Below are 108,558 nucleotides of genomic sequence, written 5' to 3' on the forward strand. Positions count from 1 at the left end.
AAGAAAATATTCTAGGCACCATGATGCTGTGTTGTCATTGTTCTTGATACTGCTGGGGGTTGAACTGAGCTGCCTGCCCAGCTTATGTTTAGTCAAGGAGAAAGATACACAAATAATTTCAGAGAGTGACCAAAACAGGGAGAAACCAAGGAAGAGCAGGAGGAAGTAAATTCTGGAGAGACAGATTCTGAGGACTAGGGGGAAGGTAGGAATAAAGATGTGATTCATCTCTTTTGGAGGAAGATATAGCTTTGCCCAGGCAGGGGACAGTTTGGGAACAGCAGAGCTCAGCATTTATACAGCTGCTCTTGCCCATAAATGGAGGCACAGACATTAAATGTTAGTTCTAGATGTGAGCTTTGGTTTTAAATAGCTGAGGTGGGACAAAGATCCTCCTCCTGCCCCTCCTCTTCCTGCTCCTCCTCCTCCTCTTCCTCCTCCTCCTCCTCCTCCTCCTTCTTCTTTTGTGATGGTCCTGGGGCTTGAACTCAGAGCCTAGGCACTGTGCCTAAGTTTTTTTGTTCAAGGTTAGCACTCTACCATTTGAGCCACATCTCTGCTTTTGGCTTTTTGATGGTTAATTAATCATAAAAGTTTCACCAACTTTCTTTTCTGGGCTGGCTTTGAACTGTGATCCTCAGATCTCAGCTTCCTCAGTAGCTAGGATTACAGGTATGAGCCACCAGCACCCAACACAATGCTCTCTTTTTGAGTTGGGCACACTGGTGCCTCCTGCGTCAACACTCCCTCTTTCTGTTTGAGCACTCCTTTCCTCTTCCCACACTCTGAGTCTGCTGATCCTCAGACCTGCAGAGGCTCTCTGAAGTAATTCACCTTCATACTTTCAGGACCACCACACTTTCTTGTCCTTCGTAGTAGTAGGGATTGAACTCATGGGCTGCACTGTCCTGTAGCTTTTTTCATCAAGGTTGGCACTCTACCACTTGAACCATACCTCTGCTTCCAGAACACTAGGGCCTATTGGAGTTCCTGTCACACCTAGATCTTGAAGAACACACACCGTTAGTAGCTGAGGGTGGGCAGGATAAGCATATTTTTCATGTTTTAACTTGGTCTTGAGCAAACCCATGACTTTTCTGTCCTCAGTCTGGTTTTCTGTCCCACCCTCTTTTTCCTTCTAGAAGCAACATTCTCCTTCTGAAAATGGCTCCTTTCCCACTCCAACGTGTGGCTTGTTCTCCAGAGAGATGGGGCTCTAGGCTGGAGTTGGCTCATCTACACATGAGAACTTGACCCTGGGACAGGGAACGAGGTGAAGTTTTTCCTTGAAGGTTTAAGTTCATTATATAAAATGATGTTCCAGCCAGTCAGATGGGCCAACCGTTGCTAAGTCTTTCCTTTCCCCTGAGCCAATGTGAATTTTCCCCAGGCACCCTGCAGAGCTCAGATCTGAGTGCTCATCCATTTCTTCCTCCGTGAGGAGACAGCACTGGCTCTTAAGAGCCCAGACTATAGTAAGATCCTTGGCAAGACCCGAATGAAACAATGCCTTAGAGCATTGGTGGGTTGATGAACTTTCTGAAGCACGCTGCAGCGTGGACAAGACACTGGGTCGTTGTCTCGAATGCTAGAAATTATACTGAAGCTGTCATTGTGTTCCAGGACAGAGGTCTGAGACCCATCTGAGCATAGAAAAGAGAGTCAAAAGTCCTGTGTGTTCATTTGCAGTTCAGTTAGTTTTGGAAATAATAACACAAAGTGCAATTTCTGAACCCAAACTTCCTTTTCCATGAAGCATAGTTCATAAATTTAATATGTCACAATGGTGTATATTATGCATTTTTAGACCAGTCATTCATGTGGCCTTTTTTGAGGAGACAGAAATAGAGTTGAGACTCAGGGCCTCACACTGGCTATACAGGCGCTCGATCACTTGGGCCACACCCCCAACATTAGTTAGTTAGTTAGTTAGTCAGTCAGGAGCTGGAGCTCAGGGTCTGGGTGCTGTTTCTGAGCCCTTTTGCTCAAGACGAGCATGCTACCACTTTGGGCCACAGCTCCACTTCTATTTTTCTGGTAGTTTATTGGAGATAAGAGTCTCACAGACTTTCCTGCCAGGGCTGCCTCTGAACTGTGATCCTCAGATCTCAGCCTCCTGAGTAGTTAGGATTACAAGCATGAGCCACTGATGCCTAGCGACCCCTAACCTTTTCTGCTTTACTGACTCTTTCAGCTAGGGCTTGCATTTTCGCCTGGGTTGGCCTGGATCTTGATCCTCCAGTTTATGCTTCCCACATAGCTAGGAGGACAGGTGCTTACTACCAGGCCCAGCTATTGATTAAGATGAGATCTCACTAACATTTTATTGGGGGGGGGGAAGGTGGTCAGGATAGGCCTTGAACTATTATCCTCCAGTTCCCCACCTTACCAATAGCTGGGATTATAAGTGTGATCTACTGTGCTGAGCCATTCAGGTGGTTTTTCAAAGCTATCACCTTAACTACTTGGCCACAACTACTCGTGTGGGGTTTTTTTGTTTGTGTGTGTGTGCATGTGTGTGTGTGTGTGTGTGTGTGTTGCCAGTCCTGGAGCTTGAACTCAGGGCCTGGGCAATGTCACTGAGCTTCTTTTGCTCAAGGCTAGCACTCTACCACTTGAGCCACATCACCACTTCTGGCTTTTTCTATTTATCTGGAACTGAGGAATGGAACCCAGGGCTTCATGCAGGCTAGGCAGGCACTCTACCACTAAGCCACATCCCCAGCCCACATGTAGGTTTTTTTTTTGGGGGGCAGGGGGTCCGGTCGTGGGGCCTGAACTCTGGGCCTGGGCGCTGTCCCTCAGCTCTTCAGCTCAAGGCTAGCGCTCTACCACTTGAGCCACAGCGCCACTTCCGGCTTTCTTCTTATGTGGTACTAGGAAATCGAACCCAGGGCCTCATGCATGCAAGGCAAGCGCTCTACCACTGAGCCACCTTCCCAGCCTACCGCATGTAGTTTTTAACAAAAAGAAATACAGTGAAATTTTTTCCATCTTCCTGCCTTCCACCCTGAACATCTCATCTCTTAGGCAATATAATCAGTTAAGAAATAACCAGGGGCTGGGAAGGTGGCTCAATGGTAGAGGGCTTGCCTTGCATGCATGAGGCCCTGGGTTCGATTCCTCGGCACCACATAAGCAGCAAAAAGAAAAAAGCCAGAAGTGGCGCTGTGGCTCAAGTGGTAGAGTGCTAGCCTTGAGCTGAAGAGCTAAGGGACAGAGCCCAGGCCCAGAGTTCAGGCCCCATGACCGGGTCCAAAAAAAAAAGATCACAGTTTTAAGAAGGATTATGGACAGGCTCTGTCATTTCATTCAAGAATGGAGGACAGGGCTGAGTGCCAGTGGCTCACACTGTAATCCTACCTACTCAGGAGGATCACAGTTCCAAACCAGCCCTGAGCAGGAAAGTCTGTGAGGCTCTTATCTTCAATGCATCACCAAAAGCAAGCCAGAAGTGGAGCTGTGGATCAAGTGCTAGAGTGCTAGATTTGAGAAAAAAAAAAAAAAAAAAGCTCAGGGTTAGCACCTAGGCCCTGAGTTCAAGTCTCAGGATAGGCTTCCACTTTAATACCCAAGCAAACTTTGCACTTCTGCTTTCATTGTCATTGCTGCTAAATCTTTGGCCAAAACAAATTATATGGCCTAGTCTGTTCCGGAGGAGAACTAGACTTTCTGGAGTAATGGACGGTCACATTGTTAAAGGGGGTACCTATAGGTAAGTAGAGAATTCATGGATTTTTTTTTTGCAGTTTACCAGGGCATATGCTTATAAATATGAGTGTAGATGTGTGTGTGTGTGTGTGTGTGTGTGTGTGTGTGTGTGTGTGTGTGTGTGTGTGAGAGAGAGAGAGAGAGAGAGAGAGAGAGAGAGAGAGTGTAGGCCCATTTCTGTTTTTTTTACATAAATGGTATCATACTGTTCTATGGATTTTTTTTAGTTATTTAAAAACCTGTTTTACAAACTTTGGTATGGATAACAGCACTAATGTTTATATTTTCAATGTTAGAGACATTTGATAGCCAAACAATTTCACAAGAGATGTTTTATCTCATTATGTCTGGTGGAAGGGATAAAGTTGCAGAAGAAATCTATAGTTCGCAGGATGGAGTCTAAGAATAAGCCAAGGAAAGGATCCGATCAACTTTAGCTTTACTTGGAACTTCCGCCTAAACTGATTTATCAGCTAATCAAGAATGTTTGGACAGGTTTCTCAGGCTGCAAAGTTAGTTTCCTACAGAAGTAGCCACGTAATCAAGACATCTAAGGATCTGGATCTTTGTCTACATTTTCTAAGTGCTCATTCCCCTCTGGAAAGGAGGCTTGTCTCAGATGTCTTTTATCCAAGAGGAAGTTTGTATGGTCTGTCCTTGAGTCTCAGTGTTATCCTGTCAGTGAAGTCTTCCTATCTGGTATAGAAGGACATCCCAGGCTGCTTATCAGGGGCTCATGCCTGTATTCTGAGCTCCTCAAGAGGCTGAGATCTGAGGATCCTAGTTCAAAGTTAGCCCAAGCAGACAAATCCAAGAAACTAGCACAAAGTAACTAGCACAAAGCCAAAAGAGGAGGTGAAGCTCAAGTGGTAAAGCACCAGCCTGGTTTATAAAGGCTAAGCAATAGTTCAGGGCCTTGAGTTCAAGCCTCCTTACCAGTATAAATAAACAAAGAAATAAACAAATAAGTAGCTTCCTGTGTGCTTTCTCCTTAATTCTTCTCCATAGCATGATCACCACCCGATACCATGTGTACTGATTCATTTGTTTAATGGTGGTCCATCTGTGACCTCCAGGAAGTCAGGGGCACCACTTTGTCCATTCCTGAGTCCTCAGCATCCAGAACAACAGCTGGCACATAGAAGCCCTGTGGGCAGCGTTTCCCACATAAGGTTGGATGCCCCGGTAAGCTCATCTATCTGGTAGCAGGGAGTTTACTCTCCATTGGGTTTCCACAAGGAGAGATGTGCATGGGTAAAATACTTCATCCACTGCCTAGGTTTGGACACACATTAGACACCAGTTGCTTGCCAACCAGAGGTTGGCAGGCCATAGCCTGCATTATATGAGGACATAAATACTCATAAAAGCAAGTAGCAGCTCTCTCTGGAGACAGATGATCTCCAGTGTGGATTACAGCCTTCAAGTGAAAGGGGTTAATCTAACCTCTCTTGCAGAATAACCAACTGAACAAGTGATACTTGAAGTTAGAAGAAACAGAAAACAAAATCCATGAAACTGAGGGACCCAGGATGCACTAGCAGTCCACAAGGGATTTAACTGCCTTTAGTAGAAATATAAAGGAGATAGAAATATCTGGAAGGGTGAAAAGGAATGGTTGAAACCACAGCCAAGGATGCGCACTGAGCCGGTTGTTGATGGCACATGCTTGAGATGCCTCGCTATTGAAGAGGCTGAGATCCGAGGATCAAGAATCATGGTTCAACACAAGCCCAGCTGAATAAATCACTAAGACTCTTATCCCCAATTAATTAGCCCCAGCAGAGAAGCTGCAAGTAGAGCTGCAGCTCAAGTGGTAGAGCACTAGCCTTGAACGAAAAGAACAAAAAACAAACATAAGGGACAACACCTAGGCCCTGAGTTCAAGCCCCAGGACGAACACAAGGGAAAAAAAAAAAAAAGAATAAGTGCTAGAGGAACCAGTCCAGCTGTGGGCAGAAGCCATAGGGGAATACCAATGGACAGAGAGGGTCGATCAAGGCTGCGTTGGCTAGGGGGTGGGGGTCAGTGAAAGTCTCACCTCATACCCCATACTCCCCGCCCCCCCTCTGCCCTTGCCCATAGCCATTTACCCCAGCCAAAAGAACCAAGTGTATTCCTCTGCAAAGAACCCAATGAACTGCTCAGAGAGAGCTTTGGCAGTTAAAGCAAGTGTTCATGCCCAGAGGTACTTCTCTGTTCTGCCCGTGTTAGGCTTCCCAGACCCAGAAGCTGGCTCTTGCCCTATCCTGAAGCAACAGGCACAAGCTAGCCAGCCTCTGCGGGTGCCCAGCACCTTCACAGTTCATGGCCGAGGGTCTGCTCTGTTGTTTGTCCTCAGCCTGGATCCTTAAGCTGTCCTGGAATCCTGTAATGGTTTGCCCATGTACTCACAATGGAATCTGCTCCTCTGACTTGCCCTGAATAAAATCCGTGGAATCCGATCACATGACCGTATGTGAACCTCTCATTTTGAAACAAGCTTCTGCAGAATAATGTTGAGTCTTTCCGCCCCACCCCTACCCCCCCTGCAGCAGCAAGAAGGCTGGTGGTATGAACTGAGCCCCACTAGGTACTCTGGAGCCCCCAAGATGTAAGGTCTGAAGTTTCTGATTAACATGTTAGAAACCTTTAGAGGTTAGTTGTTAAGAAAACTTAACAGAAAAGTTCTCTGTCCTAGAGAACTAAATGCCTGGCCGGCTTAGCCAGGGCCACAGTAACTTGGCAGAGAGAAGGATCCCCAATATTCAGCCTGTGAGCTTGGGATCAAATTCATGGGACATAAAATTAAGAATGTTAAGCTCTGTGTGGAGTTCCAAAACATTCTGATCACTCCCAAAAGAAAGCCGCTACCTAATAAGCAGTCACTCCCTCTCCTCCCCCACCCCTGGGAGAAGGCCCGATTTTGCAGGTTTTCCAAGCACCAGCATTGGCTCTAAGAATGTCTTGTCTCAAGAGCTTTGAGGCATGAGTCAGACAGGGCAAGATCAGAAGCCAGCGTAAGCTGCTGGGCCAGTTGCCTCTAGTTGGAATATCTGGGATTCTTAGGAATCTTTCCTAAGAATTACAGCTCAGCTGGGTGATCTGTAATCCCTCCTATTGGGAGGTTAAGGCCGGAGGATCTGAGTTAGAGGCTGGGCACTGGTGCTCACGCCTGTAATCCTAGCTACTCAGGCAAGAAAGTCCATGAGACTCTTATCTCCAGTTAACCAGGAGAAAATTGGAAGTGGTGCTGTGGCTCCAGGGATAGAGTGCTCACATTTAGCTGACGAGCTGAGGGACAGCATCCAGGTCCAGAGTTCGAGCCCCATGACCCACAAAAAAACAAAAGAATTGAAGCTCATATTTGGTGTCTAATCTTAGGGCAGTCAAAGGGCAAGGGCAGGGCTGCATTCTCAGTCTCTGTCTTGTGATCTCCTTTCCCAGCCTCCCTTTCTCCTTCCTTCTGTCCTTCTTTTCCTTTCTTTCCTTTTCTTTTTCTTTTTTTCAAGGCGAAATCTCACTATAATGCATAAGCTGGTCTTGAAGTCATGATCCTCCTTTATCCACCTCCTGAGTGCTGGGATTCCTGGAATTCGCCACAATACCCAACCTCTCTAGAGTCTTCCAGAAGGCTCTAGAAAACTTAAACATGGTCCTTAAACCCCTCTTCAACCTGTAGCAGCAGGGAAGCCTTGGGGATGGATAGGCAAGCAAAGTTCAGGACATCAACCTCTACTTCCAATCCTTAACACCTTGCTTAGCTCACAAATGATCCAGAGTGAGCACAGGAAGGTCGTTACCAGCTCAGGCAGTTCTGGAGAGGTGTTTAGAAATGAGGGGTCATTCCATGGGCAGCACTGACCCCCAAACAGACTAGTGGAAAGAGCTTTTAGGGTTAATAAGCAACATTACCCCTTAAGAGCTCTGTTCATGGGGACACCGTCCCTTAGACTCTTTCACTGAGGTACCAAAGTGGCAGAGGATAGTGGGAAGAATGTAGGCACGGGCTGAGCTCATCCCGTGTCCTCTCTACCCTCAGAGACACTGGCCTCTGGGTCCAAGAGGATGGCTGCTTGCTGGCTGTCTACCACTGAAAAGGAAAATTAGTAAGGACCCCGGGACCCTGGACAGTACCTTAGCCTAGTAAGCTGAAACAAGATACGAGGGAGACATTGCTTCTTGCCCCTGACCCTCCCTAGCCTCTTCTAGTTTTGATAACCTTCTAGTGACCCTGGGAGAGGATCTAACTAGAAATTAATAATCAATCAGAACGTTGAGGGATCTGACCAATAATACACACCTTCTAAAACACCCCATCATAAATACAGGCAACATCAAAGCACTCCTAGACTCAGAATCACCAAGATAGGGCTTTCTGGAGAAGACAGAGGGCATTTGAAAATGGACAGAGGGAACACAGAATGGACAGACGGAGGGACTTCATTCATTGAGTTCCTGAGACAAGAACCTGAGGAGATTATAGCTGTAGAGGCCAGCCGTGGCATTACAACACTGGCAGGCATTGCCTGCTGCTGAGCTACAACACTAGGCAGGCTTGCCTGCTACAGGGCTGCAACCCTCAAGGTCTCGGCTGGCTGCTGAGATAGACAAGCTGTACGGGCTCTGCCCTCAATGAGCCACAGTAGAAGATTCTGTACCACCACCTCCCTGATGAGCGGGGACTTCCCTCTCATGTCAGTCACTCAGAGCTTTTTCCATAGTTGCCATAGTCCAGGAGGATTGTCTGGCATCTCTGCCACTCCCATGAACTTTTCTCTGTGGACCTGAGGATCTAAGACAATCTGATTCTGGGTTCTCTTGCTGGAATTATAAACTGCCCAGGGCTTTGGGGTCCCTGGCTGGTTACCAACTTCAGAGCAGGCCTTGCTACGAGGCCCCAGCACGTCTCTCAGGATGAATGTGGAACTGTCCGCTCTCTAAGGCCCTGCTAGGGCAGTTTGTGATGAGCCAAGGAAAACAAGGACTCAAACTCTTGAACTCCTGAGAGTGAAACACCTGGCACAAAGGTCAGTGAGACAGAACCTGCTCTGTCCTAACAAGTCCTAGTAAGGGCGGGGCTCCCAGAGCCAGAAGGAGCCCGCATGGCTGGCCAAGAACCAAGGATGTAGTTTCTGAGGCCCAGGAAGGCAGAGGGCCCCAGGGCATGGGCACTGTGTCTTCTTGGGATGATGGCCTAGGTTTCCTGGAGGTCAGGGAGGAGGTGTTGCAGATCTGGTTAGATCCAGGGTCAGAGCATTTCCAGTTTTGGAGTTTTGCTTCCACGAAGGGCCTCCTGGAATCTTGTCAAAAGTTGGTACTGACTGACCTCCCCAATGTGTTCTGGCAGGTAGATTACAGCCCATGGAGGGCGGGGGAGGCAGAGGACTCACGAAGGCTCTGTGGTCTCATTGGCTGTGTGTTCCAAAGGCAGTGTGACTTTTTACAGTCAAGAATGGAGGAAAGGGCTAGGTGCCAGTGGCTCACGCCTGTAATCCTCCCTACTCAGGAGTCTGAGATCTGAGGATCTTTGCCTGAGCAGCAAAGTCCATGAGACTCTTATCTCCAATAAACTACTAACAAACAAACAAAAAAGGTTGTAAGTAGTGCTGTGACTCAAGTGGTACAGCGCTAGCCTTGAACACAAAAGCTCAGGAACAGCACCCAGGCCCCAAGTTCAAGCCCCAAGGATGGCACAAAAAAAAATGGAGGATAGGTGTCATTTGCCACTCTGGAACCCCCTCGCAGGCCTTGGCCTGCTTTCTGGAGAGTTTCAGAAGGGAAAAGAGCCAGGGGCTTCCAAGAACCAGTTTGCCAACTTGTATGAAAAATGGCTTAGGCTTTCTACTAGAGAGATCTTTGCTCCTTTTACTACTCCTCCTCATCCCCTGTCCATTTCTCCATATCTCTCTGTCTCTCTGTCTCTGTCTCTGTCTCTGTCTGTCTGTCTCTCTTTCAGAACCAAACTACACAGAAAAACATCAGAGTGAGGTAGAACTCCTGGAACAACAACGGCAAGGTGCTGGGCAGTGGAAGGGAGTCTGCCAGAGGGGCAGCTGGGAAGGAAAGAGGGCCACTCAGAAGCCACAGGGTCTGGCAGCCAGGGTAAGAGCAGAAGGAGGGAGTGGGAAAGTACCAGAAGCTTCCATGAGACCTTGAATAGAGTCCACTGGATTTTGCAACAATAAGTAATTGCAATGATTTTTGGGGGGTGGGGGGGGGGGAGGGGAATGTGTGTGTGACTGGGGATGGAGCCCAAGGCCTGATGCATGGTAGATAAGCACTCTACCACTGAGCTAGAACCTCAGGCCTGCATTAGCCTGACCTGCATTAGCCGTGATTGTACGGAGCAGTGACCTGGTTGAGGAGGACTGAGATGTCAGGACATGGAGCAAAACACACAGGACTTTTTGGAAGTTTGATTGAATGAACTTGAGGGCCTGGAATCCAGCGTGGGTTGGCGACGTGATTACAGGAAGGACCAAATGGAGAGTTGGCGATTGGCCACTCCCATGGAAGAGGGTGTGTGGGTGTTTCCTTGTGACTGTGGGCCAATAAACAGAGCAGATTTATATAAACATCCTTAGGTACTTGTCAAATCGTTTCCTTTGAATGAGTTCCCAGAAGCGGAATTACTGGCTTTAGAGACCTTTCACCTATCCTATCAATCCATCTATCATGTATCTCTCTATTTATCTATCATCTATGTGTCTAGCTATCTTTTTTCTATTATCAGGATTTGAACTCTGGGCCTCACACCTACTCCAGTTGCTTTTACATGCTTGAACCACATCTCTAGCCCCCAATATACAATATATAATATAATATATGTTTTTAAATTCAGACATAATTATCAAGTTGCTTCCTCACACACTTTTGAAGTGGTTTAGATGTTTATGTATTGGCAATGATATCTTCATAAAACCTTGAATATTATCCACTTTAAGTTTGTTTTTTTGTTTGTTTGTTTGTTTTGTGCTGGTTGTGGGGCCTGAACTCTGGGCCTGGGCGCTGTCCCTCAGCTCTTCAGCTCAAGGCTAGCTCTCTACCACTTAAGCCTCAGCACCACTTCTGGCTTTTTCTGCTTATGTGGTGCTAAGGAATCAAATCCAGGCCCTTATGCATTCAAGGCAAGTACTGTACCAATGAGCCACCTTCCCAGCCCCCACTGTAAGATTTTTGTCAGTAGGAATGACCAAAAATACTTCTCATTGTTGTTTGATACAATTGTCTCTCCTGATCCCCAGAGAATACATTCCCCCAGTGGGCACCTGAGACCCTGGATTATACCCAGCCCTATATAACACCTTGGCAGAGTTTCGTTTATAAAGTAGACATGTCAAAATTAACAATAACTAATTATAAAGTAGAACAATGATCATAACATGTACTAATATTAATAGTAATAAAAGTTGTGTGAATATGGTCTTTCTCTCACAGAAAATATTTTTATTTTTTTTATTTTACTTTATTTTTGCCAGTCCTGGGGCTTGAAGTCAGAGCCTGGGTACTGTCCCTGAGCCTTTTTGTGCTCAAGGTTAGTGTTCTACCACTCAAGTCACAGCACTACTTCTGGCCTTTCCTGAGTAGTTTATTGGAAATAAGAGTCTCATGGAGAGTCTCCTATCTGGTAGTCATGAGCCACCAGCACCCAGATTAAATATATATATATATATATATATATATATATATATATAGTTTTTTTAATGGCACTGGAGGTTGAATTTAGAGCCTTGTGCTTTTAGTAGATACTCTACCACTTGAGCCACACCCCAGCCATTTTTTCCTTAAGCATTATTCAGATAGCTCTTACATTTATGCCTAGCCCAACCTGGATCATGATGCTTCTGTTTGTGCTTCCGACTTAACTAGGATAACAGGTATGTACCACCACACCTGGCTCTCATTGATTGAGATGAAGTTCTCACTAATTTGCCCTGGGCTGGCCTTTAGAAACATGGTCTTCATGACCTCTCCTGAGTAATTAACATTACAGGCATGTGCCACCATGCCTGACCATCTCAAAATATCTTTTCATGACGAGATGTAGGCATTGTGAAGTAGGATTAGGTACCAGATAAGACTTACTTGAATACAAAGGCTGTGATACCATCTTATAACCAGGATGGTTGCTAAGTGACTGACCAACAAGCAGTGGACACAGCATGGACCTGCTGGACCAAGAAGTGATTCACATCCAGGGTGGAACTGAGATTTCGTCATTTTACTTCGAAGGGAGTACAGTTCAGAGCTTACCAATTGTTTCTTTCTGGAATTTTCCATTTCTTTTCTTTTCTTTTTTTTTTTTTTGGAGTGCAGTTGTGTGCTGTGAATAAGTGAAGTTTCTGAAATCAAGGGCTACCACGTTTTCTGTGGTCATGTAAACGTTGAGCATCTCATTGTATTTCATTCCCTACTTTGATTTCTTATCTGCTCATAATCTTTTCTTTTTCTTTTTTTCTGTTGAGATGTTAGTCATTTTTTTTCTTCCAGCTATTTGTAAGCTGTCTCTACTCCGGACGCCACGTATGCTTGCTGTGGGCTGCCTTCCCGTCTCCTCCTGGTGCTTTTATCCATCAGCCCTAACCCTCAACAGCCTCAACTCATTTCTTCCTACTCCTCACAGATCCCCGTTTTTCTTCTTTTCTAAGCTGAGGTCCAGTTTTTGCAGCTGGAAAAAAAAAAGACTCAACCTGACTATTGTTTCCTTTTGTTCGAGGTAGCCTCTTGCTCTGTAACCCAGACTGGCTTCAAGCCTGCAATCCTCCCACCTCAGCCTTCTAAGCTGGGACTACAGGTGAGTACTACCATGCCCAGCCCAACATGGTTTTTGCCATGTTTCCTTTGGATCTTTTCTAGGGTGAGCAAGCAGGCTCTGAGTGTGCTTTTCCTGGACTAGTACTGGACAGTCTCTAGAAAACTCAGAATGTTCAGTCATTGCTGGGGAGAGGCCCCAGCCAAGGACAGTTTATTATCCCTGTAGGCAATTTCCCAGAAGTTCTTTCAGCCAGGCCTGGGGAAAGCCCAGCTGTCCCGGCCCCATCCTCCACCACCTCCCTGCTCTAACCTCAGCTCTTCACTGCTCTGGATCTCTCTGTCTGTTTCTGTAATGAAACACCGGAGGCAGATTAACTTTATTTTAAAAGAAGGTCAGAGATGCTGACCATCTAAACAGCACTTCACAGCCTCGGCTTCGCCTCCTTGTAGCCAGTGGCAATGGCAGGAACACATGACAAGGTGACAAGGGCAAGAAATCATGTCTCAACACAGGAAACCAGAGAACATCCAGGCAGCTCACTCCAGAGCTGCAACCAAATAGCTGAGTGCAGACCACCCACCGAGGCCCCGCCTCTTAAAGGGTCCACACCATCCCTCAACACCACTTGGTGGAGGTGGGGGGGTGGGCAGGAATCAAGCTTTTGAGGCCAAAACACATCTAAACCATAGAAATCTCCTCCAGGACCACATGCTATGAAAGGAAGAAAGAATTGGAATAATGAATAGTATTGAATGTCCCATTCAATCTAATAGTTCTCCACTGCTTTTTTTTCTGGCTCTTTCTCTCCGCCTCCCCCTCCCCCAGATGAGATTAGATGTGGTTAAAAAATGAGATGCCTTTGTTGGAAGGGAAAAGCCATGGGAGATTAGAATATTGGAGCCGAAGGACAGAATCATTTTGTCTTTCTTGGTGATGATGAGTACGTTCAGATGTAGACACAAGCAGCACAAACAGTCAGATGTTCATCCTGCCTCTCTGTTTTCCACCACAAGGCAAACTTCGTGTCACAAATTCCCCATCCAGGAGTCTGTGAGGTCTAAATGAGCAGCCAGACATCAGAGCATTTCAAGCATTTCATCCATAAATATTTCATCGTGTAGCTCACAAAGATAAGTTCTCTAAAAGAAAGAAAGAAAGAAAACAACCCCAAACAAAGATAAGTTCTCTAAAAGAAAGAAAGAAAGAAAACAACCCAAAACATTTTCTTTCTTTCTTTCTTTTTTTTTGTCGGTCATGGGACTTGAACTCTGGGCCTGGGTGCTGTCCCCTCAGCTCTTCAGCTCAAGGCTAACGCTCCACCACTTGAGCCACAGTATCACTTCTGTTTTTCTGAGTTGTTTATTGGAAATAAGAGTCTTGTGGACTTTCCTGCCTGGACTGGCTTTGAACTGCAATCCTCAGATCCCAACCTTCTGAGTAGCTAGGATTACAGGCCTGCACCCAGCCACTAAAAGCATTATTAAATCCTAAGAACACTAACAGGGAGAGAAATGCCTTTTTAAAATAATTTTGGGGGGCTAGACTAGGGTTTGAACTCAGTGCCTTGCACCCAGAGCTGCTGGGAGGAGGAGATGGGTCTGAATCTGATGTTTTGTGCAATCAAATTTTCTATATTCCAGATTTCATATCGCTTCTCAGACTTGAGATTTAGTTTGCTATAAGGAAATTGGGAGTGTTTGCCTCCAATTGCTGACATGGGCAATCTTTACAGAATATTTGTTTCCTAAAGCCTGATGGGAATCTGCTCTGTTCTCACACCTCCATAGTGTTCGCATGGCACAGGCCCACTGACCTCTCCTGGAAAGCCTCACACCTGCCTTATCTGAAAGGCACCATGGAAGAGCAGGACCCGAGACCCTCTACCATAAAACCCTCCAAACATGGCTGTTGACACTGTAAACCCCAAATAGGACAGTTCTGGCACTTAACTCCCAGCAGAACAGGTCGAAGAATTTCCCAAGAGGAGTCTCATCTTAGAATGTATAAAAACCTAAGCCCCCACCCCAACACTCCCTGCTCTTTGTCTCTCTGACCCCACTTGGTTCTTTTTTTTTTTTTTTTTAAGTCGTGGGGCTTGAACTCTGGGCCTGGGCACTGTCCCTCAGCTCTTCAGCTCAAGGCAAGCACTCTACCACTTGAACCACAGTGCCACTTCCGGTTGTCTGATGGTTTATTGAAGATGAGAGTCTCATGGACTTTTCTGCCTGGGCTGGCTTTGAACCACGATCCTCCTGTCTCAGCCTCCTGAGTAGCTAGGATTACAAGTGTGAGCCACCAGCACTGGGCTCTATTGGGTTTTTACATGGAGTCCTTCTGCAGTGCTAATTAAAGCCTGTTCTGGTCTGTGGAGGTCTGTCTTCTTTCTCTTCTTTCATCCCCTTGACTCAGTTTCCTAACAAAATTTAAAAGGAAAACATTTTTTACATCAAAAGCTCTTATAGCATATCTTTCTTTGTCTTAGGCCATTTTGGTGTCACTATAACTGAATGCCTGAGGCTGGATGATTTATGAAGTGCAAGGGTTTATTTCTTACAGTTCTGGCTAGGAGGTCCAAGTTCAAGGGACAGTAGCCAATGAAGGCCTTCTTGCAGCATCATAGCACAGATGACAGCACCTCTCATGGCAGGAAGGCCACCCGGAGAGAACTTTGGAAAGCAAAAACAACTGAACTTACTTGGTTTTTTGATTGTGAGGCTGAGCATTGTCCCTGAATTTCTCTGCTCAAGGAAAGTACTCTATCACTTTGAGCCACAACACCACTTCTAGTTTTCTGGTTGTTATTTGTTTTATTTATTTTTATTTTTTTCTTTTTGCTTATGTGGTGCTGGGGAATCAAACCCAAGGCCTCATGCATACAAGGTAAGCGCTCTACCACTGAGCCACCTTCCCAGCCCTCTGGTTGTTATTTGAAGATAAGAGTCTCACAGACTTTCTGCCTAGTCTGGCTTTGAACCATGATCCTCAGATCTCAGCTTCTGGAGTAGCTAGGATTATAGGCGTGAGCCACCAGTGCCCAGCCTGAATTTACTTTTATAACAAAGCTGCTCTATGTTAATCTGTTCATGAGAATATTTGCCTCAGACCTAATCACCTCTTAAAGACCCCACATGTCAAGGATGTGTCTGTGGGGGTTAAGATTCTAGCATGGGACCTCTAGGAGACCCATTCCAGCCGGAGCCCACTGGTTTATCTGTGTAGCTAAGGTAAAGTGAGGGCCATTTTTCAGATAGTGAAACGGAGACCTTTATGGTTGAGTCCCTTGTTCAAAGTTGGAGGAAGTCTTGGGGAAAGCTAGAGCAAAATGAGGGCTCACCTGTGGGGCAGAGGAGACAAAGGGGAGAGTCTGGGAAGAGAAGGGACCCCAACTTCAGCCCTCACAAACATACCCTTTCTGTTAGGGCTCACAGGGCACTGAGCTAGCCCAGCCCAGCAGACTTAAGGCAGGGGCCGGGAGGGCCACTGGCAGGAGGCTGGGTTGGCATACTCATTAACTTTCTCTTGCACCTGCAACACTGGTTGGACAGAATGTTTTCATTTGGTTGGTGGTTGGTTAGTGGGGGGGGGGGGGTGGAGGGGTCTTGGTGCCAGTCCTAGGATTTGAACTCAGAGCCTGGGCACTGCTCTGAGCTTCATCCACTCAAGTCTAGTGTTGTAACACTTGAGCCACAGCTCTACTTCCAGCTTTTGGGGTGGTTAAGTGGAGATAAAGAGTCTCACATTTGTACCTGGATCCTTAGGTCTCAGCCTTCTGATGCAGCTTGGATTATAGGCATGAGGCACCAGTGCCCAACTTGATAGAATGTTTTTTAAAGGCAAGGGAAAGAGCCAGATGAACCTTCCATACAGTTGTTGAGTGTAGCGGGAGATAGGAACAATTCTGACAATGGAGGAAATGAGATCTCTGCCCTCCTCCCCTTCTCCCCATGAGAGACCACCATATCTTCACTCTGACTTGTTCTCTCTGGGGTGAGGGAGGTGGTCTGAGTCTCCAGGGGATAAAGGTAGGTGTGTGTGTGTGTGTGTGTGTGTGTGTGTGTGTGTGTGTGTGTGTGTGTGTATGTGTGTGTGTGTGTGTCTTTCTCCAGCATCTACCTCTCCCATGGTTGGTAAGTGTCCAGAATAGTCATCTGTGTCCCAGAGCATGGGAAACTCACAGGCTGTCCTGGCTACTTTGCTGAGCTGGATCCATGACAATTGTGCCTAGAGCCCTTTTTGGCAGCTTCCCTACGATTATTCCCTCCCCTGGAGTTCTGGCCTTGGTGAAGCTGGGGAGGTGTGTTGGAAGCTTCCTGCCATGAGTGTGTCCCACAGATGTGCCTGTTGTCCGCTTGATTCTAGCGTGGTTCTGTTGGGCAGGGTCTTGTAGAGGGTGGCTAGATCCCCAGGAGCATTGCCCTGGGAAGAGGTCAGTGTTTTTCTTGGGATCCCAGTTAGTTACCTTGAGAATCAGTGGTTAGGAAAAGAGCCAACCCAAGTCAGGCAAGGTAGCTTATGCTTGTAGTCCCAGCTTTTTGGGAAGCAGAGATCAGGAGGATTGAGGTTCCAGGCTGACATGGAACAAAAGTTCATGAGATCTCAAATCAACCAATAAAAAGCCAGGTATAGTAGTGCCAGCGGTCCAGTCCGCTCAGCTAAGTAGGAAACATGAGAGGCTAGGGGTCCAGGCCAGCCCAGGCAAAACTCGGAGATCCTAAGCTGGGTACAAGTCACTCATACCTGTATCCTAGCCACTCCAAAGGCTGAGACTGCCAGATGTTGATAGCTTATGCCTGTAACCCTAGCTACTCAGAAGGCTGGGATCTGAGGATCACAGTTCAAAGCCAGCCTGCCCATGAGACTCTTATCTCTAACTACCAGAAAACCTGAGCTGTGGCTCAAAATGGTAGCCCACAATCCTTGAGCGAAAATGCCCAGGGATAGTACTCGGTACCTGAGTTTAAGCCCCACAACTGACAAAAAGAAAAAGAAGAGGCTGAGCTATCTAGGATTAAGGTTCAAAGCCAGACTGGGCTGAAAAGGGCAATTAATCAGCCAAAATCTGGGCTAGAGGTATGGGTTAAGTAGTAGAGTTTCTGCCTAGCAAGTATAAGACCCTGAGTTCAAATCTCAGTACCACTAAAGGAAAAATGAAGAAAAAAAACAGGCCTGAGGTTGGAGGGGTGACTCAGTTGGTAGAGCTCTAGACAATGAGCAAAACCATCAGGTACTGAGTTTGAGTCCATCTTGGACCTAAAGAAAAGAAAAAGAACAGAGCTGACCCCCCAATCCCTCTTGCCTTCTCTCATTGTATGACTATCTCCCCCATGTTGCATTCCCCCATCCCTCCGCCGTGATGTGATATAGCCAGAAGGCCTCCATCCAAGTCTGAACCAACATGCTACCTGACCTTGCATGCTCAGCCTCCAAAATCATGAGCTAAAGAAACCTCTTTGCTTTGTAAAGTACCCTGCCTTAGATATTTTTGACACAGTGATGGAAAATTGACCAATACCATGGCACGTCACTGTGTAGAATTCATCTTTCCCTCTGTTTTTACCACTGATGCTTAATACAGGTTAAGAGAACAGAGAAGAGCAAAGAGAAGGGGCTGCTCCTATAGGCAAGACTTTGAGGCTCTAAAGGGCTACTTATGGAAACATCTGACTCAGCAACCAGCTGACAGAGCAAGAACCATTATGATGCTTCCTTTGATCCCAAGAGTGTCAGAATACATATCTTTTTGCTAATATTCTATCACTTGACCCGCAGTGCCACTTCTGGCTTTTTCTGTTTCTGTGGTACTGAGGAATTGAACCCAGGGCTTCATGCATGCTAGGCAAGCACTCTACCACTAAGCCACATTTCCAACCCTAGAATGCATATCTTACAGGCAGATTTTTAGATGTGGCCTTTTTTATTTTCTGACATACAATACATTGCAGTAAGATACACGTCTTTTTTTTTTTTTTTTTAATACTGGTCCTGGGGCTTGAACTCAGGGCCTGGGCACTGTCCCTTAGCTTATTTGCTTAAGGCTATTGCTCTACCACCTGAGCCACAGCTTCACTTCCAGGTGGTTTTTTTTTTTTTTTTTTTTTTTTGTCGGTCATGGGGCTTGAACTCCGGGCCTGGGCGCTGTCCCTCAGCTCTTCAGCTCAAGGCGAGCGCTCTACCACTTGAGCTACAGCGCCACTTCCGGTTTTCTGGTGGTTTATTGGAGATAGGAGTCTCACGGTCTCTCCTGCCCGGGCTGGCTTTGAACCGCGATCCTCAGATCTCAGCCTCCTGAGTAGCTAGGATTACAGGCGTGAGCCACCAGCGCCCGGCTTCCAGGTGTTTTGGTAGTTAATTAGAGATGAGAATCCACAAACTTTTCTCCTCCAGCTAGCTTCCAACCATGATCCTTAGATCCCAGCTTCCTGAGTAGCTAGGATTACAGGCATGAGCCACTGGCACCCAGCTAGCTTGTTCTTCTGTATCAGTGAGCATTGTAGAACTATGACTGATTTAACCTTTCTATGGTTGGGAAGCCCTTTTGATGTGTGTTTAATTCGCAGCCACAAGGAACAGAGCTATCCCGATCTTTCTTGTGCTTGTTGTATTTTGTGTCTGTTTTTGTTTTTTGCTAGACATCTACTTCTCTTAGAAATGTGCCTCCCAGTGGTGCGGCTGGCAGCTCTGTGATTTATGCATTAAGGAAACAGCAGGAAGGATTGGCAGGGATTTGCCTGGGCATGAATGTTGGGGCCAATAAAGAAGGTATGGACTCTGTGTGGATCCCCCTGTCTGGAACCGTTGGCTCACCTGAAGCTCTCCCGGACTGGGGAAAGGTTCTGTTGTTGGGTCCTTGGAGCTGGAGTGGGCTTGAGCAGTGCATTTCCAGGCGGGCAGGCCAGTGACCTGCCTGGCTGTGTGTTTGTGCCTCGTGACTTGGCCCCAGCAGCACAGTGAGAGAGTGGAGGGAGTATGTTCCCATGGCTGGAGCTGCAGCCAGGCTCACACCCAGCCGCTGTGCCTGTCTAGAGGACTTTGGGTTTTCCGGAAATAACCCTGATTAGCAGGAAAGCTGGAACAATCAACAAACCCTCATCCCAGCTGTCCCAGGGCTCCCTGGGGCCTCGGTCTGTGGGACCAGGAGGGCCAGCAAACCCAAGTCCAAACTTCAGAGTGGGAGGTGATTCCCCACCCCCACCCCCCACCCCCAGTCGTCCCATTGAGATAGCTTTTACAGCAGCAGCCCTGCAAAGCCTTAGCTGAACTGTAGCGAACTCCTCATCACACAAGTGTAAACAATTTAAGGAGCTCGGGACTGACCTCGTCCTTCTGCTGACCTCTGGCACAGCCCCTTGTCTTCACCCAAGAAGGGCAGAAGTGTCAGAGTGAGCAACTTGCAAGTCACTTCCCTCTGGCACCGTGTGCCCCTGTGCCACTACCTACGTTTCCCTACCACACAGAGTTGTGTTCGGGATTGCATAATAGCTCACTGGAAAGAGCAAATAGGGCTCTAAAAATATAAATCATTGCATTAGGCCTCAGGGATTCGTAGCTTATAGCCAGAGTCAGGGAATGATTAATGGAATGGATTTGAGCACAAGGGCTGCTGGCCAGGACAGGTCTGTCTGCCCCTGAGGCTTCACTACCCCGGCTCCCCAGACACAGAGGAGTGGCTGAGGAGTGGGGGAGCCTGGGGCCCGAGGTGGAGATTCAGTACAGGAAGCAAGTCCCTCCCCCCTTGGAGGCCATTGAGCCAATGGCTGAGGAGCAAAGCCAATATCCAGAGATGAAGAAATGGGCTCAAGGTGCTTAGCATTCCACAGATGGTAAGTGGAGGACTCAAGCCTGCGCAATCCACCTCCCACATGATTCTACCATCAGCCCTGATGGAGGCCAAGTCTGTACAGGAGACCTCTCCCATCTCCCCTGCCTGGTACCCAGGGCATCCATCCTCCATGCCAGCCAATCTCCTCAACCTTCCTGACCCTTCTGAAAGGCTGCCACCTCAGGTCCTTCCTGACCATCTCTATTATGTGTGTGGAGTGTATATGTGTGTTTCCTGGGGCTTGAACTCAAAGCCTACACACTGTCTCTGAACTTTTGTGCTCAAGGCTAGTGTAAGGTCCATTCCTGGATGGCGAGCAGACCTTGCCCAGAACCTGCGTTACCTAGGCAACTGGGACACCTGGAAGAGGTCACATCTGCATCTGCTGAGGTCACACGGATCTGATGTGGCCACACCTTTCTCCCACCTGGTCCCATCTCCTCTTACCTGGTCCCAATTCCCTTTTCCTGGACACACCTTTCCCCGCCCCTACCCTAGATAAGGCCTAACCCAGGGCCAGACGCTCTTTCCCAGCTCTCTTTCTTTCCCAGCTCTTTTTCCAAGCTCTTTTTTTTTTTTAAACCTTTTCTTCTTTTTTTATTTTTTATTTATTTATTTATTTTTGTGGGTCGTGAGGCTTGAACTCTGGGCCTGGGCGCTGTCCCTCAGATCTTCAGCTCAAGGCAAGCGCTCTATCACTTGAGCCACAGTGCCACTTCCATTTCCCAGCTCTTTTTCCCGCTCTTTCCCAGCTCTCTTTCCCAGCTCTCTTTCCCAGCTCTCATTCCCAGGTCTTTCCCAGGCCTTTCTCAGCTGCGTGGTGGGCCAAGATGGCCTGGTGCCAGCCGGAACAATGAATAAACCTACCCCTTACCTGAATACCACGTGCATGGTGTGATTCTTACTCGGCAACCTCTTTTTAAAAACCTAACAGCTAGCACTCTACCACTTGAGTCACACTTCCACTTCCAGCTTTTTTGTGGTTAATTGGAGATAAGAGTCTTCTGGACTTTCCTGCCCAGGCTGGCTTGGAACTGGGATCCTCAGATCTCAGCCTCCTGAGTAGCTAGGATTACAGGCATGAGCCATTGGCATCATCTTCTTCTTCTTTTAATTTCTTGTAGAGTTCATTTTTTGTTTTGTTTCATGCTTTGGGGGCATTAGTGAAGACTGGATAGCATAGTAAAGATGGCTCCCGGGAACATTTCAGGAATCAGATATTTACAGAGATTAAACAAAACAAACAAAAAGCTGGCTTATACTTGCAATCCTAGCTACCCAGGCAGCTGAGATCTTAGGATCACAGTTCAAAACCAGCCCAAACAGGAAAGTCCACGCGATTCTTATCTCCAATTAACCACCAAAGAACTAGAAGTGAAGCTGTGGCTCAAATGGAAGAGCACCAGCCTTGAGCAAAAAAGCTCAAGGACAGTGCCAGACCCTGAGTTTAAATCACAGTACCAACATACATACGCGCGCGCGCGCACACACACACACACACAAATGAAGAATGGTGATCAGATACAGAACTGGTAGTGTCCTCCATGGCAAAATCTGGATTATTGTATCTCAGAGATACAATACTAAGAGAATACTTCACAAACCCATAAAACTTCCATCAATAGTCACCAGACCCTGCATCAGGAGTTGCCAGACCACAACTCACATGACAAATCTTTTGTCTCTTTCCTCCCCTTTCTCTCTCTCTCCCTCTTTCTCTCTCTCTTCCCTTTTTTTTTTTTTTGCTTTTTTCCCCCTAGAGTTTGAACTCAGGGCCTTGTGCTTGCCAGGCAGGCACTCTACCACTTCACCCACACTGCCAGCTCTCCTGTTTGTTTCTGTTAATAAAGTTTTATTGGAACAACCATGTGCGCTTGTATGCTTCTTTCATGACACCTTGGTGGGGCCGAGTTGTGACAGGCTGTGCAGCCTGCAGAGCTGAGAACCATTCACCTGTGTCAAAAACGTTTGCCCATCCCAATCTCTCATAGCTGTTCATCTTTTCCCAGTATGTTCTTTTAAATTGTGGCAAAATACACATAACACAGTTTAGCATCCTGACCATTTTTACGTGTGTGTGGCTGAGTGGCACTGAATACATACATTCACAGTGTTGGAAACCATCACCACCACCTATTTCCAAACTCCTTTCCTTTTACAAAACGAAAACTTTATACCCAGTAAACAGTAACTTCACATTCTTCCTTCAGCCCTTAGAAACCACTTCCAGTCTAGATGAATTTATCTAAGTACTCATCTGCTAAATGGGATCCTAGACAGCTATCTTGATAACTTCAAGGTTTGTTCCATGAGTAGCATATCTCAAAGTTTCCTTCCTTTTTTATCTTTTAGAGGGTTTGGAGTTATTTATTTATTTATTTATTAGTGTATGTGTACCCATCCTGGGGTTTGAACTCAGGGTCTAGGTGTTGTCCCTTAGATTTTTCGCTTAAGGCTAGCATTCTACCACCTGAACCAAATCTCCACTTCCAGCTGCTTAATTGGAGATAAGATTTTCCTGGACTTTTCCTGCCAGAATTGGCTCTGAGCCTTGATCATCAGATCTCAGCCTCCTGAGTAGCTGGGATTACAGGCCTGAGTCACCAGCATCTGGCTCTATAGGGCCTTTCAATGGCTCTTCATTTCTTGTTCAAAAATAAGAGTATCAGGGCTAGGAATGTGGCGTAATGGTAGAGTGCTAGCCTAGCATGCATGAAGCCCTGGGTTCCATTCCTCAGCACCACATAAACAGAAAAGGCCAGAAGTGGTGGTATGGCTCAAGTGGTAAAGCACTAGCCTTGAGCACAGAGGGGCTCAGGGACAGAGCTCAGGTCCTGAGTTCAAGCCCCAGGACTGGCAATAATAATAATAAATCACCACCTTAGATAATCCATGAAAGGACAGGCCCACCTATCACCCTTGGCTCTAGTTGGCCCCATTCTGTCTTCTCTGCCCAGGGCTATTGGACAGCACCATCCCCCGAGCATGCGCACACTTCTTAGCCTTGAAATGGACCGTCATCCGCTCATTCCCAGGCAGATGTCTTAGCCTTTCTTCTGGCTTCCCAGCCAGCTAATTTTCTGTTGTGGTGGCTTTTTGTCCTGGGCAAATTAGTCTCTTGCTTCTCCATGTTTAGGAAAAGGAAATTGAGACAGACCATCTGGAAGTTTCCAGATGCACAGCTAGCACTCCAGAACCCTCAGCTACTTGCTCTCTTATTTTCACTGACCATCTAGACTTCCTTAAAGGCAGAGACTATTTCATTTTTGAATACTTACCCACTCAGCTCAACAGAGAAGCTTCTGTGCAGGGAAGGCTGGGGGTGGGATGTGTCAATGAGCAAATCACTTATTTTTAAACTAGGATTTTAGACCCCAGGCCCAAAGGCCAGGAGTGTCCAATTAAGCCCCATCCACTCACCTCCATATGCCAAATAAAGAGGCGTGGTGAAGGGCAGGGAAAGGAGGCTGATTCCATGGCCGCCTGGGGAAGACAGCACTTCTGTTCACCATCAGCCATCGTCAGAGGTGCCCACACTGGCTTCCGGTTCAATAGGGAGGATCGGGGGCAGGGAGTGCGAGCGGTGTGTGGAGTTAACACAGTCCCAGGTCCCAGGAATGGCCTGTTGACCACTAGCTCAGCCTTGGTCCTTGAAGGAGCTCTGGAGAGATTGTCATCACTTTATTACTAGAGCGGAACAGGAATGAGGTGGTCTCCTGAGTTTTTGGCTGTTTGCTTTAAGCTGCTAAGAAGACAAGACATGGCTTGTGTGAAGGGCAGTTTGCCATCCACCTAGGATTGCTTATCTGTGAATCTGGTCTCTCTTGGAGTCCATGGTGCTTGCAAAGTGGACTTTTGCAAACAGTAGCTCAAGTCAAAGGGCACAGATCCAAAGCTTGGGGGGCAGGAGGAAAGGGGGTCTAGGTAATTCACAGGACCCAGCAAAGACATCCTTTAAGTTACCTCTTACAACTTCAAATGATTTTTCTTCATCACTTTACTGTCTAGGGGCTCCACGATATTTTCTGTGCCTTGCTCGTGACATAGCTTGGTCTAGAACTCTCCTCCCTCCCGCCCACACCCCCTCCCCTTTCAGGCTGTCAAACTCTTCCTCACCCTCCCAGAGACAACTCCAATGTCACCTCTGTGGACTCCGCCCTCAGCTCTGTGCCTCTGATTATGTTGCTCCAGGATCCAGATCGTTTGTTTCCTTGGCCGGACTGCAAACTCCTAAGGGGCATGGCACCTTTTGCTCATCATCACCCAGGTGCCAGTGCCCTTGCTAGCCAGCACACAGAGGAATGGCAGGGTCACCCACAGCCTAAGAGATTATATGTACTGGGTGCTGGTGCTTCATGCCTGTAATCCTAGCTACTCAGGAAGCAGAGACCTAAGGATGGCGGTTCAAAGCCAGCCCAGGCACCAGCTCAGGCAGAAAAGTCCAATTGTCTACCAAGAAGCTGGAAATAAAGGTGTGGCTCAACTGGTAGAGAGCCTCCCTTAAGTGAAAAAGCTAAAGCAAGAGCATAAAGCTCTATGTTCAAGCCACGCCCCTCAGGCCTAGGAATGTTCAGTGTACTCCACCTCCCGTCCGGCTGCTCAGGCTCCCAGGACTTAACAGCACAGAATCCAGGCTTGGTGCCCTTAGCAGTGAGATGACACAAACTCCTGCCTCCCCGTGTCCTCTTTCCTGTCCTAGCCTCAGCAGAAAGGTGACACTGTGCTCTCCAGGCTAAACCAGTGCCCTCCAGGGGCCCTGTCTCAGCCGCAGCACAGTGATTCCAGACTTGTCTTCCCACTGTGTCCAGTCGCCCTGCTGGCCAGTGCCCCTGGCCCTGGACATGGGTAGTTGACTGGATCTAGGGGGTGTGAGGAAATCTCCCAGAGAGTGGGAGCTTCCTGAGGAGCCCTGCAGAGCGAGCCTGAGCTAATGCAGAGGTCAGTTCCCCCACTGGGGAGATTTTATGCCTCAGTAGACTTTCCTTCCACCTTCCCCTGGGGTTGGGAAGGCCAGGGCTGCATTCTAAGAGAGTTCCCAGAACAGACAACAGGTACCCCAGAGGGGTGCCAGGCTTCAGGAAGGGGGAGCAAAGAGCGCTGAAGGCAGCAAGATCCACACTGGAGGCAGCTGGTGTATGGGATGAGGCAGTGTTGGGAGAGGAACCCTGGCTGAGTGAGGAGGGTGGAGGGGAGTGATGGCCCAGGTCCTTGTCCCCTGGCTCACACCATCTCCAATGACACTACGTCCACTAGAGAGGACCACTGGATGACACACTGGGTTCCCTTTCTGACTTAGCCTCTAGGGCTCCAGATGGCCAGGCATGCCCCTGGCCCCCCCCCACGACTGCCCTCCCCACCCCCCCAATTGTGATGCTCCTGTATCCAAGGATTCCAGCAAGGCCGGTGGCAATTCATTCTGGAGAAGAGAAAGCTCAGGGCTGCAGCAGGAAATTGGACAGTGTCCTGTCGCTTCCACTGCCAAGACGCAGATGGAGTAAGCCAATGGCTTCCCTCCTCCCAAGGTCACTGGGGTCAGGAGGACACTATCAAGGGCAGCAAAATGACGTCAGTGAATCAGAAATTGTCCTTCACCTGAGCTGGTCCGGGCTCACCTGGCCTCCGCTGGAATGGACCGTGCAGCTGGTCTTTTGCCCTTAGCCCTATCTGGCACAGAAAGTGCCAGCCTGGAAGGAGACCGCCACCCCCCACTGTTTGCCTGTCTGGATGTTCCCTTAATTTATCAAATGGCACTGGAGAGGTCAGAGGGGAGAAGCCATGGGTTCACACCCATTCCCCGGATGTGATGCTGCAGGCTGGGCACGTAGCTGTCCTGGGGGACAGTCTGCCCTCTCCTGCAGACACACTTGAGTGTGAGTAATGTGAATTTCCAGTCATCCCAGGCCAGCCCCTGCCTCCAGGAGCAGCCATGTCTTCATGGGGAGCAATGGAGCAGCTGGAAGCCTTCTCTGGAATTCTCCAGCTTGGCTTCAGGGCTGTCATCAACCCACACCTACTGAAATGTGGTGCCCACTTCCGGCCAGGCCATCCCAGCCCCTATCCACTGTGGGTAGCACAGGTGTAGGACAATATCTGATCTACTGATGTCATTTTGTTGCCTTGATAGTATCCTCCTGACCCCAGTGACCTTGGGAGGAGGGCAGCCAGTGGCATCTTGGCAATAGAAGGGACAGGAGGACACAGTCTGATCTCCTGCTGCTGCAGCCCTGAGGTTACTCTTCTCCAGAATGAATTGACACTGGCCTTGCTGGAGTCCTTGTTGGTGTCTTGGTTGCAGAAGCATCACAACCTGGGGGGAGGGGGAGAGGGGGGAGAGGGGACAGAGGCAGGCCTAGCCAGCCTAGAGCTCCAGATGCCATCAGAAAGGGCACTTCTGAGGCTGGGAAGGTGGCTCAGTGGTAGAGCGCTTGCCTTGCATGCATGAGGCCCTGGGTTCGATTCCTCAGCACCACATAAGCAGAAAAAGCTGGAAGTGGTGCTGTGGCTCAAGTGGTAGAGTGCTAGCCTTGAGCTGAAGATCTGAGGGACAGTGCCCAGGCCCAGAGTTTAGGCCCACAACCCACAAAAGAAAGGAAGGAAGGAAGGAGGGAGGGAGGGAAGGAGGGAGGGAAGGAAAGGGCGCTTCTGGAAGGCCTGTGTTCAGAGGATTTGATATCTTAGGTTTCCAAGATCAAGGGCAGCCTTGTTCCCATAGGAGACCCCCCAAAAGGAACCGGAAGCCTTCCTCCAGTCCTCTGAAGTTCCCTAGCATTCTTGTAAAAGGCTCCTTGGGAAGAAAAGCTGTTTGCCTTTGGGGTGCAGTCTCAGGAGGCATCAGGCATCCAGGGACCTGAGTCCTACTGCTTATTGAATGAATTCCATGCAACTCCATCTCTGGCCCTGGTTTTGGAGAACCAAAGAGGCAGCAGCCAACCTAGAAGAGCCACAGGTAGTTGCAAGAATCTAATGAGACGTCAGTGCAAGTACTCTACAAAGTGGAAAGCATAGGAACGTGGCAGAGGACTCCATGGTGTGCTGCCCATCCCCTTTGGCCACCCCTGTCCTCTATCAGGCCTCGCCAGGCCTTCCAGCCTGCTGCCTATCTGTATAGGCAACAGACAGAGTATGTGAATGATGGAGACATTGTCCACAGATCCAAGCAAGACTGTCAAAGCCGATACAGTAAACTACCTTATTTGTACATGATTTGACCAAGCATGAAAGAGAGAGAGGGGAAGGAGGAGGAAGAGGAAGAAAAGGAGAAAGAGGAGGAGGAGGAGAAGAGGAAGAAGTAGAGGAGAAGGGAAGGGGAAGAAGGAACGAAGGAAGGAAAAAGGAAAATTTAAAAACAAACTTTTAATTTCCCATGTGTGTACATGAAGCTCAGCTGATTCTGAGAAATCGTCAGTCAGTCCTGTTATTGTCTGTTGCCTTTCTGTCTTTGTATAATCTGCTGAGCATTTCACCTTCCCAAAAGCAACTGGATTGTGTTTAAGCAATGAAGTAAGAATGAAAATGTGAGATTTGTTGGCAGGTGGCATGTCTTCTTTTCTTTCCTTTTCCTTTTCTTTCCTTTTCTTTTCTGGTCTTGGATCTTGAATTCAGGGCTCAGGCACTGTCCCTGAGCTTTTTTGTTTGTTTGTTTTTTCTCAAGGCTAGTGCTCTCCTACTTGAGCCACAGCTCCACTTCTAGCTTTTTGGTGGTTCATTGGAGGTAAGTGTCTCACAGACTTTCCTGCCCAGGATGGATTTGAACCTCAGTCCTCAGCTCTCAGCCTTCCTGAGTAGCTGGGATTACAGATGTGAGCCACCTGTGTCCAGCACAGCTAACATATCACTCATTGAAGGTGGGCAATGAGTGGGAAAAGAAAAACAACAACAACAACAAGTCAAAGCACAAGGCCCTGAATTCAGGATGGGCACCAAAAAAGAAAAACGAAAGCAATAATAAAGGAAGCAAGGTAAAGGCCAGCTTCATCACACACAGCTCACCTGGCTGTGGCCCCCAGCTTGCAGTCTACCTACTTTGCCAGCTCCTGCAAAGTGTGCTGTGGCATCCTGCAAATGCCCAGAGATGCCAGGCTCTCGGCCCCTCGGCTACCTACTGCTGTTTCTCTCTCCCTAGAGCCCTCTATTTCCAACTTGTTCCTCAGCCAAGACTTCCTCACCACCTTCCAATCTCCATTTAACCTGGAGCCTGAGGGTCATTCCCTGCGCCCTTTCATTCCCACTCACAGCTTATAATATCGCAATAAGCATGAAGTTTACATGTATTATTTATTGACACAAAATGCACATAGCATTCAATCGGCCGTTTGAAGTGTACATAAGACAGTGTCACTGAGTATATTTACAACGTTGTGCAACCTTTATCTCTATCCACTGCCAAAAACACATTTTGTCATCCCTCGAGGAAACCTTGTACGTATGAATAGTGATCCACCATCATCTCTTTTCTGTCAGTCCCTGCAAGGAATGAATCTGCTTCTGTCTTTACATCTTTGCTTTTTTTGGGGGGGAGGGGCATTTTATATAAAAAGAATCATGCAAGGGGCTGGGAAGGTGGCTCAGTGGTAGAGTGCTTGCCTTGCATGCATGAGGCCCTGGGTTCAATTCCTCAGCATCACTAAAGCAGAAAAAGCTGGAAGTGGCGCTGTGGCTCAAGTGGTAGAGCACTAGCCTTGAGCTGAAGAGCTGAGGACAGCGCCCAGGCCCAAAGTTCAAGCCCCACGACTGACCAAAAAAAAAAAAAAAAAAAAAACATACAATATGAGACCTTTGCATCTGGCTTCTTTTGCATAATGTTTGAAGTTTGTCCATTAAGGTTACATGTGTCAGTACTTCATTCTTTTTTGCGGCTGAATAATATTCTATGGTATGGCTGTGATACTGTGATTTATGTATCTTTATTTTCCTTCATAGTTTTGGCTCATAACTCCCTCTTCAGGGGAGGCTTTAGAAATTAGAAGTGGGCCATAAAAATGAATCTTCTCTGCCTTGCTTGTCTTGCAGTTGGTCATAAAGAAATTCCTGTTCTACCCTTGTCCAGCAGCAGGAAATAAGATCCTTCAAGTTCCAGAGGGGTTGTCTCAGACCAGATAGGCCAAGAAGAATCTGCAAAGACATGCTTTCCTGGGGTTTCCCACCCTATCAATGAAGTGTTCATGAAACCCCAAAGGAACAGAGTTTGGAGACAGCTAACTCTATGGTAGCCCCCAGAGGATGGTGTCCCTAGAGCCAACATGGAAGCTCAGCATACTTCCCCAAGTCTAGCCCTCTGCATCTCTTCATCAGTATCCACTGTAATATCCTTAATAGTGGACTGATCAATGGAAGTGAGCATTTCCCTGAGTTCTGTGAATCACTCAAGCAAATTAACAGAACCTGATGAGTGGGTTATGGGAACCCTAACTTACAGCCTGTAGGTCAAACATAGGTAAAACAATCCAGGTCTAACGGATTATAGCTGAAGCATGTGTGGCAGCAGGACAGATTGAGGACTGGGAACGGTCTCTGGAAAGAAAGCATCAGAATGGAACTGAGTTAATTCACCCCGAATTGCCTCCTCCTGGCCTGGGGCGGGGAGGTGGGAGGCACACACACAGGCAGGGGAGGGGAGGGGGAGCCCCTACATGCCTAGTGTCAGGGTCCTGGGTGACTGTGGTTGACACAGGAGGCAAACTGACACAATGGCTGTCCCCTTCTCTTACCCACTCCTGGATATTTGGATAGTACTGCCTTTCTGCCACTACTCACTTGGGTGTAAGTATTTGTTCGAACGCCTTTGTTTGTTTTTTTTTTTGGTCCGGTCATGGGGCCTGAACTCTGGGCCTGGGCGCTGTTCCTCAGCTCTTCAGCTCAAGGCTAGCACTCTACCACTTGAGCCACAGCGCCACTTCCGGATTTTTTTTCTTTTTGCTTACGTGGTGCTGAGGAATCGAACCCAGGGCCTCAAGCATGCAAGGCAAGCGCTCTACCACTGAGCCACCTTCCCAGCCCTCGAACGCCTTTGTTTTGTGCTAGTACAGGGACTTAAACTCAGAGCCTTGACTTTTTCCACTCAGAGCTAATGCTCTACCACTTGAACCACAGCTCCACATCTGGCTTTTTGGTGGTTAACTAGGAGTAAAAGTTTCACAAACATTTCTTCCCAGGCTGGCTTTGAACTAAAATCCTTAGATCTCAGTCTCTCGAGTAGCTGGGATTACAAGCATGTGACACTGGAGCCCAGCTAATTTGTTTGAATTCTCACTTTCATTTCTTTTGGAGCACGTAGTAAGGAGTGGGCTTTTTTAATTTAGTGTTTTAACTTTATTTAAAATTCATTTTTAATGGCTCTCTTACCTCTAGATGCACAGGCCTGAGATATTCATATAGTTGTTACCAGCTTTCTGTGCTCATTAAAATTAAAATTAGTTAACTATAAATAAAATTAAAGAACTTGGTTCTTGGTCACACTAGCTATGTTTCAAGTCACATGTGATTCAATAGTCACATGTGATTAATGGCTACCATATTTCCATCACCCAGAAAGTATTAGATAGTATAAGTCAATGCCATATAACCTCCTTCCTATAGGGCAGGGAATCAAGTCCGTCTGGTTTACCAAAATATACCAATGCCCAACAAAGGGCCAAGTGAGTAGAACTGGTATTTTTGGAAGCACAGAAGGAATGAAGAAAGAACAGAAGGATGAGAGAGAAGAAGGAAGTCAGAGAAAAGGAGAAAGGAAGGCCAGGGCAGAAGAAGTGTGGAGAAGGAAGGAAGGAAGGAAGGAAGGAAGAAAGGAAGGAAGGAAAGAAGGAAAGAAGGAAAGAAGGAAGGAAGGACACACTTTTTCAACTAAAATGCTTGGGACACAAATGTTTCAACTTTTGGAGTTTTTCCAATCCTGGCATTCTTGCATACACTTTCTTTGATGGAACATTCTTAATCTGGATATCCAAAACTCCCCACATCAAAATGCTCCAAACTCTGGAATTTGTCAGAGGTCTTCTAGCACTAACAAAAATTTTCATTTCAGGGTTTGGGAATAAGGGCATTCCTTCTGCATTTCATTCAACCTCTTTGCTTTATCATCAGGGAAGCTGAGGCCCAGAGTGGCAAAGCATGAAGTGGCACGAAGGTATAAACAAAGATTGAGGTTTTCATTCCTATTTGCGTTAAATTCCTCTAATTCCTCTAATCTCCTTTCACACTGGCCAAGACTTCTCAATACTCACGTAGTGGCTGCTCAGCACTTGTTGTTTTGGCTTTATTACACTGACTTCTCTCCAGTGAAATCTGCTTTAAGCATGGATTGCGTAGTGGATATCTTCGTTGAATCCAACTCCGTCTTACATCATATGCCCTCAAGACTTAAAAACAGGAGCCGTCCAGTAGAAGAGATCCTAATGGGTTTCCAATGAATAACTTCAGTTCTGCATACATAACATTTTGTCTTTAAGTCTGTGTTTCCTGTTCTCTAAAAGGAGAATAATAAAACTTCCTTCACAAGTGGTAACTCATTAATAAAGTAATAATTATAAAGCATCCAGCATGGCTCTAATTTATACTAGAGAGTTAATGTTTCTTTCCATTTTCTTCCCCAGACTACTGCAGAGACGATTGTGTTCATTCAGTAGCAGAGATTGAAAATAGGAAAATTCCTAGGTGTTAGAAACCCACCGTATTACTAACAGTGGAATCAACTAATATGGCAAAATCGGGTTAGGGGTAGACTTTTTTCATGGAAATCGCAGAGAAATCACGAAAGAGTCTAAGCAGGCAGAAAGCGCCCATTGGTGCTGGGCTTAGTAAGAATGGTGAGAAACATCCTCTGCCCTCCTGCCTAGCTTTTGGGACCAAGTTATCAAGAGATGCCCTGTGGGCCGGCTGTTCCTCAGGCCGGTGAGAAGGAGATTGAAGCTAACCAGCCTAGGTAATTGCCAGTGTAGACTGGTAGATGATCAAGAAGATCTACACCCTGGAGAATATTGGGAAGCAGCTTCTCTGACCTCAGCCCCTTTATGTCATCTATTTGTGAGGATCCTTCATGGCAGGACCCCTGCGGGAGGGGCAGACTTCCGGTCCCTGGAGCATTGGGTGACAGGTGTTCATACCAGCTTCTTTCTTTGTACAGTGCAATGTTAGCTGCCGAGTGCATTCACTCCCCCAACGAATTAACAAATGCCTAGGGACTGAGTCTAACCCAGACCTGGACCCCACCCTCAGGAAAATTAACAGTCTCTTGGAAAGGAAGCCAATAATAAACCAGCAAACCCACCATTACAAGGCATGACAGCTACGTGGTATGAAGGAAAATGAACAGGACAGTGGAGAATGGGCGGGAGGTTAGGGTAGTTAGGGAAAAGCCCTAGGGTACAACTTTTGAAACCAGACATGGGCAAGGGGCAAAACGGAACATTTTAGGCAGTAGGTGTTGGTCTGGGCAAAAGCCATGAAACAGGAACAAACTTGACTTTCCAAACCTGTGAACAAGCTTGACATGGGGAGTTTGGATTACTCTGTGATGAGAAAGGCATGAAGCGGGGGCATGATGGGATCTGATCTGTTTTGTTTTTCTTTTTGGGGGGGAGGGGTAGAGGAAGGGGTTGGTGTTGGTATGTGTGTGTGCACCGGTTCCTGGGGTTTGAACTCAGGACCTGGGCACTGTCTCTGAACTCTTTTGCCCAAGGCTAGCATTCTACCGCTTGAGCCACAGCGCCACTTCTAGTTTTTTTGGTAGTTAATTGGAGAGATGGGTCTCACAGCCTTTCCTGTCCCAGCTGGCTCTGAACTGCGATCCTCAGATCTCAGCCTCCTGAGTAGTTAGGATGTGAGCAACCGGCCCCTGGTTTCTGATGTATATTTTAGGATCACCAGACCACTCCAGCTGGGTGGAGGCTCACAGAGAGTGGGCCAGCCCAGAGTTGGGTAGATTTGAGTAGAGGGGGCCAGTGTGAGGGTGCTGTGGCCACCAGCCTCTCATCCTAGAATAGGAAGGGATGAGTGCCTGGTTCAACTGTGTCCTGACCAGCCATGGGTGAGCTGAAGGCATCATTCTGGTATAGGGGTAGGGACCAGATCTCTCAGGATCCCTTATGCAGCAACTAGATAATCTGGAAGCTTCTTTGGGCAACTCAGAGATCACAGTGAACCATGGAGTGACAGGTGAATGGTTTGGGGATCTGGAACTTTCTTTCCCAGTACGAAAGAATGGCAAGTGCGGGAAGGGCGGAAGTTACACAGGGTGTGACTGCCTTCTGGGGCCTGTTGTAATGTCATTCTGACATCCCTGGTTCTACTAGTAGGGGCCTGTTGTAATGTCATTCTGACATCCCTGGTTCTACTAGTAGTCATGAACCCCAAGGACATGTGTAAACAATCCTCCCTGGCTTGTGACATCCATCTCTGTAAGGGCAGGACTGTAGAGTCCCCTGTACTTTCTCATTATCGAACCCCCAAGAAACCGTTGTAGACAGTTCCCAGGCGCTAATACCACAGATAGACATATGTGGGGAGCCAGTCCTTATCTGCGCAGGATGCATTTAAAGCCACACTGCAGATGTCTGAAGCCACAGATAGCACTGAACTTTAATGTGTTTCTTTCTATATGTGTATATCTATGGGGAAGTTTAATTCACAAGTGAGGCTCAGCAAGACATTAACAATAACTAATTAAAAAAAACAATAATTGTGGCAATAGGGTGGAATGGAAGTTTTTTATTTCAAATGTATAGATTGTGTTTGGTTTTTGTGCCAGTTCTAGGGTTTGAACTCAAGGGCCTCTGCACTCATGTTTGGCTTTTTGGCTCAAGGCTGTTGCTCTACCACATGAGCCACACCTTCACTTCCAAATGTATGAATTGTTTATTTCTGGAATATTCTGTGGAATTTTTTTTTTTTTTTTTTGGTTAGTCATGGGGCTTGAACTCTGGGCCTGGGTGCTGTGCCTCAGCTCTTCAGCTCAAGGCTCTACCACTTGAGCCACAGCGCCACTTCTGGTTTTCTGGTGGTTAATTGGAGATAAGAGTCTCACGGACTTTCCTGCTTGGTCTGGCTTTGAACCGTGATTCTCAGATCTCAGCCTCCCGAGTAGCTAGGATTACAGGCATGAGCCACCAGTGCCCGGCTCCATGGAATATTTGCAGGCTGCAGTGGACACCAGGTACCTGAAACTATGGAAGTTAAAGTCCAGGGAAAATGCTATATCTGTTTGCATATGATATACATATGTATATGGCTTATATATGAGAAGATAAGTTGGGTATAGTGATATATGCCTGTAATTCCAGCTACTTAGGAGACAGAGACAGGATGATCATGAGTTCAAGACCAGCTTGGAAAAAATCTGAGAGACTTTTTTTTTTTGGGGGGGGGTCCAGTCGTGGGGCCTGAACTCTGGGTCTGGGCGCTGTCTCTCAGCTCTTCAGCTCAAGGCTAGCGCTCTACCACTTCAGCCACAGTGCCACTTCCAGCTTTTTTCTTTTTGCTTATGTGGTGCTGAGGAATCGAACCCAGGGCCTCAGGCATGCAAGGCAAGCACTGTACCACTGAGCCACCTTCCCAGCCCATGTCTGAGAGACTCTTATCTCCAAGGTACCACCAAAAAGCTGGAAGTGAAGTAAGTGGCTCAAGTGGTAGAGAGCCAGCCTTGAGAAAAACAAGCCAAGCAAGAGTATAAGGCCCTAAGTTCAAGCCCCCGAACTGAAACATACAAAAAATATTTAAAAATTACTAGAGGCGTGGTTCAAATGGTAGCCAGAGTGCCTGGTAAACTTGAGGCCCTTGAATTCAATTCCACCCAATGTTTTAATTGACAGGTACAGTTTATGGGGTACAGTTAAATTATATATGATATAGTATATATAATTTAATGTGTAAGGACCAGATTAGGGCAATTAGAATTTCCATGTCAAACATTTATTATTTCTATACCCTGGGAACCTTTATAATTTTCTAGTTATTTTCAAATATGTCATAAATTGTAGCCTCTAGTCACTTGTGGGATGAAGTTCACAAGAACAAATTCCTCTTCTAATTACATGTTTCCATTATCTAAACTTCCTCTGTTACCTGTCCTCCCTTTCATAGTCTCTAGTGACTTGCTTTCTCAGCTAGTGCTCTACCACTTCAGCCATGCCTCCATCCCAGCTTCTTGCTACTAAATTGAAGATAGTGTCTTGAAGACTTTTCTTCCGAGGCTGAATTAGAGCCAAGATACTCTAGATCTCACTCTCCTGAGTAGCTAGGATTATAAACTTGAGCAACTGATGTCCAGTTTTTAATGCTTTCTTTTTTCTTTTCTGAGAGATTCCATTTTATGTATCCAACTGGAAATTGACACCAACAAGAAAGTGATTTCTTCGCTGTTGATGGTTGAGAGGTCCAGGAGGGAAGCTGCAGACCTCTCACCTCTCATGCTGAACACAAAAGGGCTTTGATCTCAGGAGTCACAGAAAGAAAAATAACATGTAGTTATTTGGCTAACCTAACTGGTGGCTAGAGCCCAAAGGTCTCTCTTTTAATGCTAGGCAGACCAACCTCAAAGTCATCAGAGCCTGGTTTCTGGGCTTCTTCTTGATTCACTTTGTCCTGTGCTGGGAGCAGAGGACAGCTCGCCAAGCACACGGTGTGTGAAGAAGGGCCATGAGCTCTGCTAGAGGGGTGGGAGGAATTGTTCAGCCATACATTTCACAGAGCCATTGACAGTCTTTTTTTTAGTACTGGAATTTGAACTCAGAGCTTTACCATTATTGCTAGGCAAGCACTCAGCTATGCTCACAGCCATTTGGTTTCTATGTGTGTGTGTGTGTGTGTCTGTGTCTGTGTCTGTGTCTGCGTGTATTTATGTACATGTGCACAAGGGTACCAGGGCTTGAACTCAAGGACTTGCACGCTCATTAGCTTTTTGGCTCAAGGCTGACAACCACTTGAACCATACCTCCACTTCCACCTTTTTTCTGGGTAACAGGAGACAAAAGTCTCACAGTCTTTCCTGCCCCAGCTGACTTCAAATCTCAATCCTCAGATCTCAGCCTCCTGAGTAGCTAGGATTACAGGCATGCGCCACTGGCCCCTGACTATATTTTAGTTCATGAGGTCTTGCTCTGTAACTCAGGCTGGCCTGCAACTCTTAGACCCCAGGGGCTTCAATCTTGATGATACAGATAAACTGTGGGGCAAAATGGGGTCCTTCATCACAGAACTCCATACACCTGACCCAGTACCTAGATGAAGTGAAGGCCCCATTGGCTGCTCCAGACCAGGAGATCAGCCAGAATTAAAGTATATAGGATGTCCCTATGCTCACCACATAAAACCAAAGAACACTGAACACAATGGCATGCTTCTCTTCTCCCTTCCAAACCTTGTACTTAAGTCTCTCAAGGCCACCTCTAACCTAGGACCCCATTAGGTATAAGAGAATTCTGGGAAATGTAGTTCAGCTTAGCTAAACTGACACAGTATAAAAGTGGCACAAGCCGGGTGCCTGTGACTCACGCCTGTAATCCTAGCTACTCAGGAGCTGAGATCTGAGGATCATGATTCAAAGCCAGCCCCGGCAGGAAACTCCATGAGACTCTTATCTCCAATAAACCACTAGAAAAACAGAAGTAATGCTATGGCTCAAGCGGTAGAGGGCTCACCTTGAGCTGAAGAGCACAGGGACAGCGTCCAAGCCCAGAGTTCAAGCCACACGACCAACAACAACAACAAAAAAGTGGCACAGTATTCTGAAATGCTGAATGAATAAATAAATACATATGACTTGTCCACACAAGCAAAAGTAGAGTAATGGACTTCCTTTCTTCCTTCCTTCCCCCCCCCTTGTTGGTTGTGAGACTTGAACTCAGGGCCTGGGTGCTGTTTCTGAGCTCTTTACCTCGAGACTAGTGTTCTATCACTTGAGCCACAGCTCCACTTCCAGCTTTTTGGTGGTTAATTGGACCTGAGAGTCACACAGACTGTCCTGCCTTAGCTGGCTTTGAACCATAATCTTCATCTCAGCCTCCTAAGTAGCTAAGATTATAGGTGTGAGCCACAAGCATCCAGTCTGTCCTCCCTCCCTCCCTCCCTCCCTTCCTCCTTCCTTCCACTTCTACTTTTCACTTGGCTTTTTCCCACTCAAAGTTGTTGCTATACCACTTGAGCCACGCCTCCAGTTTCATGAATGGTCTTTAACCCAAGAATGTGGCTGTCTACCACACATACTTACTTCTGGAAAGATTCTGGAAGCTCAGGCCAGTAACAGGGCCACAAGGCAGGAAATCCCTGAAGCTCTGGTGAGTCCAAGTTTCCGTCTTCTTTCCCCAGCCTTCTCCCCAGAATCAAATCCCACTTACATTTAAGGAGCGTCCTGGGCAAGGATTCAACACTAAGTCAGACTTGAGCTTCGTCCCATGGGAGTTTACAGGATGGGTGGCAGAATGGCTTTATAAAGCATCTTGATATAGAAGTGCTTTGGGATCCAGAAAAGAGAATTCCTGCCTTGCCCCACCTTTCCCTCCTAGAAGAGGCAACTCTCCCAGTGAGGATCTTTAGGACAGATTGGAACTGCAGGCAGGTAAAGGTGGAGGAAAAAGCTGGTGGCCAGGAAACTACCAAAGCCAGGACCCCAAAGCCAGAAGGGCTGGGAGATTTCAAATCTTGCTCTGTGCGGTTTCACATGGCTGAAGAATAAAGCATTGGGGGGGCGGGTGGGGGGAGCCAAGAAACGAAGTGGGCATGAAGGCCCTGGAGACCTAAGTGCCCAGATGCATAGCTCAGGCTGGAAAGAGAAGACCGAGGGCAGCCTGTTAAAGGGTGGGTGTTGAAAACTGCTTCAGGGCCCAGTTGGAGTTCACTGCTTTGAAGCTGAGAGAGCAGGCACGTCTAATTCACACTCAGGGTCAGGGCCCCAGGCAGGAGATAAGCAAGGAGAGGTAAGTAAGGCCCAGGGCCTCTTTCCCTCTGGGGCAGGATCTCCTAGAGCAGGAAGGCCCTTAGCAATTTGTCACCCTGCCAGTACCAGTCCAGACAGGATTTCCAGATGATTCAGTAGACAATTAGGCAACTGCTCCCCGCCACCAGCCTTCCAGCCACACTTTCTACCCTCCCTCCCTACCACACACACACACTCACACCAACTTCCCCTTTCTCCTGGAAACAGGGGAAGTACTGTCTTGTATTTGAAGCCATAAGGAAACACGGATGAAGATAGACTTTTGAGAGATCTAGTCAACGCCATTTGCCTTCTAAGAAAAGGAAGAGACAAGAGGATTAGAGTGAGGGAGAGGAAATTGGGCCTATACTCTCTGCATTTGACATTCCTTTTTATTTTTTAAGTCATAGGGTTTGAACTCAGGGCCTAGGTGCTTTTTTGCTCAAGGTTAGCACTCTACCACTTTGAATCACTTTTCTATTTCTGACTTTCTTGTAGTTAGTTGAGAAAGTCTCATAGTTTTTCTTGCCCAGGCTGACACTGAACCATGATCCTCCGATCTCAGCCCCCTGAGTAGCTAGGATTACAGGCATGAGCCACCAGCACCCAGTCTTTTAAAGGATTTTTGTTTGTTTGGTTGTGGTTTTATTTTTTGGGGTGGGGAGGGGCGTCAGTCATGGGGCTCTGGGCTTGGGCGCTGTCCCTCAGCTCTGTAGCTCAAGATGAGGGCTCTACCACTTGAGCTACAGCGCCACTTCTGGTTTTCTGGTGGTTTATTGGAGATGGGAGTCTCAGGGTCTTTCCTGCCCAGGCTGGCTTTGAACAGAGATCCTCAGATCTCAGCCTCCTGAGTAGCTAGGATTGCAGGCGTGAACCACCAGTGCCCAGCTTGTTTGAGGTATTTTTTAACTGTGCTTTTTTTGTCTTTTCTTTTTTGGTACTGGGGATCAAACTCAGGATGTTGCACTTGCTGGGCAAGTGCTTTGCCACTGAGCTACATCTCAGCCCTGTTTGTTTTTCTTTATAAAGCAAGAAACTTGTATTTATAGGTCTTCCTGTCTGTCTGTCTGTCTTTGCAGAGTTGGAACCCAGGAAACACTGAATACTTAGGCAATCACTTTATGATTTAACCGCATTCCCAACCTCTCTTTTATTGATGCTGTTGTTATTGTTATTTTGTGCTGGTCCTGGGGCTTGAACTCAGAGTGTTGCCTTTGACATTCTTTTTCTAAGGCTAGCACTCTACCACTTGAGCCACAGCACTACTTCCTGCTTTTTCTGAGTAATTTCTTGGAGATAAGAGTCTCACAGGGCTGGGAACGTGGCTCAGTGGTAGAGTGCATGCCTTGCATGCATGAGGCCCTGGATTCAATTTCTCAGCACCATATAAGCAAAAAGAGCCTGAAGTGGTGCTGTGGCTCAAGTGGTAGAGTGCTAGCCTTGAGATGAAGAGCTGAGGGGCAATGCCCAGGCCCAGAGTTGAGGCCCCATGACCAAAAAGAAAAAAAAAAAAAGTCTCACAGACTTTCTTGCCTGGGCTGGATTTGAACCATGATCCTCAGATCTTAGCCTCCTTCGTAGCTAGGGTGAGAAGAATGAGCCAATGATACCCAGCTCCAATCTCTCTTTGTCATCCTATGACAACTCGCCTGTCCTCGGGGGTTGTCCACTGCGCTGCTTGGCCTCCAGGTGGAGATGGTTGGTGGCAGGGAGCAAGACCTCAAAGCCGTCCTGCGGACATCAGGACAACATGCTAGGCCCAACAAGCCTTTGCACAGTTGAGACAATTGGCAACAGTGACATTTTCATGACAACTTCTGTATTTTATTCAGAGTTTCTATGTATCTTCAGTAAGAGGGCAGATCCAGATGTCTAGCTCATTCTATTCTCATTTTGTGTTTTTATTCTTTTTCACTTTAGAATAGAAAACAGAAAGCCTCTTACATTTCCTATCATGCCATTTGGACAAGCCCATCTCTGGCCCCCAGTGTCCTTGTCTTAAAGCGAACGCCAGGCTTCTCTCCACAGCCTCATTACATTGTTGGTCTTGTCTCAGGTTGAGTATCGCTGAGCACGCCTCTCCTGGGCCAAGGCCTTGTCTGCACCAACTCTGCTCCTGGGCTTCCTCTCCTTAGCTGTGTTTCCTCGGCCCTTCTTGAGTCTTCCAAAGTTGCCTCTTCATAGCCTAGGATGGGAGAAGGGTCCTCTGAAACATGGTGATGTGTGGGCCTAGTCCTGAGGACGCCTGTGGGGTAGCAACCAACACATAAGTCTGGTCTTGGCTTCTGCAAGCCACCCAGCTTTCAGATGATTAGATGAGGTGATAAACTGCTTCCAGCTCCAACATGCTAAAATATGTGTACAGGTCAGATCTACGGGTAGATGTGTTTGTGCTATTTAACTTGTGTCTACAATACTTTTTTGTTTTGAGACAGAGTGTCTCATGATGTAATCCAGGCTAGCTTTCAAGCGTTTTTCCTTCTGCCTTCGAACACCTGAGTACTGAGATGACTGGTGTGTGCTACCATGCCCAGCTGCATCTGTAATACTTTTCTTTTTTCTTTTTTTTTTTCTTTTTTTTTGCCAGTCGTGGGGGCCTGGGCACTGTCCCTCAGCTCTTCAGCTCAAGGCTAGCACTCTACCACTTGAGCCACAGCGCCACTTCTGGCTTTTTCTGCTTATGTAGTGCTGAGGAATCGAACCCAGGGCCTCACGCATGCAAGGCAAGCGCTCTACCACTGAGCCACCTTCCCAGCCCACATCTGTAATACTTTTCAAAGTGTTTTTCTATCCATTCTATCCAATGAGTCATAACAGCCCTTGGACACAAGTGACCTGTGTCAGTTTCTCTCTCTCTCTCTCTCTCTCTCTCTCTCTCTCTCTCTCTCTCTCTCTCTCTCTCTCTCTCTCTCCACAAGTGCTAGAACTGACTTAGTGAAGGCTTCAGTGAGTTACTCAAAGAAAAATCAGTTTGGAAAGAGATCATACATGGCAATTAGACCTTGAACTCAAAATCCCATTGGCTGATGACTTCACTGAGTTCCAATTTAGCCAGCTCTGAGAGTGATAAAGTGGTCCCCACTTCTCAGTGTAGTCCTTCTTTTAGACGAGGCCCCAGAGGTAGTAATTAGTTGTGTGTTGGACCAGAGGCTGGATGTGGCAGCTGCAGATCATGTGCTAAGGCCCTGGAGTCTCTACTCTGGAGTAGAGTTCTCTGGAGTTCTCCTACCTTGGATCTCTCAGCAGACGTCTAGAGGTGAGAGCAGAGGACCCAGATGCAACCAAGGAGGAAGGCAGGAGCCCCTGGGCCCCAGGCTCTGAGAGCTTGGGAGTTCTTCGACTAAAGAATGTGACATTCTCTTGCACATGTCAGTTTGGGGGTACAAGATCAATCTGGTCTCACATCTGTATTTGCTTTGGCCATTCATGAAACACTGAGTCCGAGTCAGAAAAACACTTGACTCAGGATATCTCGTCTTTGCTCTGTCATTCATTTGCACTGTGGCCTTGGTCAAGAATGTCATCCTTGCTGGGCTGTAGTTATCTAAGACAAGATCTTTCCGCATCTAACATCTACGATATGATGAAATGAGCAAAGGCACTTGAACTTGGTAAGGTTGAAATCAGAGTCTCTGATCTCCCAGGGCAGAGCTCTTCCACTACTGGCATTTCATAACCTTGTTTTCACTGTGCCTGGCATGAGTGAGAATTCAGCAAATACTCTTGCATGCATCAAAGAATGGACTTAAGCATTCACCTACTGTTTAGTTTGTTTAGACATCACTCTCAGTCAGGCTGTGCAATTTGTTGGAAAAAGTATGGATTGGGGCATCAGCAAAATTCCATTAATGTTTATAAGCCATGGACCTTGGGCAAGTCGTGTAATCTCTCTGAACCTTCTAACAGCATTGTGAAACGAAAATGGACCCTGTCTTGTGACCTTACACTGAGGTCTCAAATAGAGAATGGATGTTATGCACCAGAAACAGTACTTTGTACCTAGTAAACGTTCAAGAAACATTAATTATAGAAACAAAGGATAGCAGCAGCAGCAGTGAACAGTGAAGTCCTGCCACTGAGGCTACGCTAATAAGCCCCCCGCCCTGAGTGTTGGAATTACTTCATAGATTGTCAAATGGTTTTAGTTTTCATTGCAATTGTCTGATTTTTCCCTTCCTAATTCTACAAAATAGGTATTGCTCCCATTTTACAGATGAGTTGATTGAAGCTCAGGGAAATCAAATGATCCAGCCGAGAAAGACCACGCAGCCATCAGAGGCCAGTGCTGGAGCAAGAATCTAGGTCTCGGGGCTGGGAAGGTGACTCAATGGTAGAGTGCTTGCCTTGCATGCATGAGGCTCTGGGTACCACATAAGCAGAAAAAGCTGGAAGTGGTGCTGTGGCTCAAGCGCTAGTCTTGAGCTGAAGAGCTGAGGGACAGCGCCCAGGCCTAGAGTTCAGGCCCATGACCGACAAAAAAAAAAAAAAAAAAAAAAGAATCTAGGTCTCCTGAGCCTGGTACTGGTGGTTCACACTTGTAATCCTAGCTACTGAGGAAGCTGAGATCTGAGGATCATGGTTCAAAGCCAGACCAGGCCGAAAACTTTGTGAGACTCTTATGTTCATCTAACCAGTACACGCTGGAAGTGGAGCTGTGGCTCAAGCATTAGCCTTGAGTGAAAAAGCCAAGCAGAGAGCCCAAGTTGCTGAGTTCAAACTCCAGTACTGGCACAAAACAAAGAAAGAGAGGAATGAAAAAGAATCTGAGCCCTTGGCTCATGATGCAGTGTCCTTTGGCAGGGACATAAAGCAACATGTGATAAAGCACATAGTGATCCTATCGCCTAGGAGAATCAAGGACTCACATACTGTACCCCATGCAGGCTGCCTGGGGAACGCCGAGTGGCCACCATTCATCCATTCTTCTGCCTATTCCCCCCTAGATAAAACAAGCCCTATAAGATTTGCAGAGTGCGTTGCCTCTCTCCTCTGGGTCCCAAGAAAGCCTCTCCAATTTTGATATTGTAGGATTTGTTGAACTCACCTGATTCCTTGGCTCCTTTGTTTTTTGTTTTTTTAACCAGTCCTGGGTCCTGAACTTAGGACCTAGGCACTATCTCTGAGCTTCTTTTGCTCAAGGCTAGCACTATCCACTACTTCTGGCTTTTTCTGAGTATGTGGTACTGAGGACTCAAACCCAGAACTTCATGCATGCTAGGCAAGCACTCTACCACTAAGCCACATTCCCAGCCCCTCTGATTTTCTATTATTTGTTGCTCCAGAACACTTTTTAAAAACTTCCCAGTGCTGGGAATTGAACCCACAATCTCATGTACGCAGGACAAGTGCTCTAGTACTGAGCTACACTAGCTACACAACCTCTGGGAAATGGTCTTAATATTAATATGCTTTCCTTCCTCACTCTTCTGTGCTGAGCTTACTAGGCACTGAGGGCCCATAGGAAGTCTGGGGACAGGGAGATCCACAGTGAGCTGGGTTCTATGTGTACAAATAGTTGGTGGTTGGGAGGAGAGATACTTAGCCGGGGCAGTAGCACAGCAACACAGAATAATTAAAATTAATTAAAATTTAAAAAATTACAAAAGGCGAAGCCAGGCGCTGGTGGCTCACGCCTGTAATCCTAGCTACTTAGGAGGCTGAGATCTGAGGATCGCGGTTCAAAGCCAGCCCGGGCAGGAGAGACCGTGAGACTCCTATCTCCAATAAACCACCAGAAAACCGGAAGTGGCGCTGTAGCTCAAGTGGCAGAGCGCTCGCCTTGAGCTGAATTGCTGAGGGACAGCGCCCAGGCCCAGAGTTCAAGCCCCACGACCGACAAAAAAAAAAAAAAAAAAAAAAGAAAGTATAAAAAAAAAAATTACAAAAGGCGAGATTAAACCTTGCTAAACACCACCACCCTTTTGTAAGAGGGAGAGGTAAGCAAGGAGAAATGGCAGAACAGTCTAGAATTCTGAGAGTCTATGGCAGTGAGAACAAGGGAAATGATAATGTCTTAAAGGCAGGGCTGGTTTTGAGAAGGGAAGGTGACAGATTTTGCTTCCATCTTAAAACAGGAAAGATGAGAGTGAGTTAGGCCTAACGGATGCTTCTCTTGGGGAGCATCCTTGATTTGGGGAGGTTGTGTTGAGTGTGAGTTGGCAAAGGCCAGGAATATGGAGAGGGTAGGAGGAGCAGACAGACCAAAATTAGGCGGTGTGATCAGAGAAAAGATTGGGGACTGTGCATTCTCAGAATCAAGGGACAGTGGCCTGACCGATGCCACCCATCTGGAAAGATCTAAGAAGGGATCTCACAGTGATAGTGACCTTTCTCCGTGGGTTACCAAAGGCTTGATGTGAACAAGGTAAGAATGCTTCCTTGGAGTCTGGGGTTTGAGTTCCAGGACTCAGTCTGCTGTGAGCAAGTGGAGGAGACCTGTTCTGGCTTCCTCTACAAAGACAGAATAAAAACATCTGCCTTGGGGCTGGGAAGGTGGCTCAGTGGTAGAGTGCTTGCCTTGCATGCATAAGGCCCTGGGTTCGATTCCTCAGCACCACATAAACAAAAAGAAAAAAGCCGGAAGTGGTGCTGTGGCTCAAGTGGTAGAGCGCTAGCCTTGAGCTGATGAGCTGAGGGACAGCGCCCAGGCCCAGAGTTCAGGCCCCGTGACCGGACCCAAAAAAACAAAAACAAAAACAAAAACATCTGCCTTATGTCTTGCCCATGAAGTGAGCAGTTTTGTTCTTGTTGCAGGCCCCTGCCTGCTACCACAGGGCCAAAGCCATGGGACCAACTGGTCATGAATTGGAACCTCTAAAAACATGAGCCAAAATAACCCTTCTTCTCTTTGCAAGTTAATGATATCAATTTGTTACAGTAATGGAAAGCAGATGGATTGACTATTAGAACTGGAGAAGATTGTAATGATCTGAATAATGAGTGAGAGACCAGGGGCTGGGAAGGTGGCTCAGTGGTAGAGCGCTTGCCTCGCATGCATGAGGCCCTGGGTTCCATTCCTCAGTACCACATAAGCAGAAAAAGCTGGAAGTGGTCCTGTGGCTCAAGTGGTAGAGTGCTAGCTTTGAGCTGAAGAGCTGAACAGAGTTCAAGCTCCACAACTGACCAAAAAAAAGAAAAAAAGAATGAGAGATGAGAGACCATTAATGAAATTCAACAGTGAATGCACTAAGAAATGGGTGTCAGGGTTTAAGAAATGTGCTACTGGGAAGATTTGATTTGATTTTAAGGTTAGGGCAATGTGGCCATAGTTATCCACAAGAAAGGAAGAAATGGAAGGGACCTAGATGGGCAACACTCCTTCTGAGGATGCCTTCTGCTGTGATTCTAGAATATTCTAGAATATTCCTTCGTATTGTCCCACCAAGGGAACGGATGATCGGTGTGGCTCGTTTTCACTGTCCCTCTGACTACCCAGCCTTTTCCTCCAGTGACCCACAAGTCTCCCAGTAGCCACCAGTCTCCTTGTGAGAACGATGAACGCTGCCAGGTGTCGGTGGCTCACACCTGTCATCCTAGCTACTCAGGAGGCTGAGATCTGAGGAGCACAGTTCAAAGCCAGTCTAGGCAGGAAAGTCTATTGAGATTCTTGTCTCCAATTAACTAGCAAAAAACTAGAAGTGGTGCTGTGGCTCAAGTGGTTGCTAGAGCACCAGTCTTGAGGGGGAAAAAAAATGCTAAGGGACAGGGCCTAGGCCTTGAATTCAAGCCCCTGTACTGGTGCATGCACATGAGCATGCGCGTGCGCACACACACGTAAATGAAAAAAGCCTTCTTCACCATTCTGTGATGACTGGGGAGATGGGTGCCCATCCCTACAGGCCCTATCTCCACATTCTCCACCTCCCTACTTGGCCTATTCTGCCATTCGCTTGGGGGCTGAGAGGGTCTGGGACTCCACCCACTCAGGCTGATCTCTGGTTCTCCATAAAGATGAAGGATCACAAGGAGAATCCACAGGAAGCTTTGCTCCTTGGTGTTCCTGGGGAGCAGGGTGCAGATTCTGAGGAACGGGAAGAAGCCATAGACACTCACATCACCTCGCTTCCTATGTGACTACAGGGATCAGCTGGATACTGTAGTTTTCCCTAAGTAGTCTATTTTAGCCCATCTGAACAGAAAGAGTAATCAGTATAAGAGGAACAGGAAGAGGGGGGAGCCAGAGTCTGGGGTGGGGTCATCACAGGTCTTCTCTTCACTCTGCTGGAACACTGAGCTAATCTAGTTAGTGATAGGGGTAAAGGGGTGAGGGAGGGAAGGTGGTATAACACCAGCCTTGAGTGAAAATACCAAGGAGCAGCCCTTAGGCCTGAGTTCAAGCCTGGGCCCTGCATCCCATCCTACTTCTGGAATTCTCTCCACACCACAGATCTAATGGGAGCAAGCTCTCTCTTGATGAAGTTTTGAGGCTCCCCACCCCCCTCCACCATGACCCCTTCTATCTTTGTCCTTACCTAAGCATTTTAGGCTCTTTTCAATTTGAGCTCTGCCGACTGCTGGCCTCTCCTGAGCTGTGAACTCCCAGTGCATTCATTGGTGCCTGACTTTTTTTTTTTTTTTAATCAGAGCTGACCCTGGCTGACCCTGCTATGGGCCTTGGCCCATCCTCAGAGCCTTCTTGATCTTTCCTTGGCTAGAGGTGTGGCTTAAGTGGTAGAGTTCTTACCTTAGCAAGTACAAGACACTGAGTTCAAACCTCAGTCAGTACCTAAAAAAATAAATAATAATAAGACAAAGATTTCAAAATGACTATGTATAAAATAAAGTTTAAAATGTGGGCATTACAAAGGCTTTCTGCGAGACAAGCTTTGGGTCTTAGTGATACTCCTTCCTTTTACTTCCACAACCCTGTAAACTTTTCATCCAACTCTATGCATTGATTCCATGTCAATTTTTGTTGTTGTTGTTGTTAGTGAAGCTTGAATTCAGGACCTCACATTTGCTCCACTCCACTTGTGTTGTACCATTTGAGCCACACCTCTAGCTCTAGTGTTTTGCTGATTATTTGTTGGGAGGTGGAGGCTTCATGACTTTTCTGCCCAGTCTGGCTTCACACCATGACCCTCCAGATCTCAGCCTCCTGAGTATCTAAGATTGACAGGGGTGAATCACATGTGCCTGAGTCATTTCAATAAATCTTTAATATATAATAAAGCTGGGATGTAAAACTTGTCTCATATTCTCTTTGTGTCAAAGCGAAGTATGTAGTTCAACCTGGCCTGGAACTTGGGATCTTCTGTATTTGCTTCCAGAGTGTCACCAGACACTGTCAGTATGTCTTAAGGAGGCAGGATAGATTACCTAAGGAAAATGTGGCATGGTAGATGGCTGCCAGGGATTCAAAGACTCAAGCTTAAAGCTTGTCCATCCACTTCCCTTAAGATTAAGGGTAAGACAAGGGAAAAGGAGGTACGGCACACTTGTAGCAAAAACAGGAGACATTCCTTCAAGAACTTCCTTCCCTTTAGATTATGGGAACAAAGTCATTTTAGGGGAAATGAAGCAGGATTACTTAAGAAAACTGAGGCCTGCTGAAGGCAGCTCAGAAATATGGTATTTATTTATTTATGTCATGGGGCTTGATTGAACTCTGGCCCTGGGCGCTGTCCCAGAGCTCTTCAGCTCAAGGCTAGCACTCTACCACTTCCAACCTTTTCTGTTTATGTGGTGCTGAGGAACGGAATCCAGGGCCTCATGCATGCTAGGCAAGCACTCTACCACTGAGCCACCTTCCCAGCCCCAGAAATATAGTATTTAGAAACACAGAAGTACCAGCTTTACTTCAAAGCTAGACACCAGGGTACATCCCTTCCTGAGGGATGCATTCCTCACCCCAAGAATTAACACTTGTCTGACTGGACTTTGCCTTCCGGAGGAAAATTGTTTCCCTCAAACTTAAGCAATCTCATTTCCGAAATGCAGATAGCAAAATGCAGATCCTTATCTCAAGGATAAGGATCTGTTTTTATGGGAGGATGAATTCTTATCTGGAAACCCAGAAAGTAACACCAAGTGTGATTGGAGCAAAGACAAAGCACCTACCTTCACAAACTTTGAAGTCAGACCCCCTGCTTTTACCCTATAAATACCTCCCAACAGCCCAAGGAGCTGTATGTCCCTGCCCTTCTGTTTGTCTGCTTTTTGTCTGTTTGTCTGCTTGCTTATTTACTCAATAAAGTTCTGCCAAGTTTTCTTACCATTATTCTGCGATCGAAGTCAAGGGCCCTAAGTGAAGCGTTCCTACATTTAAAGGAAAACTTCACTAACCCTCACCGGTGTCTGGTGACTTTACCTTGTGGGAAAGCCTTTGTTTGGATATCTAATTCTCCTCAAAGCTGGAAAGATCCTGCTTGCAGTGTGGTGAGTGAAGGAAGGTTGCACAGGACCTCAGCCTTTCTGGTTTTTGTTTTTTCAGTTAGATATGACCAGATGAGCCTTGTCAGCCTCACAGGGTTGGGATGAGAATGTAAGTAGCGTGTGGCACGTGTAGGACCTGTAGGTCTCATTGACCAGTGAAGGCCTGGTACACCCACATCTCTCAGCTCATTCTTTTTGCTTCTTCCTGGACCCATTTCTCCACAGCTCTGGCCCAGCCCTTGATCTCAAGTCTTGATACTAAACAAGTAACTCCAGTCAGGGTCTAGGGGACTCGTGTCTTACATCTAGAAAACCCGCCCGTGTCTTCTATCCCTTTGGAATAATCCCTTTAGAGCCCAGGTCTTTAGTTCACGCAGTCTGCACGAGCCAGATCCGTGGTATGAGGTACCTGTACGGCTCCCATGTTTTCAAAACAAGCTGTGTGCTTCTTGACTCCAGGGCAGAGGACCCTCCCCTCGTCCCCCTCCCCGCTCCACGACGTGGGATTCCTCGTGGGATCCCGCCCCGCTGAGCACAAGGAAGAAAGCCGAGGTCCCGCAATTCTGGGCTCCACGATTGGATTTCAAAGCTCCTTTCTCCGGGGAGGCTGCAGGAGTGCGCGGACCACGTGAGCCGCGCTGAGAATGGCATCCCTAAGAGTATCTGTTCCAGCAGCCGAGCAGGGCCCCGGGTATTGGAGCGGACTTCACCAGCCGGCCAGCCAGCCAGCCTGCCCGGGTGGCCGACCGCCGGGAGGCGACTGAGCCTTTTCTTTGTGCCGGCATCAGGTGCAAATCTCCGAATCGCGCGCACCGGGTGCGCGCGCGCACAGGCGCCGGGGTTTGCAAGCCGGGCCCGGCTGGCCGCTCCCCCCTTCCCCCGGCCCCAGTTGGCTGGGCTGGGTGGCAGGGAGGGCGGAGGGGATCCGCCTCGGCTCCCCTGGAGCGGCAGCCCGGGGAGGGGGCCGTGGGGAGGAGGTCGGACACGTAGCCCGCTGCCCTGCGGGAGGGCGGGCGGGCGGGGGTGGGGAGGCCGGGGACCGCCGGCGCTCCAGCCCGCTGGCCTTCGAAAGATCTTCCTGGGCCAATGGCAGGCGGGGCGACGCGCCCTGATTGGTGCAGGCGCTCTGCTGATCACTGTGGAAACCCGGGGTGGCGGGGAACGCGGGAGGATGCGGAGCCCCGGGCGGGAGGGGGGGCGGGTGGAGGAGGGAGGAGGGAGGAGGGAGGAGGAGGAGGAGGAGGAGGAGGAAAAGGTGGTGGTGTCGGAGCCCTGAGCTACCCCGGGAGTTTTTTTTTACTGGAGGGAAAAGTCCACCGCGGGCGGGCGGAGGGTGGGGCGAAGGGCCGGGACCGCTCGGGGGTGTGTGTGTGGGGGGGTGGGTCCTGGGAAGCCGGGTAACTCAGTGGGCAGCTGGGGATCCGCGCGCGCTGGCGAAGGCGAGGAGGAGCGAAAGGCGAGGGGAGGAGGCGCGGCGGGAGGAGGGGGAGGAGGGAGGCGGGGAGGAGGAGAAGACAAAAGCCGAAAGCGAGCCGGGCGCTGCGCGCACTCAGCGGCCCGGGGAGGGAGCCGTCGGGGCGCGGCGAGCCGCGAGGGCGTGGGGTGCGCAGCCCGGCGGGCCCGGCGAGCATGGGGAAGGGGGGGAACCAGGGCGAGGCGGCGGCGGCGGGCGAGCGCGAGGCGGCGATGCCCACCTTCCGCTGGGAGGAGATCCAGAAGCACAACCTGCGCACCGACAAGTGGCTGGTGGTGGACCGCAAGGTCTACAACGTCACCGCGTGGGCCAAGCGGCACCCGGGGGGCCACCGGGTCATCGCGCACTACGCGGGCGAGGATGCCACGGTAAGGCTGGGCGGACGCGGGGACGCCGATCGCCGTCCCTCGGGGGCAGGCGGGGTCTGCAGCTCTCCCCCCACCCCTCCCCGGCCCCGCGCCCTGGGGGGTGAGGGTGCGGGATCCCGGGGCGCCAAACGCACGGATCTCCGGCTCTGAATGGAGCCGGCGACGTCCACGGGGGCAGGCCGGCGTGCCTCCTTCCTGCTGCCCTCCCGCGCGTGGCGCCGGCTTTCCTCCGGGTCGGCTCGGGCTTGTGGGGTGCCGGGGAGCTGCGTGCTGTTCCCCCTCTTCCACCCCTGTGGGTGGCACGTCGGTACAAAGTCCCAGAGGGGGCGGACCGTGCGGGTCCCCGGCGCGCGCGCGGCGCTCAGGCTCGGCGGGATCCCGGGGAGATTCCCCAAAGGGGGCGCTCGGGGCTCGGGGTTCCCGGGGCTAGAAGATGGCCACCCCGGGGCGCCGCGGGAAGGGATGGGAGCGCGGGGCAGCGCTGTGTGGGACTGGAGCGCGTCCCGCACTCCCCGAAGCCAGACTCGGGGCGTGGGGAGAAGGGGGGACCCGAGCTCGGCCCTGGCCTGGCTCTGTGGGAGGGAGGTTCACAATGGCCTCCCGCGAGAGACCGCCAAGCCGGGCAGATTCCCACGCTCCCCGGGATTACCCGAATCCCGCTGAAGTGGCGACCTTCTGGCCGACTGGAGTGCAAAAACGTTGGTGAAAGAAGAAAGGGTTGGAGTATATATCATCATCATCGTTGTTATTATTATTATTAAGAAAAACCCAGGTGGAGAGGAAGGCCTGAAACCTGCATGAGCAGCCCCTAGTATGGCTGGGCAACAGGTCTGTCTCGGACATCCAACTCAATAACCCCCTGGTGCAAAGTCCTGCCAGGACCTCCGTTTCTTCCTCTTGCACTCCCGGAGGTTGTGGACCTCCAGACTTTCTCTGGAGCCAGGGCTGCACCTCTCTAACTACAGCAGATGTGTAGGTGAGCAATTGAGCTGTTGAGATAATAGCTTTTGCCCCTTGCGCAAAGGATTTATGGCACGGCCAAAAGTTCCGGGAAGGATGGAGTTTGGGTCCCCATAGTAAGGGCTTAGAAGGAGAGGCCGGGAAACAAGGAAAACTACTATGGAGACAATCCAACTTGATGAGAGGATTTTTCTTAGTTTCTAAAGAAAGCAAGTGGGCGTGGCTCCTTGAGCTCTGAGTTCAGTCCCCAGAATCACCAGAAAATTTAAAAAAAAAAAAGTTGGGGCTGTGGTTCACTGGTAGAGCACTTGCCCTGGTAAGTTATTAGGGTCCTAGGTACATAGAAAAGCAATGAACAGCAAGTTATATCTGTATATATTGCATACATACATACTTACGGATATACACACAGACAAGGTCACTTAGCATTTGCTCTCTCTGCTATCTCATTTAATCTATGTCTCACTGTCCTGAGAGTCAGTGCCTTGCTTCTGGGCAGCACTTAACCTCGAACTCTGGATCTGCTAGCACAAGTTCACATTCCCGTGTCCCTCCCTCTTTCCCTATTCCCACCTCTCTGATCTCTCCCTCTGGTCCTCCACAGCCTTTCTTGTCTTTGTTTTGCTGTGGGCACTGAGAAGGGGTCACTTGTTCTGCTTTTTTTTCTGGTGGTCCCATCAGTGCATAACTTTCCCCACTTGGGACTTTTCATTTCTGGAACAATTCATAAAACATTCATTGAGTGTCTCCATGGTTCTGTGTTGGGCCTCTGCGAAAAGATGAATAATTCACGGACAATGTTCTGAAGGTACTGGATTTGCTTCCCTCCTCTCTCTCTCTCTCTCTCTCTCTCTCTCTCTCCCTCTCTCTCTCTCTCTCTCTCTCTCTCTCTCTCTCTCTCTCTTTCTCTTTCTCTCTCTCTCTCTCACACACACACACACGCTGGGGCACTCAGCCTTGCCCCCTGCTCTTATGAAGCTCTTTCCAAGAGGCAGGAGTCAAACATGGAATTCTGTCCCCCTATACTGGAGAAACGATGGGTTTGATTCCCAGCTTTATGAGTTAGTGGGTATGGAAGGCTCCACCTCCTTGAGATCTAGGTAGCACCCATCCCATGGCTACTGCACACTCCATAGGAGGACCCTGTGTCCAGCCCCACCATCTCCAAGTAGTACTTGAGATTGTTCCATACCAACCATTCCTTATGCCCAAGTTGCTTTGTTGGGGTCCACCTGTGCAGGCCAGCTCTGCATCTCAGGAGAGTACATGGGACTGTACTTTGTCATCCAGGGCTCCTTGTAATAGTGGTAAGAGACCACTGCCTCCTTCTAGAACCTTGTCCTCTTGGGAGTTTGACGCAAGGACGCTTGTCCTGCCTGCACCTCTCAGCTGCACAAAGCAAGCCACTGCTCTGCTGGTGTCAGTACTGGGGTTTGAACGTGGCTTTAAGCTATCACCTTTTTTTTGCTCAAGGCTGGCATTCTACCACTTCTGGCTTTTTGCTGGTCCATTGGAGATGAGTCTTAAGAACTTTTCTGGTTTTGAACCTTGATTCTCTGATCTCAGACTCCTGCATAGGTGGGATTAAATGTGGAAGCCACCACATCCGACTGACTGGAGTTTCTGCTCTGCCTCTCCTCCCTTAAATCACCAGTTTTTACATTGTCCTGCTCCCTAGAATTAGCCTCCTGCTCACTTGTGTGCCCCAGCCAGGTTTGTTCATCTCACACTTCCCAAGCCCTGGGATGTGAAAAGCAGTCGTTAAGTCTAGCCTTGCATGGTAAGAGGATCTGGGCACAGCCAGGAACAGGTGCTGGTCCCAGGTGCTCAGAGCAGGGATACTGGTGAGTTCTGCCTGGAGCAGACAGGGGCAGGGAACAATGCCTAAGAAAGTCAGCTGGCATTGCAGCGGGGTGATAGTGCAAGCAGGAACGGGTAAAAAGCAGCAAGTGTGACACTTGGGAATCCAGTTCTGACCCTCCTTCCCCCAGCTAGCTTGACCTCCCCACCCCGAACACCACACACACACACACACACACACACACACACACACACACCATTCAGATTGGTCGCTGTTTTCTACTTCCTTCTGTACACACACACACACACACACACACACACACACACACACACACACACCATTCAGATTGGTCGCTGTTTTCTACTTCCTTCTGTTCCGCATGTCACACACACACACACACACACACACACACACACACACACACACACACACACACACACACACACACACACACACACACACACACACACACACACACACACACACACACACACACACACACATTCAGATTGGTCGCTGTTTTCTACTTCCTTCTGTTCCGCATGTCCCAGGCTAGCTTCCTGGAAAGACTGGCTTCTTTCCCTATCAGATGTGGAAAGAGCCTGGTTCCAATTCTTGTTCCTAAAAATAAAAATCACGGCTCACCTGCCAACCCTAATGTCCCTGTAGCCTAATAGTAATTGGGAACTTTTCTAGTGTACAGGCATCTTTGTGGCAGGATGAGGAGAGGGCACCAGAGTTAGGTAGAGTAGGCCAGGCCACTCAGTGCCAGATAACCCTCAGGGGTATGGGTTCCAGAAAAGACGATGGGGAAGAAGAAGAACTGCGGTACTCAGAAAGCCTCACTGAGTTGTTCAGAACAGAAGACAAAAGAGCCCAAATGGGGACGGCAGGGTGGAAAGCTGGGCTAAGAGTGTGCACAGCTGTGGGGTACAGGAGTCCTCTACAGAGGGGAGCGAACCCAAGTTTGGGGTCTGGCTAAGTGCTGTGCAGCAGTTGGAATGAGGCAGTCTCCCCAAGAAAGCCTGGGCTGGGGTGAGGTAGGCTGGGAAGCGCTTCGAGGAGGTCAAGCCCACACTGGGAAGGAACTTGATGGATTCCAAGGCTGTTGGGAGGCCACTCCTGGAAGTACTCTTTAATTATTTATTTGTCCCCCCCCCCCCCCACAAATGTCAGAAGGTTTTCCATGGGAAAAAGAAATCCCTGGAGGCAGCTGGACCTGGATTTGAGCCTAGCTCTGCCACCTGGAGCACAGGACCTCTTCCCCCTCTCCTCCAGGGCTCTGGGGCTGAAGAGAGGTCACGTAAACAAAGTCCCTGGCTCCCTGCCTGGCACGTGGCTGCTCCTTTCCCCGGGCTGCAGGGAGGTGAGGCTGCCCAGGAACCATCTGGAAATGGCTGACCAACAGCCAAAATCAAAGCAGGGTTCCCATGTGCTCTCCTTCCCCCAACAGGTTGTAGGGTAGGGATGGGGGTGGGGTGCTCCGATGAGGGGGCACAGGCAGGAAGTTCTGAGGTGAAGGCAATTTCGAACTGTGGAACTTGGCTTTCCCTGGTGATGGTCCATTGGCTTTGTTCCCCAGGAAGTTGCCTTACCAAGAACTTCCTGTTTGTTTCTCAGCGGGGCTGGGATCCCGTGGGGTGGGGGGTGGGGGATAAAGGGATCCAGGAGAGGATGTTCTCAGCCTTAGGCCTAGGCTGGCTAGATCTTTGCTGGGCCTTGCTTGCTTTGTGGAGAAGCTGGAGACAGCCAGTCAGTGCTGTCAACGCCTGTGCAGGGCCCTGGAGCCCCACGTCTCTTGTTCCCCCCAAAACCAAAACATCTCAATTTGCCTGACCCTTTGATCTGATCTATCCGTTCCCACTCAGCCAAGGGGAGACACACAGGTTTTTTGTTTTTCAAACCTTCCTCTGCCAAAAGTGTTGCTTTGTTAGATTAGTGTAGATACAAATAGAACAAAGACTCGATGCCAGAGACACAGAGAGAAAACACAAGGAGACGGGCGCTCACTGTTGGGAGATGCCTTTCCCTGGCTGAAAAGATTATTAGGACTTGGTAGCTTTTTCCACACCTTCCCCTGTTTTTTTTTTTTTGTTTGTTTGTTTGCAGCAGGGTTTTTCCTATGAAGCTCAGGCTAGCCTTGAACTCCCAACCCTTTTATCTTAGCTTCTTACATGCTAGGATTACAGATGAGCACTACCATGCCCCGTTTCCTTCCTTCCTTCCTTCCTTCCTTCCTTCCTTCCTTCCTCCCTTCCTCCCTTCCTCCCTTCCTCCCTTCCTCCCTTCCTCCCTTCCTCCCTTCCTCCCTCTTTCCCTTTTTGTCCTTTTGTAATGATAATGCTCTACCACTGAGCTAAACCTCCAGGCCTTGTTCTTTTCATGGGTAGTTCTTGGTTTGTGGGTGAAGATCTCTCTGGGTAGTGTGTTGTTTAGTTTGTTGTGTTGTGCAAAGTCCTAAACTCAGTCATCCTCAAGCACACACATCCCTGGAAAACACTTGTTCATAACTCTTGGATTAACTCAGAGGGTCCCTTTTTGCCTGACCCTGAGAGTTGGACACTGAAGCGGGGGAGTCTGTCCTGGGGGTTTGGGACCAGATGGCAGGAGGTGCTGCTGGGGCACTGTCCTTCCCTTCCTAGAGGCCTAGGCTCAACCCCACCACCGGCTCTCTGCTCTCTAGGATGCCTTCCGTGCCTTCCACCCTGACCTTGACTTCGTGAGCAAGTTCCTGAAGCCCCTGCTGATTGGTGAGCTGGCCCCGGAGGAGCCCAGCCTGGACCGTGGCAAGAGTGTGAGTGGGGCTTGCATTCTGGGTGAGGGTGAGAGTATGGGGCTGGGGCTGGGAGCCTCACACGGGCCAACCCAGGAGGAGAAGGCACTGGGATCAGCAAGGACTGCAGAGCCTTGACTGAGAACCAGGTCTTGGCCAGGACCCGTGATGCCCTCTCTCTCCCAGCTGCTCTGTTAATGCGTGTGTCTGTGTGCATGTGCACGTGTGCATCAGCACTGGGGCTTGAACTCAAGGCCTGGGCACAGTTCCTGAGCTTTTTTGCTCAAGGCTAGTGCTGTACCTCTTAAGCCACAGCTCCACTTCCAGCTTTTTGGTAGCTAATTGGAGATGAAGAATCTTAAGGATTTTCTTGTCCACAGGCTGGCTTGGGACATGATCTCAGCCTCCAGAGTAGCTAGGATGATAGGTGTGAGCCACCATTGCCTGGCTTTTCCTTCCTTTTTAAAGCTGCATAATATTCCCTCATGTGCATAGACCACATCCATCTATGGACATTGAAGTTATTTTTTTTTTTTTTTAACTTTCTTGCCTATTGTGAAGAATGCTACTAAAAACACTGGGATACAAGGTGTAAACTTCTGAATTCTTTTTCTACCACTTTTCCAGCCAGACACAAATACTTCCTGGGGCTCTGGCACATAGTAAAACAGCTGTTGTAGTCAGGATTAGGGTGCAGATTACCTCTGCTTGCTGTAGCTTTAGAGGGTTCACTGTGTGTGTGTGTGAAAAAGACAAACGTTCTTTTTTGACAAGTACCAGTGGCTTTTGCCTGTAATCCCAGCTACTCAGGAGGCTGAGATCTGAGGATTGTGGTTTGAAGCCAGCCTGGGCAGGAAAGTCTATAAGGATCTCATCTCCAATGAACCACCAAAAAGCCAAAAGTGGAGCTGTTGCTTATTAAGTGGTAGAGCGCTAGCCTTGAGCAAAAGAAGCTCAGGAACAGTGTTCAAGCCCCAGGACTGGCACCAAAAAAAGTCTCTTTTGAGGACAAGAGGCTTATACCCTTCTGTACTCTGACTTGACAGGTTCAGATCACCGAGGACTTCCGGGCCCTGAAGAGAACGGCTGAGGACATGAACTTGTTCAAGACCAACCACTTCTTCTTCTTCCTCCTCTTGGGGCACATCATTGTCATGGAGATGATTGCATGGCTCATCCTTCACTACTTTGGCAATGGCTGGATTCCTACCCTCATCACGGCCTTTGTCCTTGCTACCTCTCAGGTGAGGCATGGCCCCCTGGCCTGGCATTTGAAGCCCCGCCCCCAGCTCCCCTTCCTCCCTGCCCTGGTGTCTTATTTGCCAATGCTATGATGGCGTCCATGGCTCTCTCTCTCCCCAGGCCCAAGCTGGATGGCTTCAACACGATTACGGCCACCTTTCTGTCTACAAGAAGTCCAAGTGGAACCACGTTGTCCACAAGTTTGTCATCGGCCACTTAAAGGTAAATGTTAGCAACCCTGGCCGACAGTCCATTGCACAGTGGACAGTGCCGAGTCCTTTTGCTGTGTTGCCATCTTGGGTAACAAGGGGGGGGCTCTTTGAGCAGTTCATTTCTGGGATGAGGTGGCTGTCACTTCCTGAGCCCTGCCACTGTACAGTGAGACCTACAAAGCCACTGTATCTGAACTGTAGAAACAGACATGTCTCTGTCTCTGTCTGTGTCTCTCTCTCTGTTTCTCTTTCTGTTTCTGTCTGTCTGTCTGTCTGTCTGTCTGTCTCTCTCTCTCTCTCTCTCTCTCTCTCTCTCTCTCTCTCTCCTCTCTACTTCTTTCTCCTTTATTTGTGTGCTAGTACTCGGGTTTGAACTCAGGACCTCAACTCTCCCTTGGCTTTTTTTTTTTGCTCAAGGTCAATTACTACACTGAAGCCACAGCTATACTTCCAACTTTTTTTTTTCTGATTATTTGAAAGTAAGAGTCACATAGACTTTTCTTCCTGGGCTGGCTGCAAACTGTAATCTTCTGATCTCAGCCTCCTGAGTAGGTAGTATTACAGTTGTGAGACACCAGTGCGGGTCTGATACGCCCTTCTTTGGTCTAGCAGCTCAGTTGATTATATTGTTGCTGATCTTTTAGCTATAGATTTACCTAAGACATTCCTTGTGAATTCAAAGGTGGAGGAGATGGCTGTCTGAAGGAGTTTGATGCTTTCTTTCACTGTGATGGGCGCGGTTTCATACATTGTCTTCCTCTGGGAGTTTTTCTTACTGGGTCCCTGGAAGTGCAAAGCAGCAGCTGCAACAGCAGTTACCCTTCATTCTAGCTTCTCCATGTACTCATCCTGCCCTTCCTCAAATGGTAGTTAGGCTTTTTTCTTTCTTTTTAGCACACATTAGCTGTACAGAGGGGAGTTCATTGAGTTATGCTTTTATCTTCATTGTAACCATTCCATTCTAAATGAGTCCTTTCTCTTTGGTGCAAAAGACCAGGGCCTTTTGCTCTCGCACTGCTTTTTTGCTTAAAGCTGGCGCTCTGTCATTTGAGCCTCTGCTTCACTTCTGGCTTTTTGGCGGATTATTGGAATCATAAGAGTCTCATAGACTTTTCTGTTCAGAATGGCTTTTCACCAGGGTCATCAGATCTCAGCTTCCTGAGTACCTAGGATTATATAGGCATGAGCCACTAGTAGCCGGCCACGTTTTTGAAATGCTCTTTGGACATATGTGGGGTACAAAAAAAAGATGTAGATACTGATACCCCTCCCGATGGGGGTAGATCCAGATAACCAATTCTAAGTTGGAAGAATGTGAAATGCATCAAACTTACCAAGCAGCACGGCTCAGCAAGACAATGCAGCGTGGGCTGTGCGCTGCTTCTCGCAATGTTTGGCTATTGCTGCTTTTTAGCCTCGAGAGGCCATCATACTGTGAATCATTAGCCCAGGAAAAGATAAAAACTCGGACATGGTGTCTCCTGAATGTCTGTCCAGTTCCCACCATCATAAAATGAAAGAATCATTGAAGTCCAACTGTTGCAGTTTAGGGACCAGCCCTACCATCGTCACGTATATAAATCCTTAGGATAAAAGGGACATCAAACTATATAATGAAAGCTCAGGTGATCAGGGGGCCCTACAGAAGAGGCAGACCCTCAGGAAGAAGCACGGCCATTCAGCAAGTGTGTAAAGATGAGCCACTGGCCAGAGGCCTGGGGGGGAATGTGATAAGCCTTATCTCCTTGATTAAGACATTTATTTTTACCAATCCTGGGACTTGAACTCTGGGCCTGGACACTGTCCCTTAACTTCTTTTGCTCAGCAAGGTTAGCACTCTACCACTTGAACCACAGCACCATTTCCAGCTTTTTTTCTGTTTATGTGATATTGAGGAATGGAACCCAGGGCTTCATGCATGCTAGGCAAGCATTCTACCACAAAGCTACATTCCCAGCCCAGAAAACAATTTCTTCCCAACCCACTGTTCCCTCCATGAGCTCTACAGCATCTTCCTAAGAAAAGCTGGGTCCTAAAGATCTCCATTCTCCCCCCCTCCCCCTCCCCTCGTCCCCTTGTTAAGGGAGGAGTCTGGAGTCTGGGTCTGGGTTAAACAGCTCATCTCCAGGACCACAATCATCCTAGATCCTTGGCTTGCTGGTTACAGACTGGGTTTAGGGCAAGCCAGCAGTGAGCTGATCGCCAGTTCTTCAGCAACAGTTTCCCTGGCCTGAAGCCCCAAAACTCTGAGAATCTGGACTCCTTCCAGAAGCTCAGGGGTGAAGGGAGAAGGTTTGCATAGTGGAGCCTTTTGTTCCATGTTTGCACTTTTCTGTTGGATAAAACCCTCCTTGGTTTCAGAAAGTAACATTTCATCCCACCCGTGTTCTTCCCTACCCCCCCTCCCCACCCTCCCCCACTCCCGGCCCCATGCTTTTAACAAAGATGAGCTGTGTCCTGGCTCCAGATTCTGGGCAGGGGATGGCAGGTCAATCCAGCCTTGAGTCCTTGAAGACAGGGGCAGGGCAGAGGACCAGCTCCCATGTGAGATGTTTGCTTCTGAAATCGCAAATCTAGCACGACAGAAAAAGAGCATCCTTAGGCTTGGGGACATGGGTTCAGTGCACGAATGACAGCCATGTCCTTGGTGCTGTGGCCCAGAGTGGAGCCGGCCACGTGGCCAGATGGCTCACCAGGGCTGTCTCAGGGTGAGGGCTGGTGGCTTGCTTGAAATCTGGACTTGGTACTTAGCAGACACACAGCTGCTCCTCTGGTCTCTTTGCAAGGAGTTGGCCTTGCCAACTTGGGTGTTTTAGCACCAGCTGGTGCAGCCAGTAAAGCAAGGTGTAGGAGGCCTGGTAAAACCATAACTGTGCCACTGTAGAACTGGATCAGGGTCTCTACGTCCTGACTACCCTTTCTTTCCTTGTAGCCCCTGCCGCTTCCGGTGGGCATTTCTTCTATAGAAATTGTCCTCTAAGGATTATCTTTTGCAAGGATGGTTTACAGGTGGCACGCTCCTGCTTTATACAAACCCTTTTGCATCTAGTGTTGCCTTGAGGGTGGAACTGTACGCCTCAAGCTTCGGGCATCAGCTGGAAGTTGCATCTGGATGCGAGAATCTACTCACCTTCCTGCGGTCTCATCTCAGACCACCAGGGCTCATGTCAGACCATCAAGAGTGCAAAATATGAGGGGTCTCCAGATGTACTCAATCAAGATAAATAAACATTCAATGCGTATTTTAAAATCAAAATTAATGCAAAAAAATACCCAAATTTCTAATGAAGGTAGGGGCTGAACTGAGTCTCATGGGGGGCGGGGGGGGGAGCCTGTGCTCCTAAGCCAATCCATAGTGACTCTCACCTATAATCCTAGCTACTTAGGAGGCTGAGAGCTGGAAGATCTTGATTGGAGGCAGAAAAGTCCCACAGACTCCGCATCTAAAATAACCAGCAAAAAGCCAAGCTGGAGGCATAGTAGAATGCTAGCTGAGCAAGCAAGCCAGTCGAGTCAAAGGCCTTGAGTTCAAACCCCATCATTAATTAAGCACTACAAACCAAACTCTTCTGTATGCACTCATAGGCCATATTTTTTAAATATTTTATTCCCCTCTCCCCAGAACAATTGTAAAGTGCTTTAAAATTGAGAAGTCGCCGGGAGCTGGTGGCTCACAGCTGTAATTCTAAGCTATTCAGGAGGCTAAGATCTGAGGATCATGGTTCAAAGCCAGCCCAGGCAGGAAAGTCCATGAGACTCTTATCTCCAGTAAACCACCAGAAAAGCAGAAGTGGAGTTGTGGCTCAAGTGGTAGAGCGCTTGCCTTGAGCTGAAGAGCTGAGAGACAGCGCCCAGGCCCAGAGTTCAAGACCTACGACTGATTTAAAAAAAAAAAAAGAATCCAAGAAGTCAATGTATTCAAAACCCCCAACATTATTTTAAGGTTAAATGTGTTAACTTATACCAAAATAGAGCTCATTGTACTTTCACTTCATTAAAGTTATTTTAATTATTAATTTTTTTAACCCTTCAATGCTGAGGGTTGAACCCGGGCCTTCAGCATAAGTTAGGTGAGTGCTCTACCACCAAGCTACCTCTCCAGCCCTGCATTACATTGTCTTATGTCAATATAAAGCAGTGAAAAATGGTTTAGCTATGTTAGTCAGTGGACAGAAATTGTCAAACTCAGCATTTCCCTCAACTGGAAACAGAATAAACCCCCAAGGAAACTCTGGAAGTATTATTGGTGACTTAGCCTCCATTAAGGCCAGTCACTCACAGTGTCCCTTTGCTTCAGGCTCAGTATGACTTTGCTCAGCCCTCTGGTTACCCTGTACCAAGGAGCCTTCCTGCCAGTCTCTGGTACATGCCCAGCACTCAGGAGGCCGGGGCAGGAGGATGGAGAGTTAGAACCCCACCCGGGCTATATAATGACACCTTGTCTCGTGAGAAGAAAAAAAATAAAAGGCCTTTCTTTGGCTTCTGGAACATTCTTGACACTCCCTCTCCTCCCAGGGCTCTCTGATAGTCCTCCTAGGCCAGCCTCAGCCTCCTCCCCAGAGTGGTTAGTACCTCTCTTTCTTTGTGTGGTGTGTTATCCCCGCACCCTCCCTCTCAGCTCCCCAAGGACAAAGGCCTTTTCTCCCTTTTTGCATTCGTTATTACCAAGATGAGGTCTGGCTTTCTACCTGGTACAACAGAGACTATGATCCCCCTACCACACTTCCCTTTGTTGCTAGGATGACAGATGTGTATGACCATGCCCAGCCATTGACTGAGATAGGGTCATTTAAACACTTAAGTTTGGGCTAGTCTCAGACCATGATTGCTTGATCTCAGTCTATGAAGTAGTTAAGATTAGAGGATTGAGCCACTACTCCTGACTAGAGAAGGCTTTTTTTGAAGAACGAGGAGAACTTTGCCTGGTAAAGAGCAGAAGAGAATCAGCAGACGCAAACATAGTCGTTTGTTTCAAGCTCCTGGAAAGCCTGACTACCCCACTTCACAAGACTGTGCACAGTCCTTCTTTGGTGCCTTCAAGGAGTCATTCAACAAGCCTCTCTAGGTTGGAGTATGGTGAATAGTGTTTACTCTTCCTCTGCCTCGATCCTCATGTGCTTGGGTGTCAGACTTCTCCACTGAATTCTTTTCCCGGGAATTTTGTTCCTCTTGGCCTTGAGTATGAATGTGTCATCCGATCGCTTTAGCCTTTGAGCTTTGACTCTGGCGTTATCTTGCTTTTTGCTGTGAGGTGTGTGGGAGTCTGCCAGCCTCGAGGGTCCCTAGCTGTCCTCACCTCCATCTCTTTGTGTCCCAGGGCTGTGTGTGTACCAGAAGTGCCTCCCTTGCATATGATCTGGTCACACTTGAGTGCTTCCTAATGAGCAGAAAAGATTGATTTCTTTCTTCTGTTTTGTTTGTTTGTTTGTTTGTGGGTCCGGTCGTGGGGCCTGAACTCTGGGCCTGGGCGCTGTCCCTCAGCTCTTCAGCTCAAGGCAAGCACTCTACCACTTGAGTCACAGCGCCACTTCCAGCTTTTTTTTCTTTTTGGCTTATGTGGTGCTGAGGAATCGAACCCAGGGCCTCAAGCATGCAAGGCAAGCGCTCTACCACTGAGCCACCTTCCCAGCCTGTTGATTTCTTTCTTCTATATTTTCTTCATGGTCTACTGTGGAAGGCCACAGAATGCTTCAAGGTGAAAAACTTGAGCTGGTGACACCACCTTCTGTAGCCTTGAAATACATTGGCCGTAGGGGCACCGATGGCTCACACCTGTAATCTTAGCTGATTTAAGAGGCTGAGATCTGTGGATCACGGTTGGAAGCCACTGCGCAGATACATTAAAGAGATCTACAATTAACTAGTGGGAAGAACTGGGAGTGGAGGCATGGCTCAAGTGGTAGAGCACTGGCCTTGAGCAAAAAAAAAAAAAAAAAAAAAAGCTGGAATGCAAGGCCCTGAGTTCAAGCCCCAGGACAGGAAGGAAGGAAGCTAGGTAGTTGGGTAGGTAGGTAGGTGGGTAGGTAGGTAGGTAGGGAGGGAGGGAGGCAGGCAGACTCTTGCTCTGTTCCTTGTCTTGCAGAAGCACAGTTTAGTGTAAGTGCCAGGTTCCGGGCTGCTCTTTCCTGACAGTGACTTTATCCAGGTCTCTCTGGAGGCTCTGATAGGACCGGAATCTGCAGCATGGCAGTAAGGAAGAGAAGGGTTCTGTTCTGTACTGTGCACACCTGTAATCCCGGCACTTGTGAGGCAGAGACAGCGGCATCACAGATTTTAGGCCAACCTAGGTTATAAAGACTTATCTAAAAAAAGAGAAAAAAGAAGAAAAGCTAAGCCAGGCACTGGTAGTTCACACCTGTAATCCTACCTACTTAGGAGGAGGCTGAGATCTGAGGATTGCAGTTGGAAGCCAGCCTGGGCAGGAAAAGTTCTTGAGACTCATATCTCCAATGAACCACCAAAAAGCTGAAAGCAGAGCTATATGGCTCAAATGATAGAGCACTAGCCTTGAGCATAAAAGCTCAGAGACTATGCCTGGGCCCTGAGTTCAAGCCTCAGGACTGGCACCAAAAAAAAAAAAACAAAACCAAAACCCTAACCAAACCAAAAGGCTATCATGAAATATAATACACATTCTATACCATTCGCTCATTCAAAGTGTACAAATCATTGTATATACTTGTATTTATTCTTTCATTATTATAAGCCCTACATCCCTAAGCCATTGGACCCAAACCTCCCATCCTTCCTTGCCCACCAACCCTAGTCCAGGGCCATCACTAACTTTTAGTCTCCTGGTGGTGGTGGTGGTGTGTGTGTCAGTACCAGAGCTTGAACTCAGGCCTTCACACTCTACCTGAGCTTTTTCGCTCATGGTTGATTCAGTACCACTTGAGCCACAACTCCACTTCTGGCTTTTTGCTGGTTCATGGAAGCAAAGATTCATGGACTTTCCTGTCTGTGCTAGCTTCAAACTTCAATTCTCAGATCTCAGCTTCCTGAGTAGCTGGGATTTTAGACGTGAGCCAGCTGCACCTGGCAAAGCTTCTGTTGATTCTATCCCAGTGGAACCACGTACTGTGGGGTATACGTGCCTGGGGGGTCTTTATGGTTTTTTTTCTTCCCCTTGGTCAGTGGGGCTTGAACTCTGGGCCTGGGCACTGCCCTTTAGCTCTTCAGCTCAAGGCTAGCACTCTACCACTTGAGCCACAGCATCACTTCCAGTTTTCTGAGTGGTTTATTGGAGATAAGACTCTCACGGATCTTCCTGCCTGAGCTGGCTTTGAACCATGATCCTCAGATCTGAGCCTCTTGAGTAGCTAGGATTACAGGCGTGAGCCACGGGGCGCCCCGCTGTGCCTGGCTTTTTTTGTTGTTGTGAAGCAGCCTGTTTCCAGCTTCATCTGTGTTTATGGTGCGTGTCCGTGTAGCATTCCTTTATAGCATGACCCAACTATCCTACTGCATCATTGCACCGTGCTCTTCTTCCCTGTTCTTCTGTTGGTGGACATTTGAGTTGTTTCTACTCTTTTTTGGGTATTTTTAAGGATTCTGTTTTGAAAACATGGGAAGTTTTTACAAGTTATTGTGTGGACGCATTTTTCTTTTTCTTGGCTGTATACTAGTTCTCTGGTAGGGAAGACTTTTTAGTATCTATTTCCCTTGCTCCACTATAGCACCCAGGAAGACAGGCAGTGGGTGAACAGGCACAGGAGACTCTGGGGTTGGTAGAGAGGCGGAGGTCACCCCCTGCACCTGCTTAAGAACCCACTTTGCAGTCTCACGGAGCTGCACTTTTTACCTGCCATAGTCATCGGATAGGGGAAACTGAGGACTCAGAAGTGGCCGGGCCATCTCCTAACTCTTCAGAGGCTCAGGTTTTCCTGTCCCCCAAGTGTGAAGGAAACGTCAACCCTGCGTGCTGGAGATATGCCTGGAACTGGCGCTGAGCAGGGTGGGCCTGAGGCAGGCTGAGCTCTCTCGTGAGGTGCACGGCTCACTCTGATTGCTCTCCCCGCACAGGGTGCCTCCGCCAACTGGTGGAACCATCGCCATTTCCAGCACCACGCCAAACCCAACATCTTCCACAAGGACCCGGATGTGAAGATGCTCCACGTGTTTGTCCTGGGCGAATGGCAGCCCCTCGAGGTAAGGGTAAAGCCACGGCATAGATCAGGCGTCCTGGGAGGAGAGCCGGGGCCCTGGAGAGGGAGCATGCTACAGAGCCGTTCGGCATCTGCTGCCACCGTTCCTAGGCACCCGGCATTATTCCAGAAGCAGTTACTATGGTCTTCCTTCTCCTCAGTACATACCTCCTGCTGGGGGGAGGTAGAGGTCAGGTTCAAGTTCAACAGGAAGGAGTCTAGGCTTTAGGCACGGTCCCCAATTGGGCTAGGTCATGTTAAACCTGGCTGGGTCCTCAGCCTGGCCCGGTCCACGCTGCTCACCTGCAGATCACAAAGCAAGCTCCAAGAGGGGACCAGAAGCATCAGGACCGCCACCCTTATCTGCCTCCAATCTGATCGCTAAGCCGTTTCCTTCCACTTACCCACACTGCTTTATTTTTATAGTCACTTTTTTTTTTTTCAGTGTAAATCCAGAACATGCTCTGTGGGCTGGAAAGATGGCTCAGTGGTAGAGCGCTTGCCTTGCATGCCTGAGGCCCTGGGTTCGATTCCTTAGCACCATATAAGCAAAAAGAAAAAAGCCGGAAGTGGCGCTGTGGCTCAAGCGCTAGAGCGCTAGCCTTGAGCTGAAGAGCTGAGGGACAGCGCCCAGGCCCAGAGTTCAGGCCCCACCACCGGACCAAAAAACAAAACAAAACAAAACAGAACATGCTCTGTATAAATGTTGAAATAATGCAGGGAGATACAAAATGAAAGGGTGGTCATCAGCCAGCACTGGTGGCTCACACCTGGAATCCTAGCTACTCAGAAGGGAGTGATCTGAGGATCACAGCTCCAAGCCAGCCAGTGGGGAAAAGTTGTATCTCTTATCTCTAATTATCACCCAAAGGTGGGAGTGGCTTGGTGTCTCAAGTGGTAGAATGTCATCCTAGAGTGAGAAAGTTAAGGGAGAAGCCTCAGGCCCTGAGTTAAAGCCCAGTACCAGCACCAGAATTTTAAAAATTAATAAAAATGACAAACCAAAATGATAAAAAAAAAAAATTCACTCTTAAAAATGCCCTCAAGCGCTTCAGCTCAAGGCTAGCGCTCTACCAGCTGAGCTACAGCACCACTTCCAGTTTTCTAGTGGTTTATTGGAGGTAAGAGTCTCACCAACTTTCCTAAAAAAGAGGGTTTTTTAACTTAATATTTTAATTAAAAATTTTCATTTTAAGTTTTAAAAATCAGGTTATGAGTACGACGCATGCTGATCCGTGTCACCCTCTCGCCCTTCCCTCAAGTCATGTAATTCAACAACTATATTTGCTCACCCTTGTTTCTCCATTTGTGTGCCCCTATTTTAAGTAGAGTTTTTATATTGTTTCCTTTACAAAAATAAAAGAATAAGTACATATGCAAGTGCATACAGTGATGATGGAAAGTTATCAGAATATCCTTGTGGGCTTTTATGCACATCTTTTTTTTTTATTTGGGTCCTGTCATGGGGCCTGAACTCTGGGCCTGGGCTCTGTCCCTCAGCTCTTCAGTTCAAGGCTAGCACTCTACCATTTGAGCCACAGCGCCACTTCTGGCTTTTTTCTTTTTGCTTATATGGTGCTGAGGAATCGAACCCAGGGCCTCAGGCATGCAAGGCAAGCGCTCTACCACTGAGCCACCTTCCCAGCCCCTTTTATGCACATCTTAAGAATGGCTGTCATGCGGGGCGCCAGTGGCTCATGCCTGTCATCCTAGCCTCTCAGGAGGCTGAGAGCTGAGGATCGAGGTTCAAAGCCAGCCCAGATAGGAAAGTTGGTGAGACTCTTACCTCCAATAAACCACTAGAAAACTGGAAGTGGTGCTGTAGCTCAGCTGGTAGAGCGCTAGCCTTGAGCTGAAGAGCTAAAGGGCAGTGCCCAGGCCCAGAGTTCAAGCCCCATGATCAATCCAAAAAAAAAGAAAGAAAGAATGGCAGTCAGGCTTGGACTCAGTGGCTGAGCACCTGCCCAGCTTGCTCAAGGAGGAAGAGACCAGGGCACCCAGCAGTTTCCCTCCTTAGAATAAAAAAGAACCAAGACTCACTAGATTAAGAAAAGAGGAAGAGGGGAGGAAAGAATGAAGAGAGGAGGAGGAGGAGGAGGAGGAAGAAGAGGACAAGAGGAGTCACAGTGTCAGGCCCAGAGTAGGAGCACAAAAAGCATTTGTGAACCAAGCCAATCCACCCTTGTAAACAGTGGCACCGTGAACGGGCAGTTTCCCCTGTGTGGCTGGGGGGGGGGGGAGTGGACCCCTCCCCATTAAGGGAGGCTCTGAGGGGGGGCACAGTTTTGTTGACATGGTACATTCATAGGAAATCACATAGTTCTTAACTCTGGAAAAGCATTGAGCCTCTCCAGCTGGTTGAGCAGAGGGGTTTTTGGGTTTGGGGTTTTTTTTTTTTTTTTTTGGCCCAAATACATGCCTTTTGTTTTTCTTCTAGGAAACAGCTTGCAGCTAGCTTTAATTGGAGGTGTCTAGATAGCAGGGCTGATTAACTCCAGGCCTGATAGTGAGGACAAAGGTTTCCTTTCCTCTGTGGCGAGCCCCTGGCTGTTCGGACACATGTTTTTCTGTATCCCTGACCACAGAGCCCAGTCTCACCAGCTCTGCTGCTGGCAAGCTTGTCTCCTGTGTACTCCCGGGTGGCTGTTGGGGTGTGAATTTACAGAGATCTGCACGTCCAGGTGCCAGTAGTGTTTAGGAGACTTTAAGTCCAGTGTTATGGAGCTCATGGAAATTCCCACCTCCACCTCCCTGGAGTTCAGGAAGAGAAGGGCCTGTGTTTCCAAGGCTCCTGGTTGCCCAATGCTGCCTTTGGAAGGGGATGGGTCTCCTCACGGGTGACAATGAACCCACAAGCCCCAGCAGGATCTGCTACCCAGGCTCTCTGTGGCCAGGCATCAGGGACTCAAGCAGGCTTTAGGGAAAGGAAGTTGTTTTTTTTGTTTTTTGGGGTTTTTTTGGCCGGTTGTGGGGCCTGAACTCTGGGCCTTGGCACTGTCCCTCAGCTCTTCAGTTCAAGGCTAGCCCTTTACCACTTGAACTATAGTACCACTTCTGGTTTTTTTTTTCCTGCTTATGTGGTGCTGAAGAATCGAACCCAGAGCCTCATGCATGCAAGGCAAGTGCTTTACCACTGAGCCACCTTTCCAGCTCAGGATCTCATTCTTGTTTTAGGAAAGTGCTCTACGCTTTGAGCTGTATCTCCTGTTCTTTTTGCTTCCATTGTTGTTCAGATAAGGTCTGTACTTTTGCTCTGGCGGCCTGAGGCTGTGATCTTCCTAACTCCACCTCCTGAGAAACTAGTATGATAGGTGTGCACCTCTATGTCCAGCTAGTTTTTCATCAGTGTTATGCCTTTGTGTCTCTGTGTTTAGCTTATTTATTTATTTATTTATTTATTTTTTGGTCGGTCGTGGGGCTTGAACTCTGGGCTTGGGTGCTGTCCCTGTGCTCTTCATCTCAAGGTGAGTACTCTACTACTTGAACCACAGCGCCACTTCCAGTTTTCTAGTGGTTTATTGGAGATAAGAGTCTCACGGACTTTCCTGCCCAGGCTGGCTTTGAACCGAGATCCTCACATCTCAGCCTCCTGAGTAGCTAGGATGACAGGCATGAGCCACTGGCACCCGGCTTGTGTTTAGCTTTTATCCAGGAATTGGCACAAGTCCATTTCTCTAGCTCCATTACCATTTTCGTTTGTTTGTTTTTGTCGGTCGTGGGACTTGAACTGTGGGCCTTGGTGCTGTCCCTGAGCTCTTCAGCTCAAGGTGAGCACTCTACCACCTGAGCCACAATGCCACTTCCAGTTTTCTGGTGGTTAATTGGAGATAAGAGTCTCACAGACTTTCCTGCTGGCTTTGAACTGTGATCCTCAGATCACAGGATTACAGGCATGAGCCACTGGTGCCTGGTTCTATTACCCTTTCTAAATGATGAATCCCGGGGTCTGCTCTGGATGTCGTACTGAGGTACATGTGGGGTGATCTAGGTGTCATTCTTACCTGTCCTCGGCACTTAACTCCTCTTCTGGGGGTAGTGTAGTAACTTGCTTCCCTCCCTCCTCCTCCCTCTCTCCCTCCCCTCCCCCCCGTCTCTCTCTCTCTCTCTCTCTCTCTCTCTCTCTCTCTCTCTCTCTCTCTCGTCCTGGGACTTGAACTCAGGGCCTGGGCACTTTCTGTGAGCTCAAGGCTAGCATTCTGCCACTAGAGCCACAGCTCCACTTCTGGCTTTTTGGAGGTTAATGGGAAATAAGAATCTTAAGGGGCTGGGAAGGTAGCTCGGTGGTAGAGTGCTTGCCTTGCGTGCATGAGTTCCTGGCTTCAATTTCTCAGCACCACATTAACAGAAAAAGCCAGAAGTGGTGCTGTAGCTCAAATGGTAGAGTGCTAGCCTTGAGCTGAAGAGCTGAGGGACAGTGCCCAGAGTTCAAGCCCCACGACTAACAACAAAATAAAAAGAGTCTAAAGGATTTTGCTGCTGCCAGGGCTGGCTTTGAACTGTGATACTCAGATCTTGGCCTCCGGAGTAGCTAGGTGACTGACTTCCCATTCTTGAAAGAATGTGTATCATTATACTCTTCCTTCTCATATAGCAGCAAGGCCTTTCCATTTACTGAAATTCTCTTTTCTCTTAAGATTCTTCTACTTTTCTTTATAGGCCTGGTGCATGCTAAATTTTCTATTTTGCCATGTGCTTGGGGTTTCTTTGGTATTCAGAAAAACTATCAATATAGGGCTCAATTATGTCCAGCTCGTGGTTTATGGTTCCAGTTTTTCCAGTTGATTCTTTTCAAGCTTCCTGGGTAGATGATCGTCTTAAAAATCAGGACAATTTAATCTCTTCCTAATGGCTCCATCCACTCTCTCATTTCCACTTGGGTTTTTAGTGCACTGATGGGACTGCCCAGAGGGGAATTAAATATGATGATGTAGTAGTAGTTTTGCCTTGCTGGAGTGCTGTAAATGGGTTCCTGGGGTGTGCCTGCCTGAGAGCACCCCTCAACCCATCCAGATGTGTTCCTGCTGTCTGCCTCTCTACAGCTGAACCCTAGGCCTCTTGCTTCTAGTGGACTATGAATGACTCCCAGGAACCAGGGCCCCCTGGGTTGGGGATCCTGCCATTTCATCCACACCTGAATGCAGCCATGATGCACCTCCCCCTCCTCCTCTCCCCCTCCCTCCCTTTCTCCCTCTTTCTCTCCCCCCCTGTCTCCCCCACCCCCATGAATTTAGGGATTGCCAGAGACAGTGGCCAGGCTTTGGGACAGCTCTCCTTCCAGCCCTAGACAAACAAGGAAAGCCCTTGTCTCATTTCTCAGACATTTCGTTTCACTTCCACAAAGTCCCTCCCACAGGCCCAGCATCCTGCTGCCCAGCCTGTGGTCCTTGGGGAGAGGCAGAGTGCAAGAAGGTCAGGCCAGCTGCCAGGGCTGGCCTGGCCTGTGTCCCCATTACAGGCTTGACTTTGGAAATGAGCTGTCCCTGTTCAAGGAGAGCTCTGGGCGTGCCACTGTCTCCTTCTTAGGGTCCAGCCACAAAAAGCTGTTGCCTTGACTCCTAAGAGTTCTTCTTGTGTGGACAAGGGCGTTGCTGAATGGAGAGCTGAGTGGGATCCCCTGATTCCTGCCCTCTAGACCCTGCAGCTGAGCTTTTGTGAGGAGCCCTGGGCATGCGCAGTGCCACTTGATCTTTATTTAGCGCATGAGGCAGGAGCAGTTATCAGCCCTTGGATAGCTAGAAAGACGGAGCCTGAGGCAGGAAATGACTTGCCCAAAGTTAGAGCCAGAAAACAACAGCGCCCACATCCGAACTGGGACTGTCTTGCTCCAAGCTACCTCACCAGCACTTGGAACTTGGTTGGGTGACTGGTTGTGTCATCAATGAAGAACCAGAGGCTCACTCTTCCAATTCAATACATCCCACAACACTTCTCATCCCTTTCCTGAGAGCCCATGCTTGTCTTTTCTGGTTTTTGGGTCCCTCTGTATGCTGGGCACAGTGCCCTTGCACCTGTCCCATTAAAGATCCTTGAAGTAGACACGGGTGTGCAGTGGTTTGTCACTTCATGTGTGCACACAGGTGAAATGACTAACACTGTCACCTTAGGATGCTGGCGCTGTGTGTGTGTGTGTATCAGGGCTTGAAGTGAAAACCAGTGACTTATAGTCAGGTGCCGGTGACTCACGCCTGTAATCCTAGCTACTTAGAAGGCTGAGATCTGAGGATCTCAGTTGGAAGCCAGCCTGGGCAGGAAAGTCCATGAGACTCTTATCTCCTATTAACCATCAGAAAACCGGAAGTAGCACTATGGCTTAAGTGGTAGAGTGCTTGCCTTGAGCAGAAGAACTCAGGGACAGCACCCAGACCCAGAATTTAAGCCCCATGACTGACCAAAAAAAAAAAAAAAAAGTGACTTACATGCCAGATGCGCTAGGAGAAGCCAGGATGGGTCCGAGCCCAGGCTCCCTTCACAGCCCCCTGGCATTGCAGGAGAGAAGATCAGGTACCTCTTAGCCAGCTGTGTTACTGGGGAACCGGGCCTTGGAATTTCAGGGTGTCAGGTGACCAGCTATGTGGTGGCTCTAAGCCTGTCTGTGCATGGCCTCTTCTGTTCTGCTCATGCCTCTCTGGGGAGGGCTGATTAGTGCTTAGAAAGTTCTAGAAGACTCCAAGGAGCAGCTACTCCTCATCTAAGGACTATTTGTAATCCCCAGGCCCTCACCTGTGTTCTCCCAGCGGCTGTGGCCCTCCCCAGAGCACCTGAGAGGGACCTAGAGCTCTTCTGCTTGTCCCACAGGGCTAGAGTCAGGCCCAGGGGTCCTCTACAAATATCCAGGCCTGTGTGAAGATTTAAATGCCAGGCAGGCTCGCAGGGCTGGAAGTGTGGCTTGGTGGTAGAGCATTTACCTAGGTCATTTCAGGCCCTGGGTTGTAGCCCTTGAAATAACAAGACACGAACACACAAATGAAAAGAGTCAAGCCATCTCCCATCTCGTGGCCTTGGGCACTGATTGAACCCTAAGCCTGAACTTGAACAGTACTTACCCACAGACCCTGAGAGGATTCCGGCTGCTTGATGCTGGCACACACAGGCAGGGCTTGAGGATCTTGGCCACTGCTGTCTCTGGCAGGCCTGGGTGCCGGCTGACGGGAGTGACAGCGGCTGATCTGAAATGGGTGAAGGGCCTGGGTGGGAGGCAGCTACTTACCATCTCTTCTCTCTCCTCAGTATGGCAAGAAGAAGCTGAAATACCTGCCTTACAATCACCAGCACGAGTACTTCTTCCTGAGTAAGTACTAAGCATCCAATACCACCCCCTGACCCTGCTCTCCCCCACAGAGTGCCTCTCTCCCTCTACCACCCCTCCACACCTTTCCACACCCTAAGAGTGACATCAGACCTGTCTCAGAAGGAGAGGCCACAGCAGACAGCCCACACAGACCTCTCTTGGTCCACGAGCTGACCTGGCATTCGATTGTCTGGCTGGGCCCGGCTGGGTCGCTCATTCAACCCTCTGTTCTCCCCCACAGTTGGGCCTCCACTGCTTATCCCCATATACTTCCAGTACCAGATCATCATGACCATGATCATCCGCAGGGACTGGGTGGTGAGTCGGGAGGGGTGCTGGCTGGGAGTGTGGGAGGGTGATGGGGGGAGGGGCATGGGCAGCAGAGGGCCTGAGGGGTCTCAGTCACCTCCCCTGGGGGGTATCTGCCTTATTGTTCTCTCTCTTTTTTGTTGTTGTTGGTTGTGGAACTCGAACTCAGAGCCTGGGCACTGTCCCCTCAGTCTTCAGCTAAAGGCGAGCACTCTACCACTTGAGCCACAGCATCACTTCCAATTTTCTGGTGGTTAATTGGAGATAGGAATCTCATGGACTTTCCTGCCTGGGCTGGCTTTGAACCACAATCCCCAGATCTCAGCCTTTTAAGTAGTTAGGATTGCAGCTGTGAGACACCGGCACCTGGCTGAACTGTTATTATAAAGGTGATGTATAGAGGGGTTATAGTTAGGTAAATCGGATAAGGAGTATATTTCTTTTGTTGTTGGTGGTGGTGGTCATGGGGCTTGAACTCTGGGCCTGGGCACTTGTCCCTCAGCTCTTCAGCTCAAGGCAAGCACTTTACCACTTGAGCCACAACGCCACTTCCAGTTTATTGGAGATTAGAGTCACAGATTTTCTTGCCTGGGCTGGCTTTGAACCATGATCCTCAGATCTCAGCCTCCTGAGTAGCTAGGATTACAGGCGTGAGCCACTGGCACCTGGGTAGGAGTATATTTCTTTTGGACAATGTCACCCCTTCCCTTGCTCTCTCCTAGTTACCCCCCCCCCATTCCCACCCATGAATTGTATAGTTTGTTGTCAACATAGTGTCCAGTGACTGCTGTTGTTGGATTGGTTCACCCCTTTATTGCTATTAAGAAGGTTCTCCCTCAGGGGTCCCCACAGCTAAGAAAGCTACAGTAAAATAATCCTATAGATTCCCCCCCATATATATATACATGGGGATCCCACAAGGGCAGCTGCTACCTTTGCATTTGGACACTGACGGTCCAGGTTCCTTTGTTAAGGCTGCATCACAGAGTACTCCAAATTGGGTGTCTTAAGCTAGAGGCCCGAAGTCCAGAACCAGCCCTTGGGAGGTCTCTCAGAGGAACCTGTTCCAGGCCCCTCCCCTCTCCCACCTAGGAGGTGGGGCTCCTTCCTGCCCTTCCTGTCCCTTCTTCTCTCCCCCCCCCATCTTTGTTTAAATATCTCCCTTCTTAAAGGGACACCAGTCCTATTGGGTTCATGGCTCAGCCTAATGACCTCCTATTAGCTCGTCACCCCCTTGAAGGAGCCCAAGGTCACTTTCTGAAGTTAATGGTAATTAGAATTTCAGGGTAATGAAATTGGATGATGCAGTTTCGCCTCAGACAACAGACTTAGACGAGTCTGCTGATTTTGCTTCCGACAAAGAAAGGGAAGCCAGGTGCTAGTGACTCACCTGTAATCCTAGCTACTCAGGAAGGTGAGACCTCAGTTCAAAGTGAGCCTAGGAAACAAGTCAGAGAAGCTCTTACCACCAAGGAACCAGGAAAAAGCTAGGAGTCGTGGCTTAACTAGCAGAGCACTAGCCTTGAGTGAAAAGCTGAGGGATAGCACCTGGGCCCTGAGTTCAAGTTCCAGTCCAGAAGAAAAGGAGGAGGAGGAAAGAAGAGGAAAAGAAGAGGAAGAGGAGGAAGGAAAGAAGAGAAAGAGAGAGAAAGGAAGGAAGGAAGAAAGAAAGGAAGGAAGGAAAGAAAAAAGGAAGAGGAAGGGTCTCTAGAGAAGACTTCAGAGTGGTGCTCAAGGGGACCTTGTTTGTTTGTTTTTTGTTGTTGTTTTGCTGGTCCTGGAGCTTGAACTCAGGGCCTGGCCAGTCTCTCTGAGCTCAAGGCTAGCGCTCTACTACTTGAGCCACAGCGCCACTTCCGGCTTTTTCTGTGTATGTGGTACTAAGGAATTGAACCCTGGGTTTCACGCATACTAGGCAAGCACTCTACCACTGAGCCACATTCCCAGCCCAACCTTGGGTTTCGTAGATGTGCAGTCATGGTTTTGTGCAAGATGGCAGTGTACTTGTGGTGAGGTAAGCTATATGAAGTGGTCACCACAAGCAGAAAGGGTTCTCTGGGACGGGAGCCTAGCAGTCTCAGAAAGAACAGACATGTTCACAGTCACCTGTTAGTTACAATTGGCCTTTCTAAACCACAAAACCCCCCCAGACTGTCTCAATCATGAATATCATGAAGGCTGATCAGTGTGACAACTAAGGGTGGTGTGGTCTCCTGACACCTACACTCAGTACCCCATTGCCCCCCCAAGCCCCAGCCTAACTCCTGTTCACAGAGCACTGAAGGGCTCCGGACTGCGGCGAGTTCTGTGCTATTTGTGGGGGCTGGGCACAGGATTTTGCTTCTAGATAGAACTGGAACTGGTGGGGGGAGGAGGTGGGACCCTGCCAGCCCTGGAAGGATAGAAGGACAATGTTTCTGAGTCATTTGAGTAACAGACATGAAACATCCATCTCCTATCCTTCCCTACTAGGACTTCTGCTTCCAGCAGGATTTAGCTAGGCTTTGGCAAGGTGTAGCTGAAAAGGAGCTGGGTGCTGATGTGCTGATTAGGGGGCCAGGTGGGGAGCTTGAACCAGTGTTATAGCAAGGGGGGGTGTCAGAGGACTGGGTGAGGTGTTTTAACCAGTGTTATAGAAAGTAGGGCATGTGTATGTGTGTGCACGCATGCGTGTGTACTTGTGTTTTCTTTATTTACAGTGCTTGCTCCATAAGGAGCAAAGCATTGGCTGGGGAAAAGCAGGCAAGGAGATTAGACTCTGTTCACATCCTCAGATGGCAGAGCCTGAGCTCCCAACAGCTCCAATTCTGTTGGGCCACTTGGCAATATGTAGACATAGATCATCCCCAGGTGGGGCTGGCATCTAGCCAGAGGCAGTTGTGTTAAAACATTCTGCTAGCCTGGCGCCAGTGGGTCATGCCTGTAATTCTAGCTGCTTAGGAGGCTGAGATCTGAGGATCATGGTTCAAAGCCAGCTGGGGCAGGAATATCTGTGAGACTCTTATCTCCAATGAACCACCAGAAAACAGGAAGTAGTATTGTGGTTCAAGTGGTAGAGCTTGCGCCTTGAGCAGAAGAGCTCAGGGACAGCGCCCAGGCCCAGAGTTCAAACCCCATGACAGACAAAAAAAAAAAAAAAGATAAACATATCATCATCCACGAACAGGAAGTGGCACTTTGGCTCCAAGTGGTAGAGCGCTAGCCTTGAGCAAAAAAGCTAGGCCCTGAGTTCAAGCCCCACAACTGACAAAAAGAAGACAAAAGACACTGCCCTCATGAGAATGCGCAAAGCCCCAGCCGGTCCAGATGCCCTGAGTGTGGATCCTGAAACACCCCACACATAGATGAAGGTTCCGAAGGGAAGTGCTCACTGATCCCCACAGGCTCCCACGGCCAGCTGGGCTACTCCCCAGGCCTCACTTGCCCTTGGGTTGGATCTCATACTGGAACTTTGTCCTCTTGGCCTTCTTCTTGTCACCTTCCCAACCTCCACCTCTCTGGCTCTCCTCCCTGCTCTCCCTGCCCCGCTCTGTGGTGTTGCTGTGTCTCCTTCACCCCTGCCCCTGGTGTAGGAGGGTCCAAGAAATGTGTAGCTCGATGTTGATAAATACCTTAAGCTGGACACTGGTGACTCACACCTGTAATTCTAGCTACTCGGGAATGCTGCGATCTGATGATTGCGGTTCAAAGCCAGCTGGGGCAGGAACATCTGTGAGACTCTTATCTCCAATGAACTACCAGAAAACAGGAAGTGGTGCTGTGGCTCAAGTGGTAGAGCTCTCGCCTTGAGCAGAAGAGCTCAGGGACAGTGCCCAGGCCCACATGACAGACAATAAATACATCATCATCCACTCCCAAACACGTGTGTGGTATACCTGTTACTATACATGACATCATGTATGATATTATCATATACTACTATTCTATATATAGGATTATACACATGCACACATACACAGACACATACTTCTGCACTACAAATACACAAAACCATTAAAATGGCACTGGTGATATAGCTCAGTAGTAATGCACTTACCTAGAGTGCATGTGAGCCTAAGTTCTATCTCTAACCCTGAAAGGAATAATTTTTCTCCATTTCTTTTTCTTTCTTCCTTTTATTTTTGTTTTTGTGCCAGTCTTGGGGCTTGAACTCAGGGCCTAGGTGCTGTTCCAGAGTTGTTGGGGTTTTTTTTTTTTTGGTCCATTGTGGGGCTTGAAATCTAGGCCTGGGCACTGTCCCTCAGCTCTCTAGCTCAAGACTAGCGCTCTACCACTTGAGCCACAGCTTCACTTCCAGATTTTTTGGTAATTAATTGGAGGTAAGAGTCACACAGACTTTCCCGCTTGGGCTGGTTTTGAATCATGATTCTCAGATTTCAGCCTCTTGAGTAGCTAGGATTACAGGCCTGAACCACTGGTACACCTCGCAGAATAATAAATGTTCATTGAGTATGAAGAAAATTAGGAGAACTTAGAAAATCAGCCTTCCCTTGTCCCCTTGAAGTTAGATCATCGTTTTGTTGGATCTAGAGGTCCAGCTGGTAGCTCTTCATCTCCCTTCGTCAGCCCTTCCCTCTGTCCTGACCATTAGGCCAAAAGCAGAAGCAAAGCCAGATTCCTCACACCAAGCAATCACTAAATGCAGCCACATTTGTCTTCTAAATTGTTCTGCAATTTGTCACTTCTTCATCCATGATATGAGCCCTTCTTTCATGTTTTACCAGTGACAGGGCATTCCCCTGTGAAGTGCACTTAGCACTCCTGGCTGAGAATGCTCTGTCCATGCAAAGGCCCTAAGGCAGGAGCAAGCTGGGCCAGGGTGCTGAGGCAAAAGAGCTTCCTAATCCTGAGCTCTGTGGCCACAGAAGGATGCTGGGAGCTCAGGGCACTGGTTGCCATGGATATATGAGAACACGCAGGAGACCAATGCACATGCTTGTTGTGGTCCAGACAGGACATACTGGGCTTGGGTGGGAGAGGAAGTGGAGAGCGTTGGTCCACTCTAGAGAGCACCTGCCTGTCAGTGTTACACTGGAGAGCCAGGGTGCTGACACACAGGGACAGGGCCTCGAGTGTGGGGAGACGTGTGGATTTTGTACACTCTCAGATTCTCCAGTCCCTGCCCATAGCTGCCCCTCAGCTCTTTCCCCCTCCTCCCTCCATTTCTCTGGAGACCAAGGCAGTTGTACAAACCCATGCAAGCAGGCAGTTTAGGGAGGTATTACCTCTCTGATCCTCAACTTCCTAGAGGCCTGTGCCCAGCGCTGGAAGGTGTGTGCATACATCTAGTTTCTCAGTGCCAGAGATGTGGGGCGTGGCTGTAATCCTGTCTCTCTTCTCAGGACTTGGTCTGGGCCATCAGCTACTACATTCGCTTCTTCTGGACCTACGTCCCTTTCTACGGCATCCTGGGAGCTCTGGTTTTCCTCAACTTCATCAGGTAGCAAGCTTTGCCTCCCCGGGAACATCCGTGGGGCTGTGGCGTAAGCGGGAGGAGGGAAGGCTGTCTGGCTCCTGCCCTGAGCCGGGCAGGGGAGCGGGGGATGTGGCTGTGTTGTTCATGGCTGGGGGCTCCAGCTCAGAGCTGTGCTCTCTTCCAGGTTCCTAGAGAGCCACTGGTTTGTGTGGGTTACACAGATGAATCATATTGTCATGGAGATCGACTTGGACCACTACCGAGACTGGTTCAGTAGCCAGGTGAGGGAAGCCAAAGTCCTGAACCAGTATCCTTGTCCCTAGATGTGGCTTGCCAGGGGGACCCAGGAATGTGCTGGGCATCCTTAGAGATGCCTGTGTCCTTCTGCTTGGCAGCCTCAGGGCTGAGCAAGAAAGGGACCAGTGGCGAATCTGGGCGGGTAGACTGAGGCTGACTGGCAGAACGATGGGACACAGAGCTGGGACTCTGCGTAAAGCCTGCCATTGTGCGGATGAGGCCTGGTCCTTTGACCTTGCTCCCTTGCCTCCCACTCAGCTGGCAGCCACCTGCAATGTGGAGCAGTCCTTCTTCAATGACTGGTTCAGCGGGCATCTCAACTTCCAGATCGAGCACCAGTGAGTGTGACACGGCCAGGCTTGGGGGGGGGAGGGCGGGAACAAGAGGCAATGGGGGGGTGGTGAGTGGGAGAACAAGGCACCATGGGATATGCGTTCTTGCTCTCCACCTGCCACTGGCAAGGTTACTATCCCATCCTGAAAGCATGGCTCTGCAGCCAGCACGACTGTGCGCAGGAAGGAAGGAGTCCCTTGGGCTGTGAACGCACCCCAAAGCGTGGTGGCAGGCCACACGAGGCCTAGGCACTGGCTGTGGTTAGAGCTTGTACCCGCATCTCGTGATGCCAGGATGCAAGCAAGGCAGGGAAAACCATTCCCACTTGGTTGACTGGTGAACTGAGGCCGGCGAGAGCGCTTGCTTGGAGCACCGGTGGACAAGGGACTGTCCTTGCTCTGGTCTCTCGTCCCTGTCCTCTTCCATCTTTTATCTTTCTCTCATTTTCGTTTTTTTTTTTTCCCCACTTTTTTTTCTTTTTTGTCGGCCGTGGGGCTGCAACTCTGGGCCTGGGCGCTGTCCCTGAGCTCTTCAGCTGTAGGCAAGCTCTCTACTACTTGAGCCACAGTGCCACTCCTGGTTTTCTGGGTGGTTTATTGGAGATAAGAGTCTCATGGCCTTTCCTGCTTTGAACCTCAATCCTCAGATCTCAGCCTCCTGAGTAGCTAAGATTACAGGCATAAGCCACTGACGCTCGGGTTTTGTCCTTCCCTTCCCCTCCCTCCTCTCCCCTCTGTTCCTCTCTCCTCTCTTTCCTCCCCCCTCTCCTTCCTTCTTTTCTGTGCCAGTCAGGGCTTTGGCACTGTTTCTTAGTGTTTTGTTTTGTTTTTTTTCTCCACGCAGGCTAGTGGTTCTATTGCTTGAGCCATGCCTCCCCTTTCCACTCTTTGCTGGTTAATGGAGGGGCTGGGAAGGTGGCTCAGTGGTACAGTGCTTGCCTTGCATGCATGAGGCCCTACATTTGATTCCTCAGCACCACATAAACAGCAAAGGCCGAAAGTGGCACTGTGGCTCAAGTGATAGAGCACTAGCCTTGAACTGAAGAGCTCAGGGACAGTACCCAGGGCTAGAGTTCAAGCCCCACAACCGACCAAAAAAAAAAAAAGAGGCTCTCCGGGACTTTACTGCCTGGACTGGTTTTGAACCACAGTCCTAGCTCTTGACCTTCTGAGTAGCTAAGATTACAGGCATGAGCTACCAGCACCCAGCTTCCTTTCCTTTCTTGAAAATTATGCTGGCCATCTAGTTCTCTTTCCAATTTCCTACCCTCAGCATGGTGCCAGTTGCTAACCCAGATAACTCCTGTAGCCACACACAGCCTTGTCCTAACTGCAGACAGGGCCTCCTGATCGGTGGGAGGAAGGGGTGGGGGTGAGTGGCTGAGCCCCCAGCATCCTTACGCTCCCCCTGCCTGTGTCTCTCCCCAGCCTCTTCCCTACCATGCCCCGGCACAACTTGCACAAGATCGCCCCGCTGGTAAAATCTCTGTGTGCCAAGCATGGCATCGAGTACCAGGAGAAGCCGCTGCTGAGGGCCCTACTGGACATCATTAGGTATGGAGTCCTTGAGGCTCTGGGGATATAGGAAGGGGTTGGGGTGGGGGGTGAAGGTCATGGAGAGGCACCTAGCTGGGATCCCTCACCGTGGACAGTACGGAGACCACTGGCTGTCTGCTCTGAGTGAGAAGCATGCCTTCCCCATGTCCTTCCTTGGTGCCTGAACCCTTTCTGACCCCCCCCCCCCACCCTCTCTCTGCAGTTCTCTGAAGAAGTCCGGGCAGCTATGGCTGGATGCCTACCTCCACAAATGAAGCGCAGCCCTTGGGGCACCCGGGGGGGGAGGGGCGAAGGCGTGGGTGCTGCGACAATAGGGAGGGGCGGACTTTCACTCTGAGTGTTCTCATAAGGCCGGGGTACGCAGCAGTTCGTGGATCCCCCCCCACACACACACTTTTCTGTCTCCCTTTCTCCCCCTTTTGCTCCTCCGCCTCCCAATCATCCAGTCTTCTCCGTTCTGCCTCGGTCCCCTTCTGCGCAGGCCCAGGGAGAGCCTGGGCTGCAGGTGGTGGCTCCGTCCCTCCAGCTTCTACCCTTCGAGATCTGAGATCAGAGGTCCCAGAGTCTGGCCTGGCACTCCCCTTCTTTTACCCCCAAACTCCCTCCTTTCATCCCTCATAAACGTCAGTGGCCTGCAGGGAGGGTCCAGCCCTGCAGCCCACCCCAACAGCTGAAGGGGTCCGCCTGTTTGTGCTCTGCTCTCTTTCCTGTGGCTGGGATGGATTCACAGTCTCCCTCCTGCTCTGGAGGGCTTCAGGCCTGCGGCAAAGCCCTGAACTTGACCTTGAGGCCCAGAGAAATCTCTTTCCCTCTCCCACAGCTGGAGCAAAGCCCTATTCCATCATCTTCCTAACTCCAGAGGCTGCGGCCTTGGGTCCAAAGGGAGAGCGCCTTGGGTGAGCTCAGCAGAGGCCATGGCAGATTACGGGAGGACCCCTCCCTCCCCCCCCAGCCAGTCTCTAGCCACTTGGGCCCCTGAGTGGGGCTGGCCAGCTCCTCAGCCTCTCTCCTGATCTCTCCTTTTTCACTGTTTGTTTGTTTTTTTTTTTTAAGTCTTTTTTTCTAACCAGAATGTATTCTTACAGGGAGGGTAGCAGGAAGACTGGGTCTTAGGACAATCTGCCTTTTCTAGATGTTTCTGGTCAGGCTTCCCTGAGCTCCATTGGGCTCACCTGCTGAGACCATCCGTCGTTAGATACTGGCTTGGAACTGTCGGAAGGAAGGGTAGGGGAGACAAGGGGAAGGAAGCCACCATGGGGTACCCGCGTGTGGGTGGGGACCCAGTGAGGACCAAACAGGATCTGAGAAATGTGGGGGTGGGAGGTTGCTGGGTAGTAATGGAGAAGTAGGAGGGGAAGAGGGGACAGCTGTCCCATTGGAAGGGACGGGACCCAAGCTGGGTCTTCAGATGTAACCCACTAACCAGTATTTAGATTCAGATGTGAATGACTCTGGGGACCTTTGAGGGAGCCTTCTAGTCCTTCCCAGCTCTGGCTGGCCAGCCAGGAGAGACCAGCTGGCTTCCAGAGACCTCCAGGTTACCATGGAAACACCACCCAAAATAAATAAAAACCAACTAGCTGCTGTATGTTCTCCCCGAGTGAGTCCAATCGTAACTGTTAACGTGTTGTTTCCTCGCCCCTGAAGTTTTGGGGAAATAAAAGAAATAATTTTATTCTCACTTATGGTTCAGTCCAATGGCTGGCTGGTTAGTGTGCTTCTTGGATGCTAATGTGGGGGGGGGTTGGCACTGGGGGTGGCGGGGACTGGAAGGGAAGGGAAAGCCCTCCAGGAGGGATGAGGACCTCATTTATAAGGTACTGGGGGTGAATGGAACTGTTGTCCTCCCTCAAAGACGCTGCCAAGGAAAACAACTGATTCCATCTTGTTCTGTGCAGTGGCTCATCCAGTCCTCATGGCCTGAAGGTTGCCGATACCATCTCAGCCTCAGTCACCTGCTTCTATACCGAGGGACTGGGTCTAGGTCCTAGGTTGGTTTCACCCCCAGATCTTGGAACAAGTGAATGGATGAACCACGGGCACCTGAGCAGCTTGCCTTCCAGAGGCCAAGGCTCTTCTCTGATCAGCTGGCTCTGGACGGACTGGCCTGGATAGGTCACTCCAGATGTACAAGAAGAGCCAAGAGGCACAGGGAAGCCAGCACCCCAGGGGTTGTCAATTGGTGGCTCCTTCCAGCAGGATTAGGGAGGGCGCTGGGGCCTCCCAACCCACTGGCCCACCATTCTGTATTTCAGTACTGAAAACCTCCAGCTGTGCCCCACTGGAGATCTATCCTTAATCAACTACTATTCTGCCTGCCCCGTGGGCTGGGCCTGCTACCCCAGGATGCTTTGGGATACAGATGGTGGGAAGCAGCCCATGCCCTGGGAATCCAGGGCCCATCTGCTCTGTGTGTGTGTGTGTGTGTGTGTGTGTGTGTGTGTGTGTGTGTGTGTGTGTGTGTGTGTGTGTGTGTGTGTGTGTGTGTGTGTGTGTGTGTGTGTGTGTGTGTGTGTGTGTGTGTGTATTTCTTAGTGTTAGTACTGGGGCTTGAACTCAGGACCTATTGCTTAAGGCTAGCACTCTTACCACTTGTCCAGGGCCCATCTGCTCTGTGTGTGTGTGTGTGTGTGTGTGTGTGTGTGTGTGTGTGTGTGTGTGTGTGTGTATTTCCTAGTGTTAGTACTGGGGCTTGAACTCAGGACCTATTGCTTAAGGCTAGCACTCTTACCACTTGAGCCACAGCTCCACTTCCAGCCTTTTTGGTGGTTCATTAGAGGGAAGAGTCTCAGGAACTTTCCTGATCCTGCTGGCTTCAAACCTCAATCCTCAGATACCAGCCTCCTGAGTAGCTAGGATGACAGGTGGGAGCTACAAGTGCTCAGTATTTGAGTGTTACTTTGATAATATTTTACATTTGCTAACCAAACTGGTTCAACACATAAATGAGTTCACCATCATGGTCCTCCTGCCCTCTGTTCCCCACTTCTCTTGGGACTCTGAAGGAAGTTTAGTCATCTGGCTCAAGAATGAATGGTAGAGCTAGTGATATAGGCTTAGAAAGGGTCAATAATGGCCAACCACTGGTGGTTCACACCTGTAATTCTAACTACCCAGGAGGCTGAGATCTGAGGATCATGGTTCAAAGCCAGCCCAGGCAGGAAGTCTATAGACTTATCTTCAATTAGCCCCCAGAAAACCAGAACTGGCTCTGTGAGCACTATCCTTGAGCAAAAGAGCTCAGGGACAGAGCCCAGGCCCTAAGTTCAAGCCCCACAACTGACCTCCCCTCTTCCCTGTCCCCACCCCCCAAAAAAAGAACAAGAGCCAATACCGTTAGTGTCCAGTTCCAGGACTCACGGTCTATCCTGTCATGAACATGTTGTTTGTTTGTCCACCAGCCACTCCCATATGCTAGGAAGAGCTGGCTCTCCTGTCCTGGCCACAGGAGATTCAGGTTGGTTGATTGAGAAAACAAATCAACACAGTCGTGTTTCTTTTTCCCCCTTCAGTAGTTTTTATTGCTGCTGCTGTTTTCTGTGCAGGGATTTTAGAAAAAGAAAAAGAAAAAAAGACACCATGTTCCTCAGAGGCCTTTCTCTATTCTTTTTAGAAACATGGCCTGTCTTTACTCTGCAAAAGAAGAAAACCTCTGGGAAGTCAAACAAGTTACTGAGAAATTCTTGATTTGCCTAGGGGAGAGTGCACTTCCCTGGGCCACCAGCAGGGGCAGCATAGAGCATAGCCTGCTGCACAGAGGTGCAGGCATTCTGGGAGCTCCTAGGGGGCGCTGCAGGTCCAGTGGCTCCTCTGGGCAGGAGGGGGGTGGCGGGGACATACCTCCCCAACACGAGAGCCACCGTTGGAATTCTGGTGACTGCCTGCCAGAGCATGGATAAATCCCATCTGAGCCCTCTAGCACTGTGTGTGGTGGCAACCAGGGGTCAGGCCTTGGCAAGTGGTAGACTCCCCCAGAGGGAACAGTCTATGCAGGGACCCAGTACCCAGGGTTTTTTTTTCTCCTCCCTTCCCTCCTTTTTTTTTTCCTTTTCCCCCTCCTTTCTTTGTTCCTTCCCTCTCATCCTTCCTTTCTTCCCTCCCTTTTTTCTTCCCTCCCTCTTTCCCTTCCTTTCCTGTTCAACCCAAGTCCTTGACTATGTTAGCCAAGTGCTCTGCCACTGAGCTATATACATTCATCCCTGTTTAAAAGTAATTTTTTTTTTTTTTGGATCCAGTCATGGGGCCTGAGCTCTGGGCCCGGGCGCTGTCCCTAAGCATTTCAGTTCAAGGCTAGCACTCTACCACTTGAGCCATAGTGCCACTTCCAGCTTTTTTTTTTTTTTTAACTTATGTGGTGCTGAGGAATCAAACCCAGGGCCTCATGCATACAAGGCAAGCGCTCTACCACTGAGCCACCTTCCTAGCCCTTAAAGTAATTTTTTAAAGTTATTTTGGGTAGTTGGGAATGGGCTTAGTGGCAGAGTGCTTGCATATCATGCATGAAGCCCTGGGTTCGATTCCTCAGTACCAAATAAACAGAAAAGGCCAGAACTGGTGCTGTGGCTCAAGTGGTAGAGTGCTAGCCTTGAGTAAAAGAAGCTTGGAGACAATGCCCAGACCCTGAGTTCAGCCCCAGGACTGAAAACAAAATTCGGAACAGCGTCTTGTTAGATTGTACAGGCTGGCTTTAACTTTGTCTTCTGGACACAGTTTTCTGAGTAGCTGGGATTATAGGAGGTGGAGCTGGGGCCTGTGCTCCCCTGGACCGGGCTTAGGGACGCAGTGTGCTAAATCCAGGCTGTCATCCTTTAAGAGCAGACTGAGGCCTTCTGCGCTGGGCTCTGGGCAGTCCCCAGCTTCTGGGACTGGGGCTGTGGCACTCACTGGCACTGAATTCCACCCAGACAAACAAAATGAATTGTGTGACACAGAATTGTCTGATACTGACTGTTTTCCCAAAATACTCAGGCTTGGCCTAGCTGTACCCATTGTCCAGATGAGGAGGCTGAGCCCCGATGAGTTGGCAGTGCTTGCTCTGAGGATGAATCCTCTGATACCAGGGGGCAAAGTGGCTGGGCTTATTCAGTGCATTACTGTCCGGCAAGTCCCTGGCCCAGGGTGGGGCTGGGGAACAGGCACCACCAGGCACAGGCTTCACCGCTACTATCCACGTGCTGCCCGCCCCCACCAAGACCTCCTGAGGACCCCATTGCCTGGAGGGCTGTAGGAGGGAGACAGTGCAGGATGGGGTGTGCTTCTCTAGCATTCCATGGGCCCAGAACCCATGTCCCATGACTCACCCCAGGATCCTGAGGAGTAGATGTGCTGGGGAGGAGGCAGCTCAACCCCCCCTCCCCCCCCTCCGCTGCGTACACACAACGCCCCACTAGGGAGGCTGCGGCAGACGCCAGCTTCCAAACACACACATTCGACACCTCTCTATAATATATAGAGTTGATTTTTATATAAAAAATATCAGTTTTCCCCAATCCTTGATCTAGGAAAACATGCTGTACTTCGCAGAAGGGCCTTAAGTACTCTCCCTCCACCCCTGGTCCTGAGGGCGCTGCAAAGCCAAGGCCATCCAGCTGCTGAGGAGGGAAGAGGCAGGACCAGGAGCGAGCGTGGATGGCACTGGAGAGCCTGCCTGGAGTGGCTTGATGGTCCTGGGGCTGGGGCCCTTCCCCCACTTCTCCACCTGGGCAAGTCCTGCCTTCATTGGTGGAGATAGGCATCCAACCAGACATCACCAGACTTCTTCAGGGACCTGGGAGGCGAAGGCAGGGATCAGGACTCTATTGCAAGATACTCACCCATCCCCACTCCCTCATGGGGCCCTGTTCTCATGGGGAGGCAGCTGTGGGGCCAGGGAGAGGGGTCAGGAGAGGATGCCAGGCACTCACTGGTGGGAGTATGAGTTAGACTAGCAGTGAGGGCAGCCAGCCAAGACTCAATGAGTCTTGTGAGCCAATGACATACAGGAAGTGCACAGAATCTGCCCACCAGGAGCCTGGAGTCAGTGCGGGGAGGGAGGACCAGAAATTGTACAAGGAAACCCTGTGCCAGGTGCTTGGATGGAGTGAGCCAAGGCTCTACGGCTCAGAGGATCAGGCTGGGAAAGATCACAAAGGAGAAGCCTGAGTCTGAAATAGCAGGATGGATGGAAGAACACCCGAGCAGAGCTCAGCAGAGGGAGATCTATGTAAGCACTCTTCTCTCCATGTAAACCTGGTAGTCTCCCCTTGGCTGAGTGGTTCTCCCACATCCCAGCCCATGCCTACCTTAGGACCTTTGCAACTTCTGTACCCTTTGCCTGGAATGTTCTGCCAAGTGCCCCAATGATCAGCTTCCTGTCCCTGCTTACACCTGTCACCCTGTTAACAACTAAGTCTCTCCCTGGCCTTCTTTCCCCTCACCTGACCCTACCTAGGCTTTTTTTGTTTCTTTTTTTCCAGTCCTGGGGCTTGAACTCGGGGCCTGAAAACTGTCTTCGAGCTTCTTTTGCGCAAGGCTAGCACTTTACCACTTGAGCCACAGCACCATTTCTGGCTTTTTCTGTTTATATGGTACTGATGATTTGAACCCAGAGCTTCATGCATGCTAGGCACGCACTCTACCTCTAAGCCACATTCCTAGCCCTACCCTAGGCTTTATTGGGGTGTTTTTGTGTGTATGCTGGTCCTTGGCTTTGAACTCTGGGGCTCGGCACTGTCCTTGAGCTTTTGTGCTCAAGACTAGTGCTCTAGCTGGGCACTGGTGGCTCATGCCTGTAATCCTAGCTACTCAGGAGGCTGAGATCTGAGGATCATGGTTCAAAGCCAGCCCAGGCAGGGAAGTTGGTGAAACTCTTATATCCAATAAACCACTAGAAAACCGGAAGTGGCGCTGTGGCTCAAGCGGTAGAGCACTCACCTTGAGCTGAAGACCTGAAGGATAGCGCCCAAGCCCAGAGTTCAAGCCCACAACTGACCAAAAAAATTTTTAAAAAGACTAGTGCTCTATCACTTGAGCCACATCACTTTTGGCTTTTTGTAGTTGGTTGGAGATAAGAGTCTCACGGATTTTCCTGTTCAGGCTGGCTTTGAACCATGATCCTCAGATGTCAGCCTCTTGATTGGCTAGGATTACAGGCATGAGTTATGGGTGTTCAGCTTACCCTAGGTTTTTCTTGCTTTGTCAAAGCAATTCCCACATTTTCAGTACTTTTTTTTTTTAAGTTCCAATAGTCGTGGGGCTTTGGGGTTTTGCTTGAACTCAGGTCCTTGTACTCTCCCTTAGCTTTTTCTGCTAATGGCTGGCACAGTACCAACTTCAGCCACAGCTCCACTTCTGGGTTTCTGCTGGTTAATTGCAGGTCAGAGTCTCACCAACTTTCCTGTCCAGGGTGACTTCATACCATGATCCTCAGCTCTCAGCCCCCTGAGCAGCTAGGATTACAGACGTGAGCCACTAGCACCTGGCTCTTCTTTTCTTTTTCTTCCAAAGCTGCTTGCTGTCTGTTTTCCCCACCTGGAAAGTCAGCTCCAGGGAGGCAGGACCTTTGGCCTGTATTACACACTGATGCATTTGTAAGTGCTCTGTGAATTCTCTGTGTGGATGAGTCATAGGGGAGGGAAGGAAGGCCTGTGCTGATCTAAAAAGGCCTGGAACACCAGTTCTTCGGAAGGCCCCCACAAGGCTCAGAGGCCTGGGGGGGGGGGGAGGGTGCTGACTAGGGCAAAGTAGAGCCTGGATGCAGCCTTACCTGATGATGTCCACCAGGGCGGTGAAGAAGGGCTTCACCTCATAATGCAGGCCATGCTTGGCACACAGCGACTTGATCAGCGGGGCCACTTTGTGGTAGTTGTGCCTTGGCATGGTAGGGAAGAGGCTGGGGAGAGGGTGGTATGTCAGGAATAGCTGACACCTGCAGTAGAGGGCCGTACCCTCTCTTCACCTCCAGGACCCCCCCTCCTACCTCTCCCAGAGTCCCTGGGCAGTGTAGGACTTTGCCTTGGCTTTCTGGGGAAAGCTGGAGAGGGGGATGCTGGGACAGCCCCTACCCATCAGGTCCCCTGGGTCACACTCACTGGTGCTCAATCTGGTAGTTGAGGTGCCCGCTGAACCAGTCAAGGAAGAGCGACGGCTCCACATTGCAGGTGGCTGCCAGCTGCGAGGAGCAAGCAGGGCATCGATGAGGGAGGCTGGCTCTGATCCGGACCCCAACCATCCCTCCCACACATGGCAGCCCCGCCAGGGCCCACCCAGCCCTGCCCCGCTAGCTCTGAGCTAGGAGCCCTCCACCCAGCACAGCGCCCACCCAGCCCTGGCTGCTGCCCACCTGAGAGCTGGCCCAGTCCTGGTGCTTCTCATGGCCGATCTCCTTGGGGATGTGGTTCATCTGTGTGATCCACACGAACCAGTGGCTTTCCAGGACCCTAAGGGGAGGCTCAGGTACTGCCCCACACCCAGCTCACACTGACCCCCTGAGTGGACACTCCAGTGTGGCTATCTCAGACCTGAGCCCCAGCGCCCTGATCTGTAAACCAGGACTCTGCAAGTCTCCCTGCCTGGTGTTGGCAAAAACTGAACAGATTGTCCCCCAGGAGTCTGAAGGCGGAGTAACCCTGCTTCAGAGAGGTCACCTGCCCATCCCCTGGGCCCGATTTCCCCTTAGCCACACAGAAAAGCGACATTGGTGCCCACTCTGAGAGGGCAAATAGAGGCTCCTGGGTGACCTACACACTCCCTGCCATTCCACATCTGGCCATACCTGACAGCCACATAGAGAAGCAACGCCCCAGGGACACCGTAGAAAGGGACGTAGGACAAGAAGAAACGAGAGTAGAAGCTGGTGGCCCAGAGCAAGTCCTGCGAGGAGGGTAGAGGAAATGCTGAGTGGCCTCCAGGTGGCTGGAGTGGGGGGGGGGGGAGACTGAGAGGATCTAGGGCCACCCAGTCTTCTGTTTTCATTTGTCTCAGGGCCCTGGCCAGGCCACTGGCTCTCCCTAGGCTTCCGGTTTTTTTTCCAGCTGGATAAATGGACAAGGTCCCAGACACATTAGCTCAGAGCGGACCATGAAGGGTGCATTGGAGTAGCCCCAACCAGGGTCTCAGATACCTGGCACAGTCAGTGTCTCAATGATTCCTTATGGAGTCACCACCTCCCAGAGACCCATGCTCCACCCCCGTGTCCCACATACAGCCGCATGCACCCTTGCACCCACCCTTACCCCCATGGCGTACACAGGGGCACCTATTTGCATTCATGGAGGGACAAAGCTGTCCCTGTGGCCCCGCCCACAGCCACATGTCACTCACCGTCCACTGCATGCACACCAGCATATATGCCAGGTTTTCCACTTCAAAGTTCACCAGGGTGAGCAGTGGGGGTCCAACTGTAAGAAGGAGCGGGAGCACAGGAGCGGGGCTGGGGTGCCAAGGCAGGGTGTGCATGGAGCGGAAGAGGCTTCTGTTCCTCCAGGAGTGCGCATCACTACTGATACTGGGCCTGGGCCAAGCCCTCATCACCCGCAAGGCCGGCTCTTGTCCCACCATGTCCTGCACCGCCCGCCCTCCCCCTCTCCCCCCTCCCCGCCCCCACTCCTGGGGGAAACCTCACAGTGCCAGAGGTGGCTGAGGTCCCTCAGGACCATGGGGAGGGCGGTAGAGGCTCAGGTGTGGCCCCTCCAGGCCCCTACCCCAGGAGGACTGGCAGGCACTCACTCAGGAAGAAGTACAGGTGCTGGTGGTTGTAGGGTAGGTATCTGCGTTTCTTCTTGCCGTACTGTGGAGACAGGCGGTGGGCTAGGGGAGAACAGCTCTCCAGGCCAAGTTCAAGGGGCTGATGAGGCCAAGGTCAAAGGCAACTCTAGATTCTAGCAACCAGGCCCTGGCTAAGGAGATGGGGAGAAAGCACACTGGGCCAGGGGTTGGAGCTAGAGCTAGAGTGGGAACTAAGCCTGGGGACCAGATGGGCAGGTAGCTTGGCCGCTGCCATGTCCTCTGAGGTGCTGGCCTGGCCTGGGGGGTGGGGGGGCCTGTGCCCTTCCCTACCCACCTCCACAGATGACTCCCCCACAAGGAAGACGGGCGCCAGGGTCACATCTGGGTCTTTGTTCAAGATGTTGGGCTTGGCGTGGTGCTGGAAGTGACGGAAATTCCACCAGTGCGCAGAGAAGCCCTGTGGGGAGGTGGAGGCTCAAGCCGTGCACCCACACTGGGTGCCCCCACACTTGGACAGACCCAGCCCAGTGCCCCAGCTAAGCCCCTAGCTGCCCACCCACCCATCTACCTCTGCTCACCTTCAGCTGCCCCATCACAAACTGCTGGGCCACCTGGTTCCAGCGGGACTTCCTAAAGATGGAGGCGTGGCCCAAGTCGTGCTGTAGACACCAGCTCTGGGCCTGGAGAGAGGGGTGGGTCAGGAGCTGGTGAAGGGAGCCCAGGCAGGGAGGGCAAAGTGCTCCAGGCTCTCTCCAGATCCTTGGGTCTACCCACTGCTAATGCCCCACTCCAAGTCCCAGCGGATAGTGCTTCGTTTTACAGATCAGGGCAGGTGAGTCAGTGAGGGAGGAAATCTCAAGTGCTGGGACATATATACCCCAAAGCCAAGCACATCTCCAATCTTCCCTAGGTTTCCTAACTCCTGCATCCTTTCCTCCCTCAAGACAATCTCTTCCTCAGGGTATGTCATGGAAACCACAGCCTCTCTTTCCCAAGACCCAGCCAAAGGCCGAAAAATCTTGACTCTAATTTTCTCATTTGTCTTGGAGCTGGCCATAAATCCTCACACCTCTCCTACATGATAGCAGATACTAAGACCCTCCCCCACATAACTGGGAGGAACAAACAGAAGAATCTGGACAGACCTCACTAGGTTTCCTGTCTAGTCATTATTTCTGGCCCTTTTCGTGTCATCATATTTATATTATGGTGGCTTCATGAACCTAAGTATAAAAATGAATAGGTTGGGCTGGGAATGTGGCTTAGTGTTCAAGCACCAGGAGGGGCAAAAATAAACAAACAAACAAAGAAATAAATAAATAAGGACAGGTCAAACCAGGCGCTGGTGGCTCACATCTGTAATCCTTGCTACTCAGGAACTAAGATCTGAGATCGAGGTTCCAAACCAGCCCAGGCAGGAAAGTCCATGAGACCCTTATCTCCAAGAAACTACCCCCTCCCCCAAAAAAGGTGGAGTGGTGCTGTGGCTCAAATGGTAGAGCACTAGCCTTGAGCAAAAGAGCTCAGAGATAGCACCCAGGCCCTGAGTTCAAACTCTACAACAAAAAAATAGATAGATGAAGGGCTGGGAATGTGGCTTAGTGGTAGAGTGCTTGCCTAGCATGCATGAAGCCCTGGATTTGATTCCTCAGTACCACATACACAGAAGAAGCTAGACGAGGCACTGTGGCTCAAGTGGTAGAGTACTAGCCTTGAGCAAAAGAAGCTCGGGGACTGTCTAGGCACTGTGTTTAAGCCCCCAGGACTTGAAAAAATAGGGGAGGGGGAGAAGGGGAGTGAGAGAGAGAGAGAGAGAAAGAGAGATTGATTACTGGATCTTTGGATCTTCAATCTGCAGGTGCCTGTGTCCCATAAAACTATGGTAGAATAAACTATGATGCCATGCTTTCCTCTGAGAACCTGTCATCTGTCATTGGGATGGGCTGGGACCTTTCTTCCCTTACACAAGTTTGACATGGAGCTGTGACCTTCTGCTGTGACTTCCCCAACCTGTGCTTGCTCAAAGCTTATTAAATAAGGAAGAAACTTCCATAGCTCCATCAGAATCCACTGTGACCCACAGGGATACCTTTGGGGCCATCTGGTTGTTCTCTTATTTATTCATTCATTCATTCATTCATTCATTCAGCAGATATTTTTCCAGTGCCCACATGTACTGGCCCTGTTGTGTGTTGCTTGGTCCCAGAGTCACCTGGGAGAGAGCCAGGATGAGAGCAGCAAAGGTGCTAGACACCCAGCCAGGGCCCAGGAGGTAGATGAGAAGCCAGGCCAGCACTTCCATGGCCAAGATGTGGCCCAGCAGGAGAGCGAAGAAGACAGGATCGGCCTCAAAGAGTTTCATGTCCTCAGCTGCCTGGCGCAGAGTTCGGAAGTCCTTGATCAGCTGGGTCTATCACAGGAGAGTGGCCAGTCAGCAGAGGAAGCGAGGCCTCTTGTTGTCCCCAGAAGCCTCCCACAGTTCCCCAGAACCCCAGCTACTCCTTCCAGGGCCCAATGTCAGGCCCAAGAATTGTGGACAGGATGTGACAGGTGTAGGAATGAGAGTCTACAACTAGGGTTGAGCTGGGTGACTAGCTGATGGCCAAATCTCTGATGACTAAAAGGCACAGTGTGATAAACAGAGCCAGAGCCAGCTCACCAAACATCCTCAGGGCAGATAGGGCTCCTGGATTCAGAGGAGGGTAGGGGGCTGCCTAGAGACCCCAAGCTAGATCTGGGGCTCCCCCTCCCACAAGGCATGATGGCTACAGCTGGGGCTGGCAGACCAGTCTTGGCTCTGCTTCCCCTGGTGTGTGTGTGGGATTCAGATGGATCTGCTACTGCTAGTGGGCAAGGCCCCCCAACCCCTCCTGTACCCCCTCACATTCTGAGGTCCATCCTGGCTGGGCTCCTCTGGGGCCAGTTCTCCAATCAGCAGGGGCTTCAGGAACTTGCGCACAAAATGAAGATCTTGATGGAAGGCATGGAAGGCATCCTGAAGGAGAGTGGACAGTTAGGTGGACAGACAGACAGACAGCTGGAGTTGCACTTGCAAGCAACCAGCAGAGACAGGGCAAGAAGGGCCGTTGATGGATGGACAAAGCAGACAGAAAGATGAACAGGACATCAGCTGTTTGAGTCTGGTGCTGGCGGCTATGCCTGTAATCCTAAGCTACTAAAGAGGTTGGGATCTGAGAATCACATTTCAAAGGCACCCCCACCCCTACCCCACCAGAAGTGAAGTCTGTGAGACTCTTATCTCCAATCAATCAGCCAACCAAGAAATGGAAGTGGAAGTGTAGCTCAGTTGGTAAAGTGCCAGCCTTGAGTGGAAAAGCTAAGCGAGCATACAAGGTCTGGAGTTCAAGTCTCGTGCTGGTGTGCATGCATGTGTGCGTGTGTGCATGCATGCGTGCGTGTGTGCATGTGTGTGTGTGTGTGTGTGTGTGTGTGTGTGTGTGTGTGTGATAGGGCTGGAGGGTAGGTGCAAGGCAAGAGAAAGAAGATAAAGGAAAGGGGGTGGGAAGACACAAGAGGTAAGGAGAAAGATCAGGAGCCAGGAGAGAGCAGCAAGTAGTGAGAGGCCACTTGAACTTCACCTCAGGGCTCAGCCATCCTGATTTCTGCCTGAGGTGGTTTGGGTACTAGGCACCGCTTTATTCTCACATGACAATGAATTGGGCCCATTAATTGTTCCCCATTTTTATTGTTGCCATCAATTTCAGAGGTTCCCCCTTCTGAATAGGTGAACACAGCAGGACTGTAGAAACAGGCTGGGCGGTGACCTCCTGTCCTGTCCCATGGGTCTGGGAAAGGTCACTGAGGGGTTTCTGGCTGCGAGAGGAAATGTCTTTGAAGAAGGCTGGTGAAGGCCAGGAGCCCCTATTGTTCTCTCCTGAGGAGCCTAGCAGCTTGTTTAAAAGTGACATTGCTCTGGTGACATGGCTCTGGTGGCTCATGCTGTAATCCTAGCTAGTCAGGAGGCTGAGATCTGAGGATTGTGGTTTGAAGCCACAAGTAACTACTCAGAAAACGCTGGATGTGAAGCTGTGGCTCAAATGGTAAGGCATTAGCCTTGAGCAAAAGAAGCTCTCAGGGATCGCACCCAAGCCCTGAGTTCAAGTTCCAGGACCGGCACACACACAAAGTGACATGGCTTATCCAAGGACTATGCTACCGCAGTCAGTTCCCAGACCCCTGCTCTAGGCTATCTGCTAGATCCTAGGACTATGGGTTCTTCTCGTCCATTTTTATTTTCTTATTTTCTGCCAGTATTGGAACTTGAACTCAGGGCCTAGGTGCTGTCCCTTAGCTTTTTCACTCAAGATGAGTACTCTACCACTTAAGCTACAACTACTTCCAGCTTTCTGGTGATGAGTTTCACGGACTTTCCTTCCCCTCGTCTGGCTTTGAATCTTAATCCTCAGATTTTAGCCTCCTGAGTAGCTGAGATTACCAGCATGAGCCACAAACACCCCGCTTTATTGCCTATTAAAGACAGACTAAAATAGGCCGTGACGGCAGTCCTGTGGTCTCTGCATGGTCCTGGGTGAAGGGAGCACTGGGGCATGGCCCTAGGCCACTATTTAGAAATCATTCCTGCCGGGGCACCCACCTAGAGCCCTCTTTCCCAATACTTCTTTACTTCCTGGCCTAGGGCAGTCCAGGGACTGGTAGATGGGGCTGGAAGTTGCAGCTTCTAGAATAATCCAGGCCAATGTGGGTCTCAATAGAGGCAAACTTGGAAATGAACATTGAAGGAGAAGAAAAGAAGGGATGAGGGGAGCCAGGGCCCAAGGAAGCTCCTCAGGAGCTGGGGTTGGTTAGGGAAAGGAGCCACAAGGGAAGTCTAGTCTTGGGGACTCTGCTGACCTAATCACCAGCTTCCATTTCCTGGGGAAACCAAGTCAGAGAGTTCAGAGCCCTGCTCGCTCTAGGCTGTTTAGCATTAACTTATTTTTTCTTCTTTTGTACCAGGGCTTGAGCTCAGAGCCTGGATGCTGTCTCTCAAGGCTGGCGTTCGACCATTTGAGCTACAACTCCACTTCCAGCTTTTTGATGGCTAACTGGTGATAAGGAGTCTCACAGGCTTCCCTGCCCGGGCTTGGTTTCAAACTTCGATGCTCAGATCTCAGCCTCTTGAGTTAGCTGGGATTACAGGCGGGAGCCACCGTTGGGATGATAAACTATCTCAATGAATAATTTTCTGGTATCCTATTCAGTGGCATTAATTTTTTTTGGGGGGGGGTCCGGTCGTGGGGCCTGAACTCTGGGCCTGGGCGCTGTCCCTCAGCTCTTCAGCTCAAGGCTAGCGCTCTACCACTGGAGCCACAGCGCCACTTCCAGCTTTTCTTATGTGGTGCTGAGGAATCGAACCTGGGCCTGGAGCATGCAAGGCAAGTGCTCTACCACTGAGCCGAACCTTCCCGGCCCAGCATTAAATAATTTCATGTGGTTGAGCATTCATTGCTCCTACTGATTTCCAGAAGTTTCTCAGCTGAAACCCTATAGTCCCTGTGCTGTGCCCTCCCCCCCCTCAGCCCCTGGCACCGGCCACTCCACTCTCTCCACACTCCGGGAACCGCATTTAAGTGGCTCATACGATGTTTTTGTGACCGGTTCATTTCACTTAGCCTCGTGTCCTGCGGGCCCTTCTGTAGTGTAGCCTGTGCCAGAAGTGCCTTTCTTTTAAGGCTGAGTGCTCGTGAAAGGTGTGCTACACAGAACCCAGTGCACACTGAGCCACAGGAAGGCAGGCAGGCAGACACACACACACACACACACACACACACACACACACACACACACACGATCTAGACTTAGGACATAATCTTGCACACACACAGGTACATGATACAGGTCTAACATTTCCTCCCATCCAGCTTTTCCCTCTCTTGTCGCCTGTGTCTGTTTGGGGATCTGAGAAACGGAGGCACCAGGACGGAGGACAGCCCTGCCTCCTCTCCCCAGTGCTGATTCATGCACTAGCCCAGAGGAGGACACAGAGCAAGGCCCACCCAAGCGCCTTTCCAGTTGAGTCTGTCTCTTACAAAGAAAGATGTGAGCCCTCCCTCCCTCCCTCCCTCCACCCGCCCACCTCCCCGCCTGGCCTTGGAAGACCGGCCAGAAATGTTCAGGAATGCGGTCAGGACTCTAGTTAGTGGTAAGGGGCAGGCAGGAGGCAACAGGCTGGGGCTGTCCAACAGTCCTGGGGCTGAGGGGGCACTGTGAATGGAGCCGGGGTTCTCATGCTGGCAAGGAGCATTGGTAAAGTAGGTTCCTGGACACTGAGTTCAGACTGAGCGGGATATTCCTGGCTAGGGTCATGTGACCAGTCCTCCCTTGACCTCTGCTTAAGGTCTTTAAGAAGAAAGTGAGAGGAAGTGGCAGTGTGGCTCAAAGTGATAGAGTGCTAGCTAGCCTGGAGCAAAAGAGCTCAGGTACAGCGCCCACACCCTGAGTTCAAGCCCTATGACTGGCAAAAAAAGAAAAGAAGTGGACCCATTTGCTAGTGAGAATGGGGGCCTCACCTGTCCAGGTCCCAGAGTTTGTCATGTCAGAATTGGGCTTCACCCGCCATTCAAACTCTGTCAGAAGATAGCTACAGTCTTTGCAGGGATCTCGGTCCCTGCAAACCTCCAAGTGGCTGGGCTGGCCATCACAGCCCCTGCTTCTCACTAAGTAGCTGCTGGCTAGCGCAGAGGGGGAGGGGGACCTGCCGGGGAGGGGGGAGAGAGAGGGACACACTGGAATCAGCCTGCCTGCCCCGGCTGGAACCTGAGCGGCCACTTAGGAGCCAAGGAGCCCCAGACAATGCCACTCCTGCTCCATCTACTCCGCATTTCCTCATCAGTGAAATGGAGGCCACTAATGGCCATCTTGCAGACTGCTGGGAAGCCTGAGTCACAGAGGTAAAGCGCTTAGAAGGGGCCTTAGAGGCCAGCAAGTGCCCCATAGCCAAGATCTCATCTGAGTCCCACGGCCCGGATGTGACCCCAGAAGTCAGTGGCTGCAGATCTGTCAGTCAAGTCCAGGCTCAGGAGGGACAGGCAGGGGGAGCAGCCGTCGTCTACCCCAAATATGGAGGAGGAGGCGGGGAGGGAGTTCTGGTCACTGGCCAAAAAATGATGAGTGTTCTTGATGAGCCAGGAAGGACCTGGAATGGGCCACAAAGGACCTGCTGAGGCCCAGGTGGTGTGTTCTTTGCTACTTCCCGGCACCTTTGCTAGGGAGAGGTGGGCACTGGGTTTCCAAGGAAACCCCCAGCAAATCCCCTCCTCTCTGCTCTTCCCAGGTTGGAGTATAAAGCAAGGAACCCAGGCCCTGCATGTAAATGTGCCTTGCCATTTCCCTCCCTGTGATCCCTTCCGGGGGGCGGGGGGGGGGGGAGGAGAATAGGGATGTAAAAAGTTGCCCTTTTTACAGAGGGGAGACCCAAGGGGGGAAACCAAGGCACACGCTGAACAGGGCCCATCCAATCCCAGCCTTAGTAACAGAGCCCAGCTTACAGGCAGATGCCCCGAAGGAAGCCGCCCTTGGCCCCAGCATCCCCGGGGGCCAAATGAAGGGTGAGCACGTGTGTTACATCCTTGGCTTCACCAAAGCAGCCAGGCACTCCGGCATTCTTGTCCTCACCTCACCACTGGAGCCTGGACTGCTTTATCAGAAACTTGTGGCAGCCGGGACACCCTGGGGAAAGAATGGGAACAGCTGTCCCCTACGCTGAGGTCACCAGCATTCCCACCTCTGCAGACTGCATTCCTGCCAGCGCCAGACAAGCCCAACTCCTCCCCTGGAGAAGCCTACTAGGGGAAAAGAGCCAGGCTAGATGGCAGCATGAGGCGGGTGGGAGGGGAATAAGGTTGCTAAAGGCCCACAGTGGGCCGAAGGCCACCAATGTGACAGGTAGAAACAGGTCACTGGGTCCAGATGTTGGCACCTCTGTGCTCTCACGTGGCCTCAGATCTGCCCTGTCCCTCCTCAGCTTTCATCCAGACACAAATCTCACTTTCCAAGCCCCCCCCGATGCAGGTCCCATCCTATCAGGGTCCCAAGAAAGGCAGGTCTCATTACATTATTCTTTTTGGCCTTCATTTCCTCATCTGCAAAATAGGCCAACAATAACTAGCACAGCATCTGAAACCGAAGACTAATCTGACACCATGGCATGGCCTGGGATGGTGGTACTGACTGAACACCTCCATCCTGGGACCGGCAGGAAGCTCCCTGGGTGGGTGGCTCAGGGGTCTGTTGGATCCTGGATCCTCCCACAACTCTTGGTGCCTCAGCCCAAAGGACACGGCAGAGTGCTGGGAAAATCCTCCCCCTCTCTATGGTCTTGGTTGCCCATGACAACCAAGTCATTGAGGATGACAGCACTCTGATCTGTACTGATAGGGAATGGTGTCCTTGTGTCCACAGCATCTCTTAATCTTCTTTCTTGGCCATGCTCACACTTTGAGGACCAGGAGAATGGCACCTTATGCATGGTCTCCCCAAAGGGAAAACAGACTACTACCATCCCTGCTCTTCTCCTGGGAAGCTCTCTACCTTTGCCCTCTCCATTAGGGATCTCCTCCTCTGTGTGTGTATGTGTGTCTGGCTTTTTGGACTTTCCTGCGTGGGCTGGCTTTGAACCACGATCCTCAGTTCTCAGTCTCCTGAGATTACAGGTGTGAGCCACAGATGTCCAGCTACCTTGAGAATTGAAAGATTAGCAATAACAAGTACTGAATTTAGAGTCAAGCACATAGAAGATGCTCAGTGTGTGGCCCCTATATATATTTAGGCCAGCAGTGGCTAGGCCTTTCTCCTGGCTGGCTGGTCCTGTTAGTCTCAGGATCTTACACAAACCTGGCCTAAGGCCCAGAGTGCTCTCCCCAGGGCACTGGGTTTTGTATCCCAGGATGGTCACAGATTGACTTCATGGCACAGGAACTCAGAGCGTTTCCTGGCAGGAAGGCTTCTGTTGCCTGGACATAAGAACAGCTGGTGAGAGGGGGCTGAGCGCCCTCCCCCACACACCTGAATTCCAGGGCCTGGGATGAGGTGCTTGGCATCTGAGCTTGATCATACAGAATGTCTGGCTAGTCTAGTTCCTAGTATGCCTGTGAGGCCGTAATGAATGAAGCCAGGGGGTGTTATATACCCAGCCACCTCCCTGTCCCTGTGGCTTGAGCAGACCAGGTATTTCTGGCTATGCCAGCCCAGTGTTTGGAGCCTTGAAGAAGCTAAGCAGTCCTTCTTATTACACTGGGTTAGGGCCAGACAAGGTGGCCCAGTGCACTGCATAGATGCACTCATACTGAGAGGCTAGCCACATTTACTACACATCGACAACATGGCCGGCCTAGGGCCACATAATTAGATATGTTCCTGCCAACGAGGCCAGCTTGCCATTTGGCCCCTGCTCTCCCCACGTGACAGATGAGGAAACTCAGGCTTGTCCAAGGAGTGGCATGCCTGCTTACGGCCATGTAGAGCCTGCAGTGGGAGAGCTAGGATCCAGCCCCAGAGAACAGATTTTTTTTTTAATAATTAATTTATTTTATTGTTATCAGAGCGGTGGTGTACACAGGGATTACAATTACATGAGTCAGGTAATGAGTACATTTCCCTTCATCCAGTATCTTCTGTCCCTCGCTCTTTCCCAGCCTCCCTCCTGTCTCCACCCATAAGAGTTGTGTAGTTCACTTTCATCAGTCCAGTGAGCTCCACTGCCGCTCTTTTTCACCGGTTTTCCCTCAAGTTCTGTGCCCTCCCCCCATTCTCCTGACATGAATACGTCATACATAAAGAAGGCAAAAAAATCATCAAAAAAAAAAACGTTTAAAAAGGTCATACGTGTGTGCGTGCATGTGTCTGTGTGTGTGTGTGTGTGTGTGTGTAAATTCCAAGATATGGAAGAAAACAAGAGATCTCTCTCTTGCTTTTCATTTTCTAATGGGGCTCACTGACAGTGGATCAAAGACAATCAAAAGCTAAATATAAAGTTGAGAATGCCACGTGGGAGCCCCCTGCTCCCCAAGCAGGAAAAGTGATGGATAAATACAGTCTGAAGTCTCCCCGGGCCTGCGCCCCCCTTCTGTCCTATGCCAGGGCGATCTCCCCTAAAACCTTCACAGAGCAACTAGGGCTCAGGGTGAGGAGATGCCATATTGAATGCCTGCCATACACCAGTAGAACCACACACACACACACACACACACACACACACTCAAATGCATATGGACACACACTCCCGACTCCACACGCTGCTGAGTTCAAGAACCTTCTCACCCAGTCCCTCAACAACCTGGGAGGAAGGGAGAAGAGAGAGGGACGCTGAAGTCCTAGGGTGGAGCAGTCTGCTCACCTGCCAAAGCTCCCCTGAGACTCATTCTCTCGGGTCTCAAAGCCATAGGGTGATTGACCTAGAACTCAGGACCTTGAGCTCTCCTTTTAACTTTTTCCCTGCCTCAAGGCTGGTACTCTACCACTTGAGCCACACTTCTAGCTTTTTCTGCTGGTTAGGTGGAGATACAAGAGTCTCTTGGATTTGTCTGCCCAGGCTGGCTTTGAAACAGGATCCTCAGATCTCAGCCTGCCTCCTGTATACTTAAGATTACAGGGTGTGTGTGTGTGTGTGTGTGTGTGTGTGTGTGTGTGTGTGTGTGTGTGTGTGTGTGTGTGTGTGTGTGTGTGTGTGTGTGTGTGTGTGTGTGTGTGTGTGTGTAATGGTTTATCAGAATTCTTGCTGGTCAAGGATGGAGCAGGGTAGCCTCAACCCCTGTTGTCCAGATAGGGGCCTGAGGAAAAGGGAGGCTGCTAAATCTGCTATTGATAGGCCCCTCCACGGGGAAGGGGAAAGGGGGAGGGGAGGGGGAGGGGAGGGGGAGGGGAGGGGGAGGGGGAAGAGAGGGGGAGGGGAGGGGGGCGCTCCAGCCGGCTGGTCCAGCGCTGAGCCGGGCCACACCCCTTCTGGTCTATGACTAGAGCTGGGAATGGGAAGCCAGGGTCCCCAGGGGACCGTCCTGCTCCTGGGGTGACTGTCCTTCCTGAGGAGGCCCACCCAGCCTGGCTGGCAAAATCTTCCCACGTGGAGCTGCCAGCCCAGCAGAGGTGAGTCACTGGCCCTGAGAGCAGTGGGGGGGGGGGGGCAGATGTGGGGGAGGGACAGAGGTTAAAAGCCACAGACCTCCAGGCCCTGCCAGCTCCCAGCCTCTCCGGGTTGGCACAGCCCTTGCCTCGGCTCTGGGGACCCCCATGGCCAGCTCCCAGCACCAGGCGCGATGCCTGCCTTGCTGGGGGCGGGCGGGGGGGGGGGTACCCGGAGCTCCAGGGAAGGCCCCACCTAGGGCAGGCCGCGGCACGCCCACCTCGGACGGCCCCCTCCCCGACCGACCCCCCCCCCTCCATCCCAACACGGAGGTCAAAGGTCAGCCAGGGCAGGAAGGATGCTAAGGCCCCCGAGGTAGAAGCGGCGGCGATGCTCGGGGCCCCGCACCCGCCGCCGCCGGCGGATCTTCGCCCCCGGCCCCGGCCCCGGCCCCGGCCCCGCGCCTTACCGTGGCGTCCTCCGCACCGTGGTGGCCGATGAGGCGGCTGCCCCCCGGGTGGCGCTGCGCCCAGCGGCTGATGTCGTAGACGCGGCGCTCGATGACCAGCCACTTGTCGCCGGGCAGGTGGTGCGGGCGGATCTGCTCCCAGCGGAGGGCGGGCAGCGGCGCCGCGCGCGGCGGGGGCTCCTCCCGGGGCCGCGAGCCTCCCCCGCCGGGCTCCCCGACGCCGCTCATGGCTGCGTCCTCGGGGGTCGGGGCGTGGGGAGCGGGGCGCGGGGAGGGGATGCTGCCGCGTGCCGCGTCCGCGCCGCGGGCGGAGGAGGAGGGGGCGGCGGGGAGGGAGGTCGCCTTCCCCGGGGACTCGCGCCGCCGCCTTCGCCTTCGCCTTCGCCTTCGCCGCCGCCGCCCCTGCCGGCCCCGGCCAGCCCCGCCCCGCCGCCGCGGCCGCCGTACGAGCGAGCGAGCGTGCGCCTGCCCGGCTCCGGCGCCGGCAACTTTTCCCTTTCTTATACCCACCCGCGCTGACAGCGCCCGCCGCGCCCCGCCGCGCCCGCCCCGCGCCCCGGCCCCGCGCCCGCGCCGATCCCCATTGGCTGCCCGGGGAGGGCGGGGCCGCCGGCGGCGCTGGCTTCTCCGCGCGCGGCCGCGGCCACCGCGTCCGGCCCGGCTCCGGCCGCCGCACCGCCCCCTCCCCGGGGCTCCCCGGCGGCGCCTGGGGGGACCCCTCCCTCCCTCCATCACCCCCCCCCAGCCCTGGCCCGCGCACCTCGGGCCCCGGGATGCCGTTCCACACGCCCCTTCCTGGAACTCTCTAAGTCTGGACGGCCGCAGATGTAGGGGGACATTATTTAGGGGGTGACTGTAAACAGGTTTCAAACAAAGGGCTCCCCAACATCTCCCGAGCCAGCGCTGGCCGGTGGCTGGCTTGTCGCCGCCTCTCATCCTCCCCCCCCCCATCCTCCCTCTCTACTCAATCCCTCCCTTTTTGGTGGTAGGACTGGGACTTGAACTCTGGGCCTCCCCACCCCTCCCCGCTCCGGTCCAGGCTGGCATCTTACTGTTTGTGCCACACATTCACTCCCCTGTTTGTCTTGGCCGCGTAAATGGGAGATGGGAGTCTTTGGGTGGGCTGGCTTCCAGCCCCATCCCAAGTCCCTAGCATTACAGGCTGAGTCCGCTTCTGAGTGTGGACAGACTCCCACATGGTTGGGTTTCGGTGACATAGGTGCCTGGTGCTAACGGTGAAGCAGTCACACCTATTAAGAATCACATTGTGTTCCCGGGCAGGACTTGTCAAACTTGAGCACCCATTGCAACCGCCTTCAGGGCTGGTTATTAACATACAGCAGCTGCCACACTTAATTCAAGAGGTCAGGTTGGGAGCAGAGGCCTATTTCTAGCAAGTTCCCAGGTGATGCTAACCAGTTTGTGGGGAGAAAACGATTCCGAGAATCTGAAGCACATTTCCCTGATAGGTATAACATCTTGGTCCCGTTTTATTGTGTGAGGGGTTGTTTCTAGCATACCCTGTGGTTGTCAAAATCCCCCTTGAGCTCAATTTCCTTGTATAAAATGGCACATATCCTTCTGTGCATATATATGTGTATGTGTGGATATATATGTGTGTGTATGTGTATATATATGTATATAATTTTTATTTTGTACTGGTTCTTGGGCTTGAACTCAGGGCCTGAGTGCTCTTAGCTTGTTTGCTCTGTATGAGCTCAGTAGGGATGCAACTATCCTAGGCCTAACTGCACAGAGCCTGGGCTAGCGCCATGTTTATTGCATTTATATGGATTACTGTGTCTGGGTGAATGTTGGCAAATTCTACTGTCGCTTTTTAGAATTGTTTCTTCTGAACATTTCCAGTTGATGCCTATTGAGTCTGCAGGTGATGGATGCAATACATGTGGAAACGGAAGGCTGGCAGTTACTTGTGCCACAGACAGAGCAGGAATTGAAGAAGGGCGGGGAGAACCTCTGGGGGCTTTTCTCCCCGATGCAGGAACACCTGCCTTGAGTAGCCAGGACGATCAGAGAGATCTGGGAAGCTGCCACTCATGGGAGCTGCTGAATCCCGTGCACAGAGTGGAGGTGGAAGGGATGATGGGAACTTCTTTACCCCCTCTCAATCACATACATTGTTCCCCCTGCGCACAAGGGATGAAGCAGCGGACTCCTGAGGGAGTCCTGGCCCTGCCTTCAGCAGCCTGCTGGGCAGATGTGGCTTTCTGAAGCTCCTTCCCTGGGCTTGGGCCTGGTTTCAGCCCAGATGTGGGTAGTGGTCAGGGGTTAGCATAGATTACAACTCCATGTGTTCTAGACACACCATGAGAGATGGGGAAGGTGAAGACAGATTTCCCCAGGAGCTAAGCCAAGAGCAGGGCTTAGGCCACGCCACCCCTCTGGCCACATCAGTCCCGCATGAAGTGACAGGTGGTTGGGCCCTCGGTCTACCTGCAGCTTACATTGTGACCGTCTTCGCCCATGTTAGTCCTCTACAGGCCTCGGAGGCTTCCATAGACCGCCTTAAACTCTTTTGCTTCCAACCCAGGACAACGTGGGACTCCAGGCAGGGCAGCCTGGGCCTCTCAGACCACTTGGAAAGGGAGAGGCGTCACTCAACATTCCTGAGCTGCCATTGGGCTGGGGCCAGGCTGTGTGTGTGTGTGTGTGTGTGTGTGTGTGTGTGTGTGTGTGTGTGTGTGTGTCGCACACGGAGAGAGGAGGGGACTGGCCAGCTGTAGTTTTTGGTTTTTTGGAGGGGAGGGAAGTGAGGAAGTTTGATACAAGAGAGAACTCCTTGAATGCAGCCTCTGCCCCCAGTTGCCCGCCATGGAGACCTCTTCCTGGACCCACTGAAATCACCGCCCCACATAGAGCTACCAACTACGGTCCTGGAGCCAGGTGATATTCATGGAATGCCAGGAAGGCTGGGCAAGCTAATCAGGCTAGTCAGAGTCTGGCAGGGCAGATTTGAGAAAAGGCTCTGGGCCTATCCAAAAGAGTGGTCTCAAAATCCTAGCTACTCAGGAGGCTGAGATCTGAGGATCCTGGATCGAAGCCAGCCTGGGGAAGAAAAGTCAGTGAGCCTCTTATTGCAAATGAACCATCTGAAAACCGGAAGTGGAGCTGTGGCTCAAAGTGGTGGAGTGCTAGCCTTGAGAAGGAAAAAAAAAAAAAAGCTCCCAGGCCCTGAGTTCAAACCTCATGACTGACCAAAAAAAAAAAAAAATTATGAATGATTCCACATAGACACAGAAGGGACTAGAGTCAAAGCATTCCTATTTGCTTTGAGTTGCAGCTCAGCCCAAAGGGAGCTTGGTTATCAGCTCCACACAGGACCCTTCTGGGAAGGCAGGGTGAGGGGAGGCAGAGACTGCAGAATTATATAAAAGGTTTGGATGGGCTGGGAAGGTGGCTCATGCCTTGCATGCATGAGGCCCTGGGTTCAATTCCTCAGCACCACATAAGCAGAAAAAGGTAGGCCTCCTCAAAACACTTCTTGGCAGAAAGGGTCTGAACCCAAATGGGCAGCAAAGGTGCAAAAATGATCAACTAACGAACAGAGCTATAGGTCAAAACCACAGTGAGGGACCCTCTCACATCTGATTGGGCTGCGATCAAAAACCCCATAAAGTGTTGGGCACTGGGGGTTCATGCCTGTAATCTGAGACTCGTCTCCAATTAACTACTAAAAAAGCCAGAATTAGAGCTGTGGCTCAAATAGCAGTGCGCTAGCCTTGAATGAAAAAGCTCAGGGACAGAGGCCTGAGTTCAAGCCCCAGGACCAGCGCACCCCCCCACTCACATAAAGTAATGTGTTGATGAGGATATGGAGACATGGAGCCCTTGTGCACTGCTGCTGAGGGTATAAAATGTTGCAACCACTATGGAACACTGTATGGAGGCCCTCCATTGAAAAACTACCAGACCATCCAGCAATCCTACCTGGGGGAATCTATCTAAAAGAACAGAAAGCAAGGCCTCCTGTGGTATTAATGTGCTCATATTCGCTCATAACAGCATGATTCACAAGAACAAAGAGGCAGAAGAAACTCACACCCACGTATGGATGAGGTCTGTCCATTAGAATCACTTTGGAATGGGATGTTATTCATATACGATGGAATATAGCCCTAAAAAGGAAATCCTGCCGCACAATACTACATGCATGAACACTGAGGACATTATATGCAAGGCATAGAAGACAATGACTCTATTTATTATCCCAATTTAAAAATGTCTGCAGGGTGTTCACATTCAGAGACTAAAAGCAAGCTGGGCACTGATGGCTCCATGCCTGTAATCCTAGCTACTCAGGAGACTACCATCTGAAGATCATGGTTCAAAGACAGCCTAGACAGAGAAGACTGTGAGACCTTTATCTCCAATTAACTAGCAAAAGACTAGAAGTGGAGGTGTGACTCAAGTGGTATAGCACCAGTCTTGGGTAAAAAAGCCAAGCAAAAGCAAGAGGCCCTGAATTCAAGCTCCAGTACACACACACACACACACACACACACACACACACACACACACACACACACACACACACACACACACACACACACACACACACACGGCAATATTTAGAATGTTCCTTGCCAGCAACATGGCATTTAGTTCTAAAAGATGCAAAAGTTCTGCAGATCTACTTCAGAATAGTGGATTAGGTTAATGCTACTCAGCTGTACACTTAAAACATGACAATGGTAAATTTTGCATTTTGTAAACCACAATAAAGAAAAAAAAAAGCCAGGTGCTTGTGGCTCACACCTGTAATCCTAGCTACTCAGAAGGCTGAGCTTTGAGGATTGTGGTTCAAAGCCAGTCCAGGTAACAAAGTCTGTGAAACTTGTCTCCAATAAACAACCAGAAAACCGGAAGTGGTGCTGTGGCTCAAGTGGTAGAGTGCTAGCCTTGAGCTGAAGAGCTGAGGGACAGGGCTCAGGCCCAGAGTTCAAGCCCTGTGACCAACCAACTAAAAAACAAAGGGGGGGGAGGGAGAGAGCGAGAGGGAGAGGAGGGGCTGGGGATGTGGCTTAGTGGTAGAGTGCTTGCCTAGCATGTATGAAGCCTTGGGTTTGATTCCTCAGTACCACATCAACAGAAAAAGCCAGAAGTGGTGCTGTGACTCAAGTGGTAGAGTGCTAGCCTTGAGCAAAAGCGGCTCAGGGACAGTGCCCAGGCTCTGATTTCAAGCCCCAAGACTGGGGAAAAAAAAAAGGAAAGGAAGAAAGAAAGGAAGGAAGGAAGGAAGGGAAGGAGGGAAAGAAAGGAAGAAAGAAAAAGAAAGAGAGAGAGAGAGGGAAGGAGGGAGGGAGGGAGGGGCTGGGAAGGTGGCTCAGTGGTAGAGTGCTTGCCTTGCATGCATGAGGCCCTGGGGTCGATTCCTCAGCGCCACATAAGCAGAAAGAGCCTGAAGTGGTGCTGTGGCTCAAGTGGTAGAGAGTTAGCCTTAAACTGAAGAGCTGAGGGGCAATGCCCAGGCCCAGAGTTCAGGCCCCATGACCAACAAAAAAGAAAGAAAAAAGGCAGCGCTGCAGAGGCCATTTAACCCAATTTTCCCAACTGATAAATCAAAAGGCTGAGAGAAGTGGCTTGCTCTGGGATCCGGACAAGTATGAATGCTCAGGATGTTACACAAGGCCCTGGGCTTGGGTTTGGTGCCACCATCCACAGAGGCCAGGCTAAGGGCTGCCTCTTAAGACGTTGCTAAGGAGGATTCAAATGGTTCCTATGCGCCAGGCCCATTGAGAGAGGCCTGCATTATCGAGAACATTCACTTAAAAACAACTGTGCAGCTGATGTCAGCCAGCCCTTCCCAGCCACCTCCAAGAGCCACTGAGAACAGCTGGACTGGGGTAGAACGTGAGAAGCAGAGAGATTCGAATTCCAGCTCCGCGATTATGGACTGATCCCATTTCTGAACTTTTTTCCCAAGCCAGGCATCAGTAGATGGCTCACATCTGTAATCCCAGCTACACAGGTGGCTGAGATCTGATGACATTCTCAGACAGACTGGGTAGAAAAAGTCTATATAGATGCTTATCTCTAAGTAACTAGCAAAACGCCAGCAGTGGAGGTATGGCTCAAGTAGCAGAGTGCCAGCTTCAATGGAAAAAGCTAAAGGACAGCATCCAGGCCCTGAATTCATGCCCCAGGACTGGAACATACACATACAACTCACAGTACCGAGGATGGAACCCAGGGCCTGGTGCATGCTGGGAAGTACTCTACCTTTCAGCTACAATTCTAGCCATCTGTATCTCTTAAAGAATTAAAGCCAAACTACAGGCATTTCATAAAAGCCCTATAGGACCGTTAACACTCATTCTTATCCGCTGGCCACCATGGCTGTTTCCTGACCTTTCAGTGCCTCAGTCTACCAACCTCAGAGAAAGTTGTTCTAATACTGAAGTGAGTTGTTAGAAGGGCTTGGAGCCAGCCATGCCCAGCCCATAATCAGTTGATGTTAGCAGTTGTTGTTGTAAAGCAACGTGTGGGTCCCTGTTCACCATGGCTTCACGGGGGCCTGACAGTGCCCCACTAGTCTGGGGTGTGGGGCTCCGGAGTGTTTGCTCCTGCCTT

At 50.0% G+C, this 108,558-nt stretch overlaps 2 protein-coding genes across 2 annotated transcripts; one reads left to right on the forward strand and one right to left on the reverse strand.

Annotated features, from left to right (window-relative positions):
* The first annotated feature begins 50,106 nt into the window (after positions 1-50,106).
* LOC138818115 (acyl-CoA 6-desaturase-like) lies at positions 50,107-82,397 on the forward strand. The gene is made up of 12 exons (XM_070009031.1): positions 50,107-50,385; positions 55,830-55,940; positions 56,966-57,163; positions 57,282-57,383; positions 65,396-65,521; positions 72,745-72,805; positions 73,047-73,123; positions 78,457-78,554; positions 78,715-78,811; positions 79,086-79,165; positions 80,588-80,713; positions 80,919-82,397. Exons 1-12 carry the CDS (start codon positions 50,173-50,175, stop codon positions 80,968-80,970), a joined length of 1,341 nt encoding a protein of 446 aa, XP_069865132.1. The 5' UTR covers positions 50,107-50,172; the 3' UTR covers positions 80,971-82,397.
* A 3,759-nt stretch (positions 82,398-86,156) lies between these two features.
* On the reverse strand, positions 86,157-102,448 carry LOC138818111 (fatty acid desaturase 3). The gene is made up of 12 exons (XM_070009018.1): positions 101,968-102,448; positions 93,306-93,416; positions 92,634-92,831; positions 91,000-91,101; positions 90,756-90,878; positions 90,422-90,482; positions 90,017-90,093; positions 89,469-89,566; positions 89,037-89,133; positions 88,786-88,865; positions 88,461-88,586; positions 86,157-86,483 (listed from the first exon to the last, which is right to left on the reverse strand). Exons 1-12 carry the CDS (start codon positions 102,193-102,195, stop codon positions 86,432-86,434), a joined length of 1,353 nt encoding a protein of 450 aa, XP_069865119.1. The 5' UTR covers positions 102,196-102,448; the 3' UTR covers positions 86,157-86,431.
* Between the last annotated feature and the right edge of the window lie 6,110 nt (positions 102,449-108,558).

Source organism: Dipodomys merriami, unplaced genomic scaffold (genome assembly GCF_024711535.1).
Source record: "Dipodomys merriami isolate MVZ:Mamm:240054 unplaced genomic scaffold, mDipMer1.0.p SCAF_712, whole genome shotgun sequence".
Taxonomy (NCBI): Eukaryota; Metazoa; Chordata; class Mammalia; order Rodentia; family Heteromyidae; genus Dipodomys; species Dipodomys merriami.

What these genes read in the sequence shown, in the direction of transcription:
- LOC138818115 (XM_070009031.1), top strand. Translation starts at nt 50,173, where the DNA reads ATGGGGAAGGGGGGGAACCAGGGCGAGGCGGCGGCGGCGGGCGAGCGC. An exon ending in TTGTCCTTGCTACCTCTCAG is followed by an intron (nt 57,164 to 57,281) that starts GTGAGGCATGGC and finishes CTCTCTCCCCAG; the next exon opens with GCCCAAGCTGGATGGCTTCA. An exon ending in TTGTCATCGGCCACTTAAAG is followed by an intron (nt 57,384 to 65,395) that starts GTAAATGTTAGC and finishes CTCCCCGCACAG; the next exon opens with GGTGCCTCCGCCAACTGGTG.
- LOC138818111 (XM_070009018.1), bottom strand. Translation starts at nt 102,195, where the DNA reads ATGAGCGGCGTCGGGGAGCCCGGCGGGGGAGGCTCGCGGCCCCGGGAG. An exon ending in TGGGGGAGTCATCTGTGGAG is followed by an intron (nt 90,483 to 90,755) that starts GTGGGTAGGGAA and finishes CTGTCTCCACAG; the next exon opens with TACGGCAAGAAGAAACGCAG. An exon ending in CTTCTCTATGTGGCTGTCAG is followed by an intron (nt 89,134 to 89,468) that starts GTATGGCCAGAT and finishes GCCTCCCCTTAG; the next exon opens with GGTCCTGGAAAGCCACTGGT.